General features: G+C 41.6%; 7 protein-coding genes across 10 annotated transcripts in view; 2 read left to right on the top strand and 5 right to left on the bottom strand.

Annotated features, from left to right (window-relative positions):
• Window positions 1-2,421, bottom strand: part of LOC308298190 (dynactin subunit 6-like) — a 6,101-nt gene extending 3,680 nt beyond the window's left edge. Inside the window, exons 1-4 of the mRNA XM_080741745.1 lie at window positions 2,305-2,421; window positions 2,021-2,085; window positions 1,268-1,373; window positions 895-983 (exon numbers count right to left, since the gene is read on the bottom strand). Coding sequence (XP_080597871.1) covers window positions 895-983; window positions 1,268-1,373; window positions 2,021-2,085; window positions 2,305-2,339 — 295 coding nt within the window. The 5' untranslated portion in view covers window positions 2,340-2,421. The remainder of the gene's footprint in view (window positions 1-894; window positions 984-1,267; window positions 1,374-2,020; window positions 2,086-2,304) is intronic.
• A 2,164-nt stretch (window positions 2,422-4,585) lies between these two features.
• On the top strand, window positions 4,586-52,149 carry LOC308297737 (zeta-sarcoglycan-like; the record flags this gene model as incomplete). Its single annotated transcript, XM_080741293.1, has 8 exons — window positions 4,586-4,630; window positions 18,549-18,746; window positions 23,460-23,561; window positions 29,972-30,059; window positions 37,046-37,168; window positions 38,317-38,392; window positions 51,466-51,589; window positions 51,958-52,149. The coding sequence occupies exons 1-8, from the start codon at window positions 4,592-4,594 to the stop codon at window positions 52,147-52,149; spliced, it is 942 nt and encodes a 313-aa protein (XP_080597419.1). The 5' UTR covers window positions 4,586-4,591.
• Window positions 52,150-56,034: 3,885 nt separating this feature from the next.
• Window positions 56,035-70,958, bottom strand: LOC308298390 (uncharacterized protein). The gene is made up of 18 exons (XM_080741982.1): window positions 70,771-70,958; window positions 70,563-70,576; window positions 67,018-67,072; window positions 66,754-66,911; window positions 66,501-66,647; window positions 66,315-66,386; window positions 65,152-65,328; window positions 64,832-65,011; window positions 64,339-64,411; window positions 64,153-64,243; window positions 63,883-64,024; window positions 62,096-62,200; window positions 61,378-61,477; window positions 60,707-60,953; window positions 59,602-59,676; window positions 59,215-59,317; window positions 57,957-58,072; window positions 56,035-57,540 (listed from the first exon to the last, which is right to left on the bottom strand). The coding sequence occupies exons 1-18, from the start codon at window positions 70,793-70,795 to the stop codon at window positions 57,408-57,410; spliced, it is 2,013 nt and encodes a 670-aa protein (XP_080598108.1). The 5' UTR covers window positions 70,796-70,958; the 3' UTR covers window positions 56,035-57,407.
• A 2,755-nt stretch (window positions 70,959-73,713) lies between these two features.
• On the bottom strand, window positions 73,714-81,970 carry mfsd8 (major facilitator superfamily domain containing 8). Its single transcript, XM_080741741.1, has 12 exons — window positions 81,668-81,970; window positions 80,851-80,939; window positions 80,628-80,671; window positions 79,623-79,863; window positions 79,203-79,316; window positions 78,490-78,634; window positions 78,315-78,373; window positions 78,114-78,222; window positions 77,859-77,993; window positions 77,656-77,759; window positions 76,190-76,416; window positions 73,714-75,524 (listed from the first exon to the last, which is right to left on the bottom strand). The coding sequence occupies exons 1-12, from the start codon at window positions 81,724-81,726 to the stop codon at window positions 75,318-75,320; spliced, it is 1,533 nt and encodes a 510-aa protein (XP_080597867.1). The 5' UTR covers window positions 81,727-81,970; the 3' UTR covers window positions 73,714-75,317.
• Window positions 81,971-82,770: 800 nt separating this feature from the next.
• LOC308298692 (butyrophilin subfamily 2 member A2) lies at window positions 82,771-91,360 on the top strand. Of its 4 annotated transcripts, none has more exons than XM_080742334.1 (10): window positions 82,771-82,852; window positions 83,867-83,921; window positions 84,086-84,445; window positions 84,934-85,212; window positions 85,510-85,617; window positions 85,714-85,743; window positions 86,287-86,328; window positions 87,842-87,901; window positions 88,427-88,474; window positions 88,864-91,360. In XM_080742334.1, exons 2-10 carry the CDS (start codon window positions 83,867-83,869, stop codon window positions 89,457-89,459), a joined length of 1,578 nt encoding a protein of 525 aa, XP_080598460.1. In that variant the 5' UTR covers window positions 82,771-82,852; the 3' UTR covers window positions 89,460-91,360. The 4 variants fall into 4 exon arrangements, with proteins under 4 accessions (XP_080598460.1, XP_080598463.1, XP_080598462.1 ...); XM_080742335.1 differs by lacking the exon at window positions 82,771-82,852 and adding an exon at window positions 82,887-83,024; XM_080742337.1 differs by lacking the exon at window positions 87,842-87,901.
• A 178-nt stretch (window positions 91,361-91,538) lies between these two features.
• LOC308298690 (uncharacterized protein) lies at window positions 91,539-102,876 on the bottom strand. Its single transcript, XM_080742332.1, has 8 exons — window positions 102,755-102,876; window positions 99,901-100,010; window positions 98,969-99,053; window positions 97,955-98,150; window positions 95,705-96,789; window positions 93,730-94,547; window positions 93,171-93,368; window positions 91,539-92,606 (listed from the first exon to the last, which is right to left on the bottom strand). The coding sequence occupies exons 1-8, from the start codon at window positions 102,844-102,846 to the stop codon at window positions 92,362-92,364; spliced, it is 2,829 nt and encodes a 942-aa protein (XP_080598458.1). The 5' UTR covers window positions 102,847-102,876; the 3' UTR covers window positions 91,539-92,361.
• Window positions 102,877-104,803: 1,927 nt separating this feature from the next.
• cntf (ciliary neurotrophic factor) lies at window positions 104,804-107,382 on the bottom strand (the record flags this gene model as incomplete). The annotated part of the gene is made up of 3 exons (XM_080741516.1): window positions 104,804-105,095; window positions 106,280-106,591; window positions 107,251-107,382. 3 exons carry the CDS (start codon window positions 107,380-107,382, stop codon window positions 104,955-104,957), a joined length of 585 nt encoding a protein of 194 aa, XP_080597642.1. The 3' UTR covers window positions 104,804-104,954.
• Between the last annotated feature and the right edge of the window lie 36,797 nt (window positions 107,383-144,179).

Raw genomic sequence — 144,179 nt, forward strand, 5'->3', positions numbered from 1 at the left:
CAGGGCATCATCTGGGATACAATCCCTTTTATGCCCATATATGGAGATCCCTAACAGAATCCCTTTCATGCCCATATATGGAGATCCCTAACAGCATCCCTTTTATGCCTATATATGGAGATCACTAACAGCTAACAGAATCCCTTTTATGCCCATATATGGAGATCCCTAACAGAATCCCTTTTATGCCCATATATGGAGATCCCTAACAGAATCCCTTTTATGCCCATATATGGAGATCCCTAACAGAATCCCTTTTATGCCCATATATGGAGATCCCTAACAGAATCCCTTTTATGCCCATATATGGAGATCCCTAAAAGAATCCCTTTTATGCCCATATATGGAGATCCCTAACAGAATCCCTTTTATGCCCATATATGGAGATCCCTAACAGAATCCCTTGTATGCCCATATATGGAGATCCCTAACAGAATCCCTTTTATGCCCAAATATGGAGATCCCTAACAGAATCCCTTTTATGCCCATATATTATGGAGAAATCCCTGCTCTGAGTATCTGACATCAGTGTGATGTCACCTGTTTATGCCCATATATGGAGATCCCTGCTCTGCGTATCTGGTTGCTATGGTAAACAGTTGGTTGCTAGGGTAAAAAAACATGGTTGCTATGGTAAACAGTTGGTTGCTAGGGTAAAACCATGGTTGCTAAGGTGGTTGCTAACGTACACTAACAAACCAGCAACAACAGACTGTTGCCACAGCAACGTACACAAAGGTTTGTGTACACATGTGGTGTGATGTCATACTGATGCGGAGATATGAGCAGGGCAAAGGTGTGACGTGTGACGGACGGACGGACGGACGGCCGGTGGAGGTTTTCATAGTAAACTGCTCCCTGACGGTCGCAATAATACATTTCCCATAAGGATACCACATCCAACTTCAAAGACATTGTTGGTCCCAATTGTCATCGTCTTGGGCTCAATCCCCTCCGTATCTGGCATGATATTTTCTGGATAACTTGAGATAAAAACACATATTAGTGGATGGATGTTGGGTGATGTCTACAACATCATGTGCAAGCCCAGTGGTTCTCAAAGTGGATTTCAGGCACTCTCTAGGTTCCTTTATTTGGGTCTAAATTGACCTTTACAATTCTGTAATCTTGACAGCTTACAAATGGAACCAAATGGACCCGTCATTTGTACACAGTTAAGGGGAGACCTTCAAATTTCAAAGTTTGAGAACCACTGTGCTAGCCTAATACTAATAAATAATAGTGACAAAATGTATTTTAGGCCTACCTGTTAATAATCAGTGCCTGCTCCTCAATCAGATTGCCTTCACCAATAACAATGGGGCCAGCCTCAGCTATGATTCGAGCTTTGGGGTGAACAACAGTTCTAGCTCCTAACAAAATAAAAGAATACAATATTGTTTCAATGGGCAATTTGTAGCATTGCACCAGTGTTAATTTTTTCAGCAAATTTAGATTTAGTCTTAGTCTTTTGAATAACACACCATTCAGTCTTAGTCCTGTCTTAGTCTTCTGAAATTGTTTTAGTCTAGTCTAGTCTTAGTCGATTAAATATCAAAATATTTTAGTCTTAGTCTTTTGTTTTGGGATTAGTCTTAGTCTTTTAGTCTTCGTCTTTTAGGCTAGGTTTTTTAGGCTAAATATAACTACATAACTAATAGTCATTGTCTTCTACTGACTGTGCAAAACCAACAAGATTTGAAAAAACAGATAGGCCTAAGTGCCATTCTCAAATGTAAATATTAAAGATCATGTATTTGGCTTTAATTTCATTGTAGTTACATACCAGTGTTCATTTTTACAGCCATTAGTCTTAGACTTAGATTTAGTCTTAGTCTTTTGAATAGCCTAACAGGCTAACACACATAGACCTAATAGTGTTATTAGTCTTCTGAAATGGGTTTAGCCTAGTCTAGTCTTATCGACAAAATATCAAAATCTTGTAGTCTTTTGTCTTATTTAGTCGACAAAATGAACACTGCATTGCACAGTGTGTACAGAATGTATGGCAAGATCTCACCAATGGTCACATCCCCTCGGATTTCGCTTTCAACACACACTACAGCTCCAGCCGCAAATTTAGCACTGTAAAAAAAGAGACATTATTTTAAACAGCATCACATTTCATAGCATTGCTACCTTACCCATGAGCCGGAGAGGTGAATAGCTGCCCATCTTGTCATAATCCGTGTTTTTCCATAGCATAGCATAACATAGCATATGTTTTGAGAGATTATATAAAATAGTAAACACAAGTACTTCAAACCATCAACAGCAGGTAAATAAATAAGAAACATTGGGTACCTTTTCTGTGCAGCTTGCTTGTTGGCGTCTGACATCCTCACAACAATTAACAATATTGATCTGATCTATCGACAATTGATTAGTGTTCCTATTCCTGTGTGTAGGCGAAGCTCGGTGTCGATTGTTTACGTCTGTTAACATCATCCTGGCTATTTGCTGCCATCTACTGTATTGCATCTGTACTACAACGAACACCAGCCTTGCTTTAGAAAAGTTATGGTGAAACAGATAGTCTACAAGGCCTAAGTCTTTTTAGCACACAAAAAGCAAACAAAGTGGATGTTTTTTAACGCTGTTTATATACAGTAGCCTAAATATCTTTAGAGTTTCGTTTGACATGTCTTTCTGTCCCCTAGCCCCAGATAGAACCTCACCCGTCGCTGCATACTGTTGTGCTCCAAGTTAACAGTATGCAGCGACGGTTCTTTCTAAAAACTCTGAATTATACGATGGAGCTCGCCCAAAAAGGAATTTCACCAACTTCTTTACATCTGTAAACCTGTGGGGGGAAATATTCTGATTCAGACTTGTATTTGTTTATTTTGTTTTAGTCAATATGATGCTATATTAAAGTAAATGGTGGCCTATATCTACATGCATGAGCAGGATTTGAATACAGATGAGTAACCAATGTATGCATTTTAAAGTAGGCCTAAAACACCCACCTCGTTTGACTTAGGCCTACTATTTTTTGTATAGGATATATCAGCTCATCATATTATTGTCTCCACTATGTTTTCCCCTAGTCCGTCCGTGTGTCCGTCCATGTGTCCGTGTGTCCGTCGGTGCGTCCTCGCAGTTTAAACTTGTGTGCAGCTAATCTCAGTCACCGTTGGCCCGATCGCTGCCAAACTGAGCACACACACTCCCTGGATGCCAATCTAGAACCTCTGCCCCACATTTTTCAAATCAGCCTCATGGTGGCGCTATAACAGGCCGATTTGTGTGGCCTGGTTGTTACCAGCTAATCTCCGGCGCCGTTGGCCCGATCGCTGTCAAACTGAGCACACACTCCCTGGATGCTAATTCAGAAGAACCTCTGCCCCCCATTTTTAAATCAGCCTCATGGTGGCGCTATAACAGGCCGATTTGTGTGGCCTGGTGGAGACCTGTGCTCGGAAGAGCACTGCTTCTAGTGTTCATTATTAAACAGTAGGCTATGTTTGCCGTTTGCACATTGCAATTTACTGCATTTACTGTCGCCTACCCATGCTTATTTCTTCAATGTCCCAATTTCTCCTGTAGGGGGAAACCTCCACCAATAGGACATGGAGCAGATGGGTCAGGCGTAATGATGGAGACAGTCACAGGAGACACTATAATATATTGGCCTAATGTAGGTTATTTGGCTCATTTATGAGCTCTCAATGCCTAAACTCTAATTAAAACATTTTCATGAGAAAATGTGATTCCCCCCATTATTCTTTAGCCTACTTGTTCTACATTTTGTAATTTCATACTGAGGTGGTCAGAATGGCAGGCCGCATGCAGGTGCCCACTCTGTAGGCCTACCAATGAGTTTCCTCGTGTATCTTATTCTTTGATTAGAGTCAAAGAAAGAACCACCTTTGGTATAGCACCATTTTCAATAGGTTACAATTTCTATTTCTATTTCAATAATAAGTCAAACCCACCCAGGAGGTTACGTAGACCTACTGTAGCCTACTCCAAATGTCACATAATTAGCCTACATGTTTTGGAGGACGACACTGACTGCTGACAGCAGAATGTGAGCGCTCCTCCCTGATGTGATGATGAAAAGCAAGGTTTCCGCACCAAATCCTCCTGCCCACAACTCTGAATCATTTTTGGAATGAGGAGCAGACAGGGTAGGCAGTGCATATTCTATGGGCTGTCTGTTCTTACTGCAACTGCATGCCACCGGGCTAATTTTGTTTCCTCAAACGCGTTGCTATTTGTGTGAGTTACTTTTGGAGGTGGGTGCATCATCGTGACTTCGGCGTGTAAACTGGTCCTGAAGCAGGAGTGCGCGCAGGAGGATGGAGATCTGTGCGCGTCAATTCCGATGAACTACTACTAGCCCATATGTCCCGTGGTAACCGGTGGTGACGCGATGTCGCTTCAAATTACACACTCTCTGTTTTACATCGCTATTATTATTCGGCGTAGCCTATAGTTTTGAATGTTGAAACTTGAAAGTAGTATTTATATTGTCTTTCCAAGATGAAAGTGAAGAGGTGCAGCGGCCATCCCACACAGAGGACAGGATTCCACGCGGTCTATTTCTATGAACTTTGTGGAAACACTGCTGAGACTACATTATAATATGGAACCGTCAACCACGCTTGATATCGAGGCCCTGAAGGTAAGATAACTTGGGAAAAACCTTAACAAACAATGAAATGCATTGATTGATTGATTGATTGATTGATTGATTGAAAACTTTGTTTGCATAGGAAAAGGTACAGGACAGTACAGTTCACTGATACAAGGTGAACTAAAAGGATAAAGACTACAAGAAAGCTTTTAGGCTTGTTTAAATTGGGGTCCCCTTTTTCTCAATTCATACAACATTAAATGACAGACAAATAAAACACAGTAGGCTACTATGCAAAAAATATCATTATAAGACAAAATAAGAAATACATGGTATTTACAGTAAATATTCCCCAGTGTGCATGTTTAATACAACTTAATGTCATGTTTTTGGTAGAGGACAACTTGGAGTTTGTTTCATAGTAGGCCTACTGAATCTAAAACTCCTCTATGATAAAGCATATGCAGTAGGCCTATACAATGTGTGATTACTGATTATCATGCAATTTATTAAATGTAATGTTTTGACTAGTCTACTCTACAAGACATTATGGTAGTATAAATTACTGAGATGATTGCAGTTTGATTTAGCATCTACTTTAATTACACATCACTGCAACAGGTGCATCCTTGGAAATGGATTCCCATTAGGCTATAGGCCACAGCTTGCTCATTGTTGAAACTTGCATTTGCTCTGCAGCCCACTTCAGGTTAGCTTATAATCATTCATGATGAGCCCTGCCATTCTCCAAGTGTTTTCCTTAAAGATTCAACACTCAGATGAATACTTAATCTACGAGATGCTTATTTGCAGTCAAGAGGAGAAAGCTGATAACCTCTGGATACAGTAACCCCCAGTTCTCTCCGTACTGCAGTGCAAGTGAGAATCAGTGACATTAGCCCATGCACAAAGCGCCACTATCAACAGATAGGTAGCTACTGTTCATTAGTTCACACACCCTGTGGGTGGTATTGTTCTCCGCTTGGTGTGTACACAAATTAACAAATGCTTCCCTATCATCTCTAGGTTTTAAGTTGAACCATACGCCCACACAGGCACATCCGATTCTTGCTTGTTATTAGCTGTCTTTTATAGCTTATTTGTCCATTATCGTCACATTCCAGGTTCCAGTTACTGGCTACTTGTAAATTATACTAGACTAAAGGTTGTTTTCAATAATCAATATTTGTATTTGTTACATGTCACAGGTATAAATTTCTTTTGGTTCCTTGACATTGTAGACAAAATATCTTCTTCTTCTTTCGTGTATCATTGTCCTTGTGTATTTCGTGTATCATTGATGATTGTTTGGCGACATTCACAATATTTCTTGTTATCAGAAAGTAGCAATAAACTAGTATAAAATAGTATAATAGTAAAAAAAGTTCAGGAATCCCACAACCATTCAAAGTTTAAATGTCCTGTTTGAAATAATGCTTTCATTCCTGCTGATTCTGGTCTGATCATTCTGCCACTTCTATACGGTGTTCATCTGATGAATGCAAATGACAGGGCATGGAGAGCTGTCCAAAATGGCCCTGTTGGCTCTCTAAGGATTTTCTGGGGATTGGCAAGGAAAGCTAGTGTACTGAGGAGGAGAGACTTTCTGTTTACATCAGCAACTCATCATCTTTTCACCATTGCCAATATCATCATCACTAAGAGGAAGGACCCAGCAGAGCTCAAAATGTCTGGGTCGGGCCTACGCAATAGCAAGGCTGGCTGTCTGAGTCTATTGACACATTAATGAGTGTTGCAAAAATCCTCAGTCAGCTCTCATTCAATTTACTGAAACTAGTCCTTACCCGTTCAAAGATATGAGCTCCGAAATGATGTGCAGTGTGTGGGTTATGGGGTGTGCACTGTGCACACAGTATATGAGGGATGGAAAGTAACTTTCTGGTGCTTGCATGATAATATGTAGGAGCATCAATGTAAGAAATACCTGTTTCGTTTAAAGGCTACAGAGATACTGTGTACCGATCTACATGACAACATCTGAAAGAGGGCCAGCCAACACCCCCCAATAGATGAGCCTCAAGCTAGATGCAGAATAGATAGTAGATACACCATAAAAATGCTAATATACAGCATACGATTTGTGAAAGTGACAAAAGGGCTTCACAGTTATGTCAGGTGTGTTCATATGCTAATTGTGATGCGATTTCAGATCAATTGCTCCAGCCACTGAGGAGAAACGCTGTGACAGACAGACAGACATTCGCAAAATTATAGTATAGATGGTTCTCAAAGTGGGGTCCAGGGTCCCTTGAGGGGGTTCCAAATAGACCTTTACGTGTAACTCAGAGAGTGTAGAAATAGACCAGGTTCATTTGGTACAATGTCACCCTCAGAGTTATGGGGGTGAAACAGGGTGCAGGCAAGCTATGCTATTTGGCTGTGGGCCCCCATTTGAAAAGGGTTTGTGCAAGGGACCCTGTAAATCAGAGAAGATTTGTGTTGTTAAATTAAAGATTATTTGAACATTTTCAAAATTAGAGGTTCGGGCCACTACGTAGCCCTCACACCTATGCCCACCGCTGATCCGACTCATATGTCTGAGTTGCAGTGTTGGGGGCTTCGTCAGAGTAGGCCTACCTATTGTACCCTGTCTGTCTGACTTGTCTGCCCATTTATGGAGATCTCTGTATCTGTATGTCTACCTATGTCCCTTTTATGCCCATATATGGAGATCTCTGTATCAGATATATGGCCGTATCCAGTTGGTTTATGGTTATGTCTAGAGTCAGAGTGACATGGCTGATGTAACATGTAGTTGGTGGGTGGACCAGGTCCGCCCACCAACCAGACTATAGTACTTTCTTCCATCTTTCCAGATAAACGTTATTTTGCCACGCTACTCCTCCCACAGTTTTGGCACGCATTTGGTTCATATGTCAAATCGATCGGCTTCATCTGGAAACGTGTGCTTGCATTCTTCTAAGAGATACGTTATATAGTTTAATTTATATTTTATTTGTGAATTAATGTTCTCCATTGACTTGAATTTTATTTAAAACCTTTCCCAAATATGGAGATGACTGACATCATAGATGTCTGACATCATAGACCACATGAGACTGACATGGAAGCCATGCTGATATTAGACATAGCTTCTTTTTTAGGTTGTTTGTATCTTTCTTTATTTATTAGTGTGGTTGCTATAATGCTATAGGCAACACACTATTTGTCCCGAGAATGTTTTCCCAGCAAAGTGAACCTGTGTTTTGTAAACTTTCTGAGTAATGTTATCTGGGTCGGGCAGCTGCACAACAGAAAAGTGATGGTGACGTGGTGCTGGTCTTCTTTGTATAGTTTCTTTGTTCCCAGTGTTCTTCAGAGGACTGCGTTGTGGTCTGATGCAACCTTTCTTTTGTGGTGACCTTATTGGAGATCTTTCATCTCCGCTCGTCCCATACTTACCGGTACATACAAGAGCTGCCGAAAGTGCACGGCCATCCATCGTCAATGTAAAGGGCACACACAACAAAAGTTCAAACCATTGACAGGCACGAGCTGTATTGTGACTCCGTATAGCTGATGCAGCCACTGAGATTGGAGTTCACATTTTAGTCTACCAGGCGTACCAGCTATTATTGACAACAAGATCTTTTATTCACATCCATAATCATCACACCATCTAAAAACATTGAGATTATTATTACATGTTACTCTTCCCCTCAGACTTCTTTGAATGTGTGATTCGGGGCTCTCAGACAGACCAAAGAATAAGAGTCACAATCAAGTGTGAGTAGGTGCTTAAAATGACAGGCTTCTGTCTTGATTGCGCTCATCTACTCAGTTGGAAGGCTGTAACGCTACAGAGGGAAGGCAGGATGGATGAGAACTGAAAGCGTGTAGTCATCATCAGTGGGTCCGATGTGTTTCTCTACCTCCAGCTGAGGATGCAGGCCTCATGGGGACGTCTGTGGCGCCAAGTCGCGCAGAGGAGCGAGCGACGGCCATCAGGCAGCCAGTTCTGCTGATTAACATAATCAGACATTAATAACGTCTCATTTTCTTTCATTACGGGACGTTTCTCAGCGACGTTTTGCTGCCTCTGCAGCATGTCGCTGTTTGATCAAAAACAGCATGTGGACTATAACGACGCTAATTGGCGAAGATGAGGCACGCTGGGGAAGGGACTGCTGCGTAATTGCGTGCTGGCTGGCTCCAGCTATAGTGTATGTTAAAGCAGCCGAGGCACCACCACCCCCACCCTCAAGCAAAACAGATGATGCCCCCTGTGAAAAGGAAAAATATACTTGTTTTCGTTTCAATGAATGTTCTGTCACAGGGCATATCTGTGTGAAAGATCCTCATAAAAGATGGCCTTTTGCTGCTTGAAAAGAAAAGGAAAAAACATGTATTACCGTAGAGGTGTTGGGCTCATAAATATAATTTGCGTGTAATCAGAACTTGGCTGGCAGGAGATAAAACATCCGTAGCTTTGGAGAGAATTTCAAGGCTCTCTACTAGTCCTATTCTGTTGATATTCCTCGTGAATCGATTTGAATATACTTGGAGCATTTCGTTAAAATCAGAGCCTATACTGGCCAAGCATGCCCTTTATGATTTAATTGGCAGGCACAGAATAATTCCTGTATAGCACAGAGACATAATACTTTCACTCGTTTGCATTGGGTTGGAGCCGGGAAAGATGTTAAAAATGTTTGAAAGATTATAATGCGTTTTCACCTGTTGACTTATTGCTTTTTTGCCCTACACAGTATCTGTTTTGTTTAACTACAAAATCTGTTAAAAGTAACTGATTTTCACCTAAAGAATATGGCCCATCACCTCACGTTATTCAGCTGAAAATCTGTTATTTTCATCGAGTGACCTTCGACTATCCCGACTCTTTACTGGTTTCTATGGGGCTCAGCCAGCAGAGTGCAAAACTGTTGCTGACTTATTTAGCTGTCTTGCTCAGTACACAGGGGATGTTTGTGAGAGTCAGCTGTGGCCAGTTTGCCGGAATGACAGCTTGACGAAATACCGCCCTTCCGATACACTCTACTCTTCCTTTTAGTACTGTGTGAATAGCCAAGCATCAGGAGGCGTGACTCAGCCAGAGTAATATTATGCATTAAAACTCTGCAAAGAAATCCTAGGAACCACCAGCGCTGCATGGAACAACTAGGTTGCCATAGAAATTTGAAGTGCTGAAGTTTCCCCTAGCAACAGTGGTTTGAAAATAGACTCGAGTTGTCCTGTTCTGGCACGACTGTAAGCTAAAACTTTTGGTCTCATGCCATTTCTCTTTTTATACACAATTGTGTTTACTCACGAGTGTCTCTCAAATTTCAATTATCTGTTGAAAAGAGGACCCCAAGCAAGGGGTGCTTTCACAGTCAGCAATCAGAGACAGACCCCAATGTGTCATTTTGTGGTAATGTTTATTTCAAGGACCCCTGGAGTTTATCTCTGGGACCCCAATCTACACAGCAGTGTTAATTTGACACTGGGACCTCTTACTCCTCAAGGAACCCTGGGGGTTATGCATTACATGCATATAATTTATATACACTAGACCTTACCCGTTCGAAGATATGTGCTCCAAAATATGTCAAACGCACCCGGTGAAAGTGTGTGAGAGAGAGAGAGAGAGAGAGAGAGAGAGAGAAACATTCCTAACTGTGAGAGAAAGGGGTGTGTGTGTGTGGGGCTACAGATCCCATGGCCTGGAGGAACGGACCGTAACCCTGGCAACAGACAGCAGAGTTCAACAGAAGTGGTTAAGAAAACGCTAATTTAAACTGCTTTAATTTGGGAGAAATGAAATTCGGGCTCCGTCAGTGTTGGTATAATGCTAATGGCCAATACCATGTGAACTTTGGGATCAGTTGCTGAAGCGAGTGAATAGATAAACGTAGATAAGCGTGAGCGTTAGAGCGTTAGAGCGTGAGCGTTAGAGCGTTAGAGTGTGAGTTTGCTCCTTTATTAGTAGGATAATCTATTTTAGCTCTGAAAGTTTTCCAGATGCCACTACACTGTAGCAAACTTTCCAGAGCTAAACTAGAGCATATAATCACATTAACAGACACAGTAGCCTACAATAGATTGTTTTGAAGTGCAAAATGTGTAATGCCAGAGGTTTGTGTTGTGAGTGACTGTGATCACGTCAATTACTCAAGTGATCCGGCACTGGAGTTTATAACTCGCTTACTGGTCCTAAAGCACTCGCACCCACCTCTCATAATAGGTCTTGTCCTCAACTGTATCGGTGGCTTAATTGGAATCAGTGACATTTCTAAGCGCCAGCGATATGGGTCATTTGTATCTGCTGCAAAGTCACAACAGCCATTTGTGAGGCATCTGCCAGCGCTAGCAGACGTGACCCGAACTGTCATTCCAAGGAAACACTCCCTAGAATATATTAAGCTCTGTAGTAGTAAGATAAGTAGGCGTGTGGAAGTCTTAGTTGATTGCATGTGCATGGAGATTAGTACACTATGTGTTGACATTAGCTGGTTGCCCGTTTAGGAATCTAATTGTGGGCTCGCTGAAAGCGAGCAAACATATGTTATCTTCATTATTTATCTATCAGTCAAGTTATCCTCAAAATGACGTAATCTATCAGTCAAGTTCTCCTCAAAATGACGTAATCTATCAGTCAAGTTCTCCTCAAAGTGACGTAATCTATCAGTCAAGTTCTCCTCAAAATGACGTACCGGTAATCTATCAGTCAAGTTCTCCTCAAAGTGACGTAAGACACTGCCTTTGTACCGACAGTACAAAGGCAGCCCCTTAGCCAAAGGGTAGATCTTTGTGCCCATACATGGTGTTACATGCGAGCCCACACTGTTTCGTAGGAACAGTATTTCTATTTAGAAAATATTATTTATTAAATTCAATAAAATGCCTGTCCATAATGCCCTAAAAGTAAAATATCCTTTTTGGTTTGATTTTCTGTTATTTATGCCTCTGCCATAAACAGCCGTAGACAGAGGCATTATGTTTTAAGGTTGATCGTCCGTCCATCCGTACTGCCCTCCATCCGGCCCTCCGTCCGTCTATCTGTCCAACCTTCAATCGTATTCTCGTGCCTGCAATATTTTAAGAACGTCTTCTTGAGGAATTGAATTTGGTATGGCACAAACGTCTACTTGGAAAAAAAGGTCTTCACTAAATATCATACTATATCAGTCTCAGATTTAAACTTCAACTGGTTGGCGTGGGCATATTTCGGTTCCATTTTCTTTTTCCTTTTTTTTAATCATGCTTTTCACTGAGAAGTGGAAGATGTTCTGTACGACTTGTTCTGGCATTAGTTCTTAATGAGCGAATAAGCACTATTAGATTATGTGTAATATGTGTGTTAGTACTTAGTGCTTTTATAATGACTAGTAATCTCTAACTCAACAGCAGTTTCACCACACAGTAGCTACATTAATTGAGATACCTCAAACTGGAGTTAAGTGTGTTAAGGAAGATAATTTGTCACTGCTGGTGTAACCGTGGGCAGAAAAGTCACTGAGCTATGTGAGGGTCCTTGCTCTGCCACTGTTAATGAGGGCCTGTTAGGAAAATACTAGACAAGCTAATAACCTGGCATCGGTGCTCTATGGGCTATGCTATAATGACATGTGGGGTATGGCCTCTGACTTGAGTTAAGGGTATGCATGCATGATTAACCACTTGAAACCCATATACTTAGCTGACCGGAGTTCCTCAGGCCAGGAGTCTATATGCTACTAGGCCCGCCTTTTTTTAAAACTCTACACAAACTATCTTCAACACTTTGCGATGCATTGTAAGCTTGTAGATCCACACATTTTGTTCAAACTTCAACTTCAGCTTAATTGTCACATTCCTAAGACAAAAATTATAGACCACATGCATTTGGGTCCCCATCCAGAATCAATGTATCATCAACATATATTGTGACCGAATTTTTGTCTTAGGAATGCTACAAAAAACAAAAAATATTATTGAACTGAAGTCTCCATGGCGTGAGTAATCAATAGAAAACATGACATTTTGGGGGTGAACTACTCCTTTAAGACATCTTAGAGGTTATTACACAGTATCATTTCATTAAGTGTCCTGCGAAGCTTGGCCAATGTGACCCTGGGCGTACAACAAACTTTGGGCGCTTTGTGCAAAGATGTAGGTCTACATCTGTATCTGTAGGCCAGATGTAGGCCAATGTGACCCTGGGCGCACAACAAACGTTGGACAAAGCCAGATGTAGGAGCGGTTAGCACCACTCTAAAACATTTCGACAGAAACATGAGGCACAGGAGGGATGAGAGATCCCAGGTCAGGCATGATGATATTATAATGAGCATTAGAGAGGACCAATTATATAAAGAAGACCTGAAAATGGGTGATGTCAGAGGGAGCTGGGGCTCCAACCGGGAACCTTCCAATTCTCAAGCAGCCATTGTACTGCCTGAGCCACTGAAAGTGCAGTGCAGAAGGACAGCCTGCCCGGATATAAATTCACCCACAGATTCATAGCCTTGCAGCCTGTGACGCTTAGTTAAACCCTGTCAAACGCTGGTCACGAATGGCTGGAGAACAACACCTGCTGATGCTCGCATGGATGACCACACCTGACAGTCATCAGCCCCTCTGATTTCAGATCAGAGCCTGTGTCTAGTAGGTTCTGAACCCTTTCAAGGACTGGAGAGTAAAGTCGAGCTGACACACTGGCCCGGCCCTGACCTCCTTTTTACTTCAACACTTAGTGGAAGACAGTGACCAGTGGTGGAAAAAGTATGTTTTACTAAAGTAAAAGTATCAATATTGCAAAAATACTCTGTTAGGGCAGTGGTTCTCAACCCTTTCAGGCCGCGACCCCCAAAATAATCATATTTTAACTGGGGACCACCCCACCCTGACGAGCACTAAGAGTTGAGGCATTACATTTAGTATAACACGGTTCTATTGAGAAAATAGCAGATCTAACGCGAGGCGTTGTGAGCATGTAGATCAGCTATTTCCACAACTTCTGTTATGGCACAGTCACACCAAAGTACCTATGAGAGTGGATTCCCCATTCTGCCAATGTATTTCAATGGGAATGCAGCGGTTTCATGCCAGTAGAGGAATTCTGCGTGCCGCGCAGACCTTTGCGTTTATGCTGAAGCAGATACATTCTCCAGTTTTCCCTCTTTGTCCAGTCGAAGGCGAAACGGGAAGGTCCTGGAACTGACAGGTGCATTATTGCAGGCTTTGGGACAGAATGCGCTACTCTAATAATAATCAAATCTTCAAAGTAATTAGTATCTAAAGTTTTCAAATAAATGTTGTGGAGTAAAAGTACAATATTTGGATACATATTGTGTTGGAGTAGAAGTAAAAGTATTGAAAATTGGACTACTCAAGTAAAGTACAAATACTTAAAAATGTTACTTTAAGTACAGTACTTGAGTAAATGTACACTACTTAGCCTGTGTTTAGGAGGTTCTGAACCTTTTCAAGGACTTGAGAGTAAAGTCGACCTGTCCCAGCCTTGACCTCCTTTTTCCATCAACACTCAGTGGAAGACAGTGACACAGTGCATTAATTTGTTTAGGACCTGAAATTTGATATGGGAAAAGAACGTACTTGAAAGATGACCTTCTATGAAGGTTAGAATAAATAACACTGTGCACTGACATGAGTTCAGATCTGATTTACTGTAAGCTGGGAAGAGGATCTGAGGACGCATGCAGCGCTCACTTTCTCAGTCACTGATTATTACTGATTAGACTTTCTTTGGGTCGTTTTTTGCATCTCGATACAATAGATAAATGTCGGTCATTGTGTTTTTTGTGCTCACAATTCAGAATTTACTGTAGCTCAGTTTAGTATTGTATGTGGAGACATAATTTACAATTTATAATTTAGGCATTTAGCAGATGCTCTTAATCCAGAGAGATTTACAGCAGCAAGGTAAGACATACATCAATACATCAATATCGAAATGTGACATTCAGAAATGTCAAGGCATGTGCTTTCTTGTACTGTAAAAACTGCATTGTTTAAAGCAGTGGTTCCCAAACCTTTATTTATTTATTTCTTTCTTTTTTTAATTCATGAAAATGGGAATGTTTTTTGAAAATGTTTTGAAATTATAATGATTAAAAACTAAATGTAGGAAACAAATGAAATATGCCCATAAAAATGTGTCTGCGACCCACAAATGGGTCCCGACCCAGTGCTTGGGAACTAGTGGTTTAAAAGCAATTGCCCATTTAGTGAATCTTGTAACTTCGCCTAGAGATGTCTGATATAACAAGGAAGAGCAAATACCTTCAACCTTTAACTAGAGTACTAGACCTTTGGCACATTGGTTCATAGTGGTGGTACTTTTGTTTCTGGTTTCCTTGTGCAATTAGTTGCGACCAATCACTCCCATGCAGTGGTGGGAAAAGTGCTCCAATGTTGTACTTAAGTAAAAGTATCAATACTGCAATTTAGAAGTACTCCGTAAGTAAAAGTCCGGAATTCAAAATGCCCTTGAGTAAAAGTGCAAAAGTATTGGCATCAAAATGTACTTAAAGTACCAAAAGTAAAAGTGCTCAATATGTAGAATGTCCCATTTCCAAGTACAAATACTGTAACTCAACATTGTACTTAAAGGAGCTATAGTCAACTTTTTCATTGTAGGGCCGACACTGTTTACATCCTAGTCTGTCTGACAATGGCCAAAATGATTATTTTATCATTATTTTACGCTTTTTGTGGTCATTTTTGAATAGAAACACATATTATGAAGCTTATTTTTTTATAAAATATTTTCGAAACATTATTTTTATTTTAGCATCCGTTTTTCAAGAAAAAGTTGACTATAGCTCCTTTAAGTACAGTACTGAAGTAAATGTACTTATTTACTTTACACCACTGGTGGTGCTTTTGTTTCTGGTTTCCTATAGTGCAGCTTGTTGCGATCAATCACTCCCATGATTGATCACTAACATGTCGTCAGTGAATCATGACTGATGATTCTTATTTTCTGCGTCGCCATGGAAAGACACCTTTTGTTGAGATGGGAACTCTGATGTGGTGACTGTGTTAATAAAATCAAGTCACCCAGATAACCTTGTCTGTTGGGTGCAGAGCTTGATGGATTACTCTGCTATCACTTCAATTTGAAGAGTGCGTATAGTGCCAGTGTACATGTATTCCACCAGGAAGAAATAAATGAGGTAAATATCAATCTTGCATTAGAAGTAAATGTAATGTAAGTCAAAAAATAATAATGATCAAAATATTGTAACGATAGTGAGGATGACTATGTGCTTTCAAAACATTTATGATAATTAATAAAAAAAGAATAACCATGAAGGCAAATAATAGAACAACTAGAACATCCAGTCTTTACACTTTTAACCACATGAACCCTAGCATCCTTATTATGGGCATGCCATAGTACACACTTATGCCCTATAACAATACGATGATATCCAAAATCCCAGGTGATACCTAGTCTCATATCAACAAAACCATATATTGCCAAGCCCACAAGAAGCCCCCGCCCCCATTCAGCAACTTTCAATGGCATGATGTCACCTTCTCCTCTGTATATTAGGACATTAGTTCCAGATCCAGACAGAAAAATCATACAAACCTGTCATGCGTCATGAGTCATGACACACAACAGTTTAGTTGGACACGAGCTTGCAATCAGAATATCAAAGCCAGGCATACATCCATTTCTCTAGATAGATTATTACACATACATTACTGTCAGGTTGTGTTTGACTCTTCGCCAGACATCATTAAACCATTTCTTACACTGAGCAATGCTTCTCATATAGGACTAGTGCCATGCAGACATATTGATTTTAACTGCATTTTGCTGGTCTGTTTGAGGTGCTGTAGATCTGTTGTTGACGTCTCTGCTCCTCCCACAGAACATCGATGTGGGTGAAATTAGATTTCTGAGCTTTTCTTACTGTTGAATTTACCGCTATGTTGTTGCACTCACAGACAGTGCACTGCTCCAGCAACTTGACCCTTTGGTTATGACTGAATCCACTTGCAACACAGCCACTGATAATATATTCAGCCTAATCCAACATACCTTCCCACCTCACTGCTGGTACTCACCAATCCAGAAAATAGAGTCCATCGGCATGGCCCACCCACCATGCTGTTGACTGCGCTTCACGTCGGTTCACCTGTTTCCGCAAAAGTGGGTTCCTAAAGGAGTAGTTCACCCCCAAAATGACTTTCTTTCTATCGATTACTCATGCCATGGAGTTAAATAATATTTTTTTGTATTTGTCGCATTCCTAAGACAAAAATGTGATTATAGTGAATTTACCCCCATTGATTCCGGATGCCGAGACAAATACATTTGGTTCCCCATCCGGAATCAATGGGTGTATTTTTCTTTTATTTTTAAAAGATTTATATTTATAAAGTAGTGCTTGGTGTAAACGGCCCTTAAGAATGTAGAATGGATGGATTTGGATAGATGCATTTAGTTGAATTAACAATCAAGATTTCACTTTGTAACTTCTTTCATTTGCCATGCATGCATGAATTTGTTTAACAGCAGCAAAATGATGAAATATAATTTTGTGAACTGCTCTATCCATCATGTGTTTGATGATACAGTAATCACTGCAGCTTGTGACAACCTTTGTCATGCTGAGAATGAGTTATGAAGCCTGCATAATGACTCTCTGCATGTCTTATACCCAAGTATAAAATTATACTTTTTGACCTGTATTCCTGCAAATAGACTTCTATCCATTTGCACCTGGACTCTTTTTTACTTTTAATTTATTTGATTCTTCTTCTATTCCTGTCCTTAATTATGCACCTCATAATTCCTTTATTTTCTTGTATTGTTGTATTAACTAATGAGCAGTGGTGTACACAGTACCGTAGTACTTCAGGCAAAGTATTCAGTATTACTACAAGTGAAGTTTGCACACTCAAGTTTGTACTTGGATTAAAGTACTGGAGCACTTGCTTTTAGAAATATATAAATAATAATGAAAATAGCACATCTACAAGCTAATCACATCGCATTATCGCATACATAATATGCTTAACTAAAGTACAGATATACTCAAAACAAATGTGTTACTGTCCACTAATGAGCAACTACCAAGTTTAACCACTTAAACCCCATATACTTTGTTGACTGTAGTCCTCCAGAGGTCTATAATATGCCCCTTCTTTTCCACTCTACACCAAATCTCTACACAGAAAACTGCATTTAGCTTCTTTTACGCGTGAGTAGTGACAAATAAAACCTTCTTGATTCTTGATTCTAGAAAATAGCCAATCTTCTATGCTACTGTCGTAGTTCATGTGGTTAATTCCTTGATGGGATGGGAAGATAATCGCTATTATCGTTTATCGTGATAAAAAAAACTCACGATAATCGTATTGTGGAGATTTAATTTATCGTGAAATCGTCCTCCGTCATGCACTGGGATCAATTCACCTTTTATTTGCAGAGCTGCATATCCGGTATCACTTAAACCCTCTTTTTCTCACTCTCTACCAAATCTCTTTGCCAAAAGCGATTTGGTAGTATGCAGCTGCCATACCCTGGGTCCAGAGGGGAAAATAAAAGTTACTTTTAAATATAAATCCGTGAATATCTCTTTGTCTATCTGTGCTGGTTATTATGTTGTTAAATTACAGTAAAATAACTACAAATGCTAAATTTAACAGGGTTAGGGTATTAATTCTATTCTCCCCATCTTGACAAAATGGTATATTCCCAGGTTCTGCACTGCACATGTGCAATGCATTATTGTTAATTGTGGCACATTTACTAACATGCCAAGTTTAGCTGCACTTGAACAACCTGCCATATCCAGCCCAAGAAACCGTAGAAACGGGGGGGGGGGGGGGGGGGAAATAGAATGTACTTCTTAAAATAAATGTATCATGCCTGTTGCTATGCTAAGGTATGGCAACATGACAGACACCAGTCATGTTGCCATACCTTAGCTTTTTCTGAACTGACGCCACCGCCTATCCGTGTCCTCTGGTTGTGTTCCAGATGACCCAGGAGCAGTACCTGCTGGCATCCCAGTCCCTCCACCTCCAGCGGCCGGGCTGTGAAGCCGGGGTCTACCCGGTGGGTCTGTACGGCTGGAGGAAGAGATGCTTCTACTTCTTCTTGCTCCTGCTGCTGGTCATCATGATCGTCAACCTGGCCCTCACCGTCTGGATCATAAAGGTCATGAACTTCACAGTGGTGAGTATACAGACCAGGATCGGAACGTTTTTTTTTTTTTGCGCTGCGATGCATTTTGAGCTTGTAGATCGGCTATTTTTGCTTCTTTTGAATTGGAATCCTGAATTATTTTTTGTAATGTAACATTTTGATTAAATTCAAAGTAATCGCATTTAGTTATATACTCATGTTAACTTCACGAACCTAAATACAAATACATTGGACGTAAAAAGATACATTTTAACTTTAATACATCAAACTGTAGATATTTAGAGCAAAAGAATATTTTTCTAATAGTCAATAACTATATCATAAGTGTCCTGTTTTTCCAGAAGTGAGGTTAATGAATAACACTGCTCCAATAACGTTTTGGTTGTGGTGATGTCATTATGATTTGGTCTATAGGGGGGCATGTTGTGTTTCTGGAATGCATTTCACTGTGGACATTTCTTAGGAGACAGTTGGTTACGGTTAGTGGACTATACTGGCGCCAATACACATCATTATCTATTTACAGCGTTGGCCATATATTGTGCATAATACACAACTTAAACCCTATATAATTTGTTGACCAGAGGCACCCAGGATTCTATAAGGTTTGCTCATTTTCCCTTCAACAATCTCTTAGGTTGTTTTTAAAGCACCGACAGTGTTGTACAAAAGTGTGGGTGGTCTTCTGCAGTTATGCGGTGGCGATACTTAACTCATTCAGAGCCCCAGACATTAACGGATTATAATGTCCAAAGTGCCTCCTTCAGGTCCCATTCACTTGCGTTGTCTTATTTTGAAGGCCAGAAGTCCACCGCGCAGTCACTTCCGGTCTGACGTCATCGGATCGTGCGCCGGAACCGATCCGTGTCCACGTGGAGTTGTGTAATGGCCGACCGGAGCTTTTATCATTGTGTAACATAAGCGAGCATCTGCCTCCATCCTAGCTTCTAAAGTGTAGTTTTGAGATAATGGACATTAAAGATGAGATCCCCCGTCCACCTCAATGTTATGGATGGGACTATTTTGTGCTCGTGGAGCCGTGATGATGCAAAATCAGCGACGGATTTCGTCTCCGGACCGCCGGCGATTCTTCTCGGTAATGTACTCGCCGTTACAGTAATCTATTACTTTTCCCGAGATATCCCGTGAATGGCACTACATATACTCGAGTACATTTCGCGAGACATCTCGCGAATGGCACTAGATGAGTTAATAGGCATTGTTGGCTGAAATTAAATCAAACTCTAAGAAGGATTCTTGAATTGTCCATGGGCATGTAAATCCCTCTTATGAGATTACCATGTAAAAAAAAGGCAATAATAAACTCCCTGCCACCAAATTTTTTTATAAAGTAAAACGATTCAGTTGAAAAACGATTCAGTTGAAAAAACATGAACCATGTAAATTTGCCTTTTAAAATTGATCTTTAATTCATTCTCAAAATATTATAGGCTATTTGAATTCCCAAGTGTGGATTTCATAAATATATCTCATTAAAAGAGCAAAATGGATTACACATCAAAAGAGAAGAAATCAAATTGAGCCAAGCCAAGCTCTTATTTATTTATTTTCTCCCAATTTGTGTTATTCCTCTCCCTCTAAAAAGTCTCTATATAAAACAACAGCTTCAACACATCAAAGGAAATGCAGAATATACAGTGCATGGGTTTCTTTCACAAGGTTGAGCAACAGTATGTCAACAATGCTAATTTTAGATACATGCAATATATAGGTCAAGTATAGATTTTCAATTATATGGATATACAGGCACCTTATTCTTCCTGATAGGAAGAATTACATCCATGCCAGCTAATCTAAAACCCTTTTCATAAGTAAGTAGCATCGCCCAAGCTGTGTACTGTGCCAAGCTGTAATTTCTAAAGGAGCCTTTTGGTGAAAATATTGAAAATAAATAGCAGACCGCCAAGCTCACAAAGCGTCACCCTGCGACGCGTCGTGAGCTTGGAGGTGTCTATTTTCGGTGCTTGATACCACACTGAACTAAGCATTATCAAGTCAATACTGGATTATGCGTCTTTCAACATAAGATGCTGCATTCAAGTTCTGGAGAGTTTGGACAAGGCAATTCTCTTGAATGCTGCCTTCAGGTATGGCATGGAAAGAGGGCATTTGCATTTCTTTCACCATAGTAAAAAATGCATTCATGGTCTGGAGAGGGCACTTTTTATACACTGATAAAAGGGCAGGTGCTCAAGCCCCGATGTCTATGTGTGCACTGTGCAGTGTGCACGTGCCTGGTACTGTGTTTTTTTTTCTGCATTCTGATTCGATACAGAATCGGTAAAAGCAAGCAAAGACACGTGGAACGGGCTGGCATAGAATGTTTCCGCTCAACAGAGAGAGAAGCCGAACAGGCAGCAGACACCATGGGGGCACCGCCAAGCCGAGTGACATTTTCAGGGACAATGCACACAATCTACCATTTTGTCAACAAACTCCTGATGGCAGCATCCCCCCTCAGTGACAGATGTGCACCCTGGACTATGTTTATCACTCCTCTGCTTGCCTCGCCTCCCATCAATCTGTGTCTGGAGTAAAGACCTTATCAGTGTGGCTGGTGTCGCTCCAGAAAATGTACTTCACTACTTGCCATCCCTCGGGACCGGCACTCAATAGAAACTTCTGCCACACCCGTATCTCACTTCCACCTCCCATGAGCATCATAATGCGTCAACAATCACCTGCTGGAATGAATGTGACATGCTCTCCATTTGCAATGCATAGCCATGCATTAAATGAATGTGAGCCCACACAAATACTATTACTGTGTGTGTCGTACCTTCTTTAAAAAAAAGGGGGGGGGGAGAAGAACCTCACACCATTTTCAGTTTCCATAATCTTTCCAAGCATACCTGGTGAGAGGTGTATGGTAGGATATCGTCGTTGTCGGGTGAAAACCCTGTATGTCCAAAACCGTTTGTTTTGCATTTATCATTTTAGAAAAGATTTAAACTAGTGAAAACAGCCGATCTACAAGCACACAACGCCTCGCACCGCGAGGCGTTGTGTGCTTGTAGATCTGCTGTTTTCACTACTTTTGTGCGACCGCCTTGTATGATGAAGCAGGGCTTTACTTTACGAAAGAATGTACACATTTGAAACTTGGAGATACGAGGTTTCCACCCGACAACGACGATATGTGGGATGTGGGATGCAGGTGTGAATGCCTGTCACTGTGCCTCTTAACCACATGAACCCTAGCATCTTTATTTAATTCTGGGCGTGTCATAGTAGGCAAACATTCAGTGAAAATAGGTGAACGTTCCGTGGAAATAGCATATCTATAAGCTCACAATGTGACACATTGTGAGCTTGTGGGTCAGCTACTGTATCTTTTGCGAAGAGTTTTGGTGTAGGAAAAAAGTGAGGGCAGTCAGAAGACCAAGTCAATGAACTACATAGGTTAAAGTGGTTGTAGAGCCATTCTGACATATTCCTCCCAGAATTCATCATTGGTCTCCCATTGGTTTAACTTTAAATTGTCAGTATAGGTCTTTTCATTCTAATCAATTCTACCTGTTGTACTCGTGTATCGTGCACACACACAGCGTATCAGCAGTGTCTAGGGCTGTCACGATTATGACATTTTACATGACGATTAATTGTCTCTCAAATAATTGCAATTAACGATCGTCGTTGACAATTACATTTCTATTTGGCTTGTAGGCTTTGAAGTTGCACATGGCAGATATGACACATAACCTAAATATACAAAGAAATGAAGGACATATTTGACAACTTTACACTTTAAAAAAAAACATTGATAGTGGACATAGCCGATCTACAAGCTCACAACACGTCGCATCGCAATGTTTGAACATAATATATAAACATTTTTCAACATGTAGACGATTATGTCAAAATAATTGCGATTATGTCAAATAATTGCGATTATGTCAAATAATTGCGATTAGACGATTATGTAATAATTGTGACAGCCCTATATGTGTCTATTTAAAACCATACACCTCTAAAACAACTCACACAATCTGGAAGTGGGACTTGATGTATTCTTTCCAGAGTGAATGTATTCAGTGGGTTCCTCTTCCCCCACCATCGAATCCATAGCTGCCACATTAGCCATGGATTCACTCAGTCTGCTGTCACGTACCCTTCACATCGCTGAGCGTCTGTCTGAGCTACTGTCACTGCGGTGCGATGTCCTACCTCTGCCCTGGCATTCAGCACTGCCTGTCCACCATGCATGTACCGAAGGCACACATACATAGAAAGTATTCCCCAGACATAATTCAGCACAGGCTCAGGGAAATACAGTGTTTGCCCTTATTAAGAAAGCTCTCGATCATACTTCAGGATTTCTTTTAATGCACAAGAGTACCAAAATTAGATTATTTCATAAACAGAAAGATCCTCGGTGCTAATTTAACTCGGAGAGTGTCAAAAATGGATTTGTAATGCTGAGGAGCTTGCGGTGTAGCAATACTAAAATCATAGTGTATTATATCATGTAATATCTGTCAGTCTGCAGCCAGTAATTGCCCAATTTGCCCTCAATTCCTTATAACAGACATAATGTAATGGCTGCCGAACCTGCCATGGTTTTACAGAGAAAAGGTCACAGGTTTATAACCAAAGAAGGGCTTTTGTGCACCAATTGTCTTTATACTTGTCTCCCCATTGCCGGTGTGTCTGTTACTACCTACCGAATGGGAGCAGCGATGCAAGCGGCTGCATTTATTCCTGTTTATGATTCTGCTGTAGGATGGCATGGGGACCCTCCGACTGAACGAAGAGGGCATTCGCCTGGAGGGAATCTCAGAGTTTCTCCTGCCTCTATATATGAAGGAGATCCGTTCCAGAGGGGTAAGTTGCTCAAATGATCCTCTCCCTAAATGAGATCTGCTAGAGACCTGCTTGTAGAGCTATTCTCACTATTTGATGTATGAAGTATAACACTTAATAATAGTGCTTAACTGACATCTGCATATAATGACAATAGACCAGAATACTAGTAGGCATGGCCTCGACCTGCCGGTGTTTCAGGAGTGATTTATCTTTTTTTCCCCCAGCGGTTAGAAATCTAAAGTAGGTGAGCGTCATTGCATGTTTGGTAACATTGCACATTATTAGTCTTCATAATCAGTGCAGACATCGATCACAAAACGTATTGAATGGATATTTTCATTCATAGAAAAACTGCTTCTCTTCTGTGTCAAACACAAGTAATCAATCCATGGGGGCCTCTGTGACATGCAACATACAGGACACATGTTTCTGCATTTGTATCAATTAGCCTTGGGTCCCGCAGCATATAGGTGGCCATGAACATAAAAGTACAGTGGCACCCCCTCCCTCTTCACTGCTGCTATGCTTTCATTGTTTGTTTAGTACCGTTCGGAGAGTCAATTAAACTGGGGGGTTTCTGCACCCTTTAAAAGCGGAGCACCGCTGAACAGTATAGGAATTAATGCGATTGACTGTAACGTGTGTTTAAAGCTTTAATCGAAAAAGATCTCACCGAAGGCATTGACAAGCTTGCATTGATCTTTCATTGTCGAGGAAACACGGTCGATGCATGAACAGCAAAGGCCAGCTCCCTGCCGAGGCTCTGATGTCAAGTTACTTTGTTGTGTAGCCTTTGCATTTCTGAATGGTAACTCGCTTAGAAAGATCACTTGCACTCTCTCTCTGTCTCTCTTTCTCTCACACATACTCTCTCTCTCTGTCTCTGTCTGTCTCTGTCTGTCTCTCTCTCTCTCTCTCTCTCTCTCTCTCTCTCTCTCTCTCTCTCTCTCTCTCTCTCTCTCTCTGACTTGGGTGCTGCTCCCATCGTCCCTCATTTCCTGCTGTCCTCCAGCAGTGTACTATCAGGGCCTGCCATCAGCGGGAGATGGGTAATAGGCTGCCTCACGGCTGCTCAGAGGCCACATACAACCCTACCGGAGATTACAGGCGATTACTGAGGGACCCACAGTCCCCCGCTGGATTTCCAATCAAGCCCACGCGATAAATTCCCCCTCCGCTCCTTCCCGCCCCCATCTCTCCCCTTTGATGTTCAGTAGATTAACCAACACCGCTCCAGTGCAAAGTTGGTACAGAAACGACTTCTCCAGCACGCAACCACACCCGCTCGGTTCGTTCCCTTCTCAGTGATTAGGCATGGTACAGAAAGCAATTTCAAGCACTGGGAGCCTGACTTGTATGTAGATTTGATTTTCGAGGGATTCTCGATGGCGGCCGTGGCTAGATAGCGGGCCCGATTTGCTACACCAGATTGAGAAACTAAGTTAGATTGCCCTATACTCAGTCTTTAATGTTATGGTTTAAGCTAAACATTTATTTTATTATAACAGTCAGTCGGCGGTGCACTCGGAGAACAGCAAATGCCCCAGGGCTATTGCATATAATGCATTGCATTAGGCAAAGCACCTTACTTCCCTCTCCACTGTCTATACTTTACAGAGCTAAAGCATGGTGCAATACCAACCGCAGACATTTTTACAGTGCTGCTTTACAGACAGGCTGCACAAGGGCACCCTTATCTGCCGGCTCCAGAGATATTTGCGGGACAAAGATCTCCGCAGGACGTTCAATATTCCTCACCTGAGGAAATATGTCAAGCACTGACAGAGCAGGGATTATGGTTATCCAATGAGATGTTGGGAGTTTATTAAATCACTGTATGGTGCTGTGTCCCAGTAGATATCCATACTCTACCACCACTGATCAATAAGCCATTATCAGCAAGAGCAGGGGACACAGTGGTGCACTTATGACAGCTTAAGAAATTGAAATGCCAATAAATATGAAGGTGTTTTCTGTAAAATCTGATTAACCAAGACTGCGGATCAGCGCATATTGTACTGTATATACGGTTGTGTGTCAGAACGTGTATTTCAAATATTCATCATGCACGGGAACTTGTTGAGTTTGAAACTTGGAATCCAAATCCGAAATGTAAGTCGCTGAACAGTGTCAGTGTTATTTTATTTGTATTTTAAAAAAATTAGATTTATTTTTTGGGGCTTTTATGCCTTTATTGATAGGACAGTAGACTGACAGGAAGTGGGGGGGAGAGATGGGGAGTGACATGCTGCAAAGTTCGTCCGGATCGGGAATCGAACTGGCGATGCCGCCAGGCATCCATGCCTACTGTATGTGGCAATGCCTGAGTGGTATGCGCCTGGACCAGTAGGCCAGCGGGCGCCCCATCTCAGTGTTATTCTTATAAATAACGTCCCTGCTTATTTGATTCGATAACATTTTACCTGGCAATGTATTCCTTGCCGTTTGGGAACAACACCTTTTTGGCACTGATCGCTGATCGTCGTTGTCGGGTGGAAACCTTGTATGTCTAAAACCGTTGGTTTTGAATTTGGCTGCTCGTCCTTATTGTCATAAGTTTCCAACAATATAATATGATATCTATATTGTTGGCATGAGGAAGAACAATGGTGGTAGGGTATAGTTGTTACAGTTGCAATTGCAAGTATTATGGTTAAGCTTGAGAGTGATAAACTATATTAAATATATTGCAGAAAAATAGTAAAAAAAAAAATTATAGTTTTAGTCTGAAACCTCTAAAAGTGGTTTGTAAGATTTTCCAATAGATAAGTGACATTTCACCACTATGATTCATGATCTATGTCGACTTTATTTATTTTAGTTTAAAGTTTCCCTTTAAACTGGATCTCTATAGGTTATATCCTGTGCTTCTCTAAATGTGTTTATAACTGTTGTAACTGGGACGGGAACCCCTTTGGGGTTCTTGTTACAAAAGATTTTTGGGGTTCTTGTTACAAAAAATATATATATTTTTTGAATAAATATAAAAAAAAACAAAAAAAACAACAACTTTAGGATGTAGAAGGTGTTTTTACAATTGACCTCAGTCCTAAGTGGGTTAATGTAAATGGGACTATTTGAAAATGGTTGAAAACGTTGACATTTCCTTCTTTTTTGTTCTCAGTCTGAAAACAATGTAATGTTATTGAGAGGCACAGAACAAATGGTATTAGTATTAGACTGTGTGTGTATATTTACTCTGTGTAATCTCTGCCATTCTCCCAGCTGTCTGTGGTCTCTGGGACGATTGGATGTTATATAAATAGCATGGGAAGCAGGTGTGATTCATTAGAGTTAAATCTCTCTCTCAGCCGGTCAAATCTGCATGTACAGATAAGAAAAACATAGACCAATTTAACAGCCAATTATGAATCCAAGCCCTGAATGCACAACTAAATGATTTAGTCATTATTTAGTCAGTAATAAGCCTTGTTTCTGATTTGTGACATTTAGATCAAACCATAGCAGAGCTGAATTTCCTCGTGGTAGAGTAGTTTGATCAAGTGGCATGTTAATGAAACACCAGGGTGACCGGTATTCAGAATAGCAAAACGCTTGTACATGATCAAAACTCTCCTGTTTAATTCACAGTTGAAAGGTTTATAATTGCATGTTTCTTTTTTGCATTCTAATTGCACAGGCAAATTCCAACACAATCCAATATATTGCCACTGAATGTGAGCTGCGTGTTTGCAGTTCCGGTGAACAAGGTTCAACTTGAAGAGAATTCAGCCTTAAAATGTGCACGTTTGGTTTTTCGGATTGTGGGGGTCCCTGCTTCATCTCTCAGCTAAGTAAGGGGTCCTTGGCCTGAAAACGTTGGAGACCCCTGGCTTACAAGTTTGCCGTCTTTTAAAAAGACTTTGTGGAAATAGTCTGCTGTGCTCTTGCCTTTGACTAGTATGATGTTGCTCATTGCATGCAGGGCAGCACCCGTCGGCTTCCCTCAGCCATAGTAATTTTTCAGCCTGACGGGCTCCCCCCTCTTGCAGCTAGAACACGCTCCATTTATGTGCACTGGCTTTGATCTGCACTTGACCTTAACTGCTTGCTGCAGAGGCTCAGCTCTGGCCCCGCAGGACACTGTTTTAGACCTGAACACCCTTTAAAGTGATACTTCAAATAAAGAGTTAAAATTCTATCGTGCCACAGCAACTTTCTGAAGATCCTCTGTTCTTGATGCACATTTATGTGCGGAGCCAAGAAGCAGGGCATGAGAACAAACAGTGTGACCTCCACAAAGTTGATTGAACTTGGCTCTTAATCTGCAGTATGTGTGCATTAAGTAGGTGAAGTTTTTACTGTTGCAAAGTGCTTCACACAACAGAAAAAGTTGATGCAAGCGCAAGAAAAATGAAAAAGAACATCTAAACAGCCAAACAAATAAGAAGATTTAAACAAATGAACAACAATCACAGCTCCTCCTTTAGCCAATTTAGCTATTGTCTCTTTGAGGGAAAGCAAGCAGTTGATTTGAGACTGAAAGACTGGTTTGCATAATGATTATAATAAGAACAGTTAGCTGTGTTGCAATCAGGCCCAGCACCAGCACAGTACTGAAGAGGGGGCATGTGAAAAACGAAAGGAGGCAATGTAATGCAAAGTAATCCCAGTAAAAAAAAAAATCTAAAATAAAACATGCTTGTGTTTAGTTAGTCATTATTTTTAGACTACTAGTCATTTGGTTGGGTAAAACATTGTGTAATACACATCCCTATTACAGTAATTACCACTGTGTTAAATTTGATAAATTCCATCATAATTTGTTGTTTTTCTGTTTTAACTCTTATTCTGCTTTGAACGTTCCTGTTCGCCCCAATTTTTCAGGTCGCGGCGCGCCAATACGGCGCGAAAAACGAAAGGAGGCAATGTAATGCAAAGTAATCCCAGTAAAAAAGAAAAAAAAAAGAAAATCTAAAATAAAACATGCTTGTGTTTAGTTAGTCATTATTTTTAGACTACTAGTCATTTGGTTGGGTAAAACATTGTTTAATACACATCCCTATTACAGTAATTACCACTGTGTTAAATTTGATAAATTCCATCATAATTTGTTGTTTTTCTGTTTTAACTCTTATTCTGCTTTGAACGTTCCTGTTCGCCCCAATTTTTCAGGTCGCGGCGCGCCAATACGGCGCTCGTTCGTTTACCTCGTCTGATGACTGTAAGCTGATGAGGGGTCGCGCGGCCGTGTACTGTAAACACATTTTCCGCGGTGATGGTGTAAAAAATCCATTATGCGTTAACATCAACGGAGACCAATTCACTTCCTTGTTGATTTCCTCTGGCCGTGAGGCTCTGTGGCCAGTGACTGGTCTGAATGTACGGCAACACATAACAGGCAAATTCACATTAAGTCTTGCATGACGCCGCCCTCTGCTGCCTGGCAGACCAAAGTGCACTATTGCACAATCAAAAAAAATAAATAATAATAAATAAATAAATGTCTGTCTATCTACTATAACGTCGCAAAGGTAAGCCGCTTTTTGATGGCACCAGACCCAATAAATAAATAAATAATCTGGCAGTAGTAGAGTTAAAATAGTTCACTGTGTCTTTTTTCAGTAGTAGCTGCAGTCTTCTCTTGAGTGCAATGTAACATTATGGGAGGCAACCAGGGGGCCAGTTGTCCGGATTTAAAATGAAGCAAACACAGAACTAATAGTTCCTATGATTGGCTGCTAGTTGCGCTGTTCTGGTACCAGAAGCAACATGTTCTCCATAGGATTCCATTCTTTTCCTCTGAACTACATTTGATTTTCTTATCTAAAATTTGTCATAAATACTTTATGGTTCCTGCAGCTAGTTTAAAGCCTCATTTCAATCACCATGATATGCGTTTTGTGAAAATATGGTCCAATTTATATATTGATGTTATATAATTGATGTTAAAGCAGGGTATGCTGCTTGTGATATAGGCTTGTGATGATTCTTCTTTGTATGCTTTATTTTCGGCAAGCTCAAGACAATGTCCCATGTATCCCTGGCCTGCGGTTGCACGTGTCGTTGGCAGCCAATAGCACTCCTTGGTACCATGATTGCGACACCCATACAAGGGAAAAGAAATCTTCATTTTCGCAGCATAGAAACCAATAGGTTCCCACCATCCATATTTTTACAGTCTATGGAGGCAACAGGCTTAACCAGACAACCAATGAATAGTTATTATCTAATAATTATTTGAATTATTTTAAATCCCTTTTCACATATTCACAGTGACACACTATTATTGGCTGTCCACCAAATTGCAGTAGCAGCACTGGGATTTAGGGCACCTTCGCCGTAGCTATTAAGGGAACAACTGCAACATTCACAATTTGTGGAATCAAAATAGCAACACTTTAATTTGTTAAAAATGGATGGAAATATCACAAGATAAATTATGTAATCTGTTTTTCCTCATTCTCTCTCCATCATGTTTCCCGTAGGACAGCCCGTTGGTCTTGCGGTCAGAAAAGAATGTAACAGTGAATGCTCGAAACAGCCAGGGCCAGCTCACTGGCCAACTCACAGTGGGTGAGTTTCCAATCATTCCTAATGCATTTACTTACACATTAACATTCATCAAAATCATGTGATTGTTTGCATGAGAATGTAATTCCAATGTGAGTTTGATCACTTATCTTTCACCAAGTATCCTGCTACTTATAAAATTAGACCAGGTCAACCTGGTTGTGCCAGACCCCCTGTCTGTCATCATCATTTATGACATCATGCCTTTTGTAGGCATGTCATCATCATGTCATCATCATATATACCCTTTATATAGAAAACCCGGACAGACCGACATTTGCTTATGTAGGCCTACCCATTTCATGGGTCTGGCAACAACAGTACTTTTTGCAGTCTTGTTGCTGAAGGTTACTTTAGTGGGTAAAAACTGTTGATAAAATGACTTTCAAATGAATGTAATAACTTTTCTCAAAATGAATACACACAGGTACACATTTTAGTACAGTAACAGTTAGGTTAAATGTATCGTTAAATGTGTTGTAAATTGCCTGATTGTACCCATTTTATTTATGACTTTAATCAAGATTAGAGCAACTATTTATCTTTGAGTCATTGTGAATTGTTATTCTCTTTGCATGAGAAGACGCTGGTTAGTTTTTCCTAACATTAACCTTTGAAGCATTATCAAAAGGGCAATGGCTTCTTCTTATTATCTTCAAGTCGAGCCATCAGTCAGTCCAAATTACAAGTAATTTACTTGATAAATGACCACTGGAAAGCAAATGACCAACTTATTAACATTAGGCTAATAGCTATTGATTTTAGCCGGCTTAAGTTGAGAATTGATGGTTATTCGACAAGACTTGTGATATGACACTCTTTGGTCACGCTTGACCTCCCCTTGAAAATGAGTCCCTGATTAGGCAGGACCTACATTCTGGATGAAATGAAACACGGTGAGAATAATTACGCTCCTCAGTGGATTCTCTGAGGAATAGACAAAAGCCTGTGGATTAGTGGGAGAGATGAAGCGTTCCACATGCTAATTAGTAAAAAACACAAAATAGATTAAATGACACTTGAATTTAGGGAGAGAAGAAAAAAAAAATCCCAACAGAATTAATATTCTTCACCAGTGGAAAAACCTTCCCAATTAAACTCTGTCCATTGTGGAAACTGATCTGGGCTTGCCGAGTCTTTGTCCTTTGCAAGCGAAAACCTCCATGCCTGTGCCCCATTTCACGAAATGTGCATGTGATAATTTGCACAGAGACTGTGCCTTCCTGTTATTTGACTTGTTCTGTGTTCAGTGTTCCTTTCTTCTCTATTCTATCTTTACCTATTCTAACTCTTCCTGTAACTGCAAATGTTTTTTTTACCACTGTAATCGTGTGATGTGACCATAAGAAGTTGAAGTATCGATGAACTGTTGAAGTCTCAAATCACCTGATTTCATCTCTTTCCACTTGTCCACATGTAACAGGAATTAATGTTTGTACCAGTAAAGGTCTTTGCACACTGCTGCGTTTTTCGGGCTGAATATCGGAGTGAATTTCGGAGTGCTTGAATAAAAAAGATCAACCTCAAGTTATGTCAATCACGTTTGCACACTGCAGCCCGTTTCGTATTTATTTTCGGACCAGGGTTGATTTTTCACGATTTTCGCAGCTGGCCTGTCACACTGAGTCCCTTGCTCTCTCTCTCTTTCCTCTCTCTCTCCCTGGCCTACGGCTTTCGGATTTCCAAAACGCAACGAAAACACGCAGTGCAGTGTGCAACCACCTTAAGACTCCCTAATCGGGAGATAAGCAACCGTCAAGTCGCATACACAAATTTTAGAAGGCAATGGTAGCCAATCAGGAGGGAATATGGAAAATGGGACAGATCCATGTTGATGACATGACCTTAGAGATACTGTGTACCGCTTTGCGTGATTTTAGGCGGAGATATGAGTAGGGCAAAAGTGTGATGTGTGACGTGTGACTGACAGACAGACAGACAGACAGACTGACAGCCGGTGGAGGTTTTGATAGTAACTGCGACCTAACGGTCGCAATTAATGTTGATGTAAGTGTAGTGATTCGCGCTGAGCTGGGATTGAACCCAGGCTTCCACTCGCCAGACTGACGCACAAACTATCGTGCCAATACAAGGACTGAGCCCGATTGGCAGGCACCGGGTCTTGGCTGTAGTAACTGCTGGGGGCTACATAAGGAACAAATACACTAAAGGCATGTTTTCACTACAGTTCCGGAATTTTTCCTGCAAAATAATTAGCATAATCATTTTCAACTTGCCGGGAGTTTAGTTTTTTGGGTGTTTTCACATGACCAAAAATGCTGGCATAGCAATAAAATACCTCGTTTTCACTACAGCATTGTTGCGGTATAAGTCCGTGTTGCCAGACTTTGCGAGAGAAATAAGCAACCAGGTGTACGAAAATAAGCCCCAAAAAGTGATATTATCTAGGCCACACAAGCAATTTAAAACTATAAGCATCGCCACATCAGCTACTTGACAATTACCGATCTAAAAGATCACAACAAATAAAACGCAGCCAGAAACGATCAATATATACAAGCAACTTTACGGAAATCAAGACCATAGTCGCTTATAATTAGCAAACATGGCAACCAGTGCGCACTGACTGTCTGGACGCTTGGTCGCTTGCTAAAGCAGCAGCTCGTCGTTCGTCTCTCCTTTTCTCTCTCACCAATGGATTTAACAAGTTACAAGAAATATTCTTCATGAAACAACACATGTGAACCTTATGTGTCACATAAGGTTCAGAAAGGATCGCTTATGCAACGTGTTGCACATGTGGGATTGTGGGCTTGTTTTTTTTTCTTCACGCGTCACCGATGGATGCTGGTCATCCACTCTCGCTGCTCACTCAGTAAAACACTTTACGACGAGAAACTATTAACTAAATGATGCCGCTCTTTGAGTTGGTAGCTTCCAACTTTCATCACAGCATAGGCCAAATGAGCGCATTGCGTTCCAATCAGACAAAAAATAGGCTGAGTTGGTAAAGATTCCAGCTTTTACGAGTGCATCGCGTCCTGTACTCCTGTCTCCAGAGCGGACTTGTATCAAAACCCACACAGCTTAATTACAAATAGGCTATAGAATAGCCTACAAATAATTCTGTGTTTGGCAGGCTTACATAACATTCGAATGCAATATGGATTCTGAAGCTTTCAATCCCAAATGCAATGCTTTAACTGTTAATATTGGCTCCTTGCACGCACCTGCTTGTCCGAAAAAAGTAAAAATCACGGTATGCCGTTTTCACTGTGGGGAAATGTGTACTCTCCCGGTACTTTCATCAAAAATTACTAGGTATTTTCCCGTCACGTTTGGGACACCAAAACTCACGGAAGACAAAATAAGTGGCCGTTTTCACATGCCGTGAATTTCAAATTTGCCGTAATTTTGGAAAAAACTTCCAGAAGTTTGACTCAGTGAAAACGGGGCTTAATACACACACACACACACACACACACACACACACACACACACACACACACACACACACACACACACACACACACACACATACACACACCAGGCCCGGCGCTATGGGGGGGCCTGCTGGGGCATTGCACCCTCAGTTGCAAGTTATGCCCCCTCAGTTTATGTAAAGTCAAGAAAATATAAAAAAAAAACACAAATATTGGCTGAATATTATTATTGTCATAGAGATTCCAATAACAGTATTGAAACACAGTTGCCCCCATAATCATTATAATATTATTACTCCCATCTAATCCGCAATTTAAAATCACCTAAACCACCTGTTATTTCAGCTCCCAAAAACTGGCATCTGTTGGTATATAGGTATTATAGATAATAAAAAGAATGTTCATTATTACTAGCCTATATAAAAACTAGAAAAATATTGTTCCTTCGAAACAATTGTGGGCTCGCTTCAAGCCGGAAAACAATGGCTATAAAAGTACAAAATGTCAAGATCGCAGGCAGTGCTCTCTTTGACGTTACTGACGTCAAAGATTGGTCCATTTTGTTCCAAAAATGTGTTGTGCAAAAGTTGACCCGCTGGTGGCGCTATAACAGGCCAATGTAAGAAGGGTGGTATCTGTTCCTTGACCTATTGGGAATGTGCTTGCAAGATTTCACGCACATTGCAGGCTGTGTTCATGATTTGAGGTGTTTTTGGCTTTGGCCACTTTATCGCTGCTTGCAGCTATATTTATTATTATTATTATAATTTTTTTTGTGTGTGCACTTCATAGGCATATTAGATAAAGGTCCTTTATCTAATAGATTGTGTGTAGAATGTTTCATGCAAATTTCTAAAAAAATCCTAACGGGTTTAAGTGTTTCACAAACTGCTCAAAATGATATAGCGCCCCCCTTTGGCCAATTGGAGTAAGATTGGTTTTAGTGATATTTGGACTAACACTCTACATCTTTGCCAAATGCCATGAACATGTTACTTTGCATGTATGATTTAGAGGCAGAAGAATAATTTGCATAAAACTGCAATATTCATTGAATTATTAAAAAAGCATGTTTCAATTTAAAAAAAAAATCCGATCTGACAGATTTTTAGATATTGGTCCAAAGTTCATGTAAAAAAGGTTTTGTGGACGTGATGCGAAAATTCCAGAATAAAAGCGGGTTTAAGCGTTTTACAAACTGCTCAAAATGGCAGAAAATCTAAGGGCGGAGCTTACTTAACAAAGACACAGATGTCTTCCGCTTGAGTCAAAGCACGCGTGTAAGCAAGTTGCATGTCTTCAAAAAAACGAGGCATGACTTATGCCCGTTTAAAGTTTGAATTTTCAAACGCTTCGTATAGCGCCCCCCCTTTGGCCGATTTGAATAAAATTGGTTTCAGTGATACTTTGACTAACCCTCTACATCTTTGCCAAATGCCATGAACGTGTAACTTTGCATGTATGATTTAGAGGCTGAAGAATAATTTGCATAAAACTGCAATATTGATTGAATTATTAAAAATTTATATTTCACTTTAAAAGAAATCCGCCGAGACTAGTTTGACTGTATTGGTCCAAAGTTCCTGTGAAAAAAGTTTCGTGCGCGTCACGCAAAAATCCCAGGAGGAGATAGATTTTGACTGTTTTTCATATAATTCCAAATTTTGGGGGATCTAAAGGTCAGAGGTCAAAAGTCAGAGCGTAAAAGTTGTTCGGCATGAGGAGACACATACGTGTATACAGGTTTCATGGCTGTACTTATAACAGAGCATGAGCTCTACCTGTTCAAAGTTCGCACTTTTGAAGGCTTCCTACAGCGCCCCCCTTTGGCCGATTGGAATAAAATTGGTTTCAGTGATACTTTGACTAACCCTCTACATCTTTGCCAAATGCCATGAACGTGTAACTTTGCATGTATGATTTAGAGGCCGAAGAATAATTTGCATAAAACCGCAATATCGATTGAATTATTAAAAATCACACCCGTGTGAAGTGGAGCTGTGTGTGTGTGTGTGTGTGTGTGTGTGTGTGTGTGTGTGTGTGTGTGTGTGTGTGGATCATGTGTACCGATTTTTGTGACATTTGAAGAAAATATGTAGGAAAAGGAGCAAAAAGTGTGTTTTGGAGAAAATTCAAGATGGCGGAAAATCTATCATGGCGCAAATGGGCGTGGCCTATATGGGGAGATGCGTCATGACCCAAGGAATCCAGGGAAACAATATTTTTCCGACCTACGGTTCAAGAGTTACAGGCCAAAACGTAAAGTGGGGTGTTATGGCGCCACCATGCGGCCAAATGACACAAGTATTTTTTATTTAATCCTTGAAATCATTATGAACCTCCTCTCCAAGTCTTGAAACTCTAGCCCCTATGGTTTGCGAGAGACAAATAATTGAATGTGAGTTTTTGCAATTCCCATTATAAGTCAATGGGGAAAATTAATTCACTAATAAATTAATATCAATTAAACTATAGAACCTTCCTCTTAGAAAAGTAATAGCCCACGATTCCCGAGTAAGCCGGTCGATTTGACATATGGCGCGAGTGTGTGGTGGCAAAACTGTGGGACTAGTGGCGTGCCGAAGTTTAGGAAGTTCAGGCTACATACAGACAGACACACACACACACACACACACAGACACACAGACCCACACAGCCACGTATAGGGAGCCTGTGCTTCACACAGCTCCAAAAAATTATATTTCACTTTAAAAGAAATCCGCCGAGACTAGTTTGACCGTATTGGTCCAAAGTTCATGTGAAAAAGGTTTTGTGCGCGTTATGCAAAAATCCCAGGAGGAGATAGATTTTTACTGTTTTTCATATAATTCAAAATTCTGGGGGATCTAAAGGTCAGAGGTCAAAAGTTAGAGCGTAAAAGTTGTTCAGCATGAGGAGATGCATACGTGTATACAGGTTTCATGGCTGTACCTCAAACACAGCATGAGCTCTATCTGTTCAAAGTTCGCACTTTCGAAGGCTTCCTACAGCGCCACCATTTGGCCGATTGCTGTAAAAAATAATAGCACACTTCGCCACTGTAAGCTGAACACATTGATGTTTTTATTTTCATTTTCTGTCTAAGTATGTAGGAGTAGAAAGGAAGTTTTGAGGAGAACTGTTGACTGCTCTGGTAGATAAATAATGACAATATCTAAAGTGTGCTCGCCTTATAGGCGAGCCCACAAATATGTGCCCCCTAACAATTTTCAACAGCCCCCTTAGTCATTTCATCCTGCAACCGGCCCTGACACACACACACACACACACACGCACGCGCACACACACACACACACACACACACACACACACACACACACACACACACACACACACACACACACACACACACACACACACACACACACACACACACACACACACACACACAATTTAGATCTGGCCAGAAAGTATAGTACATTTATTTTTGGTTCAGGTCAAATAACCTTAACTCTAGAGCTATAACAACGTTGGCACTTGGCAGGAGTCCTAGTAATGGTCCTCCAGTATTTATAGAGACATTTGGATGTGATTTGTGGTCCTGATGTCTCCATTATTTCAACCTGGACGTCCATCTGCCCACAGGTCTGGAGTCAGTGGAGGCCCACTGTCAGAAGCTGGAGATACACAGCAAGGACGGAGGAAGACTGCTGTTCTCTGCCAGCGAGGAGGAGGTCAGCATCAAAACAGAAAAACTCACCGTCACAGGTATGAACAACAAACAAAGCCCTAAGTTTTCTGAAAAACGTAAAAATCTTTATGTAATATATAATAATAATAATTCAATAATAATAATGGGAATCAATGGTTAATTAATGAATGGTCATTAATGAGAGTTAAGTCAAGTAAGTGATTTCATTTAATTCAAATAATAACAAAATGGGTCTATGTTCTGATAGTACTAGTTACTATAGAGTGTTTGGTCCATATTTGGCAGTTTCATAAACTGTTGGGTGACAAGTTTTCCTCCAATCAGGATAGAGTGGGGCCTTCCAATCATGGTCGAGTGGGGGCGGGCCTTACTCGCACCAAGGCCCAGCCCCACTTGATCATGATTGGAGAAAGTCCCCCACCTGTGACATGAAAACTGAAACTGAATCACTTACCCTACCTTTAATTAGGTGTTAATTACGTGTATGAATTTGCGCCCTGTAGTAAGTTGTGATCCTTCCGATTGTATTTCTATGTAACTCGTAGGATGCTTGCACAAAATAATTCCACCCACTCCTTTATACTTGGTGTAAAAGTATGATGTGATAATAAAGTTGAGGGTGTAGACTATTGGTGGTAAATAAAAAACAAGGGATAATAAGGGTCAGCAAGGACTGCAAGACAATTACCATAAAATATATTTGACACAGATGATTTGAGGACTGATTTTATCTGTTTTGATCAGACATGACTATCAAACATAGTCGACAGTGTACATTCCCCATAAGGAAATGGGCATATCTAATTCAGTCTGACCAGAAGCAGGGATAAAACATGTCCCCACCGGCCATAAAAAATGTATTAGGCCTACCAGAGGGGGGGGGGGGGGGGCTAGAAGGTCCTGGGTTCGATTCCCGCTGTGGACGCTGTGGGCACTGGGGGCGTGTTCTCTCCTCCGCATCATCAGTGGCAAAAGGATCTTTCTGTGTGGAGTTTGAAAAAAATGGGTGACAAAAATCGTGGGATTAAAGAATTAAGAGAACACAACTGAGAAGTAAAACACTAACTGAGACTAGAAAACAACAAGGAACTCATGAAAACACAGCAGGGAGACAGAACATGTCTCGGATCGTAACAGATGGGGAATGTATGTCACAACACAATACTTTGATCCAAGTGTTATTGTAAAAGTGTTTTATTTACAGGCTCAGAAGGGGCGGTCTTTGGCCATTCGGTTGAAACTCCCCTCATCCTGGCAACGGGGGCTTCTGAAGACTTGAAGTAAGGGTCAAATTAATAACTGTTCTCATCCTTTAAAATAAAGGTCTTTAACCACATGAAGCCTAGTGTCCCTATTCTGGGGACGAACATTTGCAGAAAATAGCCAATCTACAAGCTCACAACACGTCGCAATGAGACACACCGTGAGCATGTAGATCGTCTATTTCGGCAAAGAGATTTAGAGGGGGCCAAGTACAGACTCCTGGTCAACAATTTAGTATAGGGTTGGTGTGGTTAAAGAACATTAAAACACATTTCAAAGATACATCATCATCGTTCTCATCTACACAATAGTTTTCACCCTCTCTTACACTCTATTCAACCATTACACCAATAAATAATACCTGCAGTATCTATGGTAGGTTTAACAGAACTCTCATTTGTTAGTTTATTAAGTAACGATGCAAAGATGTGCTCTGGCTCGGTGCTTTGTGAGAACATTAGTGTGATTGATACGCGTGTTAGACACACATGCTCCTATACACGCTCTTTGCCAGAGGCGTCAGCCGTCGTCCGTCCATTAGCAAGGCATAATGAGTGTGGTTTGTCGTCCATCTTACTGGTCCTAAAGGGAGAGCTGGGGATCAAAGTTGGCAGAAAAACAGTGTTCTGGCAGCTAATTCCTGTCGAGTGAGTGGAATACTGATGAGCCCGGCCGGTGCAACACGTACACACACACACACACACACGCACACGCACACGCACACACACACACACACACACACACACACACACACACACACACACACACACACATACATGTACACACACGCACGCACGCACACACACACACACACACGCACACACACACACACACACACACACACACACACACACACACACACACACACACACACACACACACACACACACGCACACAGACACACACGCACACAGACATGCACACAAACAGAGCCCCAGTCCGTCATGAGTGTGACGATCTGATAAAAATCAACTTTCGGCTGATATTGCAACTGGAGTTATGCAAAAACATAAATCTTTGTATCAAAGTGTCATTATAATGACCAATCCCCCCCCCCCCCATAGCATACTATTCGTCATTTTAAATATTTAACTTCTATAAAAACACACACACACACACACACACACACACACACACACACACACACACACACACACACACACACACACACACACACACACACACACACATATATATATACACACACACACACATATATACTGTATAGTGAATCCAATTATGAACAAGTCGTGAGTGATGGGCGGGTGAATCGCTATAATGAATTAATGATTGTGATAGCAGTGTGTGAAAAGCCCTAGGAGAGCCTCGCTAATCTCAAGTTCTCGGGGGAAGGAGGTTGTTGGGATTCATGGTGTTCACCACAGAGCCACAAAGAGCTGATTGAAAGTATTCCTTGCTCTGGGAGAGAACGCTCTGGGTGCTGTACAGCCGTGGTTCTCAAACATCTTCGTGTCAAGGACTCCCCAAATTAATATGTATTTAACCGTGCACCACCACTTGAGCCAGGGACCCACCATAAGAGAAGATTTGTCAAGATTTGTCAACACTGTTCGATAATATACCATGTGCAAGCTCATATCTCAGCTAGATTCGAATAGCCAAAACTTATAGGGCAAACGTGTAAGTGCGTAAACTCTTTCACATATTGCTGGGGACCCCTGGAACCCCCTCAAGGACCCCTGTGGGTCCTTAGATATCACTTTGAGAACCAGAGCTGTAGAAGGACTGAGTGTCTGTGTTCCAGATACCTTCACACCTTGGGCTTGATTCACTCCACAAATGATGACATATAAGTCTTCATACTGCTCTGAATGCCAGGACATGAATGCCTCCTAATCATACACGGGCAACTGGCGGCCCGGGGGCCACATGCGGCCCCCGCCCCTGCTCTAAATGGAGCCTGCTGAATGTAAATGTGGCATGACCCCGCTGCCTCTCCCGTTCGATTAATAAGAGACTACGAAATCACTGCAATTTTATCGTCTCCATTTGTCGATAACAGCAAAGCAATTAGAGCGTCATTGCAAAGCTCTTAGCACCTGCCAGTAAACCTCTCTAATTGATAAGGGTATGACTCGGCTTGTTTCCCTGATGTTGCTCTTCTTTTCATCTTTGACAGAGAGAGCTGTCTGTGTGGCACGTTTGCCTTCACTGTGTGGTTATGTGGTTGGAGTGCTAAAAGTCGAAGAGACAAAAACTAAAGAAATAATGCATCCGGTATCTTCGACATCCTTGTGATATCCACGCTGTACACTGCTGCACTCACCGCTGACTTTGTGTTTCCTTGTGTGAAATGATCCATGTGGAAGTGCAGAAGGTATGTACAGAAATATCCACTGTATTTCACAGTTGCAGAGTTGCAGCGATTTACTTGTTCCATTAGTGTAGTAGTAGTAGTAGTAGTATTAGTACTTAGGTTTTAAATGTGCAAAGAAAATCGTCTCTCGCCCTAATTATCTTTGAAACCTAGGGAACATATTTGGGGATTTTTAATGCATTTTCAAAAGATAAGAATGATATACTTTGTATGTGTGTGTGTGTGTGTGCACGCGCACGTGCTCGTGCGTGTGTTTAATCATAAACCCCGGGGGATGAGCAGCGGAGCAACTGTGGGGAGCTATTTTCTTTTCCATACTTAAGTCACTTTGGGGAGTGTGTTCCTTCAAGCATTTCATACAGCGGGCGAGTGCAACTATACCTGCAGCAGCCGGATAAGCTCCTCCTCCTGAGATGTTGTTTCAGCACATCATCTCAGCCGGATAAGCTCCTCCTCCTGAGATGTTGTTTCAGCACATCATCTCTCCCTCTCAGCTCAGTCATCTCCTGTTCTAGCCCTGTCAGAACAGCTTCACCCTGACTCGCGCTTGTTTTCTCCTGGTCTCTGATCAGTTCCTTCAAATCTGGTGTGCTGTCTCTCCGGAGCAGATCTGCTGAGTAGAAATCCTCTTGGTGTCCACAGCGCTGCTGCTTGTGCAGTCTAGTTGTGTTTGGTGCAGCGGAGGAACACGGACGCAGGCCTGTTTGTTCAGCTTCGTGTGCTCCTTCATCCGTGGCCAGGAATCTTGACAGCTTGTTGAATGCAATTTAGCTCTGCAAGTTCTCATTGTGAGGGGCGGGCAACCTTTGACGTGATCTACTTTGTCAGGCAGGAGAGATCTAGTGTAGCATACCATCACCAGCCAAATCGAGAGTGAAAATAACCACCGCTTTTAAGTCTTTTGATAGGAGGCTAATCAGAATATTCATCCTACTATTAATGCTCTGTCTGACTGCCTGTGCATGCTTCTGTTGTTCTTGTACCGTATCCTATTTTGAGAACCATCGGACCGGCCGACTTCAACCTTCACAGATAACCTGAGGAGTGCTGTGCCCGGCGCCGAGTTGGTCTGATAGGGTGGTTGTCCAGATAGACTCCAGAACTTCTGATCCACCGATTATCACTCAATGTGTACAGTGGTATTGACCCGAGGGCAGTGGTGGAAAAAGTACTACATTTTTTTTACTCAACACGGTGCCTGGTGACAGGCGGTTGTCAGGAATCTCTGATCCGACCGATACAACCATATAGGCATATATGGAGTTACGGTTTTAAACTGCCATTTCAACCGATATGCCCATACAGTTAAGAGCATGCTCATATACGGAACTGACCGACTTCAAAAACCCATATGGGCATATAACGGGCAATAATAATATCTGTAGATAGAACCTTTTAAGGGTTATTAAAGAAATAGGGTGACCATATTTTCTAAATCCTAAACTGGAACCTACAAGCTCAGAATGCATCACTATGCAGCACTGCAGTGTTTTCATCCAAATGTGGGACAATTATTTTAGCACTTATAGCACACCAGATCAGACTGCACCTTTCAGCAGAACAAAAGCTGATAAACTATGTAAGCTCAAAGCAAATATTATTGTATTTGTGGTGAAAACTGGTAGTGAATGTTGACCTTTTAGTGTTTTTGAGACATTTGTTGGAGGAACTCGGGCAATCTGGGACAATCTCAGGTGGATGTCTGCTCACCATAACTTAGAAGTCCATCCTGATCTGCCGGTAGATCAAAAAGACATGCTTGCTCACCTCTGGTCTAATTCATTGAGTAGATAAAGACGGGCTGATGGAAGTCTGTGGTCACCCATTTGTACCACCGACTTGCAGGATTTGAGGGACTGATAGGTACTGGAGGTTGACAGTACTCCTTCCTAGGCTGTAAGCGGTGTTTGCATGGACTGTGAGATACAAAGTGTTACTCAGCATAGTACAGAGAAAACTTTTCCTTATAATATCAAAATGTATGTTTGTACTGTATTTTTCCATTGACAGCTCCCTCTCTCTCTCTCTCTCTCTCGCTCTTCCAGAACCAGTATAATGCAGCAGCACATAACACAGATAATGTTACAGTGTACAACAGGGGTCTTCAACGGGGGTCTGGGACCCCTAGGGGGTCCGCAGAGTTACCTCAGGTACAACGCCTCGTACTGTGAGGTGTTGTGAGCTTGTAGATCGGCTATTTTTGGCAAAGAGGTTTGTTGTAGAGGGGAAAAAGAGCAGACTAAGTACAGAGTGAAATTATAAGGAATCTATGAAAAGGTTGTGGGGGTCCCTGCTTCATCTCTCGCTCAACTAAGGGGTCCTTGGTCTGAAAATGTTGAAGACCCCTGGTGTACAACATTATTAAACCCCATAGATTATTCTATTTTGTTACTCACTGTCAGAGGGTCTTTATGCCATTTTTTTTTTTTTTTTTTTGTGCCATTTTAAAATGATTCCGATTTTGGATCCCCGTTTTTCATAATCGCTCGAAACCTAGAGGGCTAACGTCCATGAATAATTAGAGATAACTGTTTCCATCTTTCGTCAAGCATCTTATGCTGGAAATTTACATCTAGATTGTACAAGACTGTAGTTATACTTTATAATGTCTGAATCTTTCTTTCTTTAAATGTGCAAGATTTATAATTGAAAGTCTGTCCTTTATGATGTTCCATGACATAAATATTCCTTGACAGTGTTCACGTATTATTAAACTAATCTACAGTTTCCATCCATACTAATGCAGCTACGTACTGTGCATATGTGTCTAGAATAATGTCTTATTGTTCCCATGAAGTCATTTTAATCAGTTTGAAATTGTGAACTGGAACATGTTGATCTTCGCGAAGTAAGCAATGTCTAAGTTGTCTTTATGTAGAGTGCACACAAAAAAGTAATTATTTAGGCCTTGTCAACCTTTAAATCATACACTTGATATCTTTTAACCACATGAACCCTAGCGTCCCTATTCTGGGGGCAAAAATAGCAGATCTACAAACTGTTACCACAGACATACAAAATGAGTGTACAACAATATTACCAGAAACACATAAATAGCTTGCCCTGAATGACCATAAGAGGTCTGTAACAGGTCTGTTCAACTGGAACCAAATTGACCTGGTTCCATTTGAACACACTCAGAGGTATGGGGGTTCTTTCTTGCAAATACAACATTTGAGAACCACTAGTAGGCCTACTAGTTGGACTCATAATGTGCCATAGTGTGGTAGTAAATCAATGTCATACATAATAGGCCTACTAAAGAAGACCTGGAGACTTGACACTCAGTAATTGTGTCTTTTGATCAAAATAAGAACATTATAATGGTGTGTAAAACAGAAAATCTAAAGATTTGCCTCGGACAAGACCAAATCTTTGCCACGGGCACATTTGTCTGTGTACGGACATGTTGGTGACCCCTGCACAACGTGTTGCTATTTCAGGACGGAAAGTTGGAGTAGAGGGAGATAAAGAGGTGGCCTAGTAGGCTATAGAGGTGGGACTGCGGTCAATGAATTACAGGGTTTAAGTGTTTAAATAAACTGCACCCGCTACCCAGTGTAGCTTACTGTATACAGAGTCTTCTCTCACTGTGAGATCTGCCATCTGTATCAGCTATTCCGATTAGCTGTAACCTGGCTAATCCTGCCTCCCTCTATTCTCTTCTGTGTACGCACACTTGTACTGTATGTGTGCATGAGGGTGTGTGTGTGTGTGTGTGTGTGTGTGTGTGTGTGTGTGTGTGTGAGAGTGTGTGCAGTGTACAGTACACACGGCACTCTCTCTCCCTATTCTATACAGTATAGGGAGAGAGAGTGCGTGTGTGTGTGTGTGTGTGTGTGTGTGTGTGTGTGTGTGTGTGTGTGTTTACACGTTTGAGGGAGGTAGAGCGTGTGTGCTTACATCAATATGAGAGGGGTGGAGTGTGTGTGCAAGTGAGTGTGAACTAAATTAACACTGTTACACAGTTAAATTAACATATTATTGTGTAATGTGAAATGACTTGTCGGATAACGCAATAATGTATTTATACAGGTAAAAACCCGTTAAGATACAAGATGTTTTTTTTTTGAGAGCCCCATCTAAGTTAGCAGCACTGCAAAGGTTTCAAGCAACATACATCACATAATGTAATGTAACAATAATATCACCTATAGAAAACATACTAACTCAAAACACTAATTAGGTGACTAACTCCTACCTCGTGTGGTGTGGGTGACTGACACCCCCCTTCACCATCCCCGCCGGCTGGTAGTCAGGGCATCATGGTGATGGCCAGAATAGTGACAAAGATTGACGAAATGCTGATTATGGAAACCTGCATTTTAGGATTAGAGCTAGGGTGACTGTCTCACTCAGTCCTGCGTCTAATGTGAGGAATGTTCCTATCCCGTTTATAGCAGAATAGGATGGGTCCACCACGGGCAAAAATATAGATGCTATTATTGTCTTTGAAATATTGAAATTCACTGCAATATGGTTTTCTACAATACAATATTATGCACTGGCTTTGAATCCTTCAGCCGTGGCAGCAGGCAATTCTCTGTCACGGGCAACAGCTACTGTATTCAGGTGTTTATTCATGTTTTTCTCCATTGAACCTTTCTCTGACCTTTCCTTGAATATAAAGCAATGTCCCAAAGTCAAGTCAAGTCATCTTTATGTATACAGCACATTAAAAAAAACATTGACCCAAAGTTACTTTGGGTTTTAAATAATTTGTAGGAGTATAAAAAAAATCTAACCCATCAGTTTGAGGGGAACGGTGCATTTGAGCATCTGCTATACCCTGTGTGTGTGTGTGTGTGTGTGTGTGTGTGTGTGTGTGTGTGTGTGTGTGTGTGTGTGTGTGTGTGTCGTGTGTGTGTGTGTGTGTGTGTGTGTGTGTGTGTGTGTGTGTGCGTGCGCCCAGGCTTCTCAACAGCGCCACTTGGTCTCCCAGGCCTGCCACTGGTAACCCAGCGGTATTGCAGCTGTTCGTGCTGCACCACACATAGGGACACAGGAACACACTAAGTCAAATGTAGGAAGCGGCTATCACCGCTTCAAAAATGTTTTGCAAAAATCATCCTCCTAAGCCCCTTTTCCACAGGCCCAACACCACACCACACCACTCCACACCACACCGCCCACTTGTGCCAGGTTTTCCACTACAAGGACCTGGGTAGAGTGGTGTGAAAGTGGTACTAAACGTGGTACTAAAAAGTATCCAATCCAGAGTAGGTCTGAGCTAGGCCAAACACTTCATAATGATTGATCACTCACTGACTTTTCATTTAGACCGCCAGGATATAGTTGTAATACATGATAATAGATTCTATTGTGTTATAACCACTATTATAATCTATTATAGTGTATAATAATTATCATAGTAATACATTCATACTTTATAGTATATTATAATCACAGTTATAATCCATTATAGTGTAATATAATTTAGGATAGTTGTAATACAAATTTATATCATATTATAATCACAGTTAAAAGGGTCAATTTGTTTCCGAAATTCTTACCGATAGGGGTACTTTTGTGTAATGGAAAATGTAGATATTTTTATGTGGTGCGGTGTGGTGTGGTGAGGTGTGGTGTGGTGCTAAAGTTGCAGTCGAAAATGGGCTCTAGTGAGGCTATAACAGGCCAATGTGAAAAATGTACCCACCAGGGAATGTGTGTGCACAGTCCAATGGTGCTGGAAATTAGCTGTACACACTACTACACAGACAAACAGAGGTTGTTATGAGGATGAGCTATGTCAGTGTTTTCAAACTTGTTCTGCCCAAGGCACACGAAAGGCCTCCACTTTTAAAGTTATATGTTTTTGGGTTCGGGTAGGGTCGGGTCGGGTTCGGGCAGATTTTGAGAACTCGATGTAGCACACGATGTGGAAACCACTGACCTAAGTAACCTGGGTTCTGAATGTGGAGTTAGCAGATCAGAGATGCATTGTTGGCAGAATCCATTTAGGACTTTAAAAACAAGTAACAAGTAAATTGTGTGAATACATTCTGTATTTCACTGCAGTGGTAACCAATTCAAGTCAGCCAGAGCAGGGGTGATGTGCTGTCTTTTCTTTATTCCATGTAAAAGTTTAGCAGCTGCATTTTGAACCATAGAAATGGGTGGACTGAGTCAACCCCAAATACAGGGAATTACATAAAAGCATGGATAACTGTTTATAGGTCCTTATGCGATAAAATCTGCTTTAATTTGGCTATGGTCCTGAGCTGATAAAAACTGCCCTTCACAACACTTGTTTGCTAAAACTCAAAGAGGTGTCCAAAAAGATTCTTAACTACGTTGTGCAATTTTTGCAGACAGAGGACAAAGTGCATTGCTTAGGCCAGTGATCCTCAACCTTTTCAGGCGGCGACCCACAAAATAATAATTATTTTAACTGGGGACCCCCCACCCTGAAAGTTGAGGCATAACATTTTGTATCAACTCGGTTCTGTTGTGAAAATAGCCAATCAATCTACATGCTCACAACGCCTCGCAACTCGAGGCGTTGTGAGCATGTAGAACGGCTATTTTCACAATTTCTGCCTAATATTTGACAATTTGGCCAATGTTTAATTTGTCATTTTAGAGGCATTAAAAAGTCCTCAAATTGTCACTTTAGAGATGTGCAGATAGACGGGTTTCTGGTCCATGTCACGTTTGATTCGGTACCAAAATTAGCCAATGAAACCAGGCTTAACCAGCGCTCCCCAAAACAACAGGTTTGGGGATTGGACGGACTGATTACATGATACAGTCACCTGTGCATTTAGTCTCAATGTTTGTAAACAAGAAACCCGTCTATACCCTCTAAACCTTATGTTGGATTGTTTACTGTTGAGTTAGAAAACTATCTTGCACATTAAGTTAATCATCTGTGGACCCCCCAAAATAATTTGGGGACCCCCCTTGGGGTCCCGACCCACAGGTTGAGAACCACTGGCTTAGGCTAGTGGTTTGGAGGGCCAAATGCAAGGAAAGGCCAACAATTGAGTGTGGAGAAAACACTGCAGCTTTATGTGAATGTGATTGTCAGGCTGGACTCACACATATGCATGAAACATCGTCTGAGAATGGCCACTGGGGGCGCCGTACTAATGCATTGTCAATGCAAGGTTGTTTGTTTTTTTGTCGTTGCCGTGACACGGCAACGACAAAACACCACACAACCTTCCATTGACAATGCATTGGACCTCCCCCTCCCCCCCTCTTTCTGACACGATAGCTGTCGCAAATGTGTGTGGCGTGCCTTAGGCTGTCCAGTTGTAGCAATTCACAACAGAGATGTTTGGTATATCTTTAGTACTAGGGGAACCATATCCACACTGCTAACTATGACTCATGCCCAGATTGGACATCAGATCTGGGACAGTTCTTGATAGCCAGGCCCGGGCCGCTACATGAGTGGGACGACTGGTGAATTCATGTAAACTAGCCCTTACCCGTTCAAAGATATGAGCTCCGAAATGATGTGCAGTGTGTGGGTTATGGGATCATGTGCACTGTGCACACAGTATATGAGGGATGGAAAGTAACATTAACTGGTGCTTGCATGATAATATGTAGGAGCATCAATGTAAGAAATACCCGTTTCGTTTAATGGCTACAGAGATACTGTGTGTCCCCCCCCGCCCGCCCACCCGCCCGCACACACAGCCGCCTGCCTGCACACACACACACACACGTATCACTGAGATGATAGAATAGTAGGGGCTATAAATAAAGGTGAGCATGATAGGCTCAAAGAGAGGACAGAAAACAGCCCAGGGTTTATTACTTAGCAGTTCTTTATTTCCAAATAGCCACGCAGCTTGTCATTAGTTTGTTCGCCACAAGGAAACAAGATAAACAGATACAGAAAAGAGAAATGTCAAGACAGTCCTGTTCCTCTCTGAATGCAGTGTGTAATTAATGAATTATCCTGTGTGCAGCAATTATTTCAAAAATGCACAACAGTTGTGTAGTCACACCTAGCTTCTCTTTAGTTTGACTCAGGCCAGGTGTGACTGTTTAAATACAGATATCACTGGTATAGCTTTGGCAATATTTGGTGGTCTTTTCTGTTATTAATGGTCATGCAAATCATAGTGTTTCACTGGTAATGTATTCACTGGTCTTTGTTGCTGGTGACTCAGGTGGGTGTGGTGAGACTCCTGCCCTGTAATTGTTGTCTCAGACCGGCCCTGCTGGTCAGTTCACCTAGATCTGCTTTGGAGAGGAAAGTTCCCCTGTGCGAACATGGAAAATACCAGAGATGGTTTGTTATATTTTCGGGTGGCCCTGCGGAAAAAGAAACCCTTATTTAGTACATTCATTACACTGACACTGAGTGATTGTGTAAGATTTCCTTTGTAAGGCATAAGAATATTGCTCATTGAGTTTTTACACCTACATGGGTCCATCATGGATCTACAGTATACTGATCTCCTCCTTTCTACTCCACAAATCTCTTCGAAAATAGCCCATCTACAAGTTCACAAGAAACGTATCATGTTGTGACATGTTGTGTGAGCTTGTAGATCTGCTATTTTTGCAAAAGTTCACCTAAGACATGCCCAGAATAGGGATGATAGTGTTAAAATATTTTCTAACATTCAAAAATGTTATGTAACATTCATAAAATCATCAAAACTAATAAAAGAGCCAAAAGTCCATTGCTGGGGGATATGAAAGCAGTTGTTGTTGAGTCACTTGGGATGATGGCATAACAATTCAGCTGGTTAGAATGCATGAAGATTCTGCTTGGTATCAACTTTAAATTGAGATGACACTCAATTGAAGAATTCATATGCTGCTGGAGTTTGTATTTGATCTATTCTAGTGTGAGGGTTTGAGGCATTCTATAAAGAGTGAAGACCTGCATGAGGAGACATCTTAGCCATTATATCTTATGTGTTTTTATGGGTCTTGGTTGAACACAGTGCTTGGTCTAAGCACATTTCAGAGCTCCTCTCCAAACTGTGTATGCCGTGAAAGCTGATTTAAAGCCAAAGCAGCTTTTCATATGCAGACAAAAATTGTTTACGTTATTTTCTCTTTTCCCAATGGCGCATAATCCAACATGTGTGTCACTTTCAGAGCGAGGGTATAGCGATTTAAGCGATTTCAAAACAGCACTTTAAACTTTCCCATTTAAAATTCATTGAAAACAGATTTGGCCAAGATGGGCGGGGGGAAAAATCAATTTGAAATGGTTATGACATATGAAAATAAATTCCACGCTGATTGGCACTCATTCTTATCTTGCATGTGTAAACAAATATTCCACGGCAGGAAAATGCATAATTGTATTACCCTGTGTGTTGCTGAAGGTCGAAATCAGATGCTACTGTACCATTACAGACTGTTGAGGAGCTCGGTTAGAATACTAATAAGGGCCACTTTCTCATGTGCTGAAGGCCAATTAAAGCTAAATTAAAGCTGCACTCTGTGACTTTTGTCCTACCCGACATTCGGGTCCCCTGCCCAAGTGCTGAAAGGTTTACCACTGAGATAATAGAGTACGCTTAACGATGCCAGTAGTGGTCATAATCACACGATCAAAATGTCTCAATCAATAGTAGGGCAGTTGTGTTCGTTATAATGTCTTATACTCTACCATACAGATGAGTCAAACTAACATTTTCTTTCCACTAAAACCCTGATAGGGACATTGTCCATATGCTAACCTTTATTGTATTCTGTATGTTCTGTGCTAATGACAAAACATTTGTGTGCAGACTACAGAAATCACACAGAAATGACTTGCAGACCAGGTGCAAAGTTGCAGTACAAAGAAATCTATTTTAGTCTATTTTCTTGTATTCAATATGATTATGAAGTAGCCTATTTGTATTGTATAGGTTATAGCAGTTGTGATGTTTTCTGTCTTTTCCACATGCACTCAAGGTTGAATCTAATGAATGGGCTTTTGAGTCTGCAAAAGATATGACTAAACAACTCCCCGAATTCTTGGGTCCCTCCTCTCTCTGGGATGGGAGGGGGAACCGCTCTCTCTCTCTCCCTTTTAACCGTGTGTCTCACTGCTTTTCCTTCATGTTGCGTTCATCTTAGCTTTAGCTGACATGGCTTCATCCATGTCACGTAAATACAACTTTGAAAGACAAAGCTTGGTTCATAATTTTATTCTCAGTACAGTCTAGTGAAATATAAAAAAAGCCACATCAACCCTTATACAGTTCATGTTTTATTTTAAGTTGTATTTATGAAATCTGCCATGTACGGTATGAAGCTTATTCGTTTGATCATTGTTTATGATTTCTCTTTTTTTAAGATATATTTTGGGGCTTTTATGCCTTTATTGATAGGACAGTATACTGACAGGAAATGAGGAGAGAGATGGGGAGTAACATGCAGCAAAGGTAGTCGTTATTGGGAATTGAACCAGCGACATGCTGTCAGGCTACTCTGAGCCTATGTGGTATGCGCCTGGACCGGTAGGCCAGCAGGCAGCCTGTTTGTGAATTGTTATGTTGGTTCAATGTCTATGTCAAATTAAACGTAAAAGTGTCCTGTAAGTCCATATATGGGCTGGGCTTCCTTGGAAGCATGACGCTTTAATAAAGAACAGTCAGTCAATCAATCATATAGGGTAGCTTTAAGAAGACTGAAATACTAACATTCTTACACAGAGCTACATTACACTGTAAGGTCTAGCTCTGCGTAAGAATGTTGTCTTATGCTGTAAGGCTTAAAGTAGAATTTCCCAAACCCTCAATGTCTCACTAAGTCTGAATGTTTCTGTATTGTTTTCAGGCTTGAATCTCCAACACGGACACTGACCATGGAGGCACCAAGAGGGGTAGAACTGAGCGCTGCCAGGGGCGGGCTGAAAGCTAGCGGCCGTAAAGACCTACACTTCGAGTCCACGGAGGGAGAGGTACAGTAAAGAGGCTGTGGATTTCTCCTGAAGGCCTTAGGTCTTCCTTGTATTAGAATCTGTAACCACTTAAACCATACGGTATATTAGTTGACCAGGCTTCCCCAGGAGTATATACCTGGTCTGCTCAAATCTTATAGATCAGTGGCCACGGACCACCATTTGATGAGATTTATCCTCTCCATGGATAAATCTCATCAAGTCCATGCTGTATTGACGTGGTACCATAGCTGAGATAACAGGAAAACATTCTTCCAATTCTCTAATTGTGTAGACTTCTTGGCTACACAATTAGAGAGTAAAATTAAACCTTATAGATCTTTAACTCTCAAGAGTTCTACAGTGTGACTCCATTTCTTTCCCTGCAGATTATTTTAGATGCCAGCACCATCCGCCTGGGAAGCCTTCCACTTGGCATGTACAGCGCTTCCAAAGTGCAGGCCTCTCACCGGCAGGCCGTATTTGAAGTGTGCGTCTGCCCCAGTGGGAAGCTGTACCTCTCCCCGGCTGAGAGCCGCTCTACCTGCCAGGATGTAAGCAACATCTGTCTGTGGAGTTGACCTGGGAGTGGCGTCTTGGACACTGGACAAGTGTAATGGCTTCCCCGGTCGGAGATGCTCTGTGGTCAGGCTGACTCCTTCGTCGAGACGGTGCTTGACAACTGTGGCGTCCGCTGGAGATTAGAAATGATCTGGGCTGAGACGGCGGAGTGACCCGTGCAGCATCTGAAGCAGCCTCGGCTCCCATCAGCATGACATTTCCCAAGTTTGACTTGCCACGACCATAATAGTTGCTGATGGGCGCCCAGAGCAGCTTTCTGTAATCAAACGTCAGGAAGAACGAAATGGGAGCATGTCCTCTCCATTATGTTACAAGTCAGAGGACGCACCTTTTTATTTTTCTACTCTAGGTTCATTACAGTCGGTACACAATGACAGTCTTCAGATGATATTCCAGATGAAAGGATTAGTGAGGAATAGACGCGAAATTATAAAACACAGGTGCCTTCTGCTTTGAAAAGAGGGTTGTTCCATGACTAACATTAGATCTGTCACTCTCTTTTTTTAATCAGGGAAGGATAGCTTCTGAAGTTGTGACAGTAGCAAGTGATGTAAGCACAAATCCATGATGTTTGTCAAAACCAGAATTTTAAAAAGCCTATATGTTTCTGAGTTTGCTCAATGGAAATGTCACTATTTTACCACTATGTTCACTTTTACAGTGTATGTTGAAATTATACATTTTTCTATGTGCCATATGTTGTACTTACAGCTAAACTTTGATAAAGATAAAGAAATTAAGAAATATTGTATGCTGTCATTTCAATACGCACTAACTTGAACAATCACACTCTCATTTCCTTTGTAGGTTTTAAAACATTCCCCAGCTTTCAGTCACTACTCAAGCATCCCAAGAGTGCCAAACAATAACAATTGTCAACACTGTGACTCACGTGTTGCACGGTGCTGCGAGCTTGTAGATCAGTGAATTTTGGTGCGACACACTGGTGTGCAACTAAGTATAAATCAACCATCACACATCTATCTCTATATCAGTGGTTCTCAACCAGTGGTCCAGGGACCTCCAGTGGTCCTTGAGGGGATTCCAGCTAAATGATGGAGAGTTGGTAACCAAATCGACCCTTATAGATCTTTAACTCTTGAGAGCGTAAAACAAAACCAAACAGACCCTTATGGGTCCTTTTGGTTTTGGAATTTCAAAATACCAAACATCTGAATTTCTTAATTTACAAGATGTCTGCACAATAAGAGAATGTAGAAGAAGTGTTCTTTTGATCAACGTTGGCCTGTTGTCTCTCCTATGATACCAACATCAATACAGTATAGAATTGGGGACAGAACAAAAATATTCAACGTTTTGAGTCTGAGAGGCTAAATCTCATCAAACGGTGGTTCGTGGCTCAAATGCCAAATACATAATGGGCCTTGATATGAAAACGGCTGAACACTGCTCTGTATCATCTTACTACTATAATTGGAGAGGTGAAGCCTTTTTTTTTTTCTTTGTCCGAGGATGACCAACGCAAGAACACTCAAATTCAACTGGGTTTTCACCACCTTGAATGTAACGTTTTGCATCCTTATTTAACATAATTGCCTGCATGTTAAAGATGAGGTGCCATGATTTCCCCCCCACCCTAAAACATGATTATCAGGTATTATGATTATACTAGGATGAAGATTTTTTCCAAAAAAAGTGTACAGAAAGTTAAAATTAGGTTTTTATGTGGCCACACCCACCAGTTCATTAAGTATGCCTGGTTGTCATGGTGAGTGGTAACCCAGCTGAAGTTAGCCACACCCACAGTGTTGGGTAAATGGTAAAAGGGGAGGGGATGATATATGATGTCACTCTATCTGTGTTTTTGGATCGGCACTTTTGACCCACAAGGCGGCAGCCTCGAGGAAGAAACCCAAAATACGAAGGGAATACATAATTGCTCATAACAACCACACCAGGGGGTCTAATGAAATACTGTCAACCTCCTAGACACATGAAAACCAGAAAAAGTACAAAACTATGGCACCGCCTCTTTAAATAATCTTTCCAAAGCAGCAGACAGTCCACTGTCGAGTGTGGCTCACCCACTGTGGCTGTGCGGTATGGTCGATACATATAGAGATTTACATACAGTATACACATAAGAGACATTACATGACATGTTTTCCCTGAAGCATTGGGCTTTTATAGTGTCTATAATTGCTTTCCTGTGGTTTGTTTTATTTTTAATTTGACCATGTTTAAACAGTTGACATGGTCAGTCACCTTTCAAGGCATCACAATCCTATTACTTTTCAAGATGTCATGAAATACAGCTTGACAAACCTTCTTACCATCTGAAATGTCCTGTCTGGGCTCAGTCTTCTGGAGGTTGTTTACTGGCCCTGGTAACTGTCCAGTCCCATCTGCCTCAGCCTCAATCCTACGAAAGTGTCAACACTCACAAAAAATCTTTAGAATGATCAAATAATGCTGGGCTTGTCCTGGACAAGAGCAGTAAAATTTGAAAGCCTGTCAGAAAACTTTTTTAAAATGCAGTCAAACACAGGGAATATTCTAGCCCACATGAAATTGATCATGATCAAGCCAAAGATGCTGACATTCCCAGCTGTTTCAGTATTTTTTACTGAAACATGTTTGAATGTTGATACTTTCTTACATAACTTCTGTTTTTCAACAGTAGAAAATAATTGCCATTTTGGCCAACCAAAATATTCTGCCTCCTATGAATAGCTGAAGTACGGAGCCCCTTATCGGACAATAAAGTTTTATGGTAACCTTTATATGCTAGAATGTTTTATGGACAGGTTTACCTTTCTGATCATTGATTGGCTAATCAAACTATTAAAACAGATTTGCAGACATGTGCTTTTGTTTAGATCAGTTTGTGTTTTGAAAACAGGAGTTAATTTCCATCTGCAATCCTGATTCATTTGCCATCGAGCCTGCATGCAGCACATGTCTACTGCCCTCTGCTGCTCAGTGGGAGAAATGGCATAATTATTGCTGCATAATGTGAATATCCTGTCATGCTTCGACTCTCCAACTAATTAAGAGCATTAATTTAAAGGTGGTATAAGTGAAATTTGTTGAGAAAAGATCATCTCATTTCATATACAGCCAGCACAAATGTGCCTATTTGCTGTGGCTCATTTACATAGAGGTGAAAACTGACATTTTTATATTAATGTGCACTGTCCCTGGTAAATAAAAAACAAATATTTAATATACTTATTTGGGGGAAGACACATAATAAAGCAATGTCTTATTCTTTTAATTTAAAACTATGTCAAGTTATTTTAATTTTAACTATGCGCTGCATTCAGAGCACTCTCATCACTCACAATCTCCAGAATTCCAAGTTACAAACCTCAGCATACACAGTGCATTCTCTGAATCATGTACTGTACAGCCCACAGCACTACCAACTATTGTCTGAACCAAAGGACTACTTTCTTACAGGAAAAGTACTGATTGTGGGTATATTCGAATCCTCTTTAGAACTTTTAGGGGGTCAGTGGTTCTCAAAATGGGATCTATGATGGGGTTCCAGAGTCCCCAGCAAAATGTGTTAATATAGCATCAAACTCAGTACAATCACATTAACCCTATGCTGTATACATTGACTTTATGAAGCTCAACTTGAAAGTCGTGTATGGGGAAACCCTGGCACAAAATGTTCTCAAATGGTGGTCAGTGGCTAAATACATTAATTTGGGGTTCCTTTGCTTGAAGAATTGTGAGAATCACGGTCATATTTGTTAAAAGAAGTGACCTCCCGCCTGAGGCCTCTAAATTCTTTGAGCCAATGGGGGTTGACCATGACTTCCCGGCAGTTCTCTCATGTCAAATGATGTCGCAGATGAAGGTTTAGATTTTGATCGATACCCATTTGTAAATAGTGTAGTAAAAACCCAAAAGTGAACGATTAAGATTTTTCTTTATTCTTCTTGGGATAACATGGCATATTACTGTTTTGAACATATTTGACAGCATGTTTCTTTCACAAGTACAATGGTTGCCTGTACTGTGGAAAAATGATATTTTATATCAATATGGCATATATGACAAACTAGGCAAGCTATGTATGCAAGAGAAGGAAACATTTGATTGTCAAGCAAGGACTTTTGTATTAATCAAAAAACACTGGGCTTGTGTGCTGCCATCTGTTGCTCCTTTGGCCTCAAGCAGTGGTTCTTAAACATTTTCATGTCAATTAAGGACCCTCAAATTAATGTGTATTTGGCCATAGGCTCTCAAGATTTTCCACTTTTTTTCCTCCAGATGTTTTTGAAAATAAAGTAAATCGAGTTTAAGTGGTTGAACCCATTTTTATTCTAACAACTCATTACCTTGGAGAAGAACCACTGTTCAGATAATGCCATCACAATTTGAATGTGGAGGAAGGTCGGAACAATGCTGCCCAGGTAAAATAAAAAATAAAAAATAAAAGCGTGATAATATACAATATCCAAAACAAATGTCTTCATGGCAAAATGAATACCATGAGCCAAAATGAATCTCATGAGCCAATATTTTGCCAATCCAATTTTTGTATAGTATGGTATATTACTAAATGGTATAAGAAGACTCCCAATAAAACAATTTAAAATGAGCGCGGTAATCTTGACTACAACATAAAGCTAACTATATAGACGCAAACAGAAATACTGTGTCAACACTGTCGCTTTTAAAATATGGAACTGTCATTCAAGGTTTATTAGAGCAAAAAAGCTGAAACGTATATCCCAAGTAAGCTAAATCTAATGAAATCGAAAGGATGCAAATATTGAGTATAGACGCACAGGTCATGTAGGTACAGCTACCTGGCCTAATTTTCTGACTTTGGGAATTACATTATCTTAACAGATGGGGAATCAATATATTTTCCAAGCCATTTTAATCTTTTGACATGCAGAGTTGTTTTAGAATCTAAAAAGGCACGGTGTGGATGAGAATCTATTAAAAGTTGACAAGCATGTACCTTGCTAGTCTTTCTCCGCTTACAAAGAAACTTCAGTAAAACCTGTTTGTGGTATGGGCTTTTCATTTCTGTCAATTTAAGAAAACCCTACAATCCTCTTGGGCATCAACTTAAAATTCTATCTTGCAGACTTCCTTCAGTCTTTGACAAGATATTCAATAAAATAACTGGCAGAAATTCCTGTGTTTCAACCTTGAGCAAACTATTTAAGGGAATGTGAAGGACTTAAAAAATTCTGTAATGCTAATACTCTGCACCGATTAGTAATGCTGATGCTGTTTTTATTGAAGATGATAAATCAGGACTTTTGTGTCATTCTTTCAGGGTGGTTTTCTTGCCATGGTTCTTGCCAAAGTCAATGCGGTAGTTCTCCTCGATGTGTCTGTAGTGGCAGGTAGCTCTCCGGTTGCAACCGATATTCCTCCAGAAGTAACACTCCCTTGCGCTGAAACAATAGCAGTGCTGATTAAGCAGGTTTTTCTGGTTTGGAAAGGAAGTACATTCAACAACAGTCTATTTTAATTACTTAGCTCAATGTAGGACACAGTTAATACCAAATTCTGCAGATGGTCACGGTGTGATAAATGTTATCAAACCCGAGTGAAAACAGTAATTTGGTGTATTTTGGTGCTGTATGTGTGTGATATTTGTTTAATGTAATGTAGGGCCGCTAGGGCGGCACCAATACGTCATCAAGTAAATACTTTCTTGGTCATAGTTTAAATCAAGCCGTTTTTTTGTAATAATGCTCTTTTAAGCGACAACTGTGCAGGCCGAATATGATTGCAATGTCTTAGTTCAGAGATTATCACTTCACAATAGCGACAAAGTTTATTTCAAAACATGTTACAGGTGACTCACTTGGGATTTTCTGGTGGTGAGTAGTTTGAATTGCAGGCTGTTCTGGCTATGTTCATGCCACGCGGGTTCCTGTCTGGGTATCGCACAACAATAGTTATGCCCATCAGATCATAGCCCTGGAGAAACAAACATGAACATGGTCATGACAAGTAGGAGAGACAGGGAGGTGAAGTGAGACATTACACTCGGCACAGTCCTAATTATTCTTGAGTAAATGTGTGCCGTTAATAGCCAAGACTGTTCAACCAGATGGCACATACAAATAGCGCACACCCTGTTCACTCAATCTCTTGTCAGTTGTCAGATGCAATGACTCATTCCCATCTTAGTTTTATATCTCAACTCTTACCACAAACCGACCCATATTTCACACAGAGCGCTGCTATGACACCTACATTTTCCCACAGTGATCAATTAAGATCTATCAGTAAATACATCATATTAGTTAAACTAGGTATAACCTCCTACATTTCTCCAATATTTTGGTACCAGAAAGCAATTTTGTGGCTACTTCCTACCTAAACTCAATTACGTGTTAGTTTAGGAGTGCTCAATCTAGTCCCGAGGAATGCAGACCTAGTTTGTTAATTAGTTTAATTGTTTAATAATCAGTAAGACGCCCTAAAGGGCGAGGTCACACTGAATCAGAGCTTAATAAGTATTTTTACTCAGAGGGATGTCACCCGATGACGTCATGATGCAACCGGAAGCGTTGCAGTTTTTTTATGGCAAAAAATACTTCATGTTCGTCTATGGAGCGATCTGATCGCGCACACATTTTCACACATAAGGATTATTTTCACATTCGACGAGGCTCGACTCAGTGAATTTTCAAAGGTGGGGGGAAAAAACTGCAGGTTCTCATACTAAATGCATTTATCCCCCAAGCTGGAGGAAAAAAAAAGACTTGTAGAGTAGAGCATGTAGATCGGCTATTTCACAATGGAATAGAGGGTAAGCGCATGCATAAAGTGAATGGCACATCGAGTGGCAAACTGAGTGACAAAGTGAGTTTAACATTGTTTCACGCAATCAGATAGGACTTTTCTGTTTGGATATATGGGCTGTCGAGGCCAGAAAGTAGTTTCTGCCACTCAGTAGGCGTTCCCGCATAACTTCCGGGTATGATGATGTCGCGCGCATATCCTCTATTCGAATCAAACTAAAAAATATTATTTTGGGGGTTCACGGCCTGAAAAGGTTGAGAACCACTGCTACCGCAGCCTACCAGTCCCCTCTACTCTCCATGTGTACTTACATCAAACTGTTGGATTGCTTCTGTACAGTGGTTTGGGTTGGTGAAATTGACAAAGGCACATCGTTTGTAATTCAGCACTGTGGCACTGTGGACGACTCCCACGCTGCAAGAGAGCGGCATGTCAATTTTGTAAACATAATTCAACAATTTTATATAGATACTGTTAACATTACGGATCACATTATGGAAGAAGTGATTACGATCAGAATAGAGCTTTAAAAATAAAACAAATCACTTACACCAACATTAAGTGGCAATAGTCAGTGTTGCTAGAACAACAAGAGTGCTGTCAAGAACACGGAACAGTTCTTTGACATAGCTAATAACGCAATATCCCTATAAGAATAATAAGGGTGGAGGTATTATTAGTGTAGTGAAGTTTCTTACCGGCTGAATAAATCAATCACCATGGAGTCAGACACGTCCTTGTGCACGTTCCCCACCCAAAGTGGAAATAGTTCCCTGTTAAGGAGAGCAGTAATTTAAAACAGTAAAAAAAATAATACTTGCATTCAACTTTTGTTTTGCGACATGTCCATCGACAAAAAACATTTTCAACCGTTATATTGTATGCCATTTTTGTCCAGCAACTGCTTTGTCGCCAAAGCATAAATGAGGCTTATGCAGCGTAATTTAAACGTATGATGCCATTAGTTGGTGAAAGCCAAAATCTTCAGATTACGAACGTAATCCTAGCAAGACCATTCCTATCGCATTGCTTACTGATGAAGGCTAGCAGATTGCTGTTGAGCACACCTTTGCTAAGCTCAGCACAAGAAGAAAGGAAACTTGAATTCGGTCCATTATATATCCCCTTTAATAATACCAATTTGTATTGTATGTGTTCTATATCGTTTTTATCGTTGATTCATCAACTTGACGAGGTACAGCTTGTAAGCATCGGGCATTTAAGGAAAGCAACACAGCCAAACGTGTGGGTAGCGCCAACAAAACTTTTGACAAAATGGCTTGCAATATACTGTTCTGCTGGCATTTACTCTCGTTTTGAGTTTCCCTGACACTGAGCTTAAAATTAGTGTAAAGTGTAAAAAAAAAGTGCAAAAATATGTGCCAATATCTGTTGTTTTTTCTTTTCCTTATTACTGTGGGAGAGTGCAATCATTCAATGAACCAAGTAACAAAGGTGAACACCAAAAGAACGGTTTTGGAGGGGCGCTACCCACACGTTTGGCTGTGGTGCTCATTACGATAATGATATCAAACACAATACCATTTGGCATAATTAAAGGGGCGATATAATGGACCGAATGTTGGCAAATTTTGGGTCGGCGCTACCCACACGTTTGGCTGTGGTGCTCATTCCACGAATGCCAGATGCTTACAAACTGTACCTCCTTGTAGTATACCTTGTACCAGTGAACTGTACCGTCATGAAACTGTACCTTTTCCTATGCAAACTTCTAATAAAGTCTTCAATCAATCAAAGCCATCAGCCTGTACCAAAGAGATGTTTAAAATAAAATAAACTCACGGTTGTGGTTTATGATGGTCATCTACAGCGTTTTTCTTTACAACAGGATTAGCCAGAGTCTGGACATTTGGCTTATTGTTGACTGGTCCCAAGGGTTTGATCATGGACTTTTTCTGTTGTTCCGGGTATTTAGGAGGAGGACGGGGGCTTGTGGCTGCTAAAGGAAGTGGAGACACTCTGGTGATATTCATCGTCTCGGCTGGTGGTAGGGGACCAGGAGTTGGATGGATCCCATTATAAATGGTTCCTAAACACAACAATGACGTGTTCACATTAGCATTCAATTGTCACTTGGGTACAATAGGCAAGCACATCCTCTTCTGCTGCAATTATTCAGAATCTTAAGCAAGTCTGAGGGTGTAAAGGTACAGTATGCATCTGAACTCCGCATTGTAAAATGCAATTCTTGTGTCAACTATGTTATCAGAGATAAGAGTCAGGCGAGTTGTCGAGTCAGTTGAGGTATTAAGCAAACATGTTGTGGGTGTATGTTGCTGCAGCCACGACCTTCAGAAACAGTCATGGTTTTTGTGCACCATTACAGCCCAACTAGTAATTGATAAAGAAAATGCAAGCGAAGCTCAAACCAGTACTTTAATTTTCTTTTAAGCAATACAGCATCTGCATAGAACTCTCAAGAAGAGTAATAGCAGCGACATGCAAAGACTTACCTGGTCTACAATGCAACTCTGACAGCACCTCTAGCGCTTTATCTACAGTCCCATGAATAATTAAGGCATTTGAGCTCTGCTCCCGAGTGAAGCCGTACCCCTGAAACAGCAGCACAGGATTCACAATGAGCAAGTGCACATGAGCATGGACAAAGAATTATACATGACACCAGACCTCCTGTTCAAAATGTTGTCCATGCTTTGTCCTTTTTCAGCTTCTATGTGCAATTAATTTGTAACATTCAGACATTTAGCAGACTCTCAAGGTGATTACAAGGTGAAAAGGTCGGAGTAAACGCTGTGAAATCTAGTCATCCAACAGCCAGGTAAGTGGACAGCTAATTATAGAAACAAGTATGTGCTACAAAGTAACAAACAAGACATCTTCAATATTTTTTTCAGATGTAGGCTACTTTTACAATATTCTCTCATTTCACTATGGTATGGCATCATGTCTTGACGAGAGTAAAACAACTCATGTCAGATTAATAATATCCAAAATACAGTTTTCCTTTATAATAAATCTTGCAATTCATTGTTTAGTTAGACTAAGAAATGTACAAAAAACTACAGACAAAATTGTCTACTGTCTGGGGCATGAGGTAAGTCAGTTCTCTCTTGTAGGAGATTTGTGATCAAGACTTCCTGGTAAAATGAAGGTCAAAACCATTTTCTGTGTCTATCTCACAGCTGAAACAGAATCATTACTGTAGCTCACCATTAGTTGTGTTATATTGACACGCATCAGTTCCTGGGCCGCATCTACACAAGAGCTATCCAACTTCAGAACTTCCTTAAAGGTTTTGCCGGCTTCTTCATATCTCTGTGGGGAAAGGAAGCCACCAATTAAGGCAAAACAAAACTCTTAAAGTCGAGAAGCAACACTGTAGTCTTCTCAACTTTACTACTTATCAATGTGCAGCCAGTGATAAAGGTTTTGATAACAAAGGCAACCCATAGCTGAGCCATGTGGCTCACCACAGACCTTGCCCTTTGACTGATAAAGTGCACTATATGTCAGATATTGATCTTATATTTACAATCGGTTAAGAGGCCAAGCCCATAGTCACAGTGGAGTCAGTCAGTAAGTAACGCCATGTCCATGTCCCAGAGAGACCCACAGCCCCTCCGAGAGCGCAGCCCCTCAGAGAGAGAGAGAGCGAGAGAGAAGCGCGTGGAAGATAACAACACCAAGAGACATCTTTTACCTGCTCTGCAAAAAAGACACTTCATGTGCACGTCCCTCCAAATGCATGGAACAACACAGACCCTACAGACACTATAATGACGGCCGTGCTGGCGTGCATCAATTAAACACCAAGTACCACCAAAGTACAAAGCACTCAAACATTGTGCGCTCGTGTGTAGCCTACTGTATCTGTATGCCGTGTTTAGCTCACAATTGGATCACACTTTCTACTTAGCCTAACCGTTTCACCTCAATCGCGCTAATTATCATTAATGTCCTCTTTTATATGCAAATCGCTATTGCAGTATCATGTATGAGTGTTTTCTTTGTTGAAAGGTGTAAGTCATAGTGTTCTCTCTCTTTCCCCCCCCCCACTGACACAGACAGTGGGAATGTTACTATTTCGTCTGGATAAACTCCAGTCCCACATACAGTCTACAGTACACATACACTCCATGTATCGAAGTGATTATAGGCGGGCGAAATTCTAGTTAGAGACAAATGGTAACTACTGTATTTCCATGGCCTTGTGTTGTGGTTTTATGATGGTCCAGTGTATTCCGCTAATGCGGACAGTGTGACATGCACTGGTGTTGCCAAGACATGACGGGGAAATTGCAAGTTGGGGCATCTCAAACCAGATTAGAGATTACTGTACCTCAACAACAAACATCTCAGCTGCATGATAATAAAAGAAAAGTAATCAAATACCAGCAATACGTGGTACAGTGCCCTTTTGTTTTGCGGACAGTGTGACAGTGACATTGGTGTTGCAAAGACATGACAGGGACATTGCAACCTGGGGTATCTCAAACCAGATTAGACATAACATTACTGTACCACAAACATCTCAGCTGCATGATAAAAAATTAAATCCTATACCAGCAATACATGGTACAGCGCTTTGTTTTTAACCCATTAAGACAAGGAACGCATCTGTGTCACGATAGATTTTAAGCACTTTAACCATTATTTTATCCTTTTAACTATTAAAAATATCAGATATACAAGCTTAAAGTGTGGCACCGAGTGCTGCGAGCTTGTAGATCTGCTATTTTTGAAAGATTTTGAAAATGTGTGCAAATCTTTGGATAGGCCTATTTTTTTTTAAAGCGATTTGTAACTCCCATCTTTGTTTCTCTGGGTCCCTGGAACAACTTTGAGATGCAGGTCCACGGTCAAATACATATAGTTCTAGGGGTCCTTGACATGAAGGTTTGAGGACCCCCGTTATAGAAAACCATTAGGATTCAGAACATGTTTAGGCACTTTTCAGGTCTTAAAAAGGGTTAAGAGCTGATAACATATGGGCTTACCTTCAGACCAGCCAAAGCCCTGCCCTTCCTGTAAAGGCCTTTGACCCAGCCAGGGCACATAGCTAGGGACACCTCGGCATCGGTCAGCGATTTCTCAAACGCTTGCATTTTTTCAAAACAGAAGGACCGGTTGCCAAACAGCCTACAACACATAACAGAATTGAATTACAGTTTGATGAAGAGCAAGTGACTAACACTGTCGAAAGAAGCTCCATTTTAAACTAAAAGAAAAGTATGTAGCTGTAATGGGTCAAATTAGTGGTGACCTACTTGTATTCTGTAGGGTTGTACTTAATTGCTTCTGTGAAATAATTGATCGCAAGATCAAATTGTCCAGAGCTTGCATATTTATTTCCAAGAACTACAAAAAAAGAGAAAGAAAAGAAAATCAATACTTTGTCCAGGAAATGCACTGAAAATTATACATTAATATATTAAGAAGTGGAAGAATCTCACCTGCAAACTCTGTGCTGGTTTGTATATTATCTTTAAATCCTGTCTTTATTGGACTGACAAGAGTGGGATTATTCTGTTAAGGGAAGACCATACAATACCATCAGCCATGGCACAAAATGGTTTATAATTTTAATAATTACAAGTCACAAGTTCTTAACAAGTTCTTAATCTTTTAAGTTCTAATCAACACAAATGCTTCATTTTCAACTGAATTAAGCTCAACGGTGCTTTGAGCGACACTAATCAAAGCACATCATACATCAAAAATATAAATTAGCCTTTAAAATCCTGTAAACATGGTCAGCACAAAGTATATAGAAGATACCTTAAAGAATGATAGAAACCTAATGTAATACACATGTCCACAGATCGGAATGGAGCTTTATTTATTATGAAATCAGACGGTTAACCATGGTTAACCACCCACCGTCTAAAGGTTAAACATTTACCAAAAAAGGTCCAAATGCCCATCCCTAATGCATAGTAGACCCACCTCTTTTATATGGTTCTGTACTTCATTAGATTGTTCTTTAGATGGTTCTTTGGGCGGTTGGGTTTCTTTGGAGACTTGAGTTTCTTCTTTAACTGGGTTCTTCTTTTTCTCCTTTTGCTCCAATTTACGTTTGGCTATGAGAGCAGCTTTACTCACAAAACTGCTGCTCATATCCAATTCCTGAAGAAAGACCAAGAGTTTTAACACAAGTGTATAAGATACATACAGTTCGTTTACAGCCAAAATAAATATGATTTAGTTTCATTAAAGATGAGTCGCAATCATCTCTGGTGCCAATAAAACAGTACAAATATTTATACCTCAGTGCCTGAGTCACTCTCCGGTTCACTGTCATCACTGGCAGTGAAGTAAAGTGATTCCTCCAGAGTTTCTGATATGGTGAGCTGATCTTTACTGGAATTGCCATCATCTTTGGGATATTTTCCATTTACACCTTTGCTATCCTCCCCTTTAGACCTCTGTGAGCTGTCTGTTACCTGTAAAAATAGACAATGTGAAATATGACAGTCAATTCCGTTGTCACTGTGCTACCTACTGCCTGGGAAAATGGCATAATCTTGATTACAAGCAAGCTGTAGCTGCTTGCCATACCAAATATCACTGAATAATGAAAATAATGCATAATTCTGTAAGTCACCAGTGCTATTTAAGTCACATGCCGTGCATTGCAGTGGGCTATGCAGGCGTGTTTCTAGGCATGCAACAAAGCATGCTGTGCATTGCAGTGTGCTATGCAAGGCAGTTTCTAGGCACAAGTATGTGACAAAGCATTGCCAACGGTGCCACCTGCAAAGGCCTGCAGGGGGCACCATTGAAAAGCTTCAATCATGCATTGAAATGTTGCCTGGGGCCCAAAAGAGGCATGGATGACCACTTCTTATTTAGGTGCGTTGTTTGAACTCTATAACTCTATAAAACCTTTTAAACAGGGACAAACTATGATATATGAGCACAAAATGCAAATCATGGTTAATATTCCATCTCTATCAATTTACAAGCTCTGTGAAGGACACGTCAGATGATGACCCACCTACCCTCCCCCCATCCCTGTCTCGACTAATTTGCCAGTTATCGACAGAGATACAAAAAGCTAGATTCAGTTCATTGGCGCGACTGGTAAAAAAGGACTGGCGGAAGTGTGGAAAGCGCTCTGCCACTCAAAGTAACTACTGACCAATCATAGCACGTCTTTTCCAAACTTACATTCAATTAAAGGAGCTTTATTGGCATGAGACAAACGTTTATACTGCCAAAGCAAGTGCCTATGGGAAAGAGGGAGTCCCAAATCTGATTGGCCTACCGAACGTCCTCTACTGTGCACGCGGAAGTGTGCTTCAGAATTCCAGAAGCTTGCCTTAAAAAAAAAAAACGCCAGTCCTTTTCTATCAACGCCCCAGAGCCGGAGGAGGCATCTACCTTTCTATGTATATGGTTGTCGTTCCGGGCAAAAAGCGATACTTACATTTGCATTATTATTTCTTGTATTAGGTTCGTCTTTCTCCAACTTCTCACACCGTTTCCTCTCCCTTTGTTTCTGTTTAAAGACATCACATGAGTGAGACAACTGTACTACACAATCTAATGTTTGGGTTATTATTGCAGATGCCCAGCTGACAGGATGTGCGTTAGAAGATTAACAAAAAGTCACCTGTTTTTTAACCTTCTTCTTCACAGCCTTTTCTTTGTGTTTTGCCTCCTCTGCTACCAACTTGTCTGCTCTAGCTGCTCGTAGTTTCTTTAATTCCTCCTCTTCTATTATCTTAGCTGCTCTGTTTGCTGCTCGTTGAACTTCAATCTAAAAGTGGGGTGGAGAACACACATTACACATGCAGAGTCCAAAGGTTTGACAAAAGCAGAACCAACAGAAGGGAATCAACTGACTTATAACATGTTTAACTCACATTCTCGACACTCTCAACAGGTCCTTCTGTTATTGCACGCAATGGAGGCTCAGAGTAGCCGGGATACGTCAGACAATTCTGCATTACTCTATTAATTTGTGAAGGAAGCCCGGGAGCCCAGAAATCAGGGAGGCCGACACCATTTTGTACATCCATACCTTTGAGATGGAACAGAAAGTGCATTAGCATCAACACTGTGCACTGTAACACACAAAAGATATAAAAAAAAAGCCTCCAGAAGAGCAGAAACATATATGTTCTTACCTATAACTGTCATTGTCTGTCGACCAGGAGCCCGTAATTCCAACACATCCAAATGCTAGAAGAGTTCAAAAAGACAGAAGAACCATAAATTAGTACTTCGATATATGAATGGAATCGGAGCATATACAGTGGGTGAGTCTGTACTGTTGCGTTTATTACTTATCTAGCGATTGTTGCGTTTGTGATTAATATATAACAGTACATTACTTACTAAGTGTGTACTAGTGCTATGCAGTTAACTGAAAGGTACCATTACCAACATTAAGAATCTCACAAACAAATGTTGCTCTTGTGACTAAAAGCGTTCTCCAGTGTGCGGTGGTGAGCCCTGTTGTAACTGCAACACCTTGTCTGACTGTCCAGTCACTTGTTTCAGTCTTTTCCAGCCTTTGTTTGTCATTCAAAACAATGGCATAATACCATAGTCATTAGCAGCGACATTACCCAAGACAGACACACTCCCTTTGATAAATTCCCTCAGCTAATGGGGTTTCGCTCTCCATTCCGACATGTCGCCACTCCGAAATGGAATTCTTATTGTCGGAGTGGCGACACTTCCATAGGGGTTAAGTTTAGGGTTAGGGTTAGAGCTAGGGTTAGTGTCGGAAAGGAGACATGTCGGAGTGGCGGGGTGTAACCCAGCTAATGTTAGCAAGCTAGTTAAATTTCACATTTCCGTGCACCCCCAGTCATGAGCAATTATCACGCTCATTCACTGGCTGATATGCCTTGATCGTCTGAGCTGAGCCTTGATTCCTTAGTGGTTATTGAATAGGAACTACATTGTGTTGGATGATGGCAAACTGGCAGACTGAAGAGAAGGCAGTTCCACCAGGTTTTGTTTTTACTAGTGGTTATGGAATAGTGACAACACATCAAACACACACAGAGAAGAGAGAATGGGCTCATCTGTGCAGTGAATGGGAAGAGGTGCAAAAACATAGTAGCCAGAGAATGTTTTTTAACAAGACAGAATCCAAGTTGAGTCAGCAGCTGGCTGTACGCCTGTCGCCTACACATGTGACATGACACTGCTTGCAATAGATAATGATGACATTAACAACACACTCTAAACTGGAAGACAAATAAGACTTTTACACCCACAGTTGCCCGATTGCACGGGGCAAGTAAAAATATGTTTGACAGAATCTACTTTGTAATTTCTTTGTAATTTTGAACCAAAGATTATAGACAATATTTGCACTGCATCAAAACCAGGAGTCCAGTGTTACAGTGGCTAGGATTAGAAACTATACCATTATGCTGGTCTTAGAACAACAGTTAAGATAAGGTAGTTATTAGATAATCAATTTGGCCTTGAGTCTCGCACAGCTTTGCTTCCCTTTGTTACACTATAATTTAGTCTGCACCTCTCGAGTTTATATAACAACTAACTTTGCTTTGTGCCGAAAAATAAAATGAAATAGACAGCCAGGAAGCAACCTTGCTCAGATTGTCTAATCTCCAACGTTACCCACGTCCAATTTCATAATACGCATCATCAAACAGAACCAAGGTAACCATCAAACCTGTCCGTCTAGTGTCTACATGGACATTCATTTTAGCTACATTACGTGTGTACAGGGGAAGGGAATCAAGGAGTGTGTTGAGGTGCAAACAAGGCTCCTCATTATGGCTCAGGAGGAGCTCGCAAAATGAAGAGTCTTCTTGTGTTTTTTTATAAGATTTGCAGGGCACCTGTATTAGAACATATTAGTCTACGCGAAGACAAAACAAGATGTCACTTGAGCCATCATCTCAAACACAAACACAATGTTGCTACGTGTGTTTTCACCTGGCATCAGTCGGCTGCAACTCAAAACTGGTAAAGTTTTACCTCACCCTGACCTTTTACTGTAGTGTAAATACTCTGTTTTCAGATCGGAATTTGAGCCCGCCTGCTGTTTCCATAGAGTTATTACTGTATCCCGCAATTTGCACCCACAGACCGTTTCCGTATTCCGCTCTAGATCGGATCTAGAACCTGCAAAGCCATTAAAAGATCCCATGTCTATACGCACATTCTGACAGCGGTTGAGTGCCGATCAAAACAGACCTGAACTACAAGCTGACAACGCGTCCCGTCAACAACTTGTCTGCTCTATTTGGGAGGCGGAGGCGTTAATCGTAGTAATCATTCGATAGATTACTATGAATCAAGGTTAAACTACTACTTGCAGTTTCACGCGAATAAATAAAACATACTGTATGCACAACTATCCCAATGGACTAATAATGTTGTCGAGCATAGGGCTCGTTTAGCCGCAAATTGCAACACTAGATTTTTTTATACTCGGATGAATCTAGGGTTGCAATACCTCCCATAGGGATCCAATGCATGAAAACAGTTTTTTGCTATCTGATTGTATTAAACGACTTCAAACTCACCAATATTGTGGCTCTATGGAAAGCTTGGAATTTACTCTTGCTATCTGCAAAGTGTTTGTTTCTGAAAAATCCACAGTGGAATTGTTATGATTTTATTTTCTGTCAAGAAATTCAGTTCGGGTGATTATTTTTTCTAAGTGCTGGAGTTTGGAAGCGCTCGTGGGAAGTCACTCAGCAGTCCTGTGTACCAGCTGGTTCTGTCACATAGCCTAATGCAGGAGGCAGCGGGACGTGGTGTTATAGGAGACGAGCGCTTCCTAAGTTCAAGACTTAGAAAAAAAACATGGCTGCTCGGATTTTATTGACAGAAAATAAATCATAACAATTCCACGGTGGAATTTTCAGAAACAAACACTTTGCAGATAGCAAGAGTAAATTCCAAGCTTTCCATAGAGCCACAATATTGGTGCGTTTGAAGTCGTTTAATACAATCAGATAGCAAAAAACTGTTTTCATGCATTGGATCCCTATGGGAGGTATTGCAACCCTAGATTCATCCGAGTATAAACAAATCTAGTGTTGCAATTTGCGGCTAGGGCTCGTTGTACCAGGCTGTTGTGCTCTGCTGGCTGGCACTTCCCTGTTCACAAGAACTCCTTATATATACAAAAAAGTACTCGAACCATTTTATTTAAGTAGAAGTAACAATACTGCAAACTGCAGTATTGATACTTCCTATATTGCAGTCTGCAATATAGAAATACTCCATTACAAGTAAAAGTCCGGAATTCAAAATGTACTTGAGTAAAAGTACAAAAGTATTGGCATCAACATGAACAAAGGTAGGCCTACTCATTATGCAGAATGTCCCATTTCATGTTAAAAATAGCAGATCTACAATGTGACGCATTGTGAGCTTATAGATCTGCCATTTACAAATTGCCGAAATGGGCTGAAGTGGTGAATGCATAGTAAGTTAACTAGTAAGGTTTTCAAATAATTATAGTGTGGAGTAAAAGTACAATATTTGCCTCTCAGTAGTGGAGAACAAGTAAAAGTACAGAAATGTGTTAATATAAAGTACATGTACCTCAAACGTGTACTTTAGTACAGTACTTGAGTAACTGTACTTCATTACTTTACACACCACTGTCCTTATCTAAACTTAAGAATCAGATAAGTAAACAACAGTAGAAAATAAACACGGTTATACTTACGACCATGCGGATTTCTGGGAAAGGGAAAAAACGATAAAAACAAGTTATAATGGGAATATGAATAAAGAAACCACATTATACATGTACAAGTTATAAACATTTATTTTTGCTTCCTCTGGAAAAGCCCCAACAAGTTAGCAGCCACATATGCTTTAGCCACGTTAGCTACAAACTTTTGGTAGGAAACCAGCGTCAACATTTCACCCACCTGTACGCTCTCTATATCTCGACATGTTTAAAAGTGTTTGCGCGGCCTCCTGTGCGGGCTTTTAACAAACACGCTTGATATTAAACTGACTCGAATATATCATTTAAACGCAAACATTCGGTCGGTCTCTCGGTGGCTTTGCTTTGCACTTTTTGTCCACGCACTGCTCCGTGGCCACGGCGCGCGCTCTCTCTCCACAAGCAGACCAGAGTTCACTGCTTTTGTTACAGCGTCACATATACGCATGCGCTCTTTACTGGCAGTGACCGCCTCTTCCTGTCCTGGACTGTGATCAGAGCACTGTATCGCAAACACTGGTTCGGGACCCATTTCTGGGTCGCAGAAACATTTTGGTTTCCTACATTTTGTTTTTAATTATTGTTATTTCAAGACATAAAAAAAAAAGAAAAAAACCCCCCCCAAAAATGTAAGATTTTTATGAATTTCAAGAAAAATACAATAAAATAAAATAAAAAAAGAAATAACGAAAATAGCCAATCTATAAGCTTCGCTCCGCATTGTGAACTTGTAGATCTGCTGTTTTCAATAGTTTGGGTCCCGGGCAAACGTCTAATCTCTCTTTTGGGTCAGGAGTGGACCTGGAAAGTTTGGGAACCACTGTTGACCCAAAGTAAAGTATTAAGTATTTAAAAAAAGAAATAGAAAATCATATTAATGCTTTAGAGATAGCCTGAGTGCAATCACCAAAGTTTTCATGCCATGGTCCAAAACCACACAAAAACACAATTTCTGGCAGAGTGGGCTGCCCGAAGGGCGGCCCAGCGTCTAGTCGGCGACCTGGCCAACTCGGAACAATGTAAATAGGGAATGAATGCCCCGCCCTTTAGGGCCCGTTTTGACCATCTGTCTGCCTGTGTCCATTTATGCCCATATATGGAGATATCTGTATCTGTCTGTCTGTCTGTCGGCGTCCATTTTATGTCCATATATGGAGATCACTGCAGTTATAGTTCTGGGTCCATTTTATGCCCAGATATGGAGATATCTGTCTATCTGCGTCCATTTTATGCCCATATATGGAGTATCTGTCTGTGCCTCCAACTGTGTTGCAGACACAGTGCCGGTTCCCCCTTTAATGCAAACCTCACACCTGTTGTCATAGGACCCGTTTTGAACATCTGTTTGCCTGTGTCCATTTATGCCCATATATGGAGATATCTGTATCTGTCTGTCTGCGTCCATTTTATGCCCATATATGGAGATCTTTGACCATCTGTTTGCCTCTGTCCATTTATGTCCATATATGGAGATATCTGTATCTGTCTGTCTGCAATCCATTTTATGCCCATATATGGGGGCATTCATTTTATGCCCATATATGGAGAACGCGCGTGCCCGTGGGACGAACGGTTCTCGAGATACGCGGATTACATACATACATACACACTCACAGAGATTTTTTGTTGACTCATGTGGCGTACGTGATGTCAGAGCCTTTTATGAAGTGATGTCACAATGAGTCAGAGCTTTCGCCGATTTCCTCCGGAACAGCCTGATGTCAACAATCAACCCCGCATAAGGAGATTCCGAACGTTTCGCGCCGGTTCGGGAAAACCGCGCGTCGGGTCGGGTCGAGACCCGGCACTGCACTCCGTGCCGCGGCGGGGAACGCGCATGCCGAATCTGAAGCTGGTGGGACGAACGGTTCTCGAGATACGCGGATTACAGACACGCAGAGACTTCTCGCATTTATAGATAGATTAGTCTATATCCATCCAAGTTTGTAGTCAGATGTACTTTAAATACACAAATAACTCCAACTAATTCTGTTAATAAACAGCAGTGATTTACTTTGGGACATTAAGTCTACAACTGACAGTTACAATGATGTTTTTGTTTTTTGCATAGTTTAGTGTATATTTATGTGTATGAACTGAGTACAAAAGCACCCCAATTGTGCTTTCTTGCCTTTAAATCCTTTTAGTTATCCTTGTATCCGAACTGAACTGTACTGTCTGTCTGTGCTTCTTCTATGCAAACTTCTAATAACGTATTCAATCAATCAAACAAGATATTTGAGTATTGGAATTTGGCTAAGAATGTCACCAATCACGTAGGGCCTGCCTAGTCCATTTGGGGGCCCCAAGGCGGGTTTAGACAACTTTTTTTTAAATGCCACTAAAGATAAAATGTATCAATAACAAAAAAGTGGTCAATGACAGGGTAACATTTGTCCACATATCTAACAGAGTTCACCACAAGGGTTGAATCTGGAGAATGTGAGTAGGCTATTGGAATTTGGCTCCTGAGAACTTTAGAAAATACCTCAGGGCTAGAGTGACGGATAGATAGGAGCACCATAGCCCCGGGGAGGTGACTGTAATTGGCTGTTTCGTTGTCAGTCACGTCAAGACTCAGTGTGAGCGGTTCTCCAGAAAAGGCCTGTTCTGAATAGCAGCCACCTCCTGAACGTGCACTGCAGTAGTTCCCCAACTATGATGTAGCCTGAGCTTTACTGTGACACATTTGAAACACGGCAATTCATTCCATTAAGTTTTAACTTTATCATTTAGTTTTAGCCAATATAACATAATGCCCTGTAGATATGAGAGTGGTGGTGGTTCTAAGTTATGTTGGGACTTGGTAGACCTGTCTGTCACTCATGGGCTGTCAGGGGGTCTTGTCATCCCATTGTCTTTTCCTGCACCTAATTAGCAATTCAGAATTATTAATTGGCAAGTAATAAGGCACAGTGAAATAAATAAAAAGTATGTCAGACAGCAAGATACTGCGTGATGCAGCAATTGTAAAGTAGCCTACCATTTATTTGGCCATACCACCGATGACCTTTTTTTTTTTTTTTAACAAAATGCAAGATGCCTGAGGGTTTTTCCAACTCAGAAATAATAGATCTGTTTAATGAAAGAAAACACGATAGTATCACAAAGGTTTTTTATTTTAAGTGTGGAAGCCCTTGGGAGCTTGAAATAACCCCAGGCAAGTGTTAATAACAAAAGGGGAAGAAGAGTTGTTGAAGAGAAAAACAGACCTGAACTTGAAATATATACTTTATATATATAGGCTCCCAAGACAAAAACACAATCCCATTTCAGTCAACAAGAGTCACATTTCTTGTGACTCTTGACATAAATTACATACAATTTTAAATTAGCCTGGAAACCAGACGAATCTATGTACAGCTTAAAACTGTCACTTTACAGTCATTTGTTCAGTGCAGTCTCATTGAGCCCCATTTAACTAATCAACCAAATCAGTAAGGAGTACATTTTCAGTCAATACAAAGTTAAATGAATTTAGTTTGTTCATGTGCACACATTTGCATTCCAGTGAGTTCCACACCTATGTGCTAGTTATACTGTAAGAACTTTCTGAGAACTTCATCACATAGATATTTAAGTACTGTGCACTCACACAGTGAAATTAATTCAGTTTTAAAACCAACAATGCTGTAATAAAACACATTCGCTTAGAGTTACAATATAAAGTAACAAACATTCAGCAATACATTATTAGAGGTTGTCCGATATATCGGATTGACTGATAAAATCAGGCCAATATTAGCACTGTGTACCATATCAGGATCAGGATGGGCAATCTCTCAAGAACAGATTCTGAATAAAATGGAAAGAAAGAACAGCAGAGGGCACTATTTTTCTCTTTTTGAGGATGGGTTCCCAGATTGCAGGATTAGATTAGTGGCTAAAGCCTCCAAATATGGCAGATTACTAATTACATTTTTTAAGTTTTTGTCAAAAAAATATTTGAAAACCACAAAAAGGGAATTTATGGAAAACTCAAAACACAAAATGGCCACCACTGCTATGCCCCATTATAGATAACTGTTACTGTTTTATCAACTATAATATAAGCTCAAGGCTTATATTATAAGCTCTTGAGCTTTTAAGCATTTTATCCTTTTGACAGATATGTACAAATACATATATATCTTCATGTATGCATATTTGTCAAAAATATTGGAGTCGATATTGGCCCTGAAAAGTTCATATCAGACGACCTCTACTCAAATAATGAATTTAATGCTATTGGTCCAACAAATAGTAGTCTTGGATATTACATTTTTTGGTAGAATATCTTTGATGTAGCTTCTTCCCTACCGAGTGAAAGTGCTGTAGCATAGCTGACATAATAGCTCCTTTATAATCAGCAAGGGTTAGCTTATAAGAAATAAACTGCTCTCATCTCTCCACCAAACAGTTTAAATGTCAACCCTGAGTTACAAGCTCTAAAAAAAGGCATTTCAAAACAGTTACTACATCATGAAGTAAATAACAACCGTAAACACAGTAAAATCATCAGTTAGTTCGAAGAGTACACTCTCACCGTTGAATTAACCACTTGAACCCCTGCGTCCCTGTTCTGGGGTGAGCATTTCGACAAAGAGATTTGATATAGAGAGAATACTAGCAGACCAGGTAGAGCCCTGGGAGACCACTGTCAACTTCGTATGTACTGGGTTTCAGTGGTTAAAATGGAGGATCTTACTATGCACTCTGGCTGAGGCGTCTTCCAAGAAGGATGCACTGCAGTTCAAAATCCTCCATGCGTTAGTCTATGATACGCCCATGGCGTACAGAGAAGGCTACGAGTCTGTGATAAAGAGCGCCCAGGAGTAGGATACCTCCCAGCACCATCACACATATGAGACTGAAGGCCCACCGCGGCCCCAGGACAGTGTACACCTGGGAGACAAAGACCGGGCCCAGTGTCCTCGCCCCGCTGCCAGAGGCCGTCAGCCAGCCCATGTATACACCCTGCACACACAACAAGACATAAGACAGAAGATTATTTTGTCATTGTACTGCTATGTAAACACAACGAAACAAAACTGGTGGTTTAAAATAACTTTTACATATTTACACATAAAAAAAAAGTGTTAGTGCGTGTGCCAGTAAACAGGTACATTATGAATAACAGTAAGTCAAGGATGAATTGATATGTGTAAGCATTTTTGAAACTTTTAGTAACACATATTCCTTAAAGATGTTTAAGGATTCATGCTGGTAGCAAAGTTAATGATTGAATAGCCTTCTGGACTTATTCCAATTAAGTCATAAAATGAAAAATATAAAAGGTTGGTCTTCCTAAGAAATTCCATGGCATTCAAATCCCTAATACAGCAGCAGAGTAGCTCAACTTCTTGGTAGCGTGATATTCTGTAGGTTTAGCTGCTGGAATGTTGTCCCCCTCTTTCAGTTAATCAAAGAAGGTTTCCTGAGCATACATGCTTAGTTCGGCCATACCCTGGCTAACACAAAGTTGTACACTTTCATAACTATGAGATAGGGTGCGTGGCTGTTCGAGGGAAGAGAAAGTCTTCACTTGTTCACTTTCTTTGCCTAGTTGGACTATATTTACATGGTGGCCATTTTACAGAATAATAATATGAAGTATTTCCACATTCAAAACAGATTTTTACCTGAGGTGTGGGTCCGAGGATTTTCGAGTACAGGGTGTAGGACATGACATTACAGGCTGGGTATCCCACCCCAATGAGGATGTCAGAGGTAATGTACTGGGCCAGATGGAGAGCAGGGGTGTACTGACACCACGTCTGTTCTATTGGACAGCCTGTTGGTTCCAAAGAGCTGTTGGAGGCCACCACAAGGCTCAAGGAATGATTCACCACAGAGTTGTTCTTGAGGTCTGCATTTACAAAAGATAAGCACACACCGTCAAGATTGAGTACAACGCTCAGCACGTACACAAAAAGCCAAAAGAGGATGACTGCGGCATTCTAAAAGCCAGTGAAAGATAAAGGGGGGGGGGGGGGGGGGGGTGGGTTAGGGTTAGAAAAACCAAGGTACTCCTCAAAAGAAAAGGTTTAAATGTAAGGCTAGTTAATCATTGAACATGTTCAAATCAAGCTTACTTGTAGAGTATATTTCACAATGTTGCTACTGCAGTCCACCAAATATTATCCAGCAAGCAATGTCACTTAATTCCATGAAAACCAAAAACAAATTGAAACATCTATTTTCAACGGTGGCCGGTAGAGGGGTAACCATACATTTTAACAGCGATAAGATACGCATCACAAATTTCACAATACATGGTTAGGGATACGATACATGGACGATATTGGTTCATTCATGGCGATGCGATACGACTCGATTCAATGATTTAAAATCGATATAGTTACCTTTATAGTAACTATTTAGCAAAGAAATGAAATCTGTGAAACGTGTAAAAATCTATTATTATGGAAGTAAATGCTGTGATTATCTAGCAAATACATGGACATTATATTTTCAACACATATGGACAAACCACCTTGACATGAACACAGAGATTACACACATTTATCGGTAGACCAAGGTTAGCTATATGGAATGGAAAGGTAATTAGACCCCTATTTTTAATTTTCCCTCTTAAAATTGCCAAATACAAGGCACAAATACTTAGTTTCCATACAATCAATTATTTGCATTGCAAAACGATTCGATACCAATTACCGCATTTTAAAACGATACGATACAAAGCCAAAACGGTACAATATTTTGCTTTTGCAAACGATATAGTAGATCATTGTAAATTAAAATCGATTTTTCGATTCAGTTACTATATCGTCGTTACACCCCTAGAGGCCGGGTATCTCAGTTGGTAGAGTGCTCGCCTTTGAATCACAAGGTTTTGTGTTCAATCCCTGGCACCGCCATCTCAATGTAGATGTAACACACCTTGGGAAACTAAGGCATATTAAGTACTGGGAAGGTAGGTGACGGTGATGGTAAGTGTGGTGCTCCACCTCGGCAGTCCATCAGTTCCATCTCCCTGGTGTAGCGCCTTCCAGCCTTGTAAAGGGCATAGATGCCCTCGCTTATGCCAACATTAAGTCAGATTCGTACTAAACTCAGCTTTACCACATAGGAACATAATAAATACCTGCCCACTGGATGTTAGGATAGTGGTTTCCCCATGGAAGTAGAATGAAGAAGCCACATAATATGATGACCAGGCCTCCTAACAACACGGGACGGTCCCCAATCCTGCAGGGAAGCAAATAATGCCCTTGATAATCCAACTCTTAGCAAAATGACCACATTCACATGAACTCGTTTGCATGGAATAAAAAGTTAAAAGGGTACCTCAGAGAGGCTACCTTTACAGCTAGAAACACCAGGATAGATTCAAATCCAATGCAGGAGATTATGATGCCATTGTACAACACAGCCTGTTTCCTTGTCCAGGAAAACATGTCCATGGACAGTGGAGTGGCAATTCTGGGGAAATATGAAAAGTAGTTTAATTTTACAATTAAATACAAACCAGTTGGGTAAAAGACACACACTTGGGCCTATTCTCAAGTGTGATTGCACAACAACATGACTTGAAAAACATACGTTTCAAAAACCGCAAAGATGAACATGATGACGAAGAAAAGCATATTTGAAGTTAGGACTGCTATCTGGTCAATGTCTCCCAAGGTTTCTTGGCTAACATCAACTGTATCTGTAGGATAGGTAAGAGGAGAATGTAACTATTAATTATTAATGTAAGGAGAATGTAATTATTCCTTTAACAAAAAGGTAATTAGGACGTGCCTTCAGACGTGTAGTTGATGGCTCGGATGTGTCTGCCATGGTCATCCACTCGGTGCTCTCTGTTGAGCAGTATCGAAAGCATGATATTTCACCTCCAAAATAATAAAACAAACTATATGGATATTCACTGACTTTTGCAAGCCCCAACACATTTGAGTTCTGGGTAGAGTCCTACCTCAGCACTGTTAGAACCAAAAGGATATTGATGATACCAAAGGCAGCAGCTAGGAGTGCTGGGGCAGTGTACATGTTGAGCTGCAGGTTAATAATCTTCACGGTGACACCCGTCTCACCAATGAATGACAGGCCTGCCTGGAGAGCTGACATTACAAAACATATATACAGTAAGTTCAAATCATCATACCATACATACCTTTGAACAATGTAAGTATTTGACTGCCATTTGAACTCGCATCTAGTTTTTTTGTTTTTTACAAGATACACAAGAATAAGCTATAGTCACTGATCTGTAACAAACTATGGATTGCTGGTATAATTTGGGAAGCCAATGCAACACAATCTTCCCCACTTAACGATAATAATTCGTTACCATTGATTTAACATTTAAAACAAGCTCTGTACTTACTTAGAAAGAATGAATTCTTACAATCAGTTAGGTAAACTAAACAGCTGTTAGCTTGCTAACTAACCTGATTATCAGTTAGATGGCAATAAATACTGTTATTAACAGATATACAACCATCCTAAAACCATCATAGTGGCAAATATACATCAAATCACACTTTTATCTATTATTGCTATTACTGTAAGGTTTTACAAAATCCCTTTCTGGTCATATGCTGCAAATGCAGTTCCAATGTGTTTAGGGAATAGCAATATGACCACAAGTAAGTAAGTTTATTATAGATCAGTGGCGGTGTTCCATACCTGGCCCAAGAATGAAACCAAGGGCTTGACAGGCACTCATGTTTGCCATGGCACTGGTCCTCTCCTTTAGTGACGTCGCTCCAGCGACATAGGACCTCACCACAGCCACATTGCCTGTCAAGACCAACACCAGCAGCCATGTTAGGACAAACATATGATGGCTGCATCATTATCTTCTTATTCGCTGATTTCTCTAAAAATACACTGTGTTCCCATTGAAAAGCATTGACAGAATCCGCCCTCATAGGTAGAATTAAAATGTTCTATTATGAAACCAGAAGAAGGCGGTGAAGCCAGGTACAAAGACATGGTCCCATCATTATAAAAAAATAATCGCATTAAACAAAGATTAAAAAATAATCATATTTATGGCTACATCCATCAGAGCCATGTGTACAATACATGTCCCCTGTGTAATACCTGCTCCAAAGCCCACCAGCGCTCTGGCCATAAGCATGTGAATCTTGTTTTCGGTGGTGGGCAGGTTGATGTAGGAGTAATACATGTTGGCTGCGACATTGATGAAGATGGAGCAGGCCAGCGGCTCTCTACGTGGTCTGTGATTGGACCATAGCCCAAAGATAGGCGACGCCACCATTTGGCCAAGACTATATGCTGCTACCACCCAGCCCAGGAAACTGGCATTTGCACTATCATCGATCTACAACACAAAAACAGAAAAGCACTGTATTATTTCGCATTACAGTAGAATTCTTTCAAACATCATCACACACATGCACACACAAAACATATGAATATAAACAACTCCACCAAAGCCACTAGGCTATATTATTCAAATGATGCCATCCATGCCAATAAATTAGCAGAGAGATCAGAAATAGAAGTCTTTCGTCTATGGTCTAAAAAAGCAATCATTCACCGAAGGCAGAGGAAACCATGCAAGGCACCAACATAAGTTGTCGGAAGCAATAAGGAGTTCAGTGTCTTGCTCAAGGACACTTCGACACTCTGGGGGAGCCCGGGATCGAACTGGGAACCTTCCGGTTCCCAAGCGGCCACTCTACCCCCTGAGCCACTGCCGCCCATGTAAGAATCATTAATACAAAACTGGCATAGCTCACAAGTTCAGATATTAAGCCTCTCTCTACTGTAACACTAGCTCATCCTTGCACTACTTAAAGAACTAATAATAATAATGTCCATTTGAAACCAACAATCTCTCTGCATTTTCATATACAGTTTAACCATAGGTCGTACATCACATTTTGTTCCCCTTGGATTCCTTGGATCATGATAGAGATGTTGGACTGGGTAGTAGTATGACACCAGAGGTCATGCTTGAGCTCAGAGGATCGCACTTTTCAAGTTAATAAACTAATTCATGTTAAATTCTTAGCAGCTTAATTTTCATTAGTGTTATCAGCCAACACTATTATAGGCACTGAAAAGGTGTTGAGGTCTTACCTTTTGCAAAAACGGCCACAGTGATGTGATGACAATAGTGAAACCTAATGCACATGGGATACAAATAACAAACACTTATTAAGACGAGAAACATTCCCTACTACAACATGTAAGGCACACTATGTAATGCATCATATTTGACTTTTGTCTTTTCAATGGGCTGGCACTGCCATCTGTCTCTATTATAAATATGTTTGTAGTACAACACGAATGGCATCCTCACCAACGCTGCTGAGAAACATGGTGAAGTACATGACTCTGATAGACCTCCATCTACTTGTGTATTCATCCTCCTGGGAGCCGTTTTCATCACTGCGTACAAGGAAGGAGAGTAGGAGACAGAAGCAAGACTTCAGCATTCATTGATTCTCCAGGCAACAAGTAGCTAATAAACTAACATCATGATTGTATGAGTTGTAAAAGGGACCCCAATTTAACCAAGCCAAAAGCTTTCTTTTATCTTTTAGTTAACCTTGTACCAGTGAACTGTACTCTCCTGTACCCTTTTCCTTAGCTCTGGTCCATCGCGTCTCCTCCCGACCAGAGCTACCTTTTCCTATGCAAACCTCTAATCATCAATCAATCAATCCTACACAATCAACACTAAGCTAAACCTTGATGTGTTTTGATTGATTGATTGAAGTATTTATTTAAGTTTGCATAGGGAAAGGTACAGAATTATGACAGTACAGTTCACTGGTACAAGGTCAACTAATAGTAAACTCAGGTAAGTCTTGCGGCTTATTTCCAAGGAGATTATTGATTGATTTATTGATTGATTGAAGACTTTATTAGAAGTTTGCATAGGAAAAGTTACAGTTTCTTTACGGTACAGCTCACTGGTACAAGGTCAACTAAAAGGAGATCCTAGAAAAGCACTTGGCTTATTTACACTGGAAACCATTGAAGTATCTCATATAACATTGAATGACAGACGGATAGAACACAGTACTATGCAGTAGATATGGTCAGAAAAACAGTTGTAAACAAAAAACAACAATGCAAAATGTACAATCAATGTGTAAGAAGTGTGCATTCACCTGCATGCATCATCTTTGAGCAATGGTGTGTTCTCCTCAGAGTCGACTAGTTGAGACATTGTTGTTGAAGGTAACGGTCAACCGATGTCAAAGGTAACGGTTTGCTGCGATCCAGAGAAACATGTACAAGTCAAGTTTGAGTCTAGATCACCATTTTGAGAGGGACATTTCTCTGCAAAGATCTCCCACCATCTCACACAGTAAACAACCCTAATACTACCACATTGATAGAGAACAGAACATGAAACTGCGGGGATCCAAGCCTTCGCGACACAAAAACGCTTCAGATGGATGTTGAGAAGACATCACTCACTCACGTGAGAGAATAAACTAGTAACTACACTATTTATAAACACTTCCTGTTCTCTTACTCGGCTTATTTGGAAGGCTAGCACTTAGAGCGCCCCCTAGCGCTGGTCCATGGCGTTAGAAGGAGTCGTGGTAGCCCAGGCTAGCCTGGCGTTGCCAGCCGGAGCTCAGGATCTCGTCTGTGAGAAAAATAAAAAATACGCTTTCGCTATTCACCAAAACAAAGACGGGTCGAAGATGATGAAAGCTTACTTTTCTTAGTGGGAATACTCGGAGCCCCCCAGCTCGAGTCTAAAATACACTTTTTGGCCAAAAAATTAAAAATATTTCACCGGAGGTTTTAGCTACTCCACATCGCCCTCTACAGAACTTGAAAAGTCCATTGACCAGATTTGCCTTCCAGTGAAATATTGTCTTTTATGGCTAAAACAGTGTATTCTAGACGTGAGATGGGGGGTTCAGAGTATTCCCACTAAGGAAAGTAGGCTTTCAAGTCCCTAAAGCTGTCTTTGTATTAGCGAAACTGTATTTTTATTTTTTACTACAGACGACAGGGTGCGCAGCCTTTCTGACGGCGCAAGGTATCATCGGACGGTGACATAGCGTTAAGGAGTACAACTCCTTTACAAAGGAGTAAAACTTTACAAAGGAGTAAAAAGCATAACACACTAAACCATGATATATCGTGCAAGTTTATATGTATTTGTCTAATTTGTCCATCATACTGCCCAGGCTGTGCCCCATCTGTGCCCACAAAAATGTGCCACCCAGCCACCGCACCATTGCGCAGTGGTGGAAAAAGTCGTCACCAGGATTCACCACTGATGTAAAACCGAAAGTAAATTCCCTGTCTCGTGGAAAAAGAGGAAGACAAAGGTAGGGGGGCATTCACGGACATTCATTCCTTATTTTAGCATTTTATGCATAAATTACGATAGCGGAGACTCCTAATATAAGCTTCGAATAGGCTGTTGTAGCCTACTGACTAAGGAGATTTTTCTTTCTGGAAACACAAACGTCACATTTTGGATTTGGGAATCAACAAAAGGTAGGCCTAAGCGTAAACCCGGGCCGTCGTCAGGTGGGTGAACAAACAAAGCAATCAGAATTAAGATAGATCCTGTCCTGTTCAAAAGGTAAAGTTCAGTCATCTTGATTTATTTATTTTGAGTATAGCCTAGCTTGATTTTCACAGTGGTGGAAAAAGTACTCAAATGTTTGACCTAATATGTAAAAGTATCAGTAGCCTATCTATTCAAAATGTAGGCTACTTGAGTGAAAGTACAAAAGTATTGGCAAAAAAGTAAAAGTAGCCTTATGTAGAATGTCAAATTTCAAGGTTTCAAATGCATACAAATCTTTTGAAAATAGATCGGCTATTTTCAATTGAAATGGCCGAAATGTGTGTGTTATGAAAAGAGGAAAGAGGAGAGTCTGGTTTATGAGGTCATCTTCCTTGTGCCCACTCTTCTTCCCCCCAAAGTGCCCACTCATGTTGGTGCCCAGATTTCCCTATTGCCCACCTTTCCTGTATGTGTATGTGTGTGTGTGTGTGTGTGTGTGTGTGTGTGTGTGTGTGTGTGTGTGTGTGCGTGCGTGCGTGCGTGTGTGTGTGTGGAGAGAGAGAGGAGAAAAATGATCAAATAAACAAATCCTCAAGTAAAGTAGAGATACTCAAGTAAATGTACTAGGCTACTTTATTACTGTTCATCATAAAAAGAAGTAGTTCTATGTCCATACTATGTGCACCTATATCCCTGTGCACTTTGCCAACCATGGTATGATACTACCAAATAAGTTATGGTAACAACCTGCTGTTGAACTGTTATTTAAAATGTGTTATGGTTATCATCATTAGATCAGGTTACTAATTCCTATGTTCCTACGCAGATGGTGAAGCTGTATCTTGTTGCCGTTCTCTGTGCGTGCTCTATTGCAGCTTCTGGTAAGGGCACTTCCCTGTGCACTTTTCAGTGAAACTGAAAAGGATGACTAAACAATTCTTGTGAAAAAGTTTGACAACCACAGAACTAGAACACCATTATTAGCTTACTTACAGTATGAAGTCAAAATACATGACAATATGTGTGTTTTCCATGTACATTTCAGACGCCGTCACAGTTTTGGTCCCCGGGGCTCCGGTCATAGCGTCTCTCGGGCACACAGCCCATTTACCATGCTGGCTCAACCCACAAGAGGACGCGGAGGGCCTGGAGGTGCGCTGGTATCGTGGTGACCAGTTCGACGCCCCTCTCTTGTTTTACAGGGAGAGAGGATTCGTGCCAGGGTCCCAGAAGGAAGCGGGTCGTGCCTTGTTTGGCCTGCGAGACGCTAAGTCAGATGGGCTGAGGGCAGGTGATGTGACCCTGAAACTGGTCAATGCCACACTGGAGGATGCAGGAGTGTACACCTGTTATGTGAGCAGTGATCAGGGCTATGACAAAGCTAGCGTCAATCTCGATGTGACGGGTAAGTTGCTTTAAAGATAGTAGGTCAACAACGCCACCATTATTAAACAGGTTATTATAAACCACCTTTGGACACGTCTATCCATATTGTCTACCGAAGTTTCTATGCATCAAGATTCAAGACTTTATTGACAATGTCGAATGTCCATCACATAGTGATAGAACATTTCCATACACAAACAACACACATAAAAACACAAAACAACAACAGATATATAGAGCTGCAGTAGAAATACATACATACATACATACATACATACATACATACATACATACATACCGGTACATACATACATACCGGTACATACATACATACATACATACATACATACATAGTGATACATACATACATACATACATACATACATACATACATACATACATACATACATACATACATACATACATACATACATACATACAAACAAACAAACAAACAAACTAAACATACTAATCCCTTCTTGCTTTATGATTGCTCCTTGTTTGTAGCGATGGGCACCTCTCCTCTCCTGTCAGTAATGTGGAAAGAAGATGGCTCTGCGAATGTGAGCTGTGAATCGGAAGGCTGGCATCCAAAGCCTACATTGCAGTGGTCTAATCAGCACCAGTCTCTGAATGCAAAAGGCCTGGTCCATAGCAATGACACCAGTGGTCTGGTGTCTGTTCACAGCTGGATACTCCTCTCCACTGCTTCCAGGGTCACCTGCTCTGTAGCCTTGACTAAAGAGGAGGAGAGGCAGGGAAGAATGAACCTGCAAATGCCCCCAGGTGAATGGTGACCACACATGAAGCTAGATGGCTTTTCTCTTTTTTTGTGTGTTTTTTATACGTTTTTAGAAGATTAGGTGCGTGGTCTACCTATGTTATTATTTTTTTATCTAGATTGATATCCCTATTCATCTGATGTACTGACATATTATCTTGCTTATTATATTGATGTATTACCTGCTTATTGTAAGTCGCTTTGGATTAAAAGCGTCTGCTAAATGCCTAAACTGGATGTGCAACACTGTATGTGGGAAATATATTGTACTTTGCAATAAACTGCCATTTTGTTCGATTCAGGGACTGGAGGTTCGACCACTGGATGGAAGGTTGTGTTTATCCTCACCCTCTTGGCTTTGCTAGTCAGCATGGCATACATAGCTGTGAAGCACTTCAAATCCAGCAGAGGTAAGAACGTTGATTGATTTGGATTGAAATATGAGGCAACAGCATGATAATACCATTGACACAAATCAACTTTTATGTTTGCATGTTGGGTTTTAGAGAAGAGATCCTCCCATGAGCTTGAAAATGGTAAGGATTTTAAAACATTTTAGTAAAAAGAAATGTATCCTCTATTTAAAGTTAATGAATAGTTGTGTCTTTATTTATATTCTGGCAAGCTCCCATTCCTGACATGTTGACTAAAACTGATTGAACTTTGGTAGTTTGCTGTAGCTACCTGGTACAAATCCACATAGGCTCTTTATCAGTTGCTCTGTGTAGAAGAAGGTTTTTCTGTGTCTATGTTCCCTCAAAAGTATACCCAGAGTAGATAGTGAGTTGTATTATAGGCAATAATCTATACTTTACTTGAGTTTCACTATGAATCCATGTACAATAACAGTGTTTAAACAGTTGTATGACTCTTCAGATATCCTATAACCGCTGGGAAATGATTAGCACAATATAGACCTGTTTAAAAAGAATGAATACAAATTGTATGATAATATCAATATTCTAACTACACTTGGAGTTGTGAGATAATGATATACTGTACTGTATCTGGGAAATATGTCTGCCAAGCTGTTAAGATTGCTGTGTAGATTTGACATTTAGTTGTTTTCTCTTTTACAGGTACGATTCAAGAACGTACAGCTCTTGTCACAACAAATCAAGGTATTGTTCAGTAATTGCTGACCCATTTTGACATATTTGACACTGATAATATTAAAGCTACAATCTGGGACTTGTTGTAATGAACATATGGTAGAGTGAATGTGTGAGTAATGTCAAGTTGGCCTACATTGTATAACAATATATATATATATATATATATATATATATATATATATATATATATATATATATATATATATATATATATATTTATTGTGGGGGGGGATTTGTGTGTATACTGTGTATATATGTGTTTAATAGTTAATCTGTGCTTCAGGAACAAACTAGCAATGGTAGAGAGAAATTCAGTCATTTGACCATTCTAATATCACTCACTATTATAAAGCTTAATTAGTAGGCTACCTGACATTACTCATCAAGTGTTTGTCCCTGTACTTTTGATAGTAATCCGTATTACTATTATTATTAGCCATTTGATAATTCATACAAGAAACTAACATAGTTCTAACAGTACTTACTGTAGATTGTTGTATGACTTTTCAGAGAGGCTACTACAACTGACATTGAGGCTACCCCTGACATTGCATTCTTTCCCCCCTGTACATCAGTTTCAATACCAGTAAGACTCCCTAATCGGGAGATAAGCGACCGTCAGGTCGCATACACAAACTTTAGAAGGCAATGGTAGACAATCAGGAGGGAATATGGGAAATGGAACAGATCCATGTTGATGACACTTTAGAGATACTGTGTACCGCTTTGCGTGATTTTGGGGAAAATCTGTAGGAGCAGTGTCCAAAAATGTGTTTTTCAAGAATCGGCCTGATGGTGGCACTAGAAGAGGGCCATATGAGAAATGAGGGGTGGAGGTTGTGGTTTGGCAACCAAGGAGTGTTTGCAAAGTTTGGCATTGATAGGGCCAACAGTGGCAGAGATATGACTAGGGCAAAAGTGTGACGTGACTGACATACTGACTGACAGCCGGTGGAGCTTTTCATTGTAACTACAATGCAGGGTTTCCTGCAGGAAAAAGTCTTGACCAGGGGGGATCTCATGGCGCACGCGCAAAGCGCGTGCGCAGAATTTTTTTGATAATTAATTAATTAATTCGAGTAATTAATTCACGTAATTTTTTATATTAATTCTTATTTTGCCCTATAAAAAACACATGAATGTGCCCATGATGACGGAAAACACAACTACATGCTATCATTCACATTTATTCAACATTGAATAGGCATTCAGGAGATACCAGCCCTTATGTTTTCTTCAAATGTAAACAAACATGGCTGCCATGTTTGAAAGATAGGGTTGGTATGGGGGTTAAACATGCAATTTCGCGATCGCGATCATGCCTAGTACATTGTTGGAGGTCCAAAAACTTTTTTTGAGAAAAAATTATTTTTTTTAGTCCCTTGGGGGGGTGGGGGGGTTTTCAGGCCGGGCGGGGCGCCTGGCCTGTAAAGTGCTGCAGGAAACCCTGCAATGGTATGATAATGTCAATATACAAACTACTTGGAGATTTAACCTTTAGTTGTTTTCTCTCTTACAGGTACAGCTCAAGAACATAAAGCTCTTAAAGTCACAACCGTTAAAGTCACAACAAATCAAGGTAATTTGTTCAGTAATTGCTGACCCATTTTGGCATATTCGACAATGATAATAGTAAAGCTACAGCCTGAGACTTATTATAATGAATAGAACATATGGTAGAGTGAAATTTGTAAGTTATGTCAAAGTTGTTACTACATAACACTATATATTCGAATAATTCTTTCCATCACTTAGTATTACAAAGCTTAATTCGTATATGACATTACTGATCAAGTGTTTGTCCCTGTACTTGAGTACTTTGAGGGTAATCCATATGTATTGTTATCAGCCATTTGATAATTCATTCAACAAACTAACATAGTTCTAACAGTGCTTGGATGACTTTTCAGAGAGGCTGAACAGTATTAGCACACTGTAGTCCCCTTTAAAGTTAGAATGAAGAACATGATAATGTATGATAATGTCAATATACCAACTACTTGGAGTTGGGAGATAATGATATACTATACTGTATCTGGGGAATCTGTCTGCAAAGCTGTTAAGAGTGCTGTGTAGATTTGACTTTTAGTTTTCTCTCTTACAGGTACAGCTCAAGAACATACAGCTCTTGATGAAGTCGCAACACATCAAGGTAATTTGTTCAGTGTTCGCTGATTCATTTGACAATGATAATATAAAGCTACAATCTGAGAGTTATTACAATCTAAGTAGCATATCTGCAATGGTTGCGAGTGGTCTGGCTACTCCTCTTCCATTGAGAACTTAAGACCCTGCATTGTGTCTAGTAGGACACATAACAGTTGACAATGTCAGTAATTTGAAGCAGCTGGTTTGGACCGTAGATGCGCAGCCATCTTTACTGTAGTTCAGACAGAACATAATTATAATTGCAATTACCTATCCTCATTGAGAGAGGGAGATGATAAAACATAAAAACTACAGATGGTAGCTTTAATTATTGCACTAGTTGTGGATGTAGTTTATTCTTTTCGCCCTAACGTTCCTGTCTCTTTTCAACAGTGAATGTCACACTTGAGACAGTCAATGATGAATATCTCTCAATGAGAGTGATTCAACATGGAGTGATTGTGAGAGAGAACACAGATGTCGAAGAGGTTACTCTCCTGACATCTATACATGGAACAACTGGCTTCTCTTCTGGTCAGCATGGCTATTGGGAGGTTTGTTTGGGTGATGAAAATGCAGGTATCAAGAAATCCTGGTGGATAGGTGTGGCAAATGCCAGCGTAGCAAGTATCAAACCAAGGCCAGACAATGTCCCACTCCAGACCGTTCCCACTGCCTCTGATGGCTTCTTGTTCTTATCCTCAAAGGAAGATGAAATCTGTGTTAACACACAACCTGCTGTCGTACTTCCGGTCACCTCTAGGCCAGAGATACTTGGTGTATACTTGAACTACGACATGGGAGAACTTTCTTTTTATGATGTAAAAAACAAAAAACATATTGTCACTGTAGTAACTAAATTCACAGAAGAAGTTGTTCCTTTTTTCAATCCTGGGAAAGGTGACAAAGCGCCGTTGGCGATTTTACATCGCAATAACACTGAAGGAACAGCATCAGAGGCTGAACACTGTTTAAATGAACCAAAATAACAACTGCTTGAGATAAGCAATGGTACTGTATGTAAAATACAGATCAGTGGTTCCCAAACAATGGGTCATTACCCATTTTTATGTAAATGTTTCTTTCTTCATTTTTATAACAATCTAAAGAATATTGATTCTGAAAAAAGTTAAAATTTTTCAAACAAAATGAATAAAATCAAAGGAATTACATAAATTAAATATATAAGAAGTAGTGAAAATAGCAGACATCCAAGCTCACAACGCGCCGCATGTGTTGTGAGCTTGTAGATCAGCTATTTTCACTAGTTTGGGTCCTGGGGAGACATCACATTTCTTTCTCGAGCTAAAACGTTTGTGGAACCACTGACATACAGTAGATATACTATACATACTGTATCTCTTGAAGAGCCTCGTACACTCTGATATCCTCACTCTCATAGCAGACAACAAAACATACTGTATGCTATTTTCATCTTAAGAGCAGGTGAAGATGAAACGTTTCTTGACTGACAATCTCTGGCAATATTGTCAGATTTGAAGTGAATTGCTCTGTATGATCTCTAAAAAGGAAGACAAGATAAATCAAATCACTATAAGTAAAACTTGATTGTCTGTAGCCATGACCAGGGGTCATCACCATGCTGGCTTGTGAACAATTTTGTCTACATTTGTTTTTTGCCACGGACATACAAAATGAGTGTACAATAATATTACCTGAAATACAGAGCTAGCCCTGAATGACCATTGCAGGTCTAACTCTGAGGTAAATTTAGTTCCATTTGTACGCTCTCAGAGTTATGTAGGTCCTTGCAAATATTTATTTTGAGAACCACTAGTACTAGTCAACACATAATGTGCCATAGTGTTGTAGTAAAACAAAAACCTGGAGACTTGTTGTGCAGTAATTGGTTGGGTCTTATGATCAAAATAAAAAATCTAAAATTTGCCACGGACAAGGCCAAGTCTTTGCTATGGACACATTTGTCCGTGTATGGACAAATTGATGACCACTGCTAATGACTTTATAATGTACTTTAACACATATTTTAAGGAAAGCTTACGTTAACCAGTCCATCTATTATTTTCCTGTTTCTATAGCAGAAGGGCAAGGCAGCTTAAATGTTCAACAATAATGGACATTACACAGGGTTCCCACCCCCAATTCCTCATTGTGAAAGGTAAAGTGCCATGTAGAGAGTAGAGACGCAGTCCTAATCATCAAAATCCTTGAGTCAACCGGTTTTAATTTGGTACTTGTTCAGGGGCAGCTTAAAATAACTAATATTCAACTAACATTTAACATATTATACTATACTGTATACATTACGTGTTTTTGTATCATACACTATTTGCTTTGTCTCGACCACAAATGTTAGTTGGAGTCAGACAGATGTTACAGTAGGTTCATAGCTTACCTTGCTGGTGTCCTAATTTATTTGAGATACTTCTAACTACACTTCTGTCTCTGCACTCTGAGTATTTACCTTGTTTATTGACTAGAGTTCATGCTTACTTTGCTTATTCCAATCTCGCACTTGTAAGTTTGATAAATTCCTAAATTCCTCTCATTATGTACACTGACATTTCAATAAACTAGGCCTAGTTTGTAGGCCAAATTCATTTCAGCATCAACGTCCTAATGCCTGTAGCACTGATGTTTGTAAAATGGGTGAAGGATATATAGCTACAGTTAAAATACAATATTGTATATGCTATGAGCTAGAATTAATGTTTAAATATGTCAAAGTAATCTTTTGTAATCAAAAAGCTATGTACCTGATATCTGTTGATAATTGTGTTTATGCTTTAAAACGTTGGGATGGCAGTAGTAGGTCATGTTTGAGCAGAATATTGTGGTCTTGTCTTTGTAAGAAAGGTCTTTTTTGATAATGTTTTTATATATCAAAGTATGTTATACTGTAATGTAAGTCAACAATTGTGAATAATAAAAAGGCATTTGTGAGTTGACTTTGCATTTGTCATCAGCTATAAGAAATCGCCATCAATAATGAGATTTTCTGCATTTATTCATGATTTCTATTTTCTTCGTCATTCTGTGTTCACAATGTAAAACCTCACTTTACAACCTGTTTAAGAAAACACGGCAAAATGTCATACACTTTAATAAGTACAGGTAGTATTTACAGTATATACACCATAGCACAAGACCGACTCTGTAACAACTACTGTATACGTTTCATTGATTAGTAAGTATTTACACTGAATAATAAGACCATATGTTGATTCTGAAGTAAAAGAATACAAAAAATACATGATAAACAAATTCAAGTATGCGTGCTTTGATACATACGAGTTTAACTACGATTGTGGTACAGAGGTATGCAAGAACCACTTCACAGGTGCATCATGGTCCAATACTTTGAAGAATACACTTGAATACACTTGTCAGTTAATTTATTATGACAGCCATGTGTTGGTGGCACAACGCCAGTCAAATATCAAACACAAAACTGTACAGTTCAGAGGCGTCTCAGTCCGTAAGACAGGTAGGCTAACTCTACACGGGGGTTTTAAGGATCACAACCATTGGTTTCTTCTTCCATACTGTAGCTTTACACGTTCATGTTTGGTCATCAGCCTTTCAGTGGAAAAACAACAGTAAGAGCCTTCGCCACGTCCCGACTCACACTCCCACTTTCCGTTAAGTCCAAGTCCAACCGCTTTAGAAAAAACGAAAACAAGAAAACGGGCATAGACAACATCACAGACCCCATTATTCCTCAATTCGAGCATCCCACCTGTGACAAATCCCACACAACCACGGTGACAGGACCGATAGCATGCCTAGTTCCACATACTGCATCCATGAATACAAAAAAGTCACTTGTATCAAAAAAATAAAAATGTATGTTTGTACAATTCGGTTATGAGTTGCCGTCTTCCATCTCGTTGGCTCACCTCCTTCCGTCTAGCAGAGGGAGCCGGAGTTCTCCCTTCTCCCCTGCTTCTTCAGCAGTTGGATGCGGTTGTGGACATAGAACTTGATAGCCCGCCAGTCACGATGGTTGCTGACCAGCAGGGGGCAGAGCTCCAGGCAGCGCTCGCAGTCGGCCTTGGCGGGGACTCGAAACTCCACAAGGTTCCTCTTCAGGTGGGTCTCCACGGCAACGCGCTCTGCATCCGACCAGGGCCGCTTCAGCACGCCACGCTTCCCTGGAGGACAAGAAGAGGGGTGCTATGTTAGCGGACACACTACATAGATGGATGTACAATAAGTTTGTCTGCTGGTTCTCTGGTATCTACGGTGGGTATGTGCTTCACAAAAATGTAATAACATATATAATATATGCATATACTGTACAAATTAAAAAAAAGTGTAGAAAAAACCTACAATGTGTCTGTTCAACTGTTGTTCTTTGAATTAAGAGCTGAGCACTGCTACTTACTGTAAGTATCAGCTCCCTCCCAGTACTTCCCACAGCCAAGCCGTGCTACTCATACAACCCATGACCTTGTGGTGAAAAGGTGAGAGCTCTACCGACTGAGCTACCCGGACACCAGACATAACAAACTAGCATGGCGGTTTCTTGTAAGTGCATGTGAGTTCCAAGAGTGCATGAGACATACATTACAAGATGACCTCAGTGGTTCTCAAAGTAGATTCCAGGGACTCTGTGGGTTCCTTCAGGGTGGTCTAAATTGACCCTTACAAATCTGTAACTCTGTCAGAGTTAAGGGGGACCTTGAAATTTGAAAGTTTGAGAAACACTGGATTACCTGATTTGGGCTGAACGCTCCGTCTCCTATGGGCCACCGGTGGAGTGGTGGAGGAAGCAACGGGACCCCTCCTCTTCCGTGGTGGGCGGCCTGGTCCCTTCCTTTTCACCACCGGCTTCACTTTCTCCTTAACCTCCTCCTTCTCCCCTTCCACCTCTGAATCATCTGAGAAGGATTCTGCAGAGTTGCCCGACATCACTGCAGGACAGCCAGAACGACAAGTGAAGATCAGATCAAACTGAGGTGACATTTTAACAAGCACAGAATGTTAAACTCACTCTGTGATATTAAATTGGATCTCGGTCAACAGAATCACAGCTTGTGGAAAGTTGCATTTAAATTACAAGTGACGTAAGTCAAAAAATGCAGCACACAGAAGCAAAACACCCAACTATGGCTATTAATTTGATAAAGCCCTCCTCGAGTAAATGTCACTCAATAGGGAGTGAGGCGGGGCAGAAATCTGCCATTGAGCCACTCCAATCAATCTATAGAACTACAGGTTGGCACTGGAAAGCATTAAACTGCTTAAAAACTCTAAATAATACAGAGATCTTACCATCCAGCTCTAGACAGATGTGCTGCAGACTCATGCCTCTGAAAAGCACACCCTCTTTTTCACCATAGAGCACCACACGGCCCACGCGGCCCATCAGTGCCGGGTCCCGGCCCACAGTGGAACAGTTCTGTGTCACATGGTACTCGCGCTCCAGGAATTCCTCCAGGCGTTTGGCGGCAGCAGCGCCCGGTGGTCCCTGGCCCTCCCCCTCCTCTAGAAGCAGCAGCTGGGTCAAGATGGCCACCTGCCGACGCACCCTCGTTGCAGTCACCAGCCCAGGGTTCTTGGCGCCGCTGGTCCGCGCCAGGTTGCGCAGCAGGTCAGTGCCCCTGAGCGGCGTGGCGGGTGAGTGGTAGGGCCGGGAGAAGACGTAGGGGCTTTCTGGGTCCACGCCCACGTTGGGGCTGGTCTGGAGAAGCAATTCCAGGCAGGACTCGCAATGAGGCGGCAAAATGAGGGGCTGGAGGCGCCCGCGCTTGCCCAGAAGCCCAGCCCGGGGGAGATGGCAGAGGACCTGGCGCTCAAAGGGGGAGAGGAGGGCCTCCATACCAGTTGGGGGGCTGGTAGTGCTGGTAGAGTTCGCCTGCGGCGTGGTGCGGTTGCGGTAGTCCTGGATAGAGAGCTTGGCCACCTCGCACTCGCGGTGACGATTGTACAGGATGAGCAAGGAGAGGCTGGTGTGGCAGAGCAGCCGCCATGCCTCCGCAGAATGGGGCGAGCGAGTTAAGGATTGGAAGGCGGAGTGCTGCTGGTGGCGGAGGTAGAGTACCAAACAGGAGAGAGAGGACAGAAGCGGCGACATGCGATGTCTTTGAGAGCTGCAGAGAGAGAGAAGACTGTATTTAAAGTTATATTATTATTACAGAAAGACATAATTCTCCACGGTTCCACCTACAACAGTGGTAAGCAAATACATTGAGGAGACTCTTTGGTCCCCATAGGGAACAAAGCAGGCTCTTTGTGTCTCCATAGGGAACCACTGCGGGTCATCAAATGATTGACTTAGGAATGAGACAAACTAAAAAATATACATAAATTCAAGTCTCCATGGGGTGAGTAATCAATAGAAAAAAAGTCAAATCTTTGGGTGAACAGAACTATCCCTTTAAACATGAAAACACTGATACTCTCTGTATGAACACCTGTTTTATGAATGAGCTCTTGTTCTCTATTCAAAAAGGATTATGACTGTCCAGATTAAACATTATGTTTTATTTTTTTGACTGTCCAGATTAAACATTATTATTTTTTTTACTAGATTACAGGTACCTTCAAAATGATTATATAAGCATTTCTATCTGCACCTGCAACGAGTACACAGGACGTTGTATCAGTATGCAATTATACGCAACACAAATCTTCTGGTCTGTCTCAAGATCGAAGTATCACCTTATCTAGAAGTAAGTGATAATGCTCCACAATGTTTCCCAATGCTTATGTCCGTTATTTTCCAATATTGGGATACTTTGGACCACATTATCATGCATATACCACCACCACAAAAAGAGGCTGTTTATATATTTTTTACTTTCACATGTGATTGTGAACTGAGGGAGGGTGCACACCCAGTGACTTTGTGAGTGAATGCCAAGTCATTAAAAGAGAGGGTCAGGAATTGCTCTGCTGAGGGTTGCTCTGTGGTAAATAAATGGTATCGGAGCAATTCACGAGTGTGCAGCTCTCTTTTCTTTTAACTTTAATTTGAGGAAAACTGCATACAAGAGCTGTGTGTTGTCTTGGAAACACTTTCTAGTCCAACAAATAGCTGCTACAGTTTGCATGTAACCGTAACAACGGTTAATAAACAGTTTAATATGAGCACTGATTAAACTATTGACCAAGACTATGTTTGCGGTGTCCTGATGTTAATGGACACCTGACACCCAATCAGAAAAAGTATTTTCCTGTTGTTTTGGTATAAAACCCAACATGGAATGTCAAATCATTTGAATGTTTTAATTATTTTACTGCCTACTTTACGATCTCGCCGTTCTTCTCCTCAGGAGCATCGTCCTCCCCTTCTGCGCTCAGCTCCAGCTCTTCCTCAGGATCCACGTCTGGCTCAGGAGTTGGAGGAGGAACCAGCTCCTCTTTACTTCTGGAGCACTCCTCCACCTTTTGCTGTTGCTCCTCCTGCTTCTCCCTCTTCAGCCTACGACCCCTCCTGGGCGTGGGTGGCGGAGGAGGGGGCGACGGGCTCTTCACTCGCGGCGCCACGGGCGCCGTGTGCCGCTTGGATGCAGGCGGCGACAGGCACGGGGCCTTCTTGGCGGCGGGCGGCTGAGCCGAGGGCGGCGGGGAGAGGTTAAGAGAGAACGACACGGCACCAGCGTTCGAACGCGTTACTGGCGCCTCCCGCTCCCTGGAAAAGAGAGGGGCCGGGGCCGGGTTGGAGGAGGAGGAGGCCTGAGGGACCGCGAAGGAGTGGCTGTGAGCGGTGGTAGAAGAAGTGGAGGAGGGCGAGGGGTGGGGGTGTGAAGCGCCGCCGTTGGAAGAGTTGTGGGTGTGGAGGTGCGCCAGCTCCATGGCCGTTCTCACCTCAGGCTGGTTGGCGTGGTGCTTCTCCAGGTGGCGTGCCAGCGAGCGGTAGTGGCGCCCACAGTACGGGCAGTGCTGCCGCCGGCTCACCGTGGCCCCGCCGGAGCTGCCGATATTGATGTTGATGTTGTTGTTGATGTTGGTCGTGGGGGGTGCCAGGGCGCCGGCCGTAGGCTGAGACTGCGACCTGGCCGCGGGCGCAACAGCTGGTGGGCGGGAAAAGGACGAGCACGGGCGCCCGGGTCCCCTGGAGGAAGCAGCTGTGGTCTTCTTCTTTGAAGTGACGGCAGCTGCCAGTTTGCGTTTCTTGCGGCGCCGGAGCATCCGGCCCCTCATCTCTTCCATGTCCTCCTCTTCGTCGTCATCATCGTCATCGTCGTCCTCCTCCTCTTCGTCCTCCTCGCGGTCTGAGTCGCTGGGTTCAGAATGGGTGAGCGGGGAGGAGGAGGGGGACAGCGACCAAGAGGGAGTGAGGTAATCGGAGACAGAGAGGGACAAAGGGTGTGGGCCGGCCTCTTCCTCCTTGTAAGGAAGCAGAGTGCAAAGAAGAACAGACCCAGTTAGCACCACCTACAAACTTTCCACTTGGCAATTTTTGGGCCGGCCACCATGGCTGGCAAGATTATATTTTATCGTCCATAATTTAATAAACATAATTAATAATTGAATTAGCGCTGGGCTTCTTTCCACTTTATCACAAAAGCAATCTGTTCCTGTGTTTATCGTTTCCTAAAGCATTATCTACTCTAAAAATAACAGAATTGAAGTCAAGAGGGCCGATGAGTGAACGACTTGCGTGACTTCATCATTAAACGGGCTAAATGTTTGTGGCTTTACATGTCATTCACCTTAATATGCAGTAACCAGCTTTTGTTTTGTTTTATACTGTACTGTTACGTTTAGTTCATGATGGCAAGGTATTGGCTCTCTCTCCATTGCAGTCACTGGCCTTGTAATATCCACGACCCATATGAGTTCGGGTCCCTGTTTTATTATCATAATTTGGTTCAGATTCAGGTTCAGATTAGGGTCTGTTTATCATGTATAACGCCCAAGCGGCCCAAGAAGTCCTGTACTGTAAAATAGCAGACCTACAAGCTCACAATGCGTTATGGCACATTGTGATCTTTTCAGTTTGATATTTTCAGAGCACATCACCGTCAGAAAGGCTGTCGGATAACTGCAGGGCAACTAGGCAGCAGGATGTCGGGATCAATGTAAGCTCATTAAAAACTTTAAATATAGGTTTAATGGTTGTAAACTATGTATTGCAGTGTTCTGTTATACGGTATTATCCAAATGATAATAATACCGTAATAATATAATAAGTGATGTTTTTATTTAACGATCAATTAATAATGTTATAAGTCAAAGGCCGAAATATACCAGCTAACGGAAACCTTGCTTACAGTAAATCCTATACAGTATGTACAATTTAGGCTGCGTCCTATATGTACAATTTAGGCATTTAGCAGCCAATCTTATCTAGAGCGACTTAGAAAGTGAAAGATCGGATTAAGTGGCATGAACCCTAGTCAATCATCAATAGTGTAAATGGTCAATAAAAAGAAGACAATTAATTGGAAAAAAGTCACAGTGGAAGATGGGGAATGAGTATGCATTCCTGATTTACATTTAAGCCACATCAATCTGAAACAATTCAAAAGAACTTGGCACCACACCACACCATGGCATTCTCTCCCCAGTCCGTCAGGCTGTAGTCCACGGTGATCTCCTCCCCTTTGGCGATGTCACGGATCGCTATGACAACCAGCCGTACCTGGCTCCCACAATGCACCTCTCTGATTCGACAGTTGGGCGGCGGGTGGAAGAGAACAGGCCCTCGGACACCGCTGGCCCCCTCCTCACCCAGCTCCGGCACACTGAGAAATAGACACCAAGCTTAGCTCAATTCATCCTCACTTTCCAAGCTGTTGGCAGTCAGTCAACGGGGTCCCATAGAGCAGTGGTTCTCAACCTGTGGGTCAGGACCCCCAGGGGGTATTTTGGGGGGTCCCCAGACGATTACCTTAACACGCCAAACTCGTTCAGGGACGAGTTAAGGCCACTAGGTGTCCCCCTGCCACAGGAAGTTATCTCGTTCACAGACGAGGCAACAAACAGTTAACTTTTTGAGCCTGCAGCTGCCCTTTGAATGACCTGACACCATTACGTCACCCAGTCAGTGCAGGCAGCCCCTCTAGGGAAGACATCACGGAAGGACTTAACATTGCTTTAGATTCTACTTTGAAACATAAGAACGGCTTTATCTAAGAATGAGATGAAAACAGCCCAATGGAAGCAGAGAGCTGATTGTTTTCACGGCGACACTTTACCGCGATTTTACCGCGATTTTTGGATTTTAGTTTCGCGAGCGTTTGTAAACAAATGGATTATCCTCCTCAATCTTCTCTGGACACGCACGTGCACACGCACGAAGCTTGCGAGGCACGTCAAAACAAAGCGTAAGTCAATGGTGGCAGCAGAAATTGTGAAAATAGCAGATCTACATGCTCACAGGCGTTGTGAGCATGTAGATCAGTTATTTTCACAATAGAACCGTGTTATACAAAATGCAATAGCTCAACTCATAGTGCTCCTCAGGGTGGGGGGGGGGGTCCCCAGTTAAAATATGATTATTTTGGGGGTCGCGGCCTGAAAAGGTTGAGAACCACTGCCTTAGAGTGCACGTCTTCCTTACCAGAGTTGGGAAGGGTCGGCCAGATAGTAAGGACTGCCGGGTGGAGGTAGACGATCTTCTGCACCCTCTGGGTACTGGCCATCACCTTGTCAAGGTTATAACAGGTTAAACCTTTACTGTACATAGTCCACTGCATTTGAACATATGCTTGCTTGTACATTAATACATCAAGATTGACATACATCAATTGTTTAAAGGAGCTATAGTCAACTTTTTCATTGTAGGGCCGACACTTTGTTTACATCCTAGTCTATAGACTAGAATGTAAACAAAGTGTCGGTCTGACAATGGCCAAAATGATTATTTTATCATTATTTTACGCTTTTTGTGGTCATTTTTTAATAGAAACACATATATGAAGCTTATTTTTTTAATAAAATACTTTCGAAACATTATTTTTATTTTAGCATCCGTTTTTCAAGAAGAAGTTGACTATAGCTCCTTTAATATCAGGGTGTAGGGTATAAAGACTGGACTGGGAGATACTAGGGCTAGATAAAGGGCACTGCATTATGTGTGTGTGGATGCATTAACAGTGTTAATGCCTGTGCCATGTACCATGGTTTTATTTTTAAACCTCATATCCTTATTGTTGTACTTTAAGCTGATTGTGGTGTTTATTACCATACAGTAGCCTACATTTTTATTGTGATTCAATACATTATACATTACATAATGATGAATCGTATTGTGACACAAATGGTATAAACTGAATCATATTATGATATTGGTACTTTCATCATAACATAATTTAACATTTAGATTTTTGCTAGAATAGCTAAAACAGTCAGGTAAGTTCAGAATTATATCACTTTACGGCAATGAGATATATCTAGTCTCCAACTCTCCTCCTACAAAATATTTATTGCCTGCCCAGCCCTAGAAGAAGAGGTGTGTGTATGTTTGTGTATTTAATGCTTGTGTCGTAATACCAGGACTGTAGCTGTGTTCTGACATACTCTCCTCCTCTTCATCCTCTGTAACATAAGCTCGGTCACACACCTTCACAGGTGTTCCTTTCCTTTTTCTTCCACACACACGCCTAGAAAAACACATGACACTTCAATTCAGCACAATGGTTTTTTACAGTTTTTCCTCAGTTGGGCTTAGATCAATTTCTTGGGTTATCCTTAACATTTCTCAAAACGATTCATAGAAACAGAGCCACACAATGCATTACCTGCAAAAGCCTGTAACTTTCTCGCCTCACAATCCTTGGTTTATCTCTCAAAAGTACATTTGTGTCAATGAAAATATCAATACCATCAGAATTATGTTTTTTTTGTTGTTGAAATGCTTAGGCCTAACAGTATTCTCTGTAAGTTGTTTCTAATGTAAACTGGCTAAGGACACTGGTTGAAAATGCACATGGCTGCAATTTTTCTGTACATCATATACTGTATCAATTTCAGTACAAACAAAGTTAAACATAACTGTATGTGGGAGATTGATTGCAAGAGATTGGACAGAATTCAATTCATATCTATGCTTTTACTGTAGTGTTTTTACAGTAATTTGTTGACAGACCCTGTCATTGCAATACAGAAGTGAAAAAGACAAGACTCTTTTGCATCACTACATTGCACAAAGGGAGGGGGAAAACCCTCCTTACTAAAAATGACCCTTCAGGAGGCTTTTAGTCAGAACTGTACATGCAGCGCTGTATGGGGAAAAGAGTGCAGTCTTTCTATACCTCCTAACATTCCTGTTTGCGGGGCAACAGATTCTCATCCACATCACAACAGTTCTTCCCATGCAATTGCAAACCATTGATGAGATGCACCTCTACTGGTAGATCATTAGCTGGTGTAATGCAGTGGTTCTCAAAGGTTCATTGCATGGGTTCCAAATCGACCAGCAGTGGTTCTCAAAGGTTCATTGCATGGGTTCCAAATCGACCATTAGACTAGAGGTCTGTATAACCCAGAGTGTACAAATTTAACCAAATGGACCATTACGGGTCTGGTCTGAGAACTTATTAGACCAGGTCTAATGCTTTACACTTTCCCCTTCAAGTAGTGAATGTTGAGATTCACTACTCAGCAATTCAACAATTTGGGCTCATTTACCAAAAAGTGCTAGTTAGAAATGTATAGTAAACATGAATGACATATCATGAAAAACTGCTTCAAAAACATTTTGCATGTAATACCTTATGCAACACACTAGTGTCTAGATGTTTTGGCGGGTGAGACTGCTCAACAGAGAACAGATAGCACATTTTGATCAAAGTCAATCAATTGATCAATTGCTAATGTTATAAGCAATTGATAATGAAGGAAAATACAGACAATTGTACCTAATCATTTTCATGAATGTTTCAAGGCCTTTGCAATTAATATGTTCAAAAGAATATTATGTGAACTAGAGACTACAGTAGATGTGGGGTTGAAAAAGTAGTTTAGAGAATTCTAATTTGATCTTATCTCAAAGCAACTGAGAAAATAAACAATACATATTCAGTCATAGTATGGCAGAATATTGGGATGCATCCAACATTTGGATAGTTTTGCCAAGTGATGCATGTATGATCATGACATGTCTGACCCATGATTATTGCATTGTTTCAGTATTTATTGTGTTTATTTCTAAAAGTGACAAGCAATTTTTATTCATTAGAGACATTTTTGAAATTTCTTATCAAATTCTGAGTCACCAACAGAATGCAAATTTGGTGAAGGTGAGTGGAGATAAGCAAGTCAGACTACAAAAAAATTAAAAGGACATTTTGATCATTTGAAAGATCTGTGTGCAAGTGAATACAAGCTGGTTGTGTTGACAAAACCCAAACCCAATTGACCCTAGGCTGAAACCAGAAAAACTTGACTGGCCTTTTGTTAAATTGAATTACCATTTTGATCACTTTTTATATTGCAACAATAATTATTACAATGTTATGCTACACCAACCCCCTGTCCATACATACACATACACTGATGATCAGAAACTGAGTTGTGTATACATTAATCATCCTCGCCATCCATTCCCTCACTACTCCCCCCCCCCCCCTGCCAGGCACTGTTTTGGGACGCAGTCATTATAGTCCACGCTCAGCAACTTTTGTTTACAGGACAACCAAACAACCAGGAGCCAGCTGAAATAACCGAACAGACAGACAGCAGCCGTATTATGGGGTGTCTGTCTGCAGCAACTAGCTAGCCTGGGGTGCACTTCAACAAGCCGTAGCAGAAAATGGAAATGTGAACAGATCTGACCCAAGGCTGATCTTTTTCCATGAGCATTGAGTGTTCAACATGCATTTATAACGTGTTGGTGCTGCTGCTGCATGGGTGCATGCATGTGTAATAATGTGCATCATGCTAAAAAAGCCCTCGACTAGCCAGTTAGCTTCCCTTTAGCCATGCTAATAAATAGAACGACTACCCTCACAACAAAACAGCACCAAAACACCAGAACAACCAGTGAGGCGGTTGTTGGGGAGAAGAGAAGATGCAGACATGTCAAAACGCAGCAGCAGCTGCAGAAAAGCCACTTCATTTATTATTCAATTTTTAAGAGCATTTTCCATTCCCATTCCTCGCGTAAAAAAACATGCATGCGAATAAAAACGAATACAAAAAAATGAAAAAGAAATGCTGGAACTAAACAAACGTGCACGCTCGTAGCGCGTGCGTCCGCACACAGCTCGCATTTTTTAATAACTGTAAAAGCCGTTTTTTTTTTTTTTTCTCCAAGAGACGGAGCAGCATAATCATCAAACAAACGGCCGTTTGTTAACGTGGACACACGGGGGTTCATAGCAGGCGGCTGATATTTATTCCTCACCCCCGCGGCGGCGGCGGCTTGCTCCCATCCCCGTCGCTGTCGAGGGTCGGCGGCTCCCGGTAGTCAAAAGGAGACCGAACGTTCTCCGCCATTAGGGCAGCAGCAGCTTCCCTACTACCTCTCGCGCTCCTGTCTGTGTGTGTGAAAAAGCCCGGATTCGTACTCGGTGGTGTAAAAGTAACCGAGTACGTTTACTCAAGTACAAATGTTGTTGAGGCGTTTGTAGTTTGTGTACTCTATTGCAGTGTTTCTTAAACGTTCAGATTTCAAGGATCTCCTCTTAACTCTGACAGTGTACACGTCAGAGTTAATACAGGCTTGTATGGGTCAATTTAGAACCCCCCTAAAATAACCCACAGAGTCCCTGGAATCCACTATTTCCAGTGTCCATTACTTTTTACTTCTACTCCACATCATCTCGGATCCGCTACATTTTATTTGAGGACTTTAGTTGTTACTTTTAGATACAAATTATAATATTGTAAAACATATTAACCAATTTAGCCATATTTTATACCTTGGCTGTTTGAAAATAGCCGATCATACTTTTACTCAAGTAGGCTACATTTTGAATGCCTGACAGAGTAGGCCTATTTCTAAATTGCAGTATTGATACTTTTACTTGAGTAAAAATATGTGAGTACTTTTCCCACCACTGTTCATCGCAACAGCGGTGTCGCGCTTCGGGAAACAGCAGACCTACAAGCCCGCGGCGCGTCGCGTCGCCTACCCGCTGTGGGCTTGTGGATCTGCTGTTTTTCCGCCGCGCGATACCGTCGTACGAGGCAGGCAGCATAATATACTGTCGAGGGGACAGTGCGCATGCGCACGCTCTCTAGGGGGTTCTAATGGTTCTAATCTATTTATTGGCATACAATGGGGTACATTTATTACATTTTTATGGCTGTATACTAGCTATCACTTTTTCCCCATGTGGGTGTTTTACATAATATGTTTTAGTATAGTTATTTAATGTATGCCCTGAATCAAACAAAACTGTGAAAAATAATAAATGGGGGTACATTTATAATAAAGAATAATAATAATAAAAAAACGCCAACAATCTGTATGCCTTGGATTTAAGCTCGTAGGGACTGCACAATAGAGGTCACGTATCTGCATTGAGTGAATTCAATGGAGGCTTTGTGGATATGACAGTTTTAATCACTGCACATCCTATCAGTCTACAGAGAGATAATGATTCACATGGATGTAAAATGAGGCATTAAAAAAAAACATCTAAACCAGTAGGTCTATGATCAAGTCACAGCACATTCATCCTAGCATTCTATCTATCTATGTAGTGTTAGATATTTAACATATCAGTGAGGGTGTTTAATTGGTAAAGAGTATGTGACACTGTTTTGGCTACAGATCCCACAGTGCTACTGTGCAATATTAATGTAACAACAGGTGCATTTTGATTAAACTATATAGCAGCACATTCAAGTATCGGAATACACAACAACCTTCAGTAACATACATGGGTGATAATCACAGTTGTTAACAAACCTAAATCAATATGTTAGTCTGTACATGAAAACATGCTACATATTGGGTTTGAGATGGAATTAATTTGGATTATATGCAGTACAATAAAGCTGCACAATAACTCAGCTTCATCTGCCATGACTACAGATTCAGCTGCATTTAGGTGAAGTCACAGTTTATCAGTCATGTACTTTCTTTTTGGTACGTAGCAGTTAGTTTTCTCCTGGAGTGTTAGTTACAGCAGGTTTTGAACAACCTTACAATATTCAACTAAGGCCCTTCATATTTCACACTTATAATATGCCATCACAGATTAATGCAACTTAAATAAAAATAAATATAATGTGTATGAAACAAAAAACAACAACGCTTCAACCAGTCTCAGTCAGCCACAGCACAAAGTACGCCAGCCTTTATACGACCAAACAGTTGCACACACACGCTGTTCTTTTTCAAAAGAATAGCCGACTGTGGCAAACTACAGGTCATTTTAACACTTGCTAGGGAAATGCCAATGTCTGGGCAAAGCTAACTTGCAGACCTTGTTAAAAGGGGGCTTAGCAGTGAAATTAGTTCAGCACTACCTCCAGCATTCACAGAGTATATTCAATCTATAACATTGATATTTTTTAAATGCATGTACGGTAAGTCAGAGCTGGCTGTGTTAGGTTTTTGAGTCAGTCCATTGATGGTGTTGAATACACAGCAGTTAGACTTCTCCTGTCCCTGCCTTTTCTGTGTGTAAAACATGAAGGGTCTGCGAGGCATGGTTGGCCCAGTGGATCAGCTCCAGCAGCACTCGATAGGTCCACATTTTAATGGCAAAAGACCCCATCATACCATCAACTTCCTGAAAGTTAAAACAGCAAGTGAAGGTCTTTGGTTAACAGGCAAGCAATCTGATGAGAGATAGCAGCACTGTGTGGCTGAAGTGAGTTCTGTTAACATTGGAAAACCACCAATGTACCGTTAAAAATAGATAATAAATAAATAAAGATAATTAAATCAATAGAGTAAACAGTTTTAAGAGTGAATTTAATGTCAGTCTCGCCCTTTCAACCCCTTTCATTTCCTAGCATTTCCACCCTATTCAAAACAAGGAAACCTTGCAAACAATAAGAAAGCCTGTTTTGACATCAATTCATATCAATTATGAATCTTTGGGAATATTAAGTAATTGTTCTTATGATACTGAGGCCAGAGTGTGGGTTTGTATGCAGTACTGTATGTACATGTACAGGTACCTATACCCTCTAGTCCTCTCCTTTGGGTCACCAGCCAATCATGCTGAATGCCAATGTCTAATATTACAGTTGATTTTAATTAAACCCATTCTTCAACTGAGGGAGCTTCTAGCCCCATATAGAACCTCACCCGTCGCTGCATACTGTTGTGCTCCGAAATGAGGTCCTATAAAGGTACCGAGCGCTGGCCCGGACTGCCTCCACGTCGAGTTGGAAAACACTCGTAACGAAATTTTATCCAAAAATTAAAGGTAGTTCCGAGCTCCCAGACTATGGTTTCCTATCCCAGGATACATAAAACATGAACCAGGGCATGAAACAACGCTTAAATCACTAGTTTTGTAATGTTTTCCCATTCAACCGGAACTCCCCCGGCAGTTGCCAGTACTGCTCCTTATTCTGCTACAATGGAAAGGATGCAGTACTGGCACCTGCCACGGGGGCTTTTCTAAATTTAATGAGACTAAATAAGCGATGTAAACCGTTTTCTCAACGCCGTGGTGCATGTTTTATGTACCGTGGGATGGAAAACCATAGTCTGGGAGCTCGGAACTACCTTTACTTTTTGGATAACATTTCGTTTCGAGTGTTTTCCAACTGGATGTGGAGGCAGTCCGGGCCAGCGCTTGGGTACCTTTATAGGACCTCATCTCGGAGCACAACAGTATGCAGCGACGGGTGAGGTTCTATATGGGGCTATGGGAGCTTCTAAAGCACATACTTGTATATGCTATACTAGCTACTAGCTAAAGGCGAATTGCAGCTGTATGTCTATAACTACATTATATACCTCATTGCACTGGTGATCCGGGGTGATTTCTACAGTTGTGCCATCCGTCTGCACCAAAACCCTGGTGCTATGGAGCAAGTGTTCCAGCCGGGTCCGGACATTCTTCCTCAGAGTCTCGTACTCTCCCTCCAGCTCGCCCATCTCCTCCGTCTCCTTCAAGATGAGACAGTGAAGCAGTCCTAGACACTGGCGCAGGGCCGAGTGAAGGAGCTGCACCTGCTCCTCTATGCTGGGCTCCTGCGTGTCTGGGGAGAGGGACACGATGCGGCCCTCCTCTGGGGTGTGGTCTGACAAGAAGCTCTCCTTCTCCCTCTGAAATGGGAAGGCGGACATGAGAAACAGGGAGCTGGAAAAACTTGAGATGAAGGAGAGGAGTATATTGGGCCGGATGATAGCTGGGAAATCAATGCCACCAGCCACATGATTGTTGAATAAAAAGTAAAATAACAGATAGTAGATTCCAGATGGCCTTGCACTTCTATCCTAAATTTAGCCATAGATCAATTATGATTAAGAGACTAAGCAACAATGATATTGATTATATGGATTATTTACGAGAAGTTCAAAGTGGCCTGTGATGTAGAAACGCCTTACGGCTGAAAAATCAATCACACTCTTTCCATTAGGCTGAAACGCTGAAACCCCCTCGGGAAGTGGGAGGTGATCTTAGAGGATAATTGAGTTATGCACTGCAGTATCATCACTCCCATCTACATACATAGAAAAACAGCGAACACTTGCGATGCAAATCAGACAGTGTCGCATCAGACACACAGTTGTATGCAGAGTCTCCGAGAGACAAGCGCCACTAGGCCTGCCCTGGAATGTAACGGGACAGGATATCCATCACACAGCCAGCCAGGGAAAAACAAACATTTAGGTAAAAACTAAAATGCTATATATTAATACACACACACACACACACACACACACACAGTAGGCCTATACTGAGTCAACAAACTGATACTCACATAAAGGTCAAGAAGACGAGTGCATTCATCAAGTAATAACCTGGCCAAATCCACTGCTCGTCCCGTTTGAGAGCGACCGGGGACAAGCATGTCCAGCACGTCTATCGTTGAGCGCTGCTCTTGTTCTGCCATTGGTGCTGGAGCCTGGCGCTGGCTAGGTGCTGTGTGTGTGTATGCGTGTGTCTGTCTGTGTACGTTGCGGTGAGTTGGATGGAACAAGACCGACCGAGGGATCTTTCCTTCGCGGCATAGATTTTTAGAAAATCCGGTAATTTAGGCACTCGTCATTCGGGTCTTTTCAAACTTTGCCCGCTCGCGGTGCCGTCCCCTCGCGTTGTCAATGAAACATGATGGACCTTTCGTTGTTGACATGCAGCAAGCCAGCAACACAAGAGGGTTTTAATTGGTTCCACAAGCCTGCCTGCCTGGGTACAGGGGCGGGTTTAGGGGACGCAGGACGTCACCGTGTGGGATGTGGCCCACCCCTATTCCCATTCAAATGATTTACTGGTGGGATCTTTTTATACCTAAGCTTAAAGTAACTAAACAGTGAACTATTAAAGGCTTAGTTCAATGTTTCCCAAGCACTGGGTCGGGACCCATTTGTGGGTCGCAAACAGATTTGTACAATGTTTCAAAACATTTAGAAAAACTAAATATTTTCAAAAAACAAAACATTCATTTTCATGAATAAGAAAAAATAAGAAAAGATAATGATTTTTCTAAGTAATTTCATGAATGAATAAAAGAAAAATCTAAGAAATTCCATAAATTAGAAAATACATGTTTAAGATAAGAAATAGTGAAAATAGCCGATCTACAAGCTTCGCGGGCGTTGTGATTTTGTAGATCTGCAATTTTCACTAGTTTGGGTCCTGGGCAAACTCATTTTTTTACATACATTTTATTGGGCTACTACACTGGACTACCGAACCAAAAGCACACTGGGCTACCGAACCAAAAGCAAAATGCTTTAATTTGTTTATTGTAAGTAGGTTATTCTATCCCATGGGCCACCTGTTGCCTACCACATAAATCATAGGCCTTAACCCTAATTATGGGGCTCTTCCATGCTGAAGACTGCAAAAAGACACCGTCAACTTCACAAGATAATCTGTTTATTTCTATTGTGCAAGTTGCAAGCATAAAACCTCAGTTGTAGTGGCAGTGTACAGAGGCATATGCATTCTCTCTCTGTAAATATTATTGCAAACAGAAACAAACGTCCACTCATACTTTCACAAATCTATCAATAAGTTCAAATCATTGCTGTAAGCACCATAAATGCTGAATTAAAACAGCTGCACTGTGTAAAAGAAAAAAGTAAGAGGATTACAGTAAGCCCTATGGAACTCACACTAAGCAAATAACTATAGGCAATCAACTTCCCAATAAGGAAGGTCTTAAAAGAAGATTAAAAGAAGGCGTGTCAAAAATATAACATGATTTGTCATGATATGAAATGCTGAATTACTGAATACCTTTGTACTTTCACAGACGTTTTAGTTTTTGTGGCAGAAATGTGCTAACCAATAGTGGAAGTGGGGCACGGATTACAAATGGTGAGGGGAAAACACAATACTGCATACAGTATAATGGCCTAGGAAATAAAATCAAGTGAAGTTTAATAACACTGATCTATTACCATGAACTTTGCAATGAGAGGCATATCAATCGATGGGATGGGAAATAACATGATTTGGTTAAGTGGGGGGAAAAAACACACTGAATGAGTGCCTCCATCTGGATTCCAGGCTATGGGAACACTTTGGGGCTTTAAATGGCTTGAGGAATTTTCTTGCATTACACAAAACCATCTCTTTGCCACAAATGCATTACAATGATGTAAAATCAACTATTACCCCATTCTCTGACACACACACACACACACACACACACACACACGCGCACGCACACACACACACACACACACACACACACACACACACACACACACACACACACACACACACACACACACACACACACACACACACACACACACACACACACACACACACACACACACACACACACACACACACACACACACACAGTTGATTACCCTGTGTTGCTAATTTTAAGTGAGAGTTCAGAACATGACCCTGAGACACAGCTGCTGATAAGCTTAGGATGGGAGGGAGGAGGAGAGGTAGAGGTCATCATAGATGCCACTGCCAGTCAAGGGTCCCTTTGTTTAATTGCTGTGTGAAAGAGACAATGTTCTTGGCTTTTAACTGTAGAGAAGAACGTGTGATTGTTTTTCTTTAACTAATTATGAATGGACTGTCAGGTTAGAGTAAGTTAGTCTTGTGCGTCGTTCGTGTAAGACGTACTGTACGTGTACACACACACACACACACACACACACACACACACACACACACACACACACACACACACACACACACACACACACACACACACACACACACACACACACACACACACACACACACACACACACACACACACACACACACACACACACACACACACACACACACACACACACACACACACAGCAAAAGGCTGTTCAATCTTTCTATGTGTGTGGTGTACAAAATACACTGATATTAAGTAGCAACGTGTATTTATCATATACACTCCTTGGAGACAAACTATAATTTATTCATTATTATTATTTATAATATGCAAATATGCAAATTATAATATGTATGATAACATGTCCTCCTTACAGGGGGTGGAGGAAATAGCCAGGGTGCGTACAGCTAGGAAGCTGGTCGCCATCTTGGAGAACTCCTCCCATCCCCTCTACCCTGAGATCTTTGGTTACTGGAGTATGAGAGGAAACAACCGGTTCCGCTACCCAGGACGGAGGTGCGAAAGACTTGGAAAGTCCTTTGTGCCGGTCGCTCTCAAGCAATACAACGAGACTCAGGATGGTCACTTGCCTAGGCCTAATTGGATTACCTAGGACAACTGTTACCTTGCACTACTGGAACAAAAGTTGTACTGACTCTGACCTCTAACGGAACGTACTGTTCCCTGAGAGGGTTGCTGTGGCGTCTTGCTATGGCTCCCATTATTGCTTTAAAAGGGAAAAAAGAAAAAGAAGAAGAAATATATATTATATATATATTCTTGACTTATTTGCACTGACTTTGGTCACTTTTTTTTCTGGCCCTGCACTATTGGGTTGTGTTGGTTGTACTGTGTATTATTGCGGTGTTGATATGGCGGTGTGTAGCGAACCCAGCTGGACAGTATAGAGGTTGGAGACTTGACTGATGAGTTTTAACATTTTATTGGGTAACTCAACATAGAAACTGAAAGCAGAAAAAAAAAATACACATACAATCAGTAATGCAGAAACACATCAATAAGCATAATACATTTTCCATACAACATTAAATACATAAACCACCTTATAGAAAGATACATGCAACAATAAGACCAATAGTGCAAGCAAAACCATTATCACAAAATGTACCTTTTCCCCCCTTTCCAGCTAGGCGCTAATAGGCTGTTTGCAGTGGCATGTCCAATGTCATGGCGTCCGTGATCCAATGTCCCTTTCCATGTTTGATGTCCGTCTGTCCTTTAACCTTCTTTTCCTTTTGTATCAAACATACTTTGACATAAACCTTTACACCATGCCGTTTCCTTCAAGCCTTCCTTCTGAACTGAGGCAGCCACTCAGTGGTTTTAAACCAAGCACAGCTGAGCTGTCCTAATCAAACTCATTCCCAGCAGCTGGCACAATTTCTCCATAATAGGGACTTCCTGTCTCCACATTCACAAACAGGAAATAAAATATACATTCAAAAATAAAACCATGAATTGTGGGTCTGTTACACGGTGTGATACTTGTGTTGCATGACTGCATTGACTAGCAGTGACTGTTATGTGCACTCTTTTGTTTGGCACTGTTTGTTAAGTTATGCTTGAGTATAGCTTTTTTGTGTGTGTGACGTGTCACTTATGAGCGTTGAATGTTTCGTGGTCACTTATCGACTTATGTATCACTTCACTTCTTTTTTTTGCAATAGCTTTCGACACTTTATGTTTTATTTATCTTTTTTTGTGTTTGCCCTTTGGACTGTATACTACAGTACTCTTGTTCTCTGTAACTTGTAACCTTAACTGCTGTGCTGCCTCTGGGCAACTGAATTTCCCCCGTGGGATAATAAAGGTATCTATCTATCTATCTATCTATCTATCTATCTATCTATCTATCTATCTATCTATCATGTGCCAGTTGAGAGAGGCCTTCTGTGGCAGGTGAAACCGCAGATCTCACACCTGCCACAAGGGGGAGACAGCGAACAGGCTAGTAAATCCCATCTCATCTCCTTGGCTTTCACTTTCCCTGAATTGATTGATTGATTGAAGAATTTATTAGAAGTTTGCAATAGAAAAAAGTACAGTTTCATGACAGTACAAATCACTGGTACAAGGTCAACTAAAAGGAGATCCTAGAAAGCCGAGGCTTATTTCCACAGGAACCACACTTTAAGTATCTCATATAACATTGAAAGACAGACGGATAGAACATAGTACTTTATCTAGGATAATATCAGTTTCAAAAGCATAACATCAAATACAAAAGGCAGAATACAAAGAAAAGGGGGGGGGGGGAGCATGGGGGCTTAGTCTATTTACAAGTCACGGGTAGCTGCTGTCTGAAGGTGACGCGATACCAGACAAGGACTCCGTAATCAATGAGGGGCCCAATAAGAGCACCTCCTAGTGTCTAATTCCCTCTCCTTTATAAATATCAATGAAGGCACTTTTACAGATACCAACATTAGTGGGCTGCTTGCATACTTTCAACTGCAGAAATTCCATGAGCTTAATGTTAATCGATACAAATTGATGTACATTCAAGAATAGCTCTGGCATTGCTCCCGGCATTGCTCCCGGTGAAGCTCTGACAGACCCGTCGGGAAACGCATGGACTCGAGATTGTCGGCCCCGCCGAGCGCTCAATACTAGTGAAAATAAACAAAACCGTTTCACTACTCACCAAACCAAAGGTCGTTTTGCGCTGTTGAAAGTCTATTCTCCGCGGTGGTGAACCCCTCAGCACCCCACCTACTCTGTAAAATACATTATTTTTGGCATGAAAATGATGAAATAAAGTGCATCCAACTCGACCGCCGCTTATTTCCGGGTTGTGAACCATTGTATCTGCGGTGGCCGCTAGGTGGCCTGAGGTGTGTGCGTTTTATTTCATGACAAAAATAATGTATTTTACAGAGTAGGTGGGGTGCTGAGAGGTTTACCACCGCGGAGAATAGACTTTCAACAACGCAAAACTACCTTTGGTTTGGTGAGTAGTGAAACGGTTTTGTTTATTTTCACTAGTATTGAGCGCTCGGCGGGGCCGACAATCTCGAGTCCATGCGTTTCCCGACGGGTCTGTCAGAGCTTCACCGGGAGCAATGCGTTGAGGTGAAAGCGATGGACCAGAGCTAATTCAAGAACATGAACCACAGTTCCCTGATGGACAGGCCGTGTTGAACACTGTGGTCAGGTGTGTGACATGCCGTTTGCTCAATTCACAGTTACATTCAATACATGATAGTTCACAGTTTGATACAATGTATTATCTGGTCCGTGTTGTAGACTCTCACTGTTGTCTGCTTATTATTTGGCCTTTTTCGTGGAAAAAGAGAAGAAAGGAATGTTTAGTTTATTTCCAGTAAACAGAAGAAGGGCCATCATGTGAGACAATGGAAGACTATTGATTCATACTGATCCTATCACTTGGAATGTCTACCCTTTCTGTGAAATGGCTGCCCTAAATAGAATTCAAATCTTTTGGTTGGCCATTCCAAATTCCTGATATTGGATGTGGCATTCTAATAAGTATGGGTTATTCTAATAAGGCCTTATGTGCCACAAGGCATGACGTGGATAGATAACATTCTAATGAACTTGGTCTTTAATTCTTTAGTTTGTCCTCCCAAAAGAAAAAGAAGACAGCGCAAATCTGCTTCCTTTAACTTATAATCTACTGACTTAAGTTCTTGATGCAGGCAGCGCTGTGGCTCATAGGGAAAATCATGTCAGAAATGTAACTAAACTAGATAGATAGATAGATAGATACCTTTATTATCCCAAGGGGGAAATTTAGTTGTCCAGTTGTAGCACAGCAGTATACAGTTATTTACAAAGTTACAGAGAAGTAGGAAAAAATAGATAAGAGTAAAAAACAAGAGCAGTACAGTACCAAAAAAGAGAAGGTGCATCAATAGAGGGGGCGAATTAAATATAAGTATATATACATAAAGTGTCTTACAAAAAGAGACCAAAGCAGTCAATGCTAGTTAGTGCAACAAGTATCTCACTGTCATTGTTAAACAAGACACATACTCAGAAACTACCAACACAACCTAATAGTGCAATGTCGAAAAACAGTGCGAAAAAAACAACAGAAACAGTTCAGAGCAGAAGAAACTAGGCAGCGTGTCACCGCAAGACGCACATGAGCACTCTCCCTGGAAGGTCCTTAGAGGTCAAAGTCAATACAGCAATAGTTCCAACTTAATAGTGCAAAGTAAAAAAAAACAGTGCGAAAAAACAAAACAATAACAGCTCAGAGAAGAAGAAACTAGGAAGCATGTCACCGCAAGACGCACATGAGCACTTTCCCTGGAAGGTCCTTAGAGGTCAAAGTCAATACAGCAATAGTTCCGTCAGTCTAAGTTAGGAAGGAAGTCCTTTTCATTCGTCCGTTATGTGTCTCGTTGTACAGCTTAAGGGCAGCCGGTACAGAAGATTTTCCTAATCTCTCGCATCTCCGTCCTGGGTAGGCAAAGCGGTCGTTTCCTCTCTTACTCCAGTAGCTGGTGATCTCAAGATGGAGGGGGGTGGGAGGAGTTCTCCAAGATGGAGTCCAGCTTCTTCGCTGATCGCACCCTGGTTACTTCCTCCACCCCCTGCAGAGAGGACCCAACGACAGAGCCTGCTTTCTTCACCAGTCTGTTTAGGTTTAACGTGTCACCTGCTCTGTTGTTGCCACCCCAGCATGTTATACCAAAGAAGAGGACACTTGCCATGACAGACTGGTAGAACATCTGTAACATCCTTTTGCACACACCAAACGATCTCAGTCTTCTCAGGAGGAACAGCCTGCTTTTCCCCTTGATGTGAATCGCCTGCGCGTTGTCCGACCAGTCCAGTGAACTATTCAGGTGTACTCCGAGGAATTTGTAGTTATCCACGAACTAAACCACCTCTCCGTTAATGGTGCTTGGCACCGGGGGGACTCTCTTGGTAGTATGGAAGTCCACCACCATCTCCTTGGTCTTGCTTGAGTTGAGCCTGAGATGGTAAGCCTCGCTCCACTGCACAAAGTCCCTAACCACACCATCGTGCTCAGCCGTGTTGTCACCCGAGATCTTGCTGACCACCACAGTATCATCTGAGAACTTCTGCAGATGACAGGTCTTGGAATTGAAGCGGAAGTCCGATGTATAGAGAGTGAACAGGAAGGGTGAGAGCACAGTTCCCTGAGGGGCCCCCGTGTTGCTCACCAGCACATCAGACCGACAGCTCTGCAGTCTCACAAACTGTGGTCTTTCTGAAAGGTAGTCAGTGATCCATGCCACAAAGCCCTTGTCCACCCCCATCAGCGCAAGCTTCTCCGCAAGCAGAGCCGGTTGGATAGTGTTGAAAGCACTGGAGAAATCAAAAAACATAATTCTGACCGTGCTGCCCAGATCTTCCAGGTGGGTGAAAGCCTTGTGGAGCATGTAGGTGATGGCATCATCAACTCCAATGTCAGCCTGGTAGGCAAACTGAAGGGGGTCCTGGTGATCACTGACCGCCGGTCTCAGTTGGTTTAGAACCAGCCGTTCAAAGGCCTTCATGACCTGTGATGTCAGGGCGACCGGTCTGTAGTCATTGAGGACCGAGGGACGGGTCTTCTTAGGCACTGGTACAATGCAGGAGGACTTCCACAGCTGTGGTACCTTCCCCGTCCTCAGGGAGAGGTTGAAGAGATGCGTAAAGGGGACAGCGAGCTGCTCTGCGCAAACCTTAAGCACCTTAGAGTTGATGTTATCAGGTCCCGCTGCTTTCCTGGTGTTGACTTTTCCGAGTTGGCGCCTCACTTGCTCGGTGGTGAGAATCAGGGGAGGTGAAGGAGCAGGGGGAGGGACAGGAACAGGAGAGGGGGGTGCGGGGTGGGAGGGGGGATGCGGGGTGGGTTGGGGGGGAGAAGGTGCAGGGGAGGAAACAGGGCGGCAACCGAGGTCACCGTTTGACCCAGCAGCTGCTTGTTGAACACTAGGAGGAGCTCCGTCGAACCGATTGAAAAAACGGTTCATCTCGTTTGCCAGCTCCTCCGTGCCTGGCACAGAAGAGGTGGCAGAGCCGTACCCCGTGATCTTCCTGAAACCCCCCCACACTTGTCTTGTGTTGTTCTCCTGTAGACAGTTCTCTAGCTTAGCTTTGTAGCTCCCTTTTGCCTGGGCCTTGACTGTTTTAAGCTCCTCCACCACCACCCTCACGCCCTCCAAGTCTCCTGCATGGAACAGATCCCTTTTTCTCTTAAGGAGGTGAATGATTTCTTTTGTCATCCACGGCTTGTTGTTAGAGAAGCAACGAACCTTCTTAGTAGGAACGCATACCTTCTCGCAGAAGCAGATATAGTCAGTGATGACCTGACAAAGGCTATCTACATCATCACCATGTTCACTGAAAAATGATTCCCAGTCTGTCATTTCAAAATCAAATCTGAGTCTCTCCTCCACCTCCCCCGACCAACACTGAACTTCTCTGTTGATTGGAAGCACTCTCTTCACAACAGGAAGATAAGATGGCTCCAGTTTCACCATAGAATGGTCAGAGCCGCCCACTGGGGGGAGGGAGACACAGTTGTATGCGTTCCTAACATTAGCATACAAAAGATCAAGAGTGTTCTCACCTCTCGTTTTGCAAGTGACATACTGGGAGAAATCAGAGAGTGCATATGCGATGTTCACCTGGTTAAAGTCCCCGTTCAGCAGAATAAGGGAGCTAGGGTAGTGCGTTTGAAAGCTAGCCACAGTTGAAAAAATAGTGTCCCGAGCTACAGCTGCGCTGCCACTAGGTGGACAGTACACGGTCAACAGGACAACGCACAAGAATTCCCGCGGGAGATAAAATGGTCTCAAAACGACCCCCAGTAGTTCGATGTCTGGGTTACATATGACCTTTTTCACTGTGGCATGTTTTTCCCTGCACCAGCCTTTATTGATGTAAAGCAAAATCCCACCTGCTCTTTTCAATTTGCCATTATTTTTCATTATCTCTCGGTCTGCTCTTATCATACTAAAGCCATTTACAGAGATGGAGTTATCTGGGCATGAACTGTTCAGCCATGATTCTGTTAGACAGATGATGTTAGCATTTCTGTAATCACTCTGAGATGACATGAGAGTAACCAGTTCATCTGCATTATCAGCATCATTGAGAGATCGCACATTCCCTAACACAATAGAAGGAACGCAGTACCGAGTAGTAGGGGGAGGGGGGGGAGGGGAGGTAGAGGAGGAAGGAGAGGTATTATTATTATTTCTCCACTGGGCTCGCTTTCCCGTCTGAATTCCACTGTTTTCCCTCCTCCTCAGGGAGAGAATAATGTCATTACTGGGTAAGGAGTGTTGATCTTTTAGTGAGAGAAGTTCCTCTCTACTGTACCGTAGTCGAGCGTCACCACGCGCCGGCGAGCCGTGCGCCCCGTGCGTCATGAAAAACTGGGAGCCAAGCCAAGTATGACATAGCCTAAAGCTGTGGTTTTGTCACCCTTATAAGAAGTGTGATAATGAATGTACAAAGTGGCAGGATTATGACATGATAATTATGATTATGACAAGTCAAATCTGTGAAATTACACTTGATTTGGAGCCAAATGTGTCTGAAGACTAATTACATGCTTAGAACCTGACCACCAAATCGTGCCATGTGGACACTGGGCAGGCTGTGACAACCCAGCAACACAAGATCGCCTCACACACATACCGTATTACCTTACCAGCTTAATTCAACACATGAACATTCTGTGAAAAAGGTGAACGTTTGGCAAAGCTGATCTATAAGCTCACAACACGTCACAACGCGATAAGGTGTGAGGTTGTAGATCTGCCTCAGTGACATACAACAAAGTATATATGCTGGCTTTAAGAGTGATTAAAAGCCCATAAGGCTATAATTCTTTCCCGTTTTTCGTTTCATGCCCTCGAGCAGACTGGACTGCATTAACCCTTAACAGCTAACTGTTTACATATTTAGAAGACAGGAAGTTCAGCAATTGGAGTCACTCTCACACTCTCTGTATTGGTTTCTCTCCTGTGTGGCGCTAGTTTATGGGAGCTCTTGAACGCACGTGCACAAAACTCACCGATGTAGTCTCTTTGATCTGAAAGGTAGAAGACAAACAGAAATTGAACCTGACTTGGGCTTCATTGACCCTCACCCTGCTTTGAACAGTTTCACGCATTCAAAAAGTGGAAAAATGTTTCTCACCCAACTCATGTTGCATAAGGCATAAAGCAGTGACACATGCATGTGTCATTTCATGTGTTACAAAAATCCTTTTAACCGGAGCTATTTGGTGTGCGGGTAATTTTTGGAGCTGTGTGAAGCACAGGCTCCCTATACGTGGCTGTGTGGGTCTGTGTGTCTGTCTGTGTGTCTGTGTGTCTGTGTGTATGTAGCCTGAACTTCCTAAACTTCGGCACGCTACTAGTCCCACAGTTTTGCCACCACACACTCGCGCCATATGTCAAATCGACCGGCTTACTCGGGAATCGTGGGCTAGTAACTTGCTAAGAGAAAGGTTCAATAGTTTAATTGATATTAATTTATTAGTGAATGAATTTTCCCCATTGACTTATAATGGGAATCGCAAAAACTCACATTCAATTATTTGTCTCTCGCAAACCATAGGGGCTAGAGTTTCAAGACTTGGAGAGGAGGTTCATAATGATTTCAAGGATTAAATAAAAAATAATTGTGTCATTTGGCCGCATGGTGGCGCCATAACACCCCACTTTACGTTTTGGCCTGTAACTCTTGAACCGTAGGTCGGAAAATTAAAAATATTTTTTCCCTGGATTCCTTGGGTCATGACGCATCTCCCCATATAGACCACGCCCATTTGCGCCATGATAGATTTTCCGCCATCTTGATTTTTCTCCAAAACACACTTTTTGCTCCTTTTCCTACATATTTTCTTCAAATGTCACAAAAATCAGTACACATGATCCACACACACACACACACACACACACACACACACACACACACACACACACACACACACACAGCTCCACTTCACACGGGTGTGATTTTTTCTTCTTTTTGCCAGACCCATGAAATGGGTAGGCCTACATAAGCAAATGTCTGTCGGTCCGGGTTTTCTATATAAAGGGTATATATGATGATGACATGATGATGACATGCCTACAAAAGGCATGATGTCATAAATGATGATGACAGACAGGGGGTTGGCAGAACCGGGGTCTGGCACAACCAGGTTGACCTGGTCTAGTTTCATTAGATATGCATGTGTGTGCCATGGTATCACCTGTATGGTGCTTAGCATGACGTCAGAGCAGAGGAGGAAGCACGCACATCTCCAAAATATTTACAGGTGCTGGACCAAAAATACGCCCCATGAACAGAAGAGGAAGTCCGCACACTGTTTGTGAGCTCAAGCTCCAGGTCTTCTTCAGGTTTTTGAACCTGAAGAAGACCCACTAGGGTTGAAACGTTGTTATCTTAAATAAAGTTGTCGCTGGAGCTCACAAACAGTGTGCCGACTTCCGCTTAGCACGGGGGTCAGCAACCCGTGGCTCTAGAGCCGCATGCGGCTCTTTAGCGCCACCCTAGTGGCTCCCTGGAGCTTTTTAAAAAAATTATGAAAAAGAAAAAAAGATGGGGGAAAAGAAATTGTATTTTTTGTTTTAACGATTTTTTTATCGTCACTGTCGGGCAGAAACCTTGTATCTCCAAGTTTCAAATTTGTATGTTTTTTTTCGCAAAGCAAAGCCCTGCTTCATCATACAAGACTGACGCACAAAAGTAGTGAAAACAGCAGATCTACAAGCACACAACGCCTCGCGGTGCGAGGCGTTGTGTGCTTGTAGATCGGCTGTTTTCACTAGTTTAGTAGTTAATTTTTTAAATGATAAATACAAAACGAAGTTTTGGACATACAAGGTTTCCACCTGACAACAACAATTTATAAGGCTTTTATAATTTTTTGCGGCTCCAGACAGATTTGTTTTGGGGTTTTTTGGTCCAATATGGCTCTTTCAACATTTTGGGTTGCCGACCCCTGGCTTAGCATGACGTAACAGCTGCTTCTGGCGACCACATGAGGGGTGATGATCACACACATACTTTTTCTTCAATGAGCGCTGGTATTTTATATGCTGCTGAAAGAAACGGGAGAGAAACAATGCGCCCAATTGATTAATGGGGAAAGTAAAAGTCATAAGTCATAGTGATGTGCTGGCGAAACCTTTACAACCGGTTTGGGCTCTGCTTATCATATCTACCATCTAAACACAAACAAGTCTGTTTTCCCGTTCATCATAGTGAACGAATCAACCCTTTCCGCATTGCTAGTTTCCAATTCCACACAATGGAAAGATTATTTATAAGAAACCGAGGGTTGTCATGGTTACAGTGGATAAGATGGTAGACGTGTAAGTTGCGTGGGTGGCTATAAGACAGTAGCCTACCACAGCCTTCCAGCTCACAGCGAACATACTGGAGGATTATTCCTGTAAGGATAGAAAATACAAGTTGCTATACAAGAGCTAAAAAAGAGATGACAACATATCCTGCAATATAATGCTGCTGGTGAGGCTGCATACACTGTATGTAACCTTTTAAACGTTGCCCTGGAGTTATCTTGTCCAAAAGGAAATCAAATGTTAACATAATTACTTATTCTGCAGGTTTTTTACCTGCCAAAGTCAAAAAGTGAAAACGCACTCTTAAAACCAAGTGATTTTCAAGCTAGTTACTTGTGATGTGATCATGATTGGTAATCAATTGCTTCTGTAGAATGAGGTTTCCATACTGTGCTATATGAATGAATTAGACATTACAACAACATAGGGAAACAATCAGTTCATTTTATAATTTATTGATGGACACACTTCAACTTCTGCTGTTGAAGTGCATTCCGGAAAGAGAATACCAACCACAAAGACAACATTAAGAGACATGTAGTAGTTGTATTTTTCACCTTACCCTATTTGAAAGACCATATGGTAACTTATTTTTGGTAGACAAGGTGTTTTATAATCTTGATCGTCGTCGTATCTCTCCTCTTCTCATCATCTCATTTTCCTTTTCGCCCGTTGCAGACCCCTTCTCTTTCTGTTGCAATGACCAACGTCGTCTTGATATGTCCCTGAATGGACAAGATAGAGAAAAATGCAACTGAGATTTCAAAACTCACATCCAATAACACTTGCATGAGATTTTAACATGGCATCTTGTCAGCTTACTTCTTTGCCTCAGGTTTATAGCTGAGGTCGTTCGGGTCATCTCTGAACAGAGGGCCCTCATCATAGGGCAGCACAACCTCATCATCTGCAGTGCTAATATGAATATCAATCTGTGTTTAATTTTGCAGCATACTAGAACGCACAACCATAAAAAAAAATACACTTCTGTTTACAATGGACTGTTCATTCTTCATTCTTTCCTTTCAAAGTACACTTTTCTGCACCTATAAACGAAAATCCGGGTTACACGCTTTAGTCACTTCAGTTTGTCCCTGCATTTTGGATGCAGGGACAAACATATGAGCACGAGACTAACGTCACGCCGCATGAGACGTGACGTGACGTTAGTAACGTCACCACAGCTGAGGTCACGGACAGAACGGCCCATACAAGGAGATATGCATGTGTATCATGTTTGAGATTTGTGAATCAATGAGTGAGATTTTTTAAATCAAAATGTCCCATCTACTGGGCCAAGCAAAGTGGCCTGATCGGTGTATTTTTACACTGTGTGCGGTTTGTTGTCTATTGGTTGGTGCACCGGTATGATCGGTACGCCTGAAACTCATCCAGGAAGAAAGGTTCTGTGGTGCAATCGAAATGAATCAGTTAAAGACAAGTCCCAGCCCTACTATTAATAGCATAAATAAATCACCTGTTTATAAATCACTCATATAGCCTGTATCTCTTCGTGCATGTTTGTTCAGTGCTTGTATGCTGTTTATTATGTTTAAGTGTTGCTGTACCAGCAGCAACGATGAAAGATGAGCAGTAGTATCCTCTAGCCTTACTGTGCAATGGCCTATGTTTATGTTGAAATTATATTCTGCGTAAATGTAAGGGAGATTTACATGACCATTTTTGAGCGGTGGTCACACCGTCTCCATAGCGTGGCCGTGTGTGTATGTGTGTCTGTCTGTATGTAGCCTCTGGTGTAGCCTGAGTACCCTGGGTGACCAGAGAGGTGCTGTTGAGTCTAGCCTGCCCTGAGCATCAACTGCAATACACACACACACACACACACACACACACACACACACACACACACACACACACACACACACACACACACACACACACACACACACACACACACCCCCACAACCACCGCTCAGTTCACACGGGTGTGATTTTTTTGTGTTGTGCAGCCTGCCAGCCTATTAGTATTTAATGACACACAGACACTGGTGTGTGGTTGGGTGCTTATGTATGTATGCTCATGAGTGCACGTGTGACATGCCTCATGCCTTAGAAATCTACATTTTCGTACCTTTTTTGGACGTTTGCTTATTTATTTCCAATGCTATGTGGAAGAAACAAATTACAGTATGTTATAGTAGCCTTATGAATGTACTACAGAATATACTTTCATGCTACAGTCACGCAGGGGACTCTAATAGACCTTTTCACATTTGACAACATAAACACTCTTAATGGGTGTCAGTTTGCTTCCTGTTGCAGTGTGTGTGAGAATATCAGTATGATACTGAGTACACAGGACCCCAATAGAAACAAGCCCTAGGCTTTCTTGGAAAAATTATTTTAGCGGACCTTACTGTATATCGTACTGTACTTCTCCGTACCTGTCTCTGCAACAGTTTAATTAAGTGTTCAATAAATCAATTCAAGTGGCTGACAGTATTGAACCCAAGCTGTTCCCATGCAACAAAATTCCATTGAGCAATGAGCAGGTCTCAGAATGTAAAAAGACAGGCTTGTCAGCATGCACTGCTTGGTGTAGGTTAACTATAGCTTAAAGCAGGGGTCTTCAACAGGGGGTCCGGGACCCCTATGGGGTCCTCAGAGTTATGACGTAATCTATCAGTCAAGTTCCCCTCAAAATGACGTAATCTATCAGTCAAGTTCTTCTCAAAATGACGTAAGACGTATGTTATCTTCATTATTAAATATCTATCAGTCAAGTTCTCCTCGACAGTACAAAGGGCCCTTAGCCAATGAGGTGCAGCAAAGGGGTAGATCTTTATGCCCATACAGGGTGTTACATGCAAGCCCACACTGTTTCGTAGGAACAGTATCTCTAGTTCATAATAATAATTTATAATTTATAAAAATAGTCAAATTGATGATCAACTGTGGGTTGGTTGTAAAGTCGAGGTTAAGTTCACCAACATAGCATACAAATATACAATAATGTCATCAACAAATACAAAACACTTTATACAAGAAAAAGGAAAAACCGTGGCAGTGAATGACACCTCATCCTTTCTGTGGAAAATTGGCATTACATTTAGCCGCCATCATTTTTATTATAAACATCCATGTGTGTGCAACAGCTGTAAAGTGACACCTCCACAGATCACGTCCAACCCAGATTTGACAAAAAAAGGTCAAATGCGTTCTCCTGTTATAGGCCTGGCCTATGCCACTAAAATGTGGAACGCCCTATAGGCCAGTCAATCTAAGCAAAAAAAGGGCCTGACCCAAAAGAAATTGCAATAGTAATGGTTCAAGTTTTTTTATGATCCTTAGAGTCATCCAAAACACATGTTAAAAATCTTCCAAAATATTCTTAGTGGATCAAGGTGTGTGTGTGTGTGTGTGTGTGTGTGTGTGTGTGTGTGTGTGTGTGTGTGTGTGTGTGTGTGTATTGCAGTTGATGCTCAGGGCAGGCTAGACTCAACAGCACCTCTCTGGTCACCCAGGGTACTCAGGCTACACCAGAGGCTACAGACAGACAGACAGACAGACAGACAGACAGACAGACAGACAGACAGACAGACAGACAGACAGACAGACAGACACACACACACCGCCACGTATAGGGAGCTTGTGTTCCACACAGCTCCAAAAATACCCCACAAAAATCTTCTTTAAGTAGCATGTGAGGGGTCTAACTAGGGGTTTTTCATGATTCTAATTCCATTCCAAGCATTTGTTTTGCACCAAAAACATTCCTCTGGCTAAAAACTGACCCCCAATACTATGGTTTAGTGATGAGTCATCACTTTTCTGGGGTCAGCTCAGTTTAGCTGAGTCCCTTTTTAGCTCGGGAATGTTTTAAGTGCAAAACAAATGCTTGCAATGGATTCAGGATCATGAAGAACCCCTAGTAAGACCCCTCACATGCTACTTAAATAAGATTTTTTTGGAGGTCTTTTTTCCTGTATGTAAGTGAAGGGACCCAAATGTGAACCCCCTGAATTCACCTTGATCCACTAAGAATATTTTGGAAGATTTTTAACATGTGTTTTGGATGACTCTAAGGATCATAAAAAACCTTGAACCATTACTATTGCAATTTCTTTTGGGTCAAACCTCAGATTGACTAGCCTACTACCCTTAAAGGAGTGTAACTGTAAATCCCTACCGTCCTTTAAAAAGGCATTGAAAAGCCACATTAGAGGCGGCTGCTACTTGAAACTGGTAAATGAAAACAAAGCCTATGCTTACCTCCCCCTGACCTTTCTATTGTAAATACCATTTATTTTCCATTGTGTTTTGCATTGTGTTTTACAGGATTTTTAGTACAGTGTTTTATTTGTATGTCATTCTATGTTATATGAGTAAAAAAGGACCCCAATTGAAACAAGCCCAAAAGCTTTTTTGAGGTATCGTTTTAGTTGGCCTTGTATCAGTGAATTGTACTGTTATGAAACTGTACCGTTTCCTATGCAAACTTCTAATATTTAGTCTTCAATCAATCAAAAAGCCAGTGTCCTTGGCACTGGCAACATGCGAGTTGCCTCTGACCCCAGACTGACAGTCGGGGGCAGGGGAGGAGGAGGGGTATTTGCATTTACCATGCAATTTTGGGGCAAATACCTTGTGATTGTAAGGGTTTCTTTTGCAGAATTTTAAGTAATAAAACAAATTACATTAGGTCTACAAAGTCATATTTGTTCATCTTCATCAATGCCTTTTATAATGTAAGATTCATAACGTCGACACTTTTCTATAGAAAAGCGTCTCGTAAGGATCGATTCAAGGAGTGGCTGTTTTGGCGGTTGGGTAACATTTCATTGTTTCACAGACAGCCATAGATCAGATGATATGATAAACTGTGGCAGAAAATGTCTTCAGTTGAATCATTCTACTAGAATGAACCTCACCCCATATTTACATGTAGGATCAGTTCAGATCAGTACAAGGGAACCAGGGCTAAGGCAAAGATACATGATATGAAGCTATATTGTAACTATATGAACTATATGAACTATAAATTACTTTTATATCTGATTCAGGTTCATAGGATGAGACCAAGACCATAACTTGGTAGCCTACTCACGAATGTAAATAAAATTCAATATATATATACATATATACAATATATATGAGTATAATAAGAAAGAAAAAAGAAATATCAGATTGGTGCTGAGAAAAATAGGCCTATATTGTAGGAATAAATGATGCCACTGTAGTATGTAGTTGAAAAGAAAACGTAAAGAAATGTTAAGCCTATGCAAAATTTGTATGCATTAAAGTAATGAGATCATTCTCTGTTTTGAGCCAAAACCAAAATAGCAGTCTGTGAATCTCTTAGAGTCAAGTCTTAAGACCAGATTCAAGAGCAAAACTGGTCTCAAGTACTGTAGCTACGATACAGCCTATCATGTGATCAAGTATGGTTATTTGTGTGGTTTTCCTGGTGGTTGTTCTCCCACATCTGAGAAATTAGAAACTAGCGTGTCACAGAATTAATTGCTGTCCACTGTGTGACAGCTATTGTGACTGGCTGTAATAATGCATTCAGTAATGGCATCTCTACTTTGAATAGAAACACAAAATTCCAAACTAATAGCGTGTTGTGTTCTCATGTATTGCTTCAACACCGTTTGGAAGGTAGAATGTTCTCATGTGCTGGATGAGTAATGAGGCAGGCGTGACGTCACAGACTGGCTCGTCTGACGGGGAAAACTAAGACGTCCCTATCTTAAAATAAAATACAAATATCTTCTCATTGTAGAAAGTGCTGGTTCACTGGCACTAAATTGAGATAAATGTTTTTGTTTTTTGCAATCACTTAGAATCTCTACATTCCTTGAACTGCTTCAACTGCAAGGAATGTACGCAGACAGTACAGAGACAGTTTAAGAGAGCCATTTATTTTTCTTCACAATATATGCTGTATATAAAGTGTATATTGTGTATGTGTGTAATGTACGTGTGTATGTATGTATGTGTGTGTGCAATGCCACTGTGTGTGTATGTGTGTGTGTGTATATAGTTGTGTACATTATATAGTATATCCACCTATAAGTGTGCAATCTGAGTGAATCTGTCCTTTGTGTATCTTGAGAACCGATCGACTGATCAACTTCAAACATGCCGCAGATGACCTGAGGGAGTGTGATGCCATGGCGTCATGGCGGTCATATAGGCGGTTGTCAATCCACCCATCCGCCCGCTATGACCATATATGGGCCTAACGGGGAAACAGGAAGACAGAAAGGGCCTGACAAAGGGGAAAACAAAACTGAAAGAGAGTGCCTAATTATGATAGTATATACTGGTTGATCTGAAGTCTCACTGTATGTGACACCACAGCGTGTGGTTCAGAGAGAACGAGAAAACATTGGGCTCTATTTTGATTGTCTTAAGTACCAGCTCTTATGCCTTAACGTAAAGGCCTGTCCATACTGTCTCCAACCACCAAACCTCTTGTCAGAAAGGTCCGGTTCAACTACAAAATGATGTCACTCGCATCATCTGAAAAGCATTACCCCGAATTAGAGTCTGAAAATTGTAAATCTCAGACGAAAAGTTTGGTGGTCGGAGACAGTATGGACCGGATTTAAGTTAAGGCATAAGAGCTGGTACTTAAAACAATCAAAATACAGCCCTTAAGCGTTTCAAACTATTCATCAAGCTCATCATACTAACAGCCCCTCCATCCTACCAACCAGAGGGTAGAGCAAACAACAATCTGGTAACACAAACCCATAAGACAAATATGAGTAAATTCTTCTTCTACAACACTGCCATACAAGTGTGAAATTCCTTGACCCCTTCCCTTAAACCATGTAGCTTGCTGGCCTCCTTCAAAACTGCCCTGAACATTCAACTTTTAGGAGGCCAGAGGCAGAGATAGTCATCACTTCTCCCATAGACAGGCGAGAAGTGCGCTCCCCTTACCTTACCCCCACCCACACTTTTTCCTCCTACTATGTACATAGTGTTTTATTCTTGCAATGATATTTAAATGTTTTTTGTTGCTATTTTATATGTCGATGAATTGAATACCAAGGACCTCCTTTTAGGCAGGGTGTTTGTACTTGTGCTGTACTCCTTTTTTTACTGTAATTGTACTGTTCTTTTACTAATAAAATATTCAATCAATAAAACAAACAAACAATGATTTTAATATCATAACAAACTTCTTTCATTCATCATTGCGTGCGTGCGTGCGTGTGTGCGTGTGTGCGTGCGTGCGTGCGTGCGTGCGTGCGTGTGTGTGTGTGTGCTCACAAGTGTGCGTGTGTGTGTTGCCAAAGAACTGCTAAGCCTCACATAAAAGGAATTGAGGAAGCGTTTCAGTGTATTGTTTGTTGATATTTTCCAGATCAGGTTACCAAGGTAACCAAACTCTTCTGCAAGTTCCACAGTCTCCCTCACTACATGAATAATTAGTTGCTATATCCTAATATAAAGAGTTGTTAAACACCACTAATGAATACACTTTCCCTGGGAACAGTCCTTTCTGCAATTCAGCAATCACCTACACATGCAAATATACATTTACATAGCCTACCCTACTGCTTTCATAGCTCTATCTAATAAATGTCTATCTATCATGGCAGTAATCATGTGTGGCCATTTTCTCAAATGATCTCATTTTGAAAATAAATCATTCATAATATGGATACTGCAAAATGAGGGGATGTATAAGGTAAGATTTGCAACGCTAGTATGACGCTTTTATGATGATAATATGTGTAAGTCATGGGATGAGGCCAACAGGGCTCAAAGAAGGGGGTGCTAATAACGTTTCTACAGAAATGATTAGACACAGGTTGATTGGTGCAAGTTAACAACAACATGTGAAACGGACTACATCATGACATGAAATAAACATACATTGAAGCTGCTATTATACTATTATTATTATTATTATATTTTAATTTACTTTCATTTGTATGTGTCATTAATTAGCCTGAAATCTACTACACAAAATAATTTTCACACAGAGTGGGCCTCTGTAACCTCATCTCAACCCCTTTGTCATACCAAGCTGCCTCAGGAGGAGATAAGCAAATAGCTATAGTAAGCAAATACTAGTAAGTGCACAGTGTGGAAATGAAGACCAAATATTCAAAACATGTGTGATATGCTTGTTTGTTAATGCATGGCGTGTGACTGCAAACATCAGCCAAGAGATTGCTGGGATACAAACTACTTGTGTGATCAGATATACTTTCTGCTCATACGCACCCAAGACACAACACAATGAAGTGGAGAATTATGATCGCCACACTCATGGGTGAGTCCGAGTCACCTCGCCCCACTTTGACCATGACATCAAAGCTGAGTTTAAAATAGACATAGCCTCAGCTGACAAGCTCTCCATGCCTTTTTATAGTCATACTGTATAGCAAAAACAAGATAAAACCACTGTGATAGGGATGAAAGGAAGGTGTGTTATTTTTCATTTTTTGTATTAGACGTAGGACGTATACTGTGGAATCCTATCTCTGCTGAGCTGTGTGGCTACTGGGGCTCCCTGGCTGCTCACCCCCTGCCTATATCATTTCGTTGAACAGATGAATACTAAGAGAGTGCTCTACGATCCACACCTGGCACTCTACTAGTAGAACCTAGATAACATTTTAATGACCTTTTAACTATTAAATGATGTGAAGTATTTTTATCAAGTTAGCGGCGCCGTTAGGTTTTCTTTTTATTTGTTCCCGGGCATTTTAGAGACCCCCCTGTATAGGACAATAAACTTTTATACTTTTGTACCCCCCTGAAACAACGTGTGGTGTCAGTCTCTCAGGGTGTTCGTACCCACTTATTGCTCTCCCAACCTGGTATAATTACGAACCTGTGTCTAGCCTAGTGGTGTGAAACCTTTAATGGTTCGTTGGTTAAAGTCCAACTGGCGTTGTCCGGCAACAAAGGTCCCCCTTTCCCATTTGGGTTTATATAAGAATAATCATACAACAGTAATATATATATATTCCTTTAATGGTAAATGGTTAATGGTATTGAATTATTATAATACAGCTGGTTTTGAACGTGGCAGTAAGACTGGCCCATCTTACATAAATTGGCGTTGTGGTCGGCAGGACCAGGAGAGAGCAATAAGGAGAGACTGAACGGTTATATTTTGTGTTTGTATTAAGATTTAGGATGATGATGATGCCTGTATACCCGGGGGCCCCATGGTTGCCTAAGTTTGGAGGAACAGAAGGTGAGGAAAAGTATAAGGAGTGGAGAGAGCAGATTAAGGGATTATTAGGTACACAGGATATTACAGAGGCAAGAAAAGTTAATATTTTGTTTAAGACGCTAACAGACGAAGCTAAACGACAAATTGTTGTGTTAGAAGAAGGGGAGCGAGACACGATAACGAAAAGTCTGAGCTACCTTGATGGTCTGTACAGAGAAACAGTGCCGGTATCTCAGGTGCGTTCTCGATTTTATAGCTGTACACAGCGCCCAGACGAGAGTATTGGTTCATATATTCTGAGACTGAGGGAGCTATTCTGTAGGCTGCGGCAACACAACCCGGACACGGCCCCTTCTGATTCCGTCCTACGAGATCAACTGCTAATGGGGTTGTCTAAAGGTCCTCTGAGCCAGGCCTTAAGAATATATGCCCGAAGAAATCCGGATAATGACTTTGCTGCGCTGCGAGAAGAAGCTGTACTTCTAGATAGCGAACATGGAAGTGTGAGAGCACCTGAAGTTACATGCCATGCTGTTAACCCTGTGCCTATTCCTAACCCTTTACAGACGGCCGAGTGGAGGAACGAATTGAAACGAGAGATCTTGGATGATGTGAAGAGCCAAATGCAGGGATTCACGAAAGAACTAATGAATGAAATCCGTCCACTCCTGCAGGCCGCTGCTGTTCCTGCACCGCCTCCGCTTCACCAACAGTATGAGCCTGTCCAGGCTGGCCGTGCGCCACCGCCGCGTCATGCACCGCCTAGCCATCGGTATGTGCCTACACAAGAAAATGAATGGGATGAGACGGGTCGACCCATATGTCGCCAATGCAAACGGGCGGGCCATATTGCTAGGTTTTGCAGAACCGGCCAGCCGCCGTTAAACTAAATAGGCCTGTTGCTGAGGTCCGAGCAGCGGGAGTTAAACCTCTATTAAGAGAAACTAAGGACCATGAAATCTTCATTGGCGAATGTCCTACGATTGGCCTTACTATGGGGGGAATTTATTTACGGGGCTTATTGGATACGGGATCGCAGGTTACACAAATGCAACAGAGTTTGTTTAATAAATATTTTTCTCCGGCTAAATTGGGCAAAAAGACTCTCGTCTTTAAACTAAGAGCGGCCAATGGCCTAGAGATTCCCTATACTAGCTATGCAGTGCTAGATATGGAATTGGAGGGAGTCACTGTGCCTGGGAGGGGGGTCGTGATCATAAAAGACGAGCATTGCACACAACCTTTAATTATCGGTATGAACGTCGTAAGTGCATGCTGGAATATTTTGTTCAAAGGGCCGGGGAAGGCTGCCTTCTCCCTGCGACAGGGGAGGGCTGCCTGGAAAAATGCGTTTGCAGCGTGTAAACAGGTGGAGGCTGTGACGAAGACAGACGGTTCGCTGGGGTACGTGTGGCCTGCTCACCGACAGAAGACCCGGGTTCCTGCCCAAAGTGAAGTCCTGGTGTGGGGTCGTACACGCCGAGGTCCAGAGGGTGGGGATTTCGAGGCTCTGCTGGAGACGCTACCCGACAACCATAAGCTGGGGGTGGCGCGCGCTCTGGTGACCATACGGGGAGGACGGGTTCCCGTGCGGCTGTGTAATCCACATCCATATCCAATCTGGGTGGGCCGGTACGAACGACTGGGGCAACTGTACCCGGTAGATGCCACTGATGTCCGGGGGCGCAGAGACCTGAGCCTGTCACTGGGCGAAGACGGAACGGTGGACGTCGCCTTGATCACCACTGAAGCGGCTGAGCTGGAGCGGCCGCTACCACAGGAGATGCGGACACTGATGGAGCGCACTGATCTACGAGAGGAGGAGAGAGACGAGCTGCGGGCCATGCTGTCCACCTGGGAGAGGGTGTTCGCTGCCCATGATGAGGACTTCGGCCGGACGGACGTCGTGCAGCACCAGATCCACACCGGAGATGCCCCCCCCATACGTGAGCGACATCGACCTCTGCCACCCGCAATGTATAAGGAGATGAAGACGTTGCTGAGTGACATACTGGAGAAGGGAGTTATTGCAGAGAGCTGTAGCCCCTGGGCCGCACCGATCGTGCTAGTGAAAAAAAAAGATGGTAACTGGCGTTTCTGCGTGGACTATCGCAAGCTGAATGCGATCACTCATAAAGACGCTTTCCCCTTGCCACGTATCGAAGAGACATTGACTAGCCTAACACAGGCGAAGTGGTTCTCCACGCTCGACTTGGCCAGCGGATACTGGCAGGTCGGAATGGATCCTCGGGACCAAGAGAAGACTGCGTTTACAACCCCTTTGGGGCTGTTTGAATTTAAAAGAATGCCGTTTGGGTTATGTAATGCCCCTGCCTTTTCAGAGACTGATGCAGCAGTGTTTGAGTGGGCAGCTGGCTGAGTCTTTATTAGTATATTTAGATGATATTATTATACTCACCTAACTTTTCCTCTCACCTACAGCACCTGGATAGAGTGTTCCAGCGCCTGGAGAAACATGGATTAAAGCTGCGCCTCGATAAATGTACGCTTCTCCAACGCGAAGTGAAATTCCTGGGGCATGTCGTGGACCAGGAGGGTGTGCGCCCAGATCCCGACAAGCTGGTGGCAGTGAGAGAGTGGGTCCCCCCTGAGACGGCGCGCGGCGTCCGTGCGTTCCTGGGGTTTGCGGGATACTACCGCCGGTTTGTGCCATCCTTTGCTGCTATAGCCCGACCCTTAAATAATTTACTAATCGGCATTCCAAATGACGCTAAATCCCACCAGTGTAAAATAGCGTGGACAGTTGACTGCCAGAAGGCTTTCGACGCGCTAAAAACGGCCCTCACGCAGGCCCGTTTTGGCTTACGCTGATTATAGCCAGCCATTCGTGGTGTATACTGATGCGAGTAATCGTGGCCTGGGCGCTGTATTGGCACAAATCCAAGATGGCCGAGAACGGGTTATTTCTTATGCGAGCCGGAGTCTGCATCCGACGGAGCAAAATGATGCCAACTATAGCTCTTTCAAGTTAGAGCTGTTAGCCCTTAAGTGGGCCGTGACGGAAAAGTTCAAAGACTATCTGACCGGGGCCCAGTTTACCATTTACACAGATAATAACCCTGTGGCGCATCTCCACACAGCCCGTTTGGGAGCAGTAGAGCAACGCTGGGCGGCCCAGTTAGCATCCTTCGCATTTGATATTAAATATCGACCGGGCAAAAGTAATGCTAACGCGGACGCCTTGTCCAGGTTCCCTGTGGAAACCGCTGGGGTGGCTATGGTGGAGTTGACGCCAGAGACTGTTCAGAGTGGCGAGGAGAGAAGTGAATGGCGTGACGCACAGCAAAATGATGGGGATATCACGTTGGTGGCGCAATGTGTGGCCCGCGGACGCCACCCCACGCTGAGTGAAAAACAGAGTTGGTCCCGGGGAGCTAATCAGCTGCTGCGACAATGGGCCAAATTGGAACTGAAGAACGGTGTACTGTGCCGTAGAATGACTGATCCTTATACGCAGGAAGTGTATTATCAGCTTGTTTGTCCAGGTTCTCGACATCAGGACGTGTGGAGAGAGGTGCATGTGGCTGCGGCGCATGCTGGAGCAGATCGGACGTTGGCCCAGCTGCGGCGCCGCTTCTACTGGACTGGCATGGAGGGTGAGGTACGCCGGTTCCATCAAGGGTGTGTCAACTGCAGCCTACAGAAAACGAGGGTAGAGCCCCGGGCCCCTTTACAGCCATTTAGTGTCTCTTACCCACTAGAAGTAGTTGCAATTGATTTCCTCACCCTAGGTAGGCCTGCTGACGTGTGTCAAAATATTCTGGTTGCCACTGATTTGTTCACTAGGTACAGTTGGGCTATACCCACTCGAGACCAGACAGCGCAGACTACTGTCCGCGCCCTGTGGGCTAATATTATTCAACCCTTCGGATGCCCCGCCCGTTTTCATGCCGACAGGGGGCGCAATTTTGAATCTGAGTTAATGCAAGAGTTATGTACTATTTATGGCATAAGTAAGAGCCGTACGACCCCGTATAATCCGGCCGGAAATGGGGCGGTGGAACGCTGGAATCAAACGTTATTGAATTTGTTGCGCACTTTAGATGCCAACAAACAAGAACGGTGGCCTGAACATCTTTCTGAATTAGTACATGCTTATAACAATACGCCCCATAGCGCCACTGGCTATGCTCCATCTTATTTGATGTTCGGTCGTCATTTACGGCGTCCTGTTGATGTTGAATTAGGGGTGCCCCCAGTACAGCCCAGGTTAAGAGTGGGGAATTGGGTACAGGACCACCAGCAGCGAATGAATGTGGCTTATCGTCATGCTGGGCAGAGGATGGGTGTGGCAGCTGAGCAACGGAAACGCATCTATGATCGTAGGGCAGGTATACCTCCATTGCTACCAGGGGAACGGGTATGGGTTCGGAATCGGAACCGACAAGGGCAGGGGAAGTTGGCTTCATGGTGGGATCCTGAGCCGTTTGTGGTGATGGAAACAGTCGGGGAGGCGGGGCTGGTGTACAGGATTAGGCCAGAGAAGGGAGGCCGGGATCGAACTGTTCACCGTAACGCTTTGAAATTGTGTGTGTCCCCACCACAGTCAACGGTGCCCCCGAGCCAGTGCCTGAAGTGAGCAGACCAGTAGTGCCACAGTGTTATGGGTTTTTCCCTATGGGCCCACGACGTTCCACTAGTAGCAATTTGGGCCAGCCGCCTGTCAGGTATAGTCAGACTTGAGTCGTTGCAGGGACTGCTAACGACAAAGTAGGGGGGAGTGTGATAGGGATGAAAGGAAGGTGTGTTATTTTTCATTTTTTGTATTATTTATTTAACTACAATGATGTTTTCTTTTTGTTTCTTTTATTTAAACACATTGTATTTTCGTTATGGTATTTACGTTGTAACAATATTCCTTTCCCCCTAACCATATTCTCTTTTTTCTGAATGGACTGCGGGACTTTAAGTGAATGAAGGGGTTGGCGTCACGGCTGGCCAATTGGGTGGCGGCTGGGCGGGGCACAGGACTATGAAATGGGGCACTGTGGCTCAGTTGAGCTGAGCAGGGAAGCAGTACAGACGGATTGAGCGAGAGCAGAGGCTCATGTGCTGAGTGGAGTAGCTATGCTACATTGACCGAGAGAGACATTGTGTGAATCTTATAGTTACAGCGTACGGAGAGACTGGCACGCCGGTGAGAGTGGCGAATCGGTGCCTGGCCCGCTGTGAGACGATTACCTGGTCCCCTGTGAGAGAGACGGTCCGGCGTGTGTCGCACGTCTACAACACTCACAGGGAAGCAGCCGCTTCCCTGGTGTGTAAGTACCTTTCCATCGCGACACACGAAGTTAACGCACCGTACCCTTAGGACAGCTAGGCTATACCTATGAACAGATGAGCTGGCGGCCTCCTATTGTGTGTTTCAGGAGCTGTTGTGGAAGTGAGACGTAGGACGTATACTGTGGAATCCTATCTCTGCTGAGCTGTGTGGCTACTGGGGCTCCCTGGCTGCTCACCCCCTGCCTATCATTTCGTTGAACAGACGAATACTAAGAGAGTGCTCTACGATCCACACCTGGCACTCTACTAGTAGAACCTAGATAACATTTTAATGACCTTTTAACTATTAAATGATGTGAAGTATTTTTATCAAGTTAGCGGCGCCGTTAGGTTTTCTTTTTATTTGTTCCCGGGCATTTTAGAGACCCCCCCTGTATAGGACAATAAACTTTTATACTTTTGTACCCCCCTGAAACAACGTGTGGTGTCAGTCTCTCAGGGTGTTCGTACCCACTTATTGCTCTCCCAACCTGGTATAATTACGAACCTGTGTCTAGCCTAGTGGTGTGAAACCTTTAATGGTTCGTTGGTTAAAGTCCAACTGGCGTTGTCCGGCAACAAAGGTCCCCCTTTCCCATTTGGGTTTATATAAGAATAATCATACAACAGTAATATATATATATTCCTTTAATGGTAAATGGTTAATGGTATTGAATTATTATAATACAGCTGGTTTTGAACGTGGCAGTAAGACTGGCCCATCTTACATAAAAAACAAGATAAAACAAGTAGATACAATAATAGGTCATGACTAATAGGCTTGGGCTCCCCTGTTTAATGTGTGGGGGTAGCTGATTTATCCTGTGTGCATCAATTAATTCAATGCACTACATGTGTGCATTCACACCTAGCTCTGAGCCAGTGGTTTGTTCCCTCCCACAATCTTGCTGCCCATCCTCCTGTGTATCAGATGCGTATAATATACACTTTCTCATACATTTTTAGAATGGCTACGCTTTTCTCTGAAAAAAAAAAAAAAACACTACGGTAGAACACACCATTGCTCTAAGCCCAGTTTGACTGACTGCTTACGAGCATGGTCAAACACGCTGCAGAAGCATCAGTGTCCCAATTCACTTCCATAAGCCAACCACACCAACATACAAAAGTCAAACAAAATACATACCAGGAAAATGGCGGTGGCACTTCCCATAACCTGCAAGTCAACACAAGGCTATGATGGAAGAAGGTACAGTCAGTCCACGGACCAGTCAGGCGCCATTGATGCGCATTGGAGGCAAAACTGGATCCAGAAGTTTGTTGAAAAACATTGGAGTCAATGACAGCCGGCTGGAACAGCTTGTGAACAGACACTATTTCTGAATGATTGCGTCCTTTGTCAGTTGATCCGTTGAGGAATATAAAAGAAGACATATCACAGGTTGCTTTCGAATCGATATATCATTATATGTCAGGTGGTTTTTCGATGTACAGTATAATGTTTGTGAGAAAACTAAACAGCGCCATGTATCGTTTTTGGTTTGGCACTATCGCAAGATTGTCAGGCTGCCAATGAACGACAGTCTCGCGTTCAGAAAAGTACTCTTTAGATACCTCAATAAAATTCTACAGTGTATGCATCTTAAAAGGTCCAGTTCAGAAATAGTGTTTGTTCATAAGCTGGTCCACCTGACTCTCATTGACTTCAATGTATTCCATCAGACTCTTGGCTGCAGTTTGTGTCCCAGTGTCCCAATGCGACCAATTTGCCGTCTGGAATTGTTGTGTGTGCATTGATTAATTTGAGTGCAGTCACACATGGCTCTGAGACCCATAAGCTGTGCATAACTGTACCTGGGTTTCCAGAAGGTTGAATACTCATTTCATGTTCTGGTTAGTTTTCCCATAGCTTTGTTTGATTGGATCTGCAGCAGAAACACATACAGTACATATGAAGGTGAAATGTGTTTCCAGTTTAAATTCTTATTAGGACCATACAGAGCAATGAGAGCACACACGGACAAGCATTTCAATCTATTCACATACAACCACCCACAGAAACAAGACAGACAAGATTTAAAAATAAATCACACCCAGCGCAATGATTGCGACCGTCAGGTCGCAGTTACTATCAAAACCTCCACCGGCTGTCAGTTCTGTCTGTCAGTCTGTCTGTCTGTCACGTCAGACTTTTGCCCTACTCATATGTCCGCTACCGTTGCCCGTATCCATGCCAAACTTTGCACACACACTCCTTGGCTGCCAAACCACACCCTCCACCTCATTTCCCACATGGCCCTCTTCTAGCGCCACCCTGAGGCCGATTCTTGCAAAACAATTTTTTGGACACAGACAGATTTTACCCTAAATTCACGCGGTGCACAGTATCTCATGTCATCAACATGGATCATCAACATGGATCTGTCCCATTTCCCATATTCCCTCCTGATCTAAAGTTTGTGTATGCGACCTGGCGGTCGCTTATCCCCTGATTTAGGGAGTCTTACTGGTTTTTATGAGTTAATTTCACTTATGTGGGACATACGTGCATACAAACACACACAGCCAGATGTAGGAGCGGTTAGCACCGCTCAAAAAGAGACAAATATGCCCTCCATATCCAATTCAGAAATTCCAAATACATTCAAAGATATTAATCCATCCATCAATCTATACATCTGCAATTGCTTATCCAAAGTCATGTTGCAGAGAGAGGTAGCAGGGGAACCGGGACTTCCCTTTCCCTGGCCACAGTATATAGCTCTGCCTGGGGGATCTCGAGGCGTACCCAGGCCAGCGTGGAGATATAATCCCTCCAACTGGTGCTCGGTCTGCCCCTTGGCATACTTCCAAACCCAAAGCTCATCACTGATGATGCAGGCACACAACCAGATTCAGTTGGCGCAACACTCAATCGCACTCCTTTGAACCTTGACAATTTAAAAGATTCAACAGTGGTGTTTACAACAAATTCAATATGAAACGTCTTTAAATGTATCCCAATACATTTTATCTATAGGCTCTTTGCCAACACAGCTATAGTACCAACATTATGTAGGAGGAAAAAAGGGGCTGAGGATATAGACTGGGGGACCACAGTCAATGAAGTATATAGGGTTTAAGTGGTTAACAAACAGTTTCCTGTGACTATAACCCACACCAATACCACTGACAAAAGCTACCACAACACAAACAGTAAGAATCCATTGCAGCAGTCACTTCTACACAAAACATATTGCATGATGACAACCCACAGTGGAACACGACAGTGAGTGCATCAACCTAATTGTTAAGCTCTTACTCTTATGGCGATCCAATAGTAAATGGAGATTTAAGCAATACAACATCAACCGTTGCAAACTACAAATCATTACAAATCACCATTTCCTTTTTTGGTGATCCCAGAGCGACAATTCAATGTCTGTATAAGTACTCACAATACATAATTACAGTATGTCTCTAGGCTTTTCCATATAACCTTGCAATTGCAAACTACTCCCCAACAATCTCCTCGACAGCACAAACCGCAGAGAAACCACTAATGGCATTTGCTTCAATATCCTTAGAAATCAATGCAAACCTGTTCCAAAACATAATGTCAGTATAGCTGAAGAAGCATCTGCAACACTGATGCAAACTGAAATTGCTGCATCATCATTGCTGAACACAGATCGTCTACAGAATATAGAACAAACAGAATATCAATTACAAACACAGCTCTGTAACAGTGGCAATACAGGCATAAACCACTCACCCCTCTCTATCTACAGTATGTATGTGTCCTATATTATAGAGTTATGGACCATAGTACATTAACCACATTAAACCTGGCATCCCTATTTTGGGCATGTCAACATACAGTAGTTAACCATTCTAAACCATTAATATATCACAATATATCACACATAGTGGAACTGCAAGCTTGTAGATCAGCTACATTTGCGCAGTGCAACATTATTATACAAAGTATAAAATAGGGCCTAAGTGGTTAACATCTCCCACTAATACTTCTGTGTATAGTATGCCCAACCCTTGAAGTGGCCACTGCAAATTTGCAGACTGCCTTCAATAGGTTTCAACTGGCTCTAGTTTTGAAATCAAATAATACAAAATGTATGGCATTTACCAGGTCTCCAAACACAAATGCCTCTACAGGCATCTACAGTCTTAAAGGAGAACACATTTAACTGGTTACTTATTTGGCTAGATGACAAGCGCTCATTTATGGTCCATGTGGAGCACCTAACAAAAAAAACTAAGAGGACAGATTGGGTTCCTCTTCCGAAACAGGTCTTGCTTTTCTCTTGCCAGTAGACATCTGTAATAATGTCTGTCTTTGATTGTGGTGATGTTCTGTATATGCATGCTTCACACTCCACCCTGAGGCCTCTTGATGCTGTCTACCACAGTGCCCTGCAGTTTACTACTGGCGATGGTTATCTTACCCATCATTGCATGATGTTATATGAAAAAGTGGGTTGGCTGTCTCTAGTAGTTCGTAGAGAGCAACATTGTATTTTATTGGTAACCTATCCTCGACAATCAACACGTTCACAGGCACACATTAGATATACCTGTCCACGTATGAACAGTGGGCAAGGAAAGACTGCATTCATTTATTATGCTCCACACAAATGGGACAAACTTCAAGACTCTCTGAAACTGGTTAGAGTGGTCTCAATAGAGGCATTTAAAATGCTCCTTGAGGATACATTACCTAGTGACTGTCTGTACCTGCTTCATGTAACCACTGTATATTTGCATCTGTGATGTTGTATTGTGATTCAATTGCTTGTTGTGTTGTTTTTCATTGCCTTGTGTTTTATATATGCTGTGAAGGGTGTCCTTGAAAAAGAGCTTGTTCTCTCAATGTGCTATCCTGAAAAAAGTACTCAGTACTCAGTTCAGATATCCTACAGTAGGGCGGACCGTCCATGTGCTGCAAGCCACAGTCACAAACATAACATCCGGACTTGCGAGGCGCACCGTTGCTCCGATCCACACCAAGCATGGCATAAACACTGTTCAGGGGTCGGCCATGACAATAGTTCAACCAGGGGCCCCTAGGAGCAACGTCAGGGGCCCCCTGGGGCCACAGGCACACACTTGCTTTTAACCCTTGGTTAAATTGGAATTTGAAGTTACAATGGGTTTATATAGGAAGGGACGTGTCTGATAAAATCAATATCAATATCTAAAAATGTAATTGAGCAACTTGACCCCAGAAGTGTTTTAAAGTGAAATACCCCTTTAAAATAATGCTAGTGTGTGAGAATGTAATACATTTAGATCATGTTTGTTCTCTACAGCAAGGGTCGTCAACAGGGTGTTACTACAGGGGGTCTTCCAAATCTTTATCTTATATTTATCTTTATATTAACCACTCGAACCCTAGTGTCCATATTCTGAGAACTTTGGCCAAAAATAGCAGATCTACAAGCTCACAATGCCTTGCGCTGCGAGGCGTTGTGAGCTTGTAGATCGGCTATTTTTGGCAAAGAGGTTCGTGTAGAGGGGAAAAATAGCAGATTAAGTAAAGAGTGAAAGGTCAAGTTTATTAAGTATTGACGTTTCAAGTGGTTAAATATCAGAAAACTCAAATTGTCATGAATCCAAAATACACTGATGATTGTGCTGTCAAACTATATGGAATCTATTAATAGGTTGTGGGGGTCCCTGCTTCATCTCTCTCTCAACTAAGGGGTCCTTGGCCTGAAAACGTTGAAGACCCCTGATCTACAGTAAATACGTTCCTGTTCCTAAGATCTGTCACCACCAGCAGCTGGACCAGGATGATACACCTAAAACGAAGGTCAAATGTTAAACTCTTTAAAGAGCCCTCCACACCAATCACTAACTATAACCATAACTATGAATATATAGTTGTAAAGAACACCACTATAATGACGACAGTGGTAAATGATAAATATATGATAGGTGTGGTTTCATCCATTTTTAGGACAGCAATATCAGCTACCCAAAACACTGTTATGTTGATGAGTCATGATGAGTCGTATATGTCGATACAGTATGCCATACTGTATGCTTGAAAGACACATAAATGAGTATGCGGTGAAATAAGGTATCATTCAGACTCAGAGAATGGTGTCAAGTTTTACATTCAGTGTAGTAAGTGTTGAATGACAAAGTAATTTAAACGCTCTACTGCGACTGTATAACCTTAGTTACCCTGTGTGTGTGTGTGTGTGTGTGTGTGTGTGTGTGTGTGTGTGTGTGTGTGTGTGTGTGTGTGTGTGCGTGCGTGCGTGTGTGTGTGTGTGTGTGTGTGTGTGTGTGTGTGTGTGTGTGTGTGTCCATAAAGCAGTTATATTTATTGTACATAGCATTGTACACTCTCTAGATTCCCACAGTAGCAGTTATTTGGATAAGATGATACACATGTGCTACATTTAATTTAACCAACACAACTTTTAGCGGATACAGTAGCCTGTGTGTGAATTTGTGTAGCCTTGAGAATGCCATTCACAGGAAAAAAGGTATGATCTTGCCATGGCACTTTATGAGCGATTTAGATATCAGTGTTGTCTAGTACTAATCTTGAACCTGTGGAGGGACTGGGTCAATTTGGACACTCTACTGATGATGTGATGATGTACATGTTTTGGAAGCCAATAATTTAAGAACAAGACTTTTTTCTCCAAACCAATTCTGCATCTGAGCTCTGCAAGATGAAGGATGATGAAATGATCAAACTGGCTGTACAGTATAACAAGTTTCAAACATTTTGAACAAGGAAACAGCTTTAGGGGGACAAACGGTTTGCATTACTGACACGCCTTTGAAACGGACGACAAAAAAGATTCTCAGACTTCCTGCTGACTATTTTAAGGAACTGACACAGGTGATAGCTATCCTTTGTTTGGCCTTTACTAATGTGATGTCATAACATTTCTGAAAATTATTGTCACCACTATGTGATGCTACTTCACCCATATATAAGTTCACACTGGCAGTGCAATGTCACTAAAGAGGTGAACCGCAATCAACCAAATCACTTGACTGGGAATTTCAATATTTAGCCAAACGGAATATAAATTATAAAAGGGCACAATTCATGAACGCTGACTTCCTGGATGTTTTCTCATTTTGAGTAAGTATACCTTTTACAGTACACATGTTTTAGTATCAGATGCTTTTTCTCCTAAAAGGGAAAAGGATTGACAGGTATGTAACCTATACACACATATTTACTGTATGCTCAGTACATATTTTCAGTAGATTATTTTTGTAATCTATTGTGAAATCATTGGTTTGGTTCTTAGTCTGTTACATTTAATTTTTTAATTTGAACATGATATCTTATAATATTTACCTGGCTAAAGGCCCATTCCCACTGGGCCAGATAACAGATATCTGGAGATATTTCTCCAGATATTTCTCCATGCAAAGTTGATGGTAGATACAGATAAAAAAATGTTTTGCCACAGATAAAAGTATCTGTGGCAAATATCTGTGGTATATATTTTTTTTATCTGTATCTACCATCCACTTTGAATGGAAAAATATCTGGAGAAATATCTCCAGATATCTGTTATCTGGCCCAGTGGGAATGGGCCTTAATGATCATAATATAAAACATATTGGACTAGGAAGCATATTGTGGAATCCTTCACTCCATATTAGTTAATTTTCCAATACTGCGTTTATTAATATTAATTCATATTCAAATGTATTATTATTAATTCAATTATATTCACAACCACTTTATGAAAATGCATATGCTCAACTTATAAGAGCCCTTAAATTACCGTATACAGTATATCATTTTACTCATATTAAAGGAGTAGTTCACCCCCAAAATGACTTTTTTTCTATTGATTAGTCACACCATGGAGACTTGAGTTCAATAATATTTTTAGTTTTTTGTCACATTCCTAAGACAAAAATGTGATAACAATAAATGTACCCCCATTCGTTCCGGATGGGGACCCGTTTCGAAACGGGTCCCCATCCGGAATCAATTAGGGTAAATTTACTCGAATCAAATTGTTGTCTTAGGAATGTGACCAAAACCAAAACATATTATTGAACTGTACTCTCCATGGCATGAGTAATCAATAGAAAAAAAGTCATTTTAGGGGTGAACTACTCCTTTAAAGAGATATTTCACTTTCAAAAAAATGTTTTGTCAATTTATCGTCTAGTCAGGCTTTTGGGATCACCTGGGACAGTTTTTAAGTTGCTTGTTTCAATATGAAGATTTTTGATATTCATTTCATCAAATCAAATCAAATCAAATCAAATCAAATCAAATCAAGCTTTATTTATATAGCACATTTACAAACAGGCAAGCTGAACCAAAGTGCTGTACAACAGGCAAGCTGAACCAAAGTGCTGTACAACATTTAAAAACACAGGCAATACAAATCATCAAAGCAGTTTAAAAAAGATGCAAGAAGACAATTTGCAAAAACAACAAAACAAAAGATGACTTTAAATGCAATTAGGAGCAATTAAAAACAACTAGGTGAGATGAATTTAAATGCAATTAAAAGCCTGGGAAAACAAATGGGTTTTTAATAGGGATTTAAAAACACCAATTGACTGGGCAGATCTAATGTTAAAAGGTAGATTGTTCCATAGTCGAGGGGCCGTGGCCATAAAAGACCGGCAGCCCCTGCTCTTTTTGAATTTTTGTTTTGGGACTTCCAGTAATAACTGGTCAGTGGACCTTAAGGCCCTGGCTGGAGAATAAGGTTCCACGAGGGCAGAGAGGTATGAGGGAGCCAGCCCATTTAATGATTTGAACGTAAATAAAAGCATCTTAAAATCTATTCTAAAATTAACGGGAAGCCAGTGAAGGGAGGCAAGGATAGGGCTAATATGTTCACGTCTTTTTGTACCCGTGAGGAGACGGGCCGCAGCATTTTGTATGAGTTGCAGGCGCTTAAGTGATGCCTGCTCTAAACCTGTGTATAGTGAATTGCAGTAATCCAGCCTAGATGTAATGAATGCGTGAATAGCTATTTCAAGTTGATGGCGGGGAAGATATGGTTTGATTTTGGCCAGAAGTCTTAACTGAAAGAAACTATTTTTTACGACGGAGCTAATGTGTTGATTGAATTTAAAATTGCAGTCGAAGGTTACACCAAGGTTTTTTGCAGAGGAGCGGATGTAAGGGGTGAGAGTGTCCGGGATAATGCAGGGTGTGATGGTGTTGTGGCCAAATAGAATGATTTCGGTTTTATTTTCATTAAGGGTGAGAAAGTTTTTGTCCATCCAGGTTTTTACGTCGTGGAGGCAGGTGAGCAATGACTGGAAAGAGTTTGCGGAGTTTGTTGTTATGGGCAGGTAAATTTGGACATCGTCAGCGTAGGAGTGAAATGGTATGTTGTGTTTTTAAAAAATTGACCCTAGAGGCAGCATATATAATAAAAATAGGAGTGGGCCTAAAATGGAACCCTGGGGGACCCCGCATGTTAGGGGGGCCCCAGGCGAGGAGAATTCTCCCAGGTGAACAGAAAATGTCCTGTTTGAGAGATAAGACTCAAACCATGATAGAGCTGCACCTGTGATACCAATGTAATGTTTGAGCCTATGTAAAAGAATATGATGGTCTATCAAGTCAAGTCAAGTCAATTTTATTTATATAGCACATTTAAAAAACCACGAGGGCCGACCAAAGCGCTGTACAGGCAAAGGAATAGATAAAAACAGTTACTCAATACAATAGAAAAACAAGATGGAAAACAAATGCAAAAACGTATGTAAACAGCAAGGAATCATATAATACATGGAGGCAATTGGACAGTGTATTAAATTAAAATGCCAGGGAAAACAAATGAGTCTTTTGCCTAGTTTTAAACGTGGCCAAGGATGGTGCAGCCTTTACA

This window comes from Nannobrachium achirus (assembly GCF_963921795.1).
Source record: "Nannobrachium achirus genome assembly, chromosome: 14".
Taxonomy (NCBI): domain Eukaryota; kingdom Metazoa; phylum Chordata; class Actinopteri; order Myctophiformes; family Myctophidae; genus Nannobrachium; species Nannobrachium achirus.

Excerpts from the sequence above, each read along its gene's own strand:
- LOC308298390 (XM_080741982.1), bottom strand. The coding sequence starts at position 70,795 with ATGTCGAGATATAGAGAGCGTACAG. Across the intron at positions 64,025-64,152 it reads TACAACCCTACAGAATACAA|GCTGTTTGGCAACCGGTCCT; the intron begins GTAGGTCACCAC and ends TATGTGTTGTAG. Across the intron at positions 62,201-63,882 it reads GGGCTTTGGCTGGTCTGAAG|AGATATGAAGAAGCCGGCAA; the intron begins GTAAGCCCATAT and ends CTTTCCCCACAG.
- mfsd8 (XM_080741741.1), bottom strand. The coding sequence starts at position 81,726 with ATGTCTCAACTAGTCGACTCTGAGGAGAACACACCATTGCTCAAAGAT. Across the intron at positions 80,940-81,667 it reads CTCAAAGATGATGCATGCAG|TGATGAAAACGGCTCCCAGG; the intron begins GTGAATGCACAC and ends CCTTGTACGCAG. Across the intron at positions 78,223-78,314 it reads CATCAACTACACGTCTGAAG|ATACAGTTGATGTTAGCCAA; the intron begins GCACGTCCTAAT and ends CCTATCCTACAG.
- LOC308298692 (XM_080742334.1), top strand. The coding sequence starts at position 83,867 with ATGGTGAAGCTGTATCTTGTTGCCGTTCTCTGTGCGTGCTCTATTGCA. Across the intron at positions 83,922-84,085 it reads GTGCTCTATTGCAGCTTCTG|ACGCCGTCACAGTTTTGGTC; the intron begins GTAAGGGCACTT and ends TGTACATTTCAG. Across the intron at positions 85,213-85,509 it reads GAACCTGCAAATGCCCCCAG|GGACTGGAGGTTCGACCACT; the intron begins GTGAATGGTGAC and ends TGTTCGATTCAG.
- LOC308298690 (XM_080742332.1), bottom strand. The coding sequence starts at position 102,846 with ATGGCGGAGAACGTTCGGTCTCCTTTTGACTACCGGGAGCCGCCGACC. Across the intron at positions 99,054-99,900 it reads AGAACACAGCTACAGTCCTG|GTGATGGCCAGTACCCAGAG; the intron begins GTATTACGACAC and ends AACCTTGACAAG. Across the intron at positions 96,790-97,954 it reads ACTGGGGAGAGAATGCCATG|GAGGAAGAGGCCGGCCCACA; the intron begins GTGTGGTGTGGT and ends CTTCCTTACAAG.